Source organism: Phocoena phocoena, chromosome 6, assembly GCF_963924675.1.
Source record: "Phocoena phocoena chromosome 6, mPhoPho1.1, whole genome shotgun sequence".
In the NCBI taxonomy this organism is placed as follows: domain Eukaryota; kingdom Metazoa; phylum Chordata; class Mammalia; order Artiodactyla; family Phocoenidae; genus Phocoena; species Phocoena phocoena.
In genome coordinates this window covers 24,877,296-25,021,474 of record NC_089224.1, presented here as the reverse complement: position 1 = coordinate 25,021,474, position 144,179 = coordinate 24,877,296, and the positions used below count along the sequence as shown (strand labels likewise).

General features: G+C 37.4%; 2 protein-coding genes and 1 pseudogene across 2 annotated transcripts; 1 reads left to right on the top strand and 2 right to left on the bottom strand.

Moving 5' to 3' along the window:
* Positions 1–52,138: 52,138 nt before the first annotated feature.
* Positions 52,139–52,864, bottom strand: LOC136124752 (tetraspanin-4). Its single transcript, XM_065879549.1, has one exon. It carries the CDS (start codon positions 52,853–52,855, stop codon positions 52,139–52,141), a length of 717 nt encoding a protein of 238 aa, XP_065735621.1. The 5' UTR covers positions 52,856–52,864.
* A 26,184-nt stretch (positions 52,865–79,048) lies between these two features.
* On the bottom strand, positions 79,049–128,029 carry LOC136125008 (centrosomal protein of 78 kDa-like). Its single transcript, XM_065879866.1, is given in 16 exon segments — positions 79,049–79,472; positions 84,270–84,408; positions 107,403–107,631; positions 107,633–107,797; positions 108,327–108,374; positions 108,697–108,868; positions 109,677–109,843; positions 111,063–111,140; positions 120,748–120,878; positions 122,654–122,759; positions 122,921–123,024; positions 124,079–124,151; positions 124,243–124,415; positions 127,513–127,566; positions 127,569–127,718; positions 127,801–128,029. Coding segments are annotated over 16 exon segments (2,442 nt in total).
* Positions 128,030–128,986: 957 nt separating this feature from the next.
* Positions 128,987–129,661, top strand: LOC136124837 (RING finger protein 11-like; annotated as a pseudogene).
* The last annotated feature ends 14,518 nt before the right edge of the window (positions 129,662–144,179 follow it).

Sequence of the window (144,179 nt, the reverse complement as noted above, 5' to 3'; positions counted from 1 at the left end):
TGGTTTCGATGCTCCACTCATATCTCCCCAGCACTCATCATTCCAGTATATGCTGATGGAATCATGCTGCCACCTGCAATTATCCACCTTAGGGCAGGCCAGAAGTGTACAGGAGTTAATGTATCTGGGTGTAGCTTTCAACCAAGGACAGAGGGGACCGGAAGATATGTACTTCAAGTTTCTCACCGATTCTTGGGATAACTCTGAGACATGTTCTGTAGAGTTTCACAGAACTCGCCTGAAGTACTGGCAGCAGTTCCCTGCAGGAGTAATTTATTCGGTAATGCACCTCTGTTGGCTTCCTTCCATGCCTCCATTCTCAATTCCCACTCCACTTCTGAGTTTTCTGGAAGCACCTCCCAGATGAGCAGTTTGCACTCAAATTATTGCCTCAGGTTCTGCTTCTAGGGGAACTCAATTGATAGCCTCCTAACAACCCAGTGCTCCTTACAGAGCCGTCACTGGTACTGAAATGCCCACGGTCGCGAGACCCCTCCACAAGACCACCAGAGACAAGAGTCAAAGCCAAACGGCAAGGGTCATTTATTGCAGGTTCGAACCTGGACCTCCGCGCACTCGTTGCCGGTGACGCTAAGAGGTCCCGATGGAGTTTAGTACCGCTCTTTTATAGACAGGTACAAACAAGCTCGGGACCTTCTGCGGGGCTTTCCAGGGGTGGGGAGTACTGATTGGCTAACTTTTAAACAAAGACACTAGTCACTGATTGGTTAACTTTTAAACAAAGACACTAGTCACCGTCTGATTGGTTGGATGGTTGCAAAAGGGGGTTCAGCAAGCATAGTTACAGAAGCGAGAGCGGCTGGTTAAGTTTCGGTTTCCTGAGGCTTTGTTTTTCAATTAGGAATACTTAAGATGGGGCCATAGTTACAAACAGTACAAACAGGAAGATCGATGCAATCCTAGCAGCGCTACAGCCTAATGGCAGGGCATCAATTCAGTCCTATTTCTACCAAAGTAGAACATAGCCCTTCAGTACAAGTACCAAGGCACGGCACATTACGTATCACTCCTCCTAAATCCTAATATTTTTAAACAGATAGGAAAGAGCATGACCTTGAAGAGAAAAAGAGTTTATATGAGGATGGCCAATGGATAAAAGGGAAGGAGAGACAGTGCCATTTGTTTTCCATTAATGATAGTGTGAAATGTATGGGCAGATGGTGTGACAATAATTTGAGGAGCCTGCTCCCTTGGTTACAGAAGACTGCTATTTTTCTTATTATGGAACCACAACCTCATGACTTTATTGTTTCACTTGATGTAACCTTCTCTTTACCTTTAAATCTTTCTACATCACTGAATTGCAGCCAATAGATTTATTTTCTCCCTATGGCTCCATCACAGAAAAAGACACACATGTGCGCACACACACACACACACACACACAGAGTTTTGTGTATGCCAGTGCTAGAAAAGATAAGCTTATGGTGCATGTATGCAATGGATATTGTACATTACAGGTCTCTGTGAAATAGTCTTCTGCAGGTTCCTATGTTTATTTTATGAATAATTAACTTTAGTAAAGTTAATTTCCTGAAGATCTTGTTGAAGACTGAAGAAAGGAAGTAAATTGTAAAGAAAAAGACTTCGAAACTTGCCCTTTTTGCCCTCTCTTTGTGTCTTAATGAACAAAGGATAACTGGGCCTTTTTTGAAGCCTTTGCTTGAGTTGAAGACACAAAATGCAACCTGTACTCTTATCCTAATATGTTCAATTTATGAGTACACAAACTTATAAACCATGAATTTCCCTAAAATTATTATGCCATTTAGAAGATGTTTGCTTGGACGTTTACTTAAAACCAAACAATTGAGGTCTATATGTCCAAATAATTTCCTTCTCTCTTGCTGTCTCCATTTCAGTTTCCTGAGTTTCTGGGAAGGCCTGGTTTCCCCAAAGGAATGATTTCTGGTAGAAGTCTGAAGGTCTGACGCAAGAAAAAAAATCCAGTACAGCCAATGAATGGAGGACAAGAAGGTTTCCAATCAGGTAGGAACATTTAATCTCATACATTACGATCACCTTAAGTAAGGTGTGCTGATAGCTGGATATGACTTAACTGCTTGGAAAAAGATGCATATATATTTAACCTACCGCACAAGGAAGCTGTTCTCAATTCTCTTAGAGGTTGTGGTGTTTATCAGAGAGTGCCTTGGGGGAATATGAATACAATAACAGTATGATGCTTTTTTCTTTTTTTAGCTCATTGTTGCCAAGTACCCTTGGCGGTCTTGGTGCCTGTGGTTTAATCCCAGGAGGTTAGACATTTGGAGCAGCAAATTAACCGTCTTTAGTATTTTCTCCCAAGCCAAATCATTTTTATAGGTTGTCTCCATGGTCTTCTAGTTGCTTATCAAAATAAAGCATTAAGTCTTCTAAGTGAGCAAAAGCCCCAGTCAGTGTGAGGAAATCAGCTTGGTTCTTATTGGGGCACAGCTTCTTTGCCTTGGCACAAAGTGAGTTCACATAGGGAGTTAGAAGGAGGAGAATGGGGCATGCGAAAGGGGAGTTCTGTGTTCTCATTTACCTATGCATGTTGAGACTCCACTAACAGCTTTATTTTCATTAGCAATTTGTGATAAAAACTTAGGGTAAAGGGAATAATGAAGCTGTGCCATTATATGGCAGGACAAAAGATAGTAGTGACATCAAAATCAGGGCCTATCCATCTCATTTGCAGCTATATACTGAGTGTTTAGCATAGCATTTGACCCCTCATCAGTATTCAATAAGAAGATGCGTGTTGAATGACTTAGGGATGAATTAATGAATGAAAAAAGTTAATATGGTAGAAAATGTGTTTTATCCTTGTATTTTCGTGTGTTGACTTCTGTATTTCAAGACCCAGCACTGTAACTGACACATAGAATATAAGCAATAAAATTTGTTGAAAGAATGAATGAGTCCCCACTATTCTAAGAATAATTTTAAGACCAACAGAGACCCCATATCTGCCAGAGGTATCCAGAGGTGAAAGCCTGGATCTCAGCTAGTGGCAGAGCTGACAGAATTGATCTAGTTTGAATAATTTACAGCTCATCCCATTACATTTAGGCATAGTACCCACATGACCCATACAATTAAATGTTGACTGGAAAACAATGCACAACCTAGAAGCTGAGAATTATGTTTTATGTGGAGGACATACTGAGGGACATACTGAAATCAGGAGACAGCCTCTCAGATAGCTCTGAGGGACTGTTCTGAAGAGCTAAGGGAGGGCACAGTGTATTTACAGGTTCTTGTAAAAAAACAAACAAAGAGGTAGTTGGAACATCAAAAGATTACTGTTAATTAAAGAAACTAGACATCTTAAGTTAATAAATGTAGCACTTTTCTATATATGGTGAGATGCAAGAATCTGGTCTCCTGGAAGTCATTCCCTTGATTTGCACTTTATTTATCTAGGGCCAGTACCCTTTTTTCTCCATCCTGAATCCCCTCAGGGTGCGACTTTGGGTGTGGCTTCAGTGGCTGATGGCTTGATGGCTGTAACATCCTGTGTTACCGATAAGGCTGGCTACATTCTTTGTGTACATAAATGCCTTGAATATGGATCGTAAATCTGGATTTGCAAAACGCAATTCTTGGAGCATTTTTATAAGGACAAAGTTAAGGGCAATTTCAGAATCACTAGCGGCTAAAATTGCTAGTTATACTTTGGTTTGGGAAATAAATTATTTTTATTGTCACTTCAGCCTCTCTTTAATTTTCGAGATTGTTAAAAGAAGGCAAAGAAAGAGGAGAAGACCCCTGAGTCAGGTAATCCTCCTTTTCCTGGCGACTCCCCTAGTTAAAAGCTCAGTTTACAATGGTGGTCAGTTTTTCAGTCCATTTGTGCTCATTTCTGTTACTAACAACATAGCATCTTATTTTCTATTTGAGGTTTTTGGATTTTTCCTAATTATGCTTTTGCTTTTTATTCTATCAAATGTCCATGAATTTGATAAAGTCCTCAGTATTAAAAGAAAATCAGTAAGATTCATAAAAATAAAAATAAGTTCTTGGAGAAATTTATAAATTTCTACCTTCATTCAAAGTGGAGTAAGTTGGCAAGAAATTTATAAGGGGCAGATACTCTAAGGAGCACTCTCATTCAGAAACTCAAAATGGTTGCACGTGTTTATCCTGTAAGAGGTCTGTGATGAAACAGCAGGATGAAGGCTATATGTCCAAACTTAAATGCAATCTTTTAAGTCACCTTTCATGTCAGGCCAGGTAAGAACTGGGCAATTCGATAAGTAAATTAGAACAATTCTTATTTTCAATAATTTCTTAGGTCAACAGAATAATGAAAAACTTATCTTCAACTCCAAGAAATCTGGACAGTTATTAAAGCAAATGTGTTGTCCTCCTGGCCTACACCTGGTTATAAACAGCAGTACGACTTCAGAAAACCCTGGACACTGAGTGGACTTTCTAAATATAGCTTTTTCTTTCTATAAAGGTGTTTTACAAGAATGCTATCTTTTGTGAAAATGTGGCCTTTGTAAATGGTACACAGACACTAAGGTCTGTGACTTTTCTACCTAGAAAAGATTTGAAATATTTTCTTAGCCTGGGAATCCACATTTTAGAGGCACAGAAAGAGAAACCCAATGAAATTAATTATTTTACCCACCATCAAACGGCAAACAAGTAATAACGACAGCATTGTCCTCAACACTACATTTCTTCTGTGCCTTATCCCTCTTCTTTTGAGAGGAATGACAACATTATCTGCAGACTTTATCTATAACTAATTTTTTTTTAATTTTGCTGTTTTGTAACTCATTTTTGAAAAATTCTGTTTCTATGTTGAAAATGTGTAAGGACATTTACCTTCTTTCTTGAAACACCTTTGCCTGCATTTATCACATTTTATTGTTGAACTATTGTGTAGCAATAAGTACAAAAGTGCATCTAGTAGAGGAGATGATGTCAGAAACAAAACCCTTACCTCACTAAAGAATAAGACAAAGATGTTCACTATGACTACTACAGTTTTACTCAGCATTCGAGGTATTAACTAATGCAATTAGGTAAGAAAATTCAGTTCTAATCTAAATAATTAGAAAGGAAATAAAACTACATTTATCATCAGAGTATATGACTGAATATTAGGATAAAACCAATATCAACACAATAACTACCAGAAATGTGACAATAAAAGTAAAACAGGGCTTCCCTGGTGGTGCAGTGGTTGAGAGTCCGCCTGCCGATGCAGGGGACGTGGGTTCGTGCCCTGGTCCGGGAAGATCCCACATGCCGCGGAGCGGCTGGGCCCGTGAGCTATGGCCGCTGAGCCTACGCGTTCGGAGCCCGTGCTCTGCAACGGGAGAGGCCACAACAGTGAGAGGCCCACGTACCGCAAAAAAAAAAAAAAGTAAAAGAGTAAATACGGGATATAATGAGAGAGAAGATTCAATTTGAGTTAACAACAAAAAACAGTTACAGAAAAGTGCCTCAGTACAAACCTAAACAGTAATGTGCAAAACTGGAACGCACAGAGTATATATTATTAAACAGAAAGGAATGTCTATGCTCTTGAATAGGAAGTTGTAACTTCATAAACTGTCAATTTTCCATAACCTAATTTATAGATTTAATTAAATTCATATAAAATAAAATTTCCAACAATTGCTTTTCATGGAGCCGGCTAACTTGATTATGATGTTCATTTGGAAAACATGAGTAAGCAAAATAAATAGACAAAGTAGAAAAGCAATATTAGGGGTTGTTCTTCCAGCTATTTAAATGTATAGCTTCTATAATTAATTGTGTGTAGTATTAATGCACAAATATAAGAGCAACATATCAAAATTTAAAATACCAGGAATATACACAGAAGATAGTAAAATTTGCTAGCTGATAAACTTGACATCACATTACAATGAAAGAAGGTTTTTTAAAATAAATTATTTAATAGATATTCAGATGAGTATAGAATTGAACCTGTATGGTATTGTATAAAGGATAAATTCCAGATGGATGAGTGATCTAAATAGTAAACAGTGAAATAATACAGATGTTAAAAATGGTTAAATTCCTTTGTAATCTTGGAATGCGTAATACCATTGTAAAATTCCAAAGCAATAGTAATAGTGATTGATAAATACAACTCATTTAAAAAGCAAACAAACAAACCAAATCAGACTTTACATGCATTAAAAATAAAAATCAAAACGGAAATCACAAATAGGAAACAAAGGAAAAGTATTTGTAATTTATGTCACACACTTAGAATCTGTAATATCAATAAAGAAAATGAGATTATGTAAATTAAGTATATATTTAGAACTGAATATAGAATTTAAAAATATTAAACTCATATAAATATTAAATTTACTTACCTGACTGGAAAAATCCAAGTTTGAGAATATTACTGTAATGACAAGACTATGGGAAAATAGGCATTTTTCCACAATAAAATGAAAAATGTTATATTCCTTTGATGATATCAACAATATATACATTTACCCTTTCACCTAGCAATTTCAATTCTAAGAATCTACTCATTCTGCTTTTTATAATAAGATATATATTTGTGCAACAGTTTCTTCATCTTTTCTTGAAAACTTCCTTTTATAAAATTAAGAATTCACTAAATACAATCTTGTAAGTGATTTAGTGCATAGGGAATTTCTGTACTCAACAACATGACCTCATTCTTCTTATGTTAGGGCATTTAATGCTTACTTTTGGAGTGTCTTTGGCAATTGAACACTGTATAACTTCTATCTTTGGACTAGTTATTCTATGGTACTTATACTCAGTATATGAATATTATATGGGTACTTATACTCAATATACGAATACTACAGTGTAACAATGGAGACACAAGTCTAATGCAAGAAAAGCATTATCACAGTGTCCACCTAAATATTGGACCTCCAACTTAACCTAGGCTGCAAGAGATAAAATCAGCCTGTTAACCATTTTTGTCTGTACACACTGACCTCAAATATATAAATTTTATTTTCTCTTCTCAAACCTAAAATAAATTAAAAATTTTAAGCTGTAAAAGATAATACTGATCTCTTCTCCAAGAATGACTTATACACAAATATGTTCATTTTGGCATTATTTATGACATTAAAATTTTAAAACAACCCCAAATTAATGGAAGGGCTTGAATGAATAAGTTTTGGTATACCTGCCCAATTGAATACAAAGAATCCATAAAAATGAATGGGGAAAATTTTTATACATTGGTATGGAGTCATACCTTCATGCAAATATTCTTAAGAAGACAAGGAAAAGGTGCAAGAGAGTTTGTATGTGTATGTATACATATTAGCTGCATTTTATGAAAGAAATGAAGGAAAATATGCAAATATATATTTGAAAAAGGAAACACTGAAATAACCACAATTATAATACAAATTGTTTCTTTTAAAGAGTGAAAGGCATAGATTGGAGAGAATAGGAAGAGAGATATGGTGTTTGTTTTTCTAAATATTTATCATTTTATAGTTTTGCCTTTGGAATGGTATAATTTTACATATTTAAAAACCAAATTATGGTATCACACTTTCTGATTTCAAACTATACTATAAAGCTATAGTGATTATAACAGTATGATGCTGACATAAAAATAGACATAGACAAATAAACAGAACAGAGAGCCCAGAATTAAACCCCCATATATACAGTCAAATCATATGACAAGAGAACCAAGAACACCCATTGTGGAATGGATAGTCTCTTCCTCAAATGGTGCTGGGAAAACTGGATAAACACAGGCAGAAAAATAAAATTGGACCCCTGTATTACACCACTCACAAAAATTAACTTGAAATTTCAAAAACTTAAACATAACACCTGATACCACAAAACTCCTAGAAGAAAATAATTGATCTTGGCAATGAGTTTTTGGATAAGACACCAAAAACACAAACAAAAGCAAAATTCAACAAATGGGACTATATAAAACCAAAAACTTCTGCACAGCAAAAGAAACAATTAATAAAATGAAAAGGCAACATACAGAATGGAAGAAAATGTTTGTAAACTGTATATCCAATAAGGAATTAATATCCAAAATATAAAAAGAACTCATACACCTCTATAACAAAAAAAATTTTAATGCCCTGAAGAACTAAATAGACATTTTCCAAAGAAGACATCCAAATGACCAACAGGTACATGAAAGTATGCTCAGCATCACTAATCATCAGGGAAATGCAAATCAAAACCCAATAAGATATCATCTCACACCTGTTAGAATGGTTATCATCAAAATGACAAGAGATAACAAATGTTGGCAAGGATATAGAGAAAAGGAAACCCTTCTGCACTGTTGGTGGGAATATAAAGTAGTTCAACCACTATGGAAAACAATATGGAGGTTTATCCAAAAATTAAATAGATCTACCATATGATCCAGCAATTCCACTCCTGGGTAAATACCCAAATAAAAGCATGACATTGAAGAGATATATGCATTCCCATGTTATTGCAGCAGTATTCACAATAGCCAAGATACAGAAACTACCTATGTGTCCATCGATGGAAGAATGAATAAAGAAGATGTGGTGTGTGTGTGTGTGTGTGTGTGTGTGTGTGTGTGTGTGCGCATATATATATATATATAATATTATTCAGCCATGAGAAATAAGAATATTCTGCCATGTGTGACATGGATAGACTTTGAGAATATTATGCTAAGTGAAACAAGTCAGACAAAGATAAATACCATATGATAGCACTTATATGTGGAATCTAAAAAAGCCAAACTTGTAAAAACAGAGAGTGAAATGGTGGTTACCAGGGGATGGGGCTAAGAATGGAGGTGGGAGGGATAGGATAGATGTTGTTGAAAGGTACAAACTTGCAACGAGTAGTAGATAAGCCCTAGAGATCTAGTGCACAGTATAGTCAATATAGACAACAATACTGTATTATAATCATCAAACTTATCTTAATTATTCCAACTAAAGAAATATTTATGTGATGTGAAAGAGCTACTAATTATCACTACAATGTCAGTCATATTACAATACATATTTAACATGTAGTACATCTTAAACAATGTATGTCAAATGTATTTCAATTAAAAAACTAAAAACCAAATTAATTACAAAAGCAATTTCCTCTAATTGAAAACTAACTAAAATAAATTAATCCAACCATATATCATATTGGGGACCTAAACATACATGCACAAAAGATAATTATTTCAAATGACTTTAGAATACAACATTTTAACTTTGTGTCTTTAGTGTAATATATACTAAAACCAAATAGAGCTTCTAAGAAATCCCAAATATTATTCAGGTGGCTAATACTGAATAGTAAACCAATAAGTATTATTGTACAGCTGTGTTTAAGTGCATGGAGCCCTGCTGCCTTTCTATAACATAGATTTGGGAAATGGGAAGAGATATTCTGTTACTAAGACAAGTTGTTACTAAGACAAGTTACTAAGACAAGTTGATAACTTTTAATTCTCTTCCAAGTTACATAGGTAATATGAGCAGACGGGGTCACTATTTTACTGTTTGCTTAACCTCTGCCTTCTTCCCACAGTTTATCAGGATATATTCATGTCCCTCACCATGTGGTAAGATTTTATTTTGCATCAGTCTTTTACTGAACTTCTTAGGCATATGAGTATCTCTTCCACAATATGGGAAAAATTAAACCTGTCTGATTTGAACTAGCCAGGTTTGGCTCTAGATAGTGGAGCTGGAAGCAGGAATTTAGGATTCCAGATGATAAAAATTCATGGTTTTTATGTCACATGATTTTTGATTAAATGCCTTTTCCAACTCTTAAATCATTTTTCATTTGATATTATTTTCAGATCCTGAGGCATCCAGGTTACCCTTATTTGGGCAAATTGACCTGTCAAATTTTAACACAAATAACAAATAGGTGGATTACTCGAAATATCTTACAGACACAAATTAGAAGATAAAATGTATTTAGTGTTTTTCCCTGTATCATTTATGGAAATAATTAGAAATGGAGTAATCAATCAATAGAAATTAATGCCACTCAAAGCAGGGTACAAGAGACAGAAATGTATTTCCTTGGACACAGGAAAGCCAAAGTGAGATATAACTGGAAGGCATGCTTGGGCATTAATTCTGCCTCCTTTCTTAAGGAGGTAGCCTTGACATTGTAGAGCTTGGTGAGGTCACAGGAAAATCTATTATTTGCAAATATTCAGTTAAATAAAAGAGTTCAGATTGTTATTTTAACACCATACTGAATGGTGGCCTGACTGTACTATAAAAAATAGTGTTTCAGGAAGCTTAGTCTTTTTAGATCAGATAGGACTTTACCTTCTTTCAACAGTCATTCATAACTTCTTTCCTTTGCAAATAAAGTTCAGAGAAATCAGACCAAGATGCTCTACAACTATTATTTTTCTTGTGAAATCACTTGTTTTTCCAGAAATTTCTGAAATCATTCCTAAATTGAGATTATGTATTAATTGTGTGTTCAGTCTCCTTCTGCCTATATTAGAGCCAATTATAAAGATGTTTTTATGTTAAACATTCTTTATTTCAAGATTTAGGAGCCAGAAAATGAAATTTCTTTAGCCAGGGATAGTTTCACATTGGTCAAATAGTCATAAAACGTTCAGTTCATGTTCTCCACACATCTTTCTATACTTAAAAGTTCATTATTGATCACATATATTGTTAAATTCACTTAGTATAAATAATAAATATTTAAAAGATAAAGATTAAATTCATGGATAACAGTAAAGCATATTTTCTTCTATAAGATTCCTTTTCTTAACCCTGTAGAATTTAAAGTTTTCCATTTCTTTAAAGTACTTAACAAACCAGAACCAACTCACAGCAACATATACTGATGAACAAAGGTAAAAGATCTCTGACATGCCCAAGAATATCCATGGAGAACTTTAAAATCATAAAAGCTTAGATTAGTTCAAACAGAAGCAAAGTGGACATATTCCAGGCTCACATTTTTTCTAGGAAAATAATTGTATCCATTTGAGTCTGGCAGAGATAGGTTTTTGGATGAAATTTGATGGCAGACATAGTATGAAGCTCAATTTAAAAAAATCATAGTAGAAACATCAAGTAAAAAACATACAGTTAAATTACTATGGAAGTGAAAAATACTGTAGTTTAATAGCACTGACAGGCGATGAAAAGCATACCTATTTTCACATTCAATGGCCAGATTACACGTTTAGATATGTTAATGACATCCAGTAATGGATATGGGCTCACATTTTGTGCAAAAAGTTAAAACTGACCTAATAATATCACTGAAATTAACTTGAAGGCTAGATAGTAATAAATGTCCACTCAATGAAGTGGAAATTGTGTTATATTGTAATAAATCAATAAATACTACTATATGGGACATAGTATTTTAAAAGCCTGGGAATTGTGTATTTTTCCACGGCGTGCAAAGGGACTTTCATTTTCTAACATAAAGAGAAAAGTAGGGGCTTCCCTGGTGGCGCAGTGGTTGAGAGTCTGCCTGCCGATGCAGGGGACACAGGTTTGTGCCCCGGTCCGGGAGGATCCCACATGCCGTGGAGCGGCTGGGCCCGTGAGCCATGGCCGCTGAGCCTGTACGTCCGGAGCCTGTGCTCCGCAACGGGAGAGGCCACAACAGTGAGAAGCCCGCATACCGCAAAAAAAAAAAAAAAGAAAAGTATATCCAAATCTTCCAAGTCTCAGATTTAGGAGCTGGTCAAATTTAATCTCAGAAATATATATGTGTGTGTGTGTGTATACACACACACACACACACACACAGTATTTAGCAGCCTCAAAAATGTATATTGTAGAAAATATTAGAATAAATATATTAAGACAAATGGGTTATCATTTTCTAAGTTTATTAAAGGTTGTCAAAGTTGGGATTCTTGATCTATGGAGTCCATTTATGTTTTTTGGGAAGTCCAATTGTTTTTGTTAGGAATGGGTATGTAGCTTTTTAATTTTTTCAATAAGAATTAGAGTCACTAAAACAAGTAATGGTAATATGAAAATGCAAAACAAGAACCAGTGGAATGGGACTTCCCTGGTGGCACAGTGGTTAAGAATCCGCCTGCCAATGCAGGTGACATGGGTTTGAGCTCTGGTCCGGGAAGATCTCCCATGCCACGGAGCAACTAAGCCCATGTGCCACAACTACTGAGCCCCCATGCCACAATTACTGAAGCCCGCATGCCTAGAGCCCATGGTCTGCAACAAGAGAAGCGACCGCAATGAGAAGCCTGCGGACCACAACAAAGAGTAGCCTCCACTCGCTGCAACTAGAGAAAGCCCACGCGCAACAACAAAGACCCAACGCAGCCAAAAATAAAGATTAAAAAAAAAAAAAGAACCAGTGGCGCATCATTTGGAAGATAAGAAAAACAAGAATGTTCAAGAAAATATACAAAAATAATTAGAAACATAGTCCTAAATTTGAGAAGTGCAGATTACTTCAAAAATATTTTGTACCTATTCTTGTGAGAGTAATTGTACCATTTACGTTTAATTAGTACCATTTTAATTAGTATCATTTAAAACTTAAATTCAGATACAGTTTTCAAGAGGGTAGTTATATGTTCATGCCCCTAAAGTCATATGACAGAGGGGGCTTCATGTGACCACTGAGGTACAGCCAGTCTGCTTAGAGACAGCTTGGGAGCCTCATATAAAGGTGATAGGTTTCTGCAGGTTTTTACTCTTTTTCTAAATACTTCTAAATGAATAGCATAATGCCAATTATTATCACATTAACTCATCAAATGCTAGTGGGTTTATCTTTCCTTTTTTAATGTGTCAATGTTGTTGATACCACTTTCCAGAGGAGATTGAGGAAAGATCAGTGATCGCAGCATAACTTTATGTAGGATGACTATGAGGGTCATGATTTAATACCATTTATCCTAAAGTAGAAAGTTTAAATATTTCCATTGTGCCCTTTTTAGGAGTTTTCATAATCTTATGATGAACCATCATTTTAGTTTACAGATTTGTCAGAATTGGTTAAAGCTCTCTATTAACAGTGACCTTTTCCTCCTCCAACCCCTAAATAAACAAAAAACATATTTAAAAGCATTTCAAGGTAAGGCTTATTTTTCTTACAGATTAAATCACTTGACTAGGGTTTTACTGCTGAATATGTTCTATATTCTTCCTAATACCAAAACAAAAGTAAAACTGCAAATGATGAACATGGATTTTTTAACCAATCAGAGCCTATGCCAAAACTCACTAAAATAATGAATCTTACTGCTGGAAGGAAGCTAAAACGACCTGCTTCACTAAATGTAAAGTGGCAGAAGCATTTACATGTTGAAAGCAGTCTTCTTTCTACGGAATCTCAAAACTCACAAAAGAAAATCAAGCCCTAGGGTAATAGAATCAGAACAGGACACTAAACACACACAAACACATGCATGCATACACACACACACACACCCCATAAGAATAAAAAAGAATTCTCAGGCACAATGTGAGGCAGAAAAAAAATTAAGCTAAAACAACACAACTGTTCTCATTAGTGAATTTATATAGAACCTCACTAACAAATATTATATTTGAATCTTGTTAGAATGGCACTTGGAAATGAAAAACTGGAACCATATTGCCATATCGGATACTGTGTTTAATTCTGGTGACTATAATAAAAGGTTTTTTTGTTTGTCTCTTTAAAAGTTTATATATTTGCTAAGTAAAATGCACAATGGTTAAAAGCCTGACCATCAAAAAACAAGTAGCTTGATCTGGAACCCAAGATTGCTTTGAAAGTAATTCTGACATATGTGTTCTGACATAATTTTATCTGATTAAACCTAATACTATTAATTTTAATATAAAAATAAAGGTAATAATTATTATATGCCCACCATGTACTTCTTATGATCTCTGACTTTAAGTCAAGCTTCAAAGTAAATATTAATAATGAGGGCTTACACATAAGCAAACAGGTTTGAATAGTTTAAGTAATTTGCCCAAAATAATAAAACTATGACACAGCAAAGGTAGGTTGTAAACTAAGGAATGTCTTCGTTCCAAATTTTGCAATCTCTTCTATTAAATCATAATAACAGGTTAAATTATTAATATTTGGTTTTCTGAGGTATAAGTATAAATTAGATAATCATTAGGTATAAAAGACTATTAACAAATAGCACTGTTTCAAAACTTCTTTACTTATCAGTGTCGGGAAACGAAAATCACACGCTCTATTCAGTCAATATGGTTTGTACTCTAGGGGATTAGGGGCCATTTCTGTCTGTTTCAAAATTGTATCTGCAATGTAAAACACAGTGCTTAGTACCTAAGAGGTGTTTTTTTGAATAAATGAATGAATATTGGTGGGTTTTTTTAACACTGAAGTTAATTTTGCTATATTAGAAATTAATTCATCTATGACCTGCCTTATATTATTGTGATATTTTAGGAACTTAGTAAACAAAGCAGAAAACAAATTGTTCAATAAGGAAACAAACTCTTATGTGGAGGGCGGCAGGGTTTTCGTTTGCTTTGAAAGTATTAAAACTCTATCTATATCTATATATAGAGAGAGAATTTTTTAAATGTATATATATATATATATTTACTGATTAATACAATCAAATTGTAAAATGTAAATTCAGGACATACAAAAGGAATAAACTAGTGATATCATTAGTCATGTTGGACATCTACATTTTCATATTTAACTGGAGGAAACTCAAGAGCATGATCAAATGTGCACCATGCCAGTAATATTGAACTACCATGATTCTTGGGCAAAACAGCCCATCTTACTATTTCCTAAGAAGAGAAATGTGCTATGTGATTGAAAAACTACTTTTCACATGAGCATTGACTCGTAAAATGCATAAAGTATTAGTCAACATTCCAAAATGTTAAGGTTAATGCTTACTATTTGTATTAGTTTGCAAGGGCTGCCATAACAACATACCACCGACTAGGTGGCTTAAAGAAGACTAATTTATTTTTTCACTATCCTGGAGGCTAGAAGCCCATGATCAATATATGGTCAGGTCTTATTTCTTCTGAGGTCTCTTTCCTTGGCTTGCAAATAGCCACCTTCTCTCTGTGTCTTCACCTGGTCTTCCCTTTGTGTACATGTGCCCCTGGTGTCTCTCTGTATGTTATAATCTCCTCTTTTTATAAAGACACAAGTCAGAATAGATTAGGGCCCACCAAACCAGCCTCATTTTTAACTTAACTACCTCTTTAAAGACCCTACCTCCATATATAGTCATTTCCTGAGGTACTGGAGGTTAGGACTTGAACATATGAATTTGGAGGAACACAGTTCAGCTTATAACACTAATACAAATATTACAATTAATTAAGTATAACTTGTTTAGGTAATCAAGATTGGTTTATCTAGGAGATGACAACTGAATCCAGGTAAAAAGAAAAAGTCAAAAGTAGGCAAGACATAAAGGAGTGAAGACACTAAAACCCAAAATTTTTTTAAAAAGCAGAAAATAAAACTTTTAATTCTAATCAATGTGTTATTTTCTAAGCAATTCTAAAATTTTGCTTTCCTGCATTGCCTGGATCATGAAACAACATTTTCAACCACCATTATTATTCTCTTTTAGAGAAAATTGTCTCTGACAGCATTCAAAAATGTTGTTTATATATTTCTTTTTACTTCAATCATATTTTAATCTTAGATTTATTTTTAGAGCCCACAATTATACATTTTAGGCAAAATGTACTATAAGATATGATGATCCTAAGACTACTGAATACTGGATTGTTACCAGATAAGACAACACTCCTTCTCCTGAGATTCTCAACAGAGAAAAACATCAAACATGAACAAAAACAAAAAGCAAAAGCAGGGCTTCCCTGGTGGCGCAGTGGTTTAGAGTCCGCCTGCCAATGCAGGGGACATGGGTTCGTGCCCCGGTCTGGGAAGATCCCACATGCCGCGGAGCGGCTGGGCCCGTGAGCCATGGCCGCTGAGCCTGCGCATCCGGAGCCTATGCTCCGCAGCGGGAGAGGCCACAACAGTGAGAGGCCCGCGTACCGCAAAAAAAAAAAAAAAAAAAAAAAGCAAAAGCATTTGATTATTAATTGGCCTTACACTCCTACTTCTCAATTCAGTAGGCTCTGTTAATAGGGTGCAACTTAAAAGGGATACCTGAATTGTCTCCATGTGGCCCTAAGTACAGAACCAACTGAAGACTAAGAGTGATAAGATAACAGAGTGGGTAAAAAAAATGGGGAGGGAGGGCTTCCCTGGTGACGCAGTGGTTAAGAATCCGCCTGCCAATGCAGGGGACACGGGTTCAAGCCCTGGTCCAGGAAGATCCCACATGCCACGGAGCAACTAAGCCCGTGCACCACAACTGCTGAGCCTGCGCCCTAGAGCCCGCAAGCCACAACTACTGAGCCCACGTGCCACAACTACTGAAGCCTGTGCACCTACAGCCTGTGCTCCACAACAAGAGAAGCCACCGCAATGAGAAGCCCGTGCACCGCAACGAACAGTAGCCCCCTCTTGCCACAAGTAGAGAAAGCCTGCATGCAGCAATGAAGACCCAACGCAGCCAAAAATAAATAAATAAATATTTTTTTTAAATGGGGAGGGAGGTTCATATCTCCTACTATAAAGCATGGAATCCTCCACTGCTGACATCCAGCATCATGAAAGTACAGAGCCAACTACTTTTACCCTCCACGATGGTGACTGTTAGAAAACAAGGGCCACAAATTTTATGGTATTTGATTTCTCAGTAAACACATTGAAAATCACTTTGGGAATAGAATAATTCTTAGTGGCATATTTGAAAGATGGCTAGAAAATAAATATGAAAGGAGTTTTGATATAATTATAGTCAATATTAAGAAAACTAACACAGTACTGGACAAATAAGTTCCCTGTCCACAAATATTATTATTCCATCCTCAACCTATTCTCACCATGCCTTTTCTTTCCTTTCTGTTCAGGAAATGCTTTGCACACATACATTTGATGTTGGATATTACTGTTAAGTTTGTCCCTTAAATTTTCAGACCTTTGTAAAAGTATTGACTTACTATTCTTGTTAGTTTTCCTTCAGGATGCTACATGTAACTTAAAAATCAATGGAATTATGGGTGTGTGTCTGTGTGTGTACAGAATGTCTTATTTTAGAGTCATTTTCTAATTACTATATGTGTCAACCTACTCACAGTTATTAGGGACACTTAGTCCACTATGATACATGTTTTTATTTCTTTACAAAATAGTTTTTTTCACGTTTAATCAAAATTGCCAACTATCTGCATTTGCCTAATGATCTCCTGATATGTGATGTGTTACCAGGAGGACAATGTAGAAGGTTAAGAAGGATGAAAAGCTATGAAACATTCTGTGCTTTTTAGGATATCCTTCTTTTGGCCCTGAAACCTGAAGTTATGGCTAATATAGTAACCACAGTAAGAAAAACTTTTAAACATTTTGCTTGCCATTGAACGTAATATCATATATTAAGTTAAATATTATGCCCCAAATATTTTTCATTATTCAAAGAAAGAAGCTTGTAAAAATAAAAAGTGAAATATATAAATTAAAACAATAAACATATGCTTATCTCTTCAGCAAAGCACATTGCCAAAAATAACACATTTTGATAGTTCAGTATTTAACTATATAAACTCTTATGAAAAATGTTTCAACATATAAGGAGCATAACAAATATTCTTTGCTAAAACTTTTTCCTTTACTATCAGTGCCATTTTTATGTGACTCAGGAAGATTATATTCCATATATTTACAATTAAATTCTATTCAATAAGAGAAAAATAATACTTAATGCATTTCATACAGACTATTGTTGCTAGAGTTTCTCAAGACCTAGACCTATGGGGTCATAATCCATGGATTCTAAAGTAAAATTACATTTTTATATGCTATATCGCCATCTAGCTCACTGCCTAGGTATTTACTCATTTATACATATTTGGAGGGAGGCGTACATGAGATTTTATATATCTCTGTGTGTTATGCATGATGTTATATATGCACAAAAACATATCGTGATTATGCACCATGTATTTAAAAAATCAAGACATATACATATATTCAAATAGTACTTCATTTACTGCTGATGCTGTTAAATTTCTTTTTAAACAATTATCACTTATATCAGCAAAATACATTTCAATATTCACAGAGAGAAAGCCCCTAATATATGAGTCCATTCCAACATTCATAATTCACTGGATTACACCATTTTACAAATGGAATGACTGTGAAATTGGACTGGGTCTGCTTCACAAAATCTTGAATAAAACACGTAACTATGATGAACTAAAATTATTTCCTAAATAAAAGACTATAATCAAAGTATGTCAGTTACATATGGTTTTACTGATTTATTGAATACTAGTTAAAATAGTATTATACACTTAGCTGGCATTTTCCCAGTAGAACAAGTTTTTTAGAAATTTGACTTGTGCTCATACGGAACACACACACAATTAACAGGGATGCACATACATTTCAGCAAAGAGCAACGGTCATCTCCATGAAGATTTGTGTTACACACTAAATTATTCTGCTATTGTTGCAATAAACAGGCCACCAGAAAATTCAGTGGCCTATCTAGCAAGCATTTATTCTTCTACTCATGGTCTGTTTAACAACTGGGTGACACTGCATCATATTTCAGTGAGCTCAACTTGGCTCTGGGATTTGAGTAGGGTTCAGATATATTCCACATGTGTTCACATTCTCCGTGGGCAAGCACTACCCAGGGATATTACTTTCATGGTCGACCCAGGAGTAAGAGTTCAAGCCAAACCACACAAGAACCAAAACCACTTCCAGATCATTGAACAAACCAAGTCAAAGGCAAATCCATAATCTGTGCAGAAGAAAAGCATACTATACCCCAAGGGATATGGAATAGTGGGTGTAAGCAAATAATGTTATGAACTAATACATATACACAAAAATATGCTTTAAGGACTGATATAAATATAATTTTTCTGGTAAATTGAGTTATTTGTGTTAATAAACTTAGAACAATTTTAGATTTACAGAATTATTGTGAAGATAAAGAGTTCCCATATACCCCATGCCCAGTCCCCCATATTATTAAAATCTTATATTAGTATGATACATTTGTCACAATTAATATTGATATATTTTATTAACTGAAGTTCATGCTTTATTATGATTTCCTCATTTTTTTCTTAATGCCCCATTTCAGTTTCAGGATTTCATCCAGGATACCATCTTGCATCTAATAGTGTTGTTTCTTTAGACTCCTCTTGTCTATGACAGTTTCTCAGACATTCCTTGGTTTTGATGATCTTAACAGTTTTTATTACTGTTCACCATTTTGTAGAATGTCTCTCAATTGGGATTTGTCTGATTTTTGTCCCGTGATTAGACTGGGGTTGTGTATTTTTTGGAGGAAGATCTCAGAAGTAAAATGCCATCCTTAGCACATTGCTTCATGAGTATATACTGTCAATATGACACCATTTTTGATGCTAACCTTGTTCATGTAACTTGAGGTAGTGTTTATTAGGTTTCTCCACTGTCAAGTAACTTTCTTCCCTTTCCATACTGTACTCCTGAAAACAGTCACTATGCACAGCTCACACTTAAGGTGTGGGGAGTTAATCTGTACCTTCTGAAGGGTAGCATGTCTACATAAATGGTTTTAAATTCTTCTGTGCAGGAAATTTGTCTATTATTCCTCATTTATTCAACCATTTCTTTATATCAACATGAATGCATGGATATTTTATACCTTATAATCTAAAAGTATTCTATTTTGTTTCTCAGATTGTGCCAGGTCTTTTGGCTGGCCCCTGTATCACTTTTGTATTTCTTCATCATTGCGTGTGTGTGTGTGTGTGTGTCACTTCCTTACTCTCTGGCACTACAAAATACTCTACAATCATCATACACATTTTCTGTCCCAGTCCTAGAAACAGCCATTTCTCCAAAGAGTACTGGTTGCATTTTGGAGAATGGTATTACGAAACAAGATCTGGCCATCAACTGTAGTTTTTGCTACTGGGTTTTGTTGACTTGAACTATTTTTGAGTATACAAATGTAAGTATCCATAGGAAGTTAGACATTTAAAGATAAAAATTACTTATTAATGCAATATCTTCTCTTCCAACAGATTACATGCTTCTAAGAGTCAAAGAAAACTAACTTGGGGTACTGTACACTTAGGAGAAGCACAGGGATAGAAATTTTGGGATATATTTCTAGAAAATGTGCATCTTTGCATATATGTGTGTGTATATAGACACACATATGGATATATTTTATATATGTACATATAGGTATATAAACATATACACATTAAAATAAAGATATACATACATGTATATTACTATATAGGAGAGTGCAAAAGATAAAAGTTAAAATTGTTTCCAGATTCAACCCTGATCATTCCTTTATATAACAAAAATTTTTGGTCATTTTAACATGTAAATAACTTATAGGAAAGGGGATAAATATAGATTTATATATATATCTGATTTCAATCTTTGTTAATAACTTCTCAGCAACCAATATGGACAATTTTGATAAAGATTATATGTGACCTTGAAAACCACATAAATTCAAGTTTCCAATTTCATCAGCTTTGCCCTGTATTTCAGCTAACTACTTTCTGGTTTCTCCTTCTGTCTTCCTTGGCCATGCTCTGATTCTCAGCCAAATCTATATACCTTAGATTGAAGATGATCAGTCAGATTTGTTTGTTCTGAGTATTTGTATGTGGTTATGACAAATACAGGATCATCTATAAAGACATTATGTCTGAAGCCAGGCTTAGCCTCCGTTGGTGAGTCAATTTGGGTATAACAAGAGGAGTGGTCAAATGAAAACTACAATGAGGTATCACCTCATACCGGTCAGAATGGCCATCATCAAAAGTTCTACAAACAAAAAATAAATGCTGGAGAGGGTGTGGAGAAAAGGGAATCCTCCTATACTGTTGGTGGGAATGTAAATTGGTACAACCACTATGGAGAACAGTATGGAAGTTCCTTAAAAGACTAAAAATAGAACTAACGTGTGAGCCAGCAATCCCACTCCTGGGCATATATCTGGAGAAAAACACAATTCGAAAAGATACATGCACCCCAGTGTTCACTGCAGCACTATTTACAATAGTCAAGACATGGAAGCAACTTAAATGTCCACTGACAGAGGAATGGATAAAGAAGATGTGGTATATACATACAATGGAATATTAGCCATAGAATAGAACAAAATTATGCCATTTGCAGCAACATGGATGGACCTAGAGATTATCATATTAAGTGAAGTCAGTCAGATAAAGACAAATATCATATGATATCACTTATATGTGGAATCTTAAAAAAATGATAGAAATTAACTTATTTACAAAACAGAAACAGACTCACTGGCTTTGAAAACTTATGGTTACCAAAGGAGAAACATGGTGGGGTAGGGATAAATTAGGAGTTTGGGATTAACATATACACACTACTATATATAAAATAGATAACCAACAAGGACCTCCTGTATAGCACAGGGAACTCTACTCAATATTCTGTAATAACCTATATGGGAAAAGAATCTGAAAAAGAATGGATATATGTATTTGTATAACTGAATAGGTATACACCTGAGACTAATGCAACATTGTAAATCAACTATACTCCAGTATAAAAAATTAATTTTAAAAAAGAGGGGTAGTGAGGAATAGTTGGGTCTAGTGTTTAGCAAGGGTCAGTGGGAAATGTTCAGTTCTTCAGCATCTATTATATTACACGGTAGTTATGTTTGGGGTAAGTGGAGAAAAATATGAGCTTATTTTAGGGACTTAGATGTTTATTCCTCAATAACATGGTCATTGCTTTATCAAATAACAAAAGCATAACCCCAGGTTGTGGGCAGCATTGAATTCAAGAAACAGGAGTGTAAGCCATCACTAGGAATGACTTAGGCCAGTGAAAGTAGCACCAGTGAAATTTAATTTACCTACCAAGTCTCAGACTATATGGAAAAACAGTGTGTTAGAACACTATGTTTCATATATAATAAATAATATGTACCTAGAGATTGTAAATTAAGGAAAACATGATCTTTCCACAGATAATTCATGTCTAATCCCACTTACATAGCATTTAAATATGTTCCACGCCTTTTATATGCATTATGTTCCCTACGTGTTACATTTGGTGTTATGCTATAAATTGTTAGCGAGAATTTTTCCTAAGTGCCTGGACAAATTAGAAAAAAAAACTACTGATTTTTGACTTGTCATTTAGATATTATTTAGTAAACCCTATATCTTAGTAAATAGTTATTTACAAAGCAATCTGTGAGGGATACAAAAAAAAATAAGACATGGTTCCTGTTCTGTGAATTTGAAGTCTAGAATTTCAATACCCAAGATACATTTTGGGGGAACTCTTAAAGCACAAACGTCTAAAATCATAACATATCAAGAAGTGTGAAATCTTGCTGATATACAAAAATATGAGAAAACCTAGATATGATGTTGCTAACCTAAAAATCCTTAAAATCTAAAATCAAAACTTGGAAGGAAAGGAAAGAGCAACACAAATAGCAACTGTTTGCCAATAATTCTTTACTACATTGCCTTTAACTTTACATTCTTTTTATAATATTAAGTATCTTCTCTTTCCTATATGTTGATTGGTTTCTGCTAGAGACAGAGGATTTTTTATGGTATAATATAAGAACTTGTCATCTTTATGGGAAAAGGAATTAAAACTTAATATCTTACATAGCACATGATGTGTCCAAGACAGCCTACATTGTTTTATTTAACAGACTTGCAATCAAGGAGTGGGAGTGACATCAATCAAACTGTTAGCCTTGCTCCTTGATACCAATGCAGATCTGTGTGGATACTCATCACTCTACTCTCAGGAAAGCCTAAGTGTTCCCACCTAGTGTCACTATACTTAGGCTCTCCATTTATTTAGTGTTTTGTAGCCAAGCTCTCCACAACATGAAACCTATAGTTGTCATACATTTGAAAGTACTTGTCACAAGATTAGTATTCAGAATTCAGTGGATTTGTACTTTCTTAATAGCACCAGGCAAACTGGAAAAAAAGACTGAAATTCTTTCTGGAGGTGACATCTAATATACACACCAAAATTTCCACCCTGATGTGTTCTGTCTTCATAATTCTGTGGGTAATGGGGTACAACAGACTGCAGCCCTCTTCCGTACTCAAGTTGTAGAACTCCATCATCTACTATGATATCTAGTTACTTCCTTCACCATAGTAATTGTGCCTCATTTATCTTTATTTTGCCAGCATCTGGCATGGAGTATGACAAGAAGTGATTTTTCACAAATATTTATAGAATGCAATTGAATCAATAAACTTGAAAACAATGACCCAAATGCCCACAAAAGGAATTGCTTTAATTGGCCTGAGTTAACAGAAACAAGAAAAATCATAAAATCTTAAAACAACAGTAAGAGCACAAAAAGTATGGATACAGTATATATGAAACTCTCTTAGCCAACACTGACAGTTTTTAAATTTTCTTATTTACAGGAGACAATAGTCCAGATAAGAAAAAATTAGAATTTACATATTTAATATTGGCAGATTTTACTTTTGTGTTTATTCTTGTGATACCCACAAGATACCCCCCAAATTCACTATACAGAGTAACTTGTTGAATAACTAAGGCACAGATCTGAATCACGATTATTCATCTACATGTTCCACTCCGTGAGTGGATAGAGCCAGCCATCTATCACCTGCATGTCAGCCAAGCTTTGTTACCTGTATAAGCAGGATGAATGGTGACTTCAGTAAGATCTACTGGATTCCTGTTACCTGACTTCATCCTGTCACACACTGTATTTTATTGTCATTCTTATTTACCCACTACCTGAAGTTGGAGCAGTGAAACACTGTGTATATCACTTTAGCTTTTATTATTTTTAACATCTTTATTGGAGTATGATTGCTTTACAATGGTGTGTTAGTTTCTGCTGTATAACAAAGTGAATTAGCTATACATGTACATATATCCCTATATCTTCTCCCTCTTGCACCTCCCTCCCACCCTCCCTATCCCACCCCTCAGAGGCAAATATAGTTTTGGTCATTGTTGATAAGATAATAAGCATTGGTTTTATAGAATCATAAAAGTCATTTTTTTGGATCGATTTCATTGTGTGGTGAAAATAAATGCGTTACTATTCTTTGGGAAACTGGGGCTTCTCAGGAATCTTAAAACTTGTCTATAAATGTGAATGTATAAATTAATTTTGAATTAAATTTAAAGTTTCTTCTTTAAAGTGTTTCTGAAAATTCTTCCAAAAAAATAGCCATGAAATATGAATGTCTCCATTTTTAAAAAGCAACAAAACAAAAAGAAAAAAATCCAAAGTTAAACTTTAAAACATGTAAATTTTATTGAACATATTTTTGGAATAGTGCTTTAAACTCAGTAGATGACAGGTTGCTTATTTTATTTCAAAGGGAGTGAAACTAGTTTGGTTGGCTTTCAGAGCTTTTCAAATCCAGCACAAGAATTTGAAAACCTTTGTGTGTGTGTCTGCACATGTATATGTGACAGAAAGGGAAAAGGAGGCATTCTATCACAAAGAAAAATAAAATCATTAGGAAGGCACAGATTCACACAATTTAAAATGTGCTCACAAGTTTTCTGGGACCAAGCTTAGCTAGCCCTTTTTAAAATTCCTTAGCCTGTTCTTACTAGTGTTATACAAAATACTTAAAGGCTTTTGATTCATTTTCCTGATTAGTAAGTTAACTTTTCTTAAATGAAGCAGTAAATCCTACAATGTATATAAGCAAAGATAAAATTTCCCATGGATCTAAGAATTTGAAAAGTGAACAGCTTTATAATACAGTGGTTTTAGAAATAATGCTGTAAAAGTTAAAATTGAATGATCTTTGCTTCAGTTGAGGCTTCACCTGATCTCTAAAATATGGGATATATCAAATTTTGGACATGGCTTAAGTATTGAAAGAATAGACTGAAGATGTATTTTAATAGAGTAGTATCTGAAAGAAGATGCAAAATGTGTAAGATCGATAAGTGAGTTAGGGCAAATAATGTGAGGAACAATGTTGGAAAGAGTAAAAAATCATGAGAGTAAAGGCCTACATTGTTCAAGCTTAAAGTCGTTTGCAACATTTCCTTGCCTTCAACTCACTTCAAGAATCATAAACTTGAAAGTGTCCTAATGGCTTCTGATTTTTGTGGAGTTCAAGAACAATAACCAAAAAAAAAGTAGTGTATGATAAACCTCCTCAGAGTTTATCACAACTGAACCAGCAAAAGATTCAAACAGCTCCAGTCAGCAGCCCCTGGAGGTGCTGGAAGAGGAGTTAGTGTTATGAACAGGATCATTGCCTTGTGGTTGCACTTGACGTATAGCTTCTGCCTTTCATTTGGGTTAAGCAAGTGACCCTAAGTTCTGAAAAAAAATAACTACAGTTAAAATTAGAGACGGAGACAAAGAAGAAATATATACCAAGGCAGAGGAGAAAGAATGAGAAAATGAGAACGAATAAGGGGTATAAAGCTGCACTGTCCTATATGGTAACCATTAGCCATGTGAAGTTATTCAAACTTCAATTAATTAAAATTAAATTAAATTAAAAATTCACTTCCTCGGACTTGCTAGCCTCATTTCAAGTGCTCAGTATTTACACATGGCTACTCATTACCATATTGAACAGTGCAGATGGAGGGCATTTCCATTTTCTCAGAAAGTTATGGTTCAAAGGGCTAATATGGCCAAAGAGGGAGAAATAAAAAGACAGCAGGGACATAATTAGAGGCTAAAATTGAGTGATAATAGAGAGAGAATGGGTTACAGTTAGAGGCAGATGTGGGAGAGAGAATACAAAAAGATGATACAAAGAATTCCTTTTATAACTTAAAAAAAAAATTAAGGGCTTCCCTGGTGGCGCAGTGGTTGAGAGTCCGCCTGCCGATGCAGGGGACGCGGGTTCGTGCCCCGGTCCGGGAAGATCCCACATGCCACGGAGCGGCTGGACCCGTGAGCCATGGCCGCTGAGCCTGCGCGTCCGGAGCCTGTGCTCCGCAGCGGGAGAGGCCACAACAGTAAGAGGCCCGCGTACCGCAAAAAAAAAAAAAAAAAAAAATTAAGACAGGGTAGAATATAGGAATAATAGGTGCCACAATCACCTGAGTGGTTTATGATTTTTAAAAAATCCATAACTATCAACTCAGCATACATGATATTCAGACTTTAAGAAACTAACCACCAAAAAGACCAAAATAGGGTCACTGAATTTATAGTCTAAGCACCAAGATCATTTAAGGGTTTTTGTTTGACTTTTTAAAGCACATACAATTAAAATTTCAGATTTGCTCATCCTTCCTCTCTTCTTTTGTATATGGAATAGAATAGCTGCCTTACTAGGTCAGGAAGTAAGTGGGTACATGTAAAGAAAAAAACAATAGATTATGAAAAAATCATAGCAAAGATAAACATTTTAAAATGTATATGTAACTTTTTACAATTTGAAGTCCTAATACTCAATTTTTTCTTTATTCTGAAAAATTGAATATGAATTTTATACAGAATATAGGTTAATTTTTAAATGAAAAAATTTTCAAAGATTAAGAAATTTAATGCATAAATGAATGATAATGACCTGAATTTTATATAGGAAAAATGCACAATTTGGAAGAAAAATTCCAGTAAAATCCAACTAGAGAATTTATCAAATAGGAGAGTTTGAGCAAAGAACTTAAAAGGAATATCTTCATTTTTCAGAAAATATTTAGATTTAATAACAATTTTTAAAAATTTACATTTACAATTTACATATACATTTTCATATTTAGAAACATTAAATAGAAAAAGTATAGAAACAGGCTTTTAAATTGCATGTGGTCAATATTTAGTGATACTATTGACTGATAATCCAAATGGAAAAATTTACCTATATGTTCTCTTTTTATCTTGTGTTTTGAGAGAGTAGTTTACATTTACTCTACTAAAATAATCTATAAAATAATCTTACTGAAATAATCTACTGAAATTTTCTAATTTTAAAGTCTCTGGAGAGAGGATAAAAAGAAAGAAAAACAGGATGATAATTGTCAGGTCCTTTACTTGGCAATAATAAACCATTCTTCTATGCATATAATTAGATCAGTTTTTGTGAATGCCATATCTTACACTTTCCTCCACTGTTTTGTATTTTCCACTACACAGGCCATTCACAGTCTCTACACTTTTTTGTCCAAAGAGATTTGATGCTTTTATATTCATCATTATGGAATTTCTCCAAAGAAGACATATAGATGGCCAAAAACTACATGAAAAGATGATCAACATCACTAATTATCAGAGAAATGTAAAATCAATGGCCATCACCAAAAAGTCTACAAACAATAAATGCTGGAGAGGGTGTGGAGAAAAGGGAATCCTCCTACATTGTTGGTGGGAATGTAAGTTGGTACTACTATGGAGAACAGTATGGAAGTTCCTTAAAAAACTAAAAATAGGGCTTCCCTGGTGGCGCAGTGGTTGAGAGTCCGCCTGCCGATGCAGGGGACGCGGGTTCGTGCCCCGGTCCGGGAAGATCCCACATGCCGCGGAGCGGCTGGGCCCGTGAGCCATGGCCGCTGGGCCTGCGCGTCCGGAGCCTGTGCTCCGCGGCGGGAGAGGCCACAGCATTGAGAGGCCCGCGTAACGCAAAAATAAAAAAAAAATTAAAAAAAAAAAAAAAAAAAAAAACTAAAAATAGAACTAATGTGTGAGACAGCAATCCCACTCTTGGGCATATATCTGGAGAAAACCATAATTCGAAAAGATACATGCACCTCAGTGTTCGTTGCAGCACTATTTACACTAGTCAAGACAGGGAAGCAACTTAAATGTCCATTGACAGAGGAATGGATAAAGAAGATGTGGTACATGTATGCAATGGAATATTGCTCAGCTATAAAAAGGAACAAAATAATGCCATTTGCAGCAACATGGATGGACCTAGAGATTATCATACTAAGTGAAGTATGTCAGACAAAGATGAATATCATGTGATATCACTTATATAAGGAATCGAATTTTTAAAAAATGACACAAAATAACTTATTTACAAAGCAGAAACAGACTTACAGATATTGAAAACAGACTTATGTTTACCAAAGGGGCAAAATGGCGGGGGGGGGGATAAATCAGGAGCTTGGGATTATCATACACACACTACTAAATATAAAATAGATAACTAACGAGGACCTCTTGTATAGCACAAGGAACTCTACTCAATATTTAGTGATAACCTATATGAGAAAAGAATTTGAAAAAGAATGAACATACGTATAACTGAATCACTCTGCTGTATACCTGAAACCAGCACAACATTGTAAATTAACTATATTCCAATAAAATTTTTAAAAATTACTACTAAAAAAAATGAAATCTCTGGGGAACTTCTAATTCTAAATCTGAAAAGGTTTTCAATACTTATATAAATCAACTGACCTTTTTTTTGTTTTTTTAATCAACTGACCTTTTTGCAAAATTTTTTGCTCCTCAGTTCTTATGCATTTGGAAACTTTATACCCATCATGTAGTTTTTTTGTTTTGCAGTACGCAGGCCTCTCACTGTTGTGGCCTCTCCCATTGCGGAGCACAGGCTCCGGACACGCAGGCTCAGCGGCCATGGCTCACGGGAGCAGCCGCTCCGCGGCATGTGAGATCTTCCCGGACCGGGGCACAAACCCGTGTCCCCAGCATCGGTAGGCGGACTCTCAACCACTGTGCCACCAGGGAAGCCCCATCATGTAGTTTTGAGACAGCTCTGGCTGCCTCCTCTCACTCTTCAAGAGTTCCTCTCCATGCTCCTGAAAGGCTAGGGTTCCCTAGCATTCCCTTCGCTAGCCACTAACTGGCTGTTTCACTCTACTTGCCCTCCTCCCCTGATGCTATTATTCACTCTAGATGTTGATTACATCTCCAAGTATACTTCATGCTTAGAATAATTCTCTAGATTCTGACATGTATCTCAACTGCTTTCTAGATTTCCCTATTTACATCAGCGATTTTAGTGGTCACCACATTTTCATCCTACGTACCTGCTTTTCTTGTTCTTTCCTACCAATCCCAATTCCTCTCCTTCCTTTCCCTCTAGTTCTCTAACTGGGATCAATGCCCCTTCTTTGTGTGCCCATACACATGGAATGGCATACTTTGGGACTGCAGATAATTCCACTTCTGACATTCAACATATTGTATTGTGTCATCATCTTAAACGCCTATGATACCCAGGGAGCACCATGAAGTAGAGAATGTTTTATTATATATATATTTTTTATAATTTCCAACCATTATGCAGTTCTTGGCATGAAAAGTTATCCAAAAAGATTTCATGAAGGAATGAATGAAATCAGGATATGAAAATAAAACTAGATTTAATAAATACTTAACTACATGTTAGGTAATACTTCACACATTTAGTTGTTTAATATTATGACTCATTTTCCATAACCTTTTGAGGCAAGTATTATTATCTCTACATTAGTGGTGGTAGTAGGGAATAAGCCATTACGATATTAAGTAAAAGGCCTAAAATTATATGGTTGAGAAATGGTAAGTCTTTCAACACACCAACGGGAATCAACTAGATAACTTTAAAAAGAAAGAAAACACAAGGTATCACAGAAAGTACACAAACTCTAAGTAAATTCAGACACATAATTTGGCTCGTAGTTTGTAGCATCCTATTGCTATAGAACGTAAAATGACAAAGCATAGAAAAATTAAAGCATTTTTAAAAATGTATTTTTATAAATAAATTAGCAAACGTTCATATATATACAAGTGATATTAAAGGTAGTAAAAACTGAACTTATCTATTCAGAGATGATATAATAAATTATTTCCTTTGCTAAGTACATATATTTTTAAAATAATAGATGATTTTTGTGATCAGTTGAATCACACAAGTATACTGAGGTTTTTAGGAGACAACTCTATAATATTTCAATGAATCACTTAGCTCCCTTCTCAGAGGTAAATTCAGTTCTGACAAAAACTATAAGGTCGACCAGGATGATTTCTGATTCCTGCACTTCAAATAGGTTTGATCATGCAGAAGAAGATTTTTTTAAACTAAATTTATGATTGACTTGAAATAGTCAAAGACTAGGTGTTTATACAGAGTGGAAACAAAATACAGAAAGAAAAAGTAGATAAGGACAGCAGAGTAGCCCTATTTAATGTGGGATAAAAAAAAGTGGTAAGTAAAAGCACAAATGACTCTACTTAACAAAGTCTAATTAAACTGTATGGAGAAAGACTTATGTTGCACCATCTTGACAAGCTTGGTTCACAGGTTTAGACTTTTAAAAAAATTAAATGAACTGACATTTGCATCATTTTGAAACTAGTAAATATTGCCTATTTCAGGCTCAGATGCCAGGAAACTCAACTAATTTGAAATAGGATTTAGTCTTTCAGGATCATATGAAGCTGTTTAAGACCTTTGGAACAATTATAATCTCCATGGCAACAAAATATTTTGCTAGTTTTTTTTTTTTAGTTTTTTGTTTAATACTGCTTTCACCGTATCTAGATCATGCCCAGTACATAGCAGGTGTTCAATAAAATTTGATAATGTGTTCATCCTATCATTTATTATTCAACCATAGTTTATTGAGTAAGAATTCTTACCTAGGGATGTGCTTGGGTTGCAAAGTATAAATAAGGTCAAGGAGCTTAGTGTGATGAAGCCAAAAAACAGGAAATACAACACATCTTGTTGCAACCTAGAGGAAACTGCTGAGTTTTATAGGAGTATCAAGGAATTCCTTTTCAATCTGCTTATAAGACAAGTTGGGGAGAAGCAGATTTGGGAGCTGGACATGGAAATGTGGATGAGTGTGAAGGTAGAGGAGCAGGGGCCAGACTGCCTAGGTTTTGATCCTAACCTTGTCCTTACTAGCTGGATGACCTTGGGCAAATTATTTGCTTTCCTCCCAATGACTCCTCATCTCTAGAGGATGGATACCAATCAATACTACCTTTCTAATTTATTTTGCTCTTTTTTTTTAGAATTAAATGATCTAATGTAAAAGACATAGAAATATTCTGACACATAATAAGCACTCAGTAAAACATTGCCGTTGCTACTTTTCCATAACATTATTCTCATGATAGAAACCAGTATATATTATATTGACATCATGTTTTATATATTGTTTGCTGATGATGCACATTATATTAGGGTTAAGTACTGAGATGATGGACTATTTCTCTTTGATTAAATAAGATCATACTCTGGAAGGAAGGAATCCTGGGGGAAATAATCGAAACATAAGAATACACAAAAAGTCTCCCATATATTCAAACTGTAGCCTACTAAAAGCAAATTAAATGACAGTATCAATAGATGCAATTAGAAGTATAGACTTTAAAAACTGGATCTATATTTTATCCAAATATGTTTCAAAAAAAGCAGTTTGCCTCATTTTATTCTTAAGACAGGGAGGCAGGAGTAGATGTTTCAGAAAAGCCCAAATGAACTTTTTGGCCAACCCAATAGAAATGACAACAACCTCTGCAATCCGTTTTCTTTCTTTCACCAGGGCAAGCTATTAAAACCTCACTAGTCTCTAGTTTCTTTATGTTTAAAATGTGGCTAGTAACACTTAGTTTATCTCAGAACATTGAGTAAGAATCAAATGAGATAAGACATATTTTAAATACACTTGAAAAATGATCAATTAAGGCACAGATATAATGAAAAGTGTTAAATAGTTTTTCAAGGTTTCATAGATAAATACATTTTATAGGCAATAAATAAAGGATACAATTGACTAATTAATCTATACAGAAATTTTGCTGCTTGAAAAAAAAAAGCTTTTCTACTGCCTTCAAGCTGGTTACAAACCCAAATAGCCACACCTCTCTTGCAATTGCTGCTGTATGGCAGCCACACTTTTCTTCAAAAATGGATTTTGTACCTATCCTTTATTAGTAGATCTTTTATTTTATGTCCCTGTGTGGTGACACTTTAAGAAACAAGACAGGATGTGAGTGAGAGGGGCCAATAATGTAACATTGCATTCTGGGAGGTTGATCCACCTGAGAAATACTGAATGTAGAGATAAATGCAGTCAAAACTTTAGTATTGTAAGAATGATGACAATTTTAGATTGTCAAGTAGATCAGCTGGTAGTTATGGAGAGTGCAATTAAGTAAGAGTGGGCAATACTAGTGTCACATTTCAACAGAATCCAATAAATGGACACTAATGGACTTAAGAAAACAAACTTGAAATTTTGAGACCCATCTCTCATCTTGGATATGAGTAAATCAGAAGGTACTAAACCAGACATATTTTGAAGAAAATTTTCAGAAAGCTATGATAGTTTTCCTTTTATTTTGCTATTGTGCTTCCCTTCCCCTTGTTTATTATCAACTATTTAAAATGCACTTTAATTAAAGAAAAAAACAAAAAAAATAAGATTGGTTTCAACCTGCTTCACTTTTCATTAACTTTCCCTGGAACAAAATACTGGCAGGCTGGACATTGCTCCTTAACATTTCACTTCCCTGAAAACGAATGGTCCCTTTCAATTCACATAATCTCATCACTTTTTAAAGTTGGGATAGTTAAAAATATAAAGTGGTAGAATAATTGTTTCTATTCCCTTTATACAGCTATCTTCTTTGTATATTAGTTCTCTGTTAATTTATCTTTGTCTGCTTTAAATTCATTTTATCAACCCATTCATCTACTTGGCACATTAATTTAAAAATTTCAAACTTGTCTACCCTGACATTCAATTCCTTGTCAAGTACACTTTTTTCCCCTTAACCCCCATATCTGACTGAGATCATTTTTCCTTCACTCTACAGAATAGTGTTGTAGTATAGGAATGCTGATGAAACATTACTTTTAATTTTGTTTGTTTTAAAGTATTATAAAATATCTTAATTTTTGAAGATTACTACTTGTAGAATTTTATATTTATTGCACTGCTTTAATGATATAATTCCACTGTCTTCTGGATTCCATTGATTTTGCTGAGAAGTCAGATGTCAGTTTTACTGGTTCTTAATTTAAAATACTGTCTTTAAAAAAATTGTTTTCTTGAATATTTTCCCAAATATTTTACTATGATGTTTATAGATGTCATTTTATTTTCATTTATACTACTTGGTGTTCACAATGCTTTATGAATCTGTGTTTTGGTATCTTTCTTCAGTTTTAGAAAATTCATGGTGAATATATCTTCAGATATTACTTCTACTCCATTTTCTTCTCTCCTTCTCCCCTATAAATCAAATTGTATGCAGGATAAACTTTTTCACCGCTTTGCACTTGTCTATAATGCTCCTTTCTGTGCTGCTTTATTCTTTCCTCTCTGTGTTTCATTTTGAATATTTTCCACTAGATAGCCTTAACTTCAGACTGGATTTGAAATAGGAAGGCCAGAAAACTTGAAGGCAAGTTGAAAATAACTAGTCAAAGTGGAACAGAAAGAGAAAAAAGAGTGAGAAACAAAGAAGAATAGAGCATGGCTGATATGTGTTACATTAGCAAATGAAAACCTTGTATGTAACTAGTATCCAAGGAGAGGAAAGATAGGATAAATCAGAAGAACTTTTTGAAGAAATAAAGAGTTGGGGATTTCCAGATTGATGAAAGATATTATTGTATATGTACAAGAAATTCAGCAAAACTCCAAGCAAATAATATACAAAGAAAACCACACCCAGCATGTTATAAATTAATTATTTAAAACCAAAAAAAGGATAAATCTTAAGGGACAAGGCTAAAAATACTCATTACATATAGTAGAACAACAAAATGAGTGACTAATGATGTCAACATCCCCTCAGGGAAAACATAAATAAATAAAAAATAAAAAATAAATAGAAAATAAATACTAATTTTTAGCTACAATTTTATATTCAGTAAAAATATTGCTTAAATTTTAATGGATTTTAAAGGACATTTCCAGACAAAGCCTGAAAGTATTTGCATCTAGTAAATACACTATAATAAATGGTTAAACTAAATTCTTCAAGTGGAATGGAAAACAGATTAAAAGCCAGATTTATATATGTGATGAAGACCCAGAAAAAGAATATCTCTAGGGAAATAGCAGAACATCATTGTTTTAGTATTTGTATTTTTATATTTAGATTTTTAAAATTGTTAAAAACCTAGTGACTCTTTAGAGTAAAATATGTTAGAGAGTTTATAATACAGAAGGAAGTAAAATATAAGATGTCCACAAATATTTGAAGGGAAGTAAATATATTTTACTGTGATATGGTTTGATGTTTTGTAAAATGATTATGAAATATCATATTATTATGTATTAATATCTCTAGCATAGCAGACTCAAAAATATATAGATAATAAGTCAATAAAGGGTACACTCACCACAAAGAGGCAGAGGACAACAACCAAAGAAATAAAAACAAAAACACTAATTTGAAGAGATACATGTACCCCAATGTTCATAGCAGCATTATTTACAGTTGCCAAGATATGGTAGCAGCCTAAGTGTCCATCAACAGATGAATGGATAAAGAAGATATGGTATATATATACACACAATGGAATACTACTGAGCCATAAAAATGATCAGAATTTTGTCATTTGCAGCAACATGGATGGACTTGGAGAGCATTATGCTAAGTAAGACAAGTGAGACAGAGAGACAAATATGGTATGAGATGACTTATATGTGGAATCTAAAAGATACAACAAACTGGTGAATATTAAAAAAATAAGCAGACTCACAGATAAAGAGAATAAACTAGTGGTTACCAGTGGGAGAGGTGAAGGGTAATGTAGGAGTAGGGGAGTGGGAGGTACAAACTATTGGGTGTAAGATAGGATCAAAGAGGTATTGTACAACATGGGGAATATAGCCAATATTTTGTAATAACTATAAATGGAAAGTAACTTTTAAAAATTGTATAAAAAATTAATTTTTTTTTTTAAAAAAGGTATTGCCAGGAAAATAAGAGACAAAATTGTTAATGAAGAAGAATAAAATATTTAACCAGGAAACTTGTATAAAATTGTTCAAGAGGATGAACAAAAAAAAATCAAAAACAAAAACAAATGGGATAAATTAAAACCAAATACCAAGACAGGAGTCTTAACACAGACAAATCCATTATTAATTTTATATGTTTGAATTAAGATTCTTCATGAAAAGGCAAAGATTGTCAGACCAGATGATGAAGTAAGACCACATTATATGTTGCTTATAAGAAACACATTAAAAAAAAAGACATAGTGGCTGAAACTAAAATGTTGAAAATTACATACTATGAAAACACTAAGCTAAAGTAGGCTGTAGTGGCTATAATAATACCTGACAAGGTAGATTTCAAGTCAAATGTATTACCAGAGTTAAAAAGGGTATTTTATAATTAAAGGAGGATCAATTATTCAAGAACTAACAATCCTAAGTGTTTACCCACTAACAGAGCTATAAGATACTTGAAGAAAAATTGACAAAGCTAAAAATAGTAGACAAATCTATAATAAATGTTAAATATTTCAATAATACTCTCTTAGTAATTGATAGAGAAAGTGTAGACAAATGAGTAAAGATACAGATATTTGATCAGTACTATCAACCAACTTAAGTTCTGTGGATCTAATTGACCTAACTGACATCTAAAGGACAAATACAACTTACCACTGAAGCTTATATATTCCTCTCAAGTGTATATAGTACATTAACTAAGATAATTAATAAGATGGACCATAAAAACAACTCTAAATTACTATAATTTAAGCAGAGTCTATTTTCTGACCCATGTTTATTCCAAGTACTCTATTCTTTTGTGTAGATCCCTATTTCCATTTGGTTGTTACTTTCTTTTTGTCTGAAGAACAACATTTAACGTTTTTCAGTATGGATCTCCTGGAGATAATTATCTCATATTTCATGTTATAAAATATTTATTTTGTTTCCATTTTAAATGATATTTAACTAGGTATAGAATTCTACACTGGGGAGCATAGACAAAAATGGAGCAGTAGTGGAAAAATGGAGCCTAGAGAAAAATGGACCCTCAAACCTAAATGCAGGGAGAGAAGAAAAGGAAAGATAGAAAGAGCTTCAGCCTGTAATGCAGCTCTGACAAAGTATTGGCCAGGATGATCAGAGCCTCAGGACAAAGATGTCCCATTAAGAATCACATATTAGGCAGGAATATGTATCATAGCTCAAGTACCTGAACCATGTTCAGTCATTGGCTGGGAGTAGTCTGGGAAGAGTGTGGTTTGATAAAATGTTCTGGAAGATCCTTAAGTTACGGCAATTGGAGGCTCTCAAGTAACTTTACTCTTTCCAACACAGATTCTCTCTTGAAGAGAGTTCTGAGTGGAGCACTCCCCTGGCTGCCACAGAGACATCCTTATCCTGATATAGAGCATCTTTGATAAGGCTACAACAAATATCTTCCTTACGATGGAAGATCGAATACGTTCCCCTTGAGCTCAGGAACAAGACTGTCTGCTTTCTATTCAGCATTGTATCAGAAGTGTGTATATATATATATATATATATATATATATGTGTGTGATATATATATATATATATATATACACACATACACATATATATTTATGCCATATATATGTATTATATATTAATATAAAGGTATATTACATCTGACTTTTGAAGGATGCAGTATTCTCTCATATCTTTAAGGATAATAGTAGTATTTCTTCCCCATAAATAAATTGATTCTCTCAAGTTGCTTTGGTTTGTTTTCATATTATTTTCTTTCCTGGTGACCTTGATCAAGCATCTTATGTATAAGATAGGGATACTAAAAAGCAAGGTCAACTAACAGGTGTGTGGGAATACTTGGCCTCTCTATCCTTACTGTAGACTAATCTTGCTGGCACTTATTGTAGAAATCACTGGTGATAATATTTTTTATTTATTTATTTTTTCATTTGCCTGGACTTCCCATATATTGTACAGAAGATAATGTCCGTCTCCTGCCTTAAGTGTGAATACCTTTGTCCCAGTTAGAATACCAAATAGCAGAAAAAGCCCTTGGGTATTCCTTAATCCTCATGTGATCGTCTCCCAAGCTTCAACTTTTCCTCCAAGAAAGAAAATTTATATCTTACACTCTAGAGTATAATTCTGAGTATTCTCTTAAGTAGGGGAGTTACAATCTCCTGCCTGCTTGGAATGGGGGAGGATACTTGGGTATAATTTCTTCTCAACTAGACTTTCAACCAGTCCACCTGCTGTAAAGGTCACCTTCCTTTACCTTTCAGAGTTTACTGCCACCAATTAGTATGGCTTCTGGAAGCTCTATGGGAATAGGTTTACTTCATTCTTAAATTTCCCCACTGCTAAATTAAGGTTCTGTCTTCCCAATCTTACTGCATGTAAGCAGAAGGCACTGCTATCTCTTTAATCCTTTTAGACATTTAGGCTATATGTATGTATACATGTGTGTGCAGTTTTTCTGTCATCCCATGATCTCATGCTCTTGGGTTTTACTTTGAGATTTTAAATCCAATAGCTTGAGTTCTCCTGGTGCTTGTGACTGATGACTTTCACTTACTATGAACTTTGTAATTTCTGATTTTGAGCTTGTGAGCTCATCTTAATCTGGCCTCTTTTGATTTTCCCCTTTATAAATCCTACATGGACCAATGTGTCCCTCCAGAGCAGTTTTGCATTTGATTTCTAGACTCCCTAGGATTTTCATGACACCAGGATCATTTTTTAATTGCTACTTTCTCAGCTTAGGATATCCCCATATTATGAGCATAGTGTAAATTCATGTTCAAACACATCAAAGTTGCAGGGCTACTCTTTTGATTTCTTGTGAGAATTGTTGCCCCACACAGAGTTATGACAAAGGCAAGCTTAATTTTCTCTGGTGGCAGATTTAGTTAGTTCCCTTACCACTAATACTAAAGGCCTTTGACAGAATCTACTCTATAGGAATTTTGTAGGCCTGAAAACACAGTACTCAAACCATCACTATTTCAATAATTTCACAGAACTGTTGCTGTATCATCTTATTTACCTCTGTCTAGTGCTTAGTGCATTCTTCACTTCTGGCATTTAGAATCCCCCCACTTTTTTTTTGCAAACTATTGCATAAATTTTTAAATCATTTTATCTATAATCTAGTTTTCCAGAATAAAAATAAATAATTGCAATTCTATTACTGAAGTCCACCACACAATTTAAGTAATGTTATAAAGAAACCATAATTTATATTTCTTAATAGTGATATGTGTTCATCAGGATAAAGAACTTACTAAATAGGACTGGGGTGTATTTCCTTTTTCAGTACCCTTTATGAAAATCTCTAAGCTTTTAGTGCTACTATATTTGTTCACATCTCAATCAATCCTTTAGACCTATATTTACATTGGTTATTGGTTTGCTGAACTAGGCAAAGATTTTCTCAGTCCTCAAAATAAACTCTGTTTTTTTCTATCTTCTCATCTACCAGGTGGAAATATTCTAATGTGTCTTAAGTTATATCTTTTTGCTTGACATTGTGCTCCCAGCTTATCCTTTAGCGGATTCTCTGTAATAAACCGAGAAATGATTTCTAGCTTTACCTACTTTCACGCACCTCCTTAGGAATTCAGCATTAGAGGTCTGGTTGATTTGTGAGGCTGTCTTTTTCAGTTGATGGTGAGGATGGCTCATAGTGACACTTTGAAGCTACTCAAGAAGCTGAATGTGACATCCATGGCAAGTCTGTATTCACAGCAGGAGAGATCTTGTGCTCAGCTCTGCTCTATTGACCCTTCACTCAATTTGTCCTTTCATGCTATAAGCCATGATTCAGAAATAGATACTGGCTTTCTCTGTTTTTCAAGTATCTACCACTTGCCAAATAATATACACAAGACAAGTTTGCCCAGGAAGAAACTTGTATAATTTAATGACTGATTCATAACAGAAGTCACTATATTGTTAAGGGTTTTCTTCCAGGTGTATATTATAAAACACATCAGTTCATCAATTATGTTCAAGAAAGTGTGTGGGTATATATCTCCTTAGGAAATTACATATATATATATATATAGCATGTGTGTGCATGTCGATTTACTCCGTGAATTCATATAGTTTCATGGGTTAAATATCATCAATATTCTGACATTTAAGAATTTATATTTCAAGCCTTATTCCCTCTCCACTCATACAATCCAACTGTCTATTCAATATTTATATCCAACTGTCCAATCAGTATGTGATAGAAAGCTCAAATTTTCTACTTTCAAAACTTACTGGCTTTATATCTCATTTTTTGTTCTATACCACTCTTCTCCATTTCAGGTGGTCCCATCATTTCTGTTGCTCAGGTGAAAAATACTGAAGTTTTCCTTGACTCTTGTTTATCATAGTCCCATATCCAATCAGTCATTAACTCCTGTTTACATTTCGTCAACATACGTCTAAAATCTAAAACTTCTCAATACCCCCACTATCAGCATTAAGTAATGTTATAAAGAAACCATAATTTATATTTCTTAATAGTGATATGTGTTCATCAGGATAAAGAACTTACTAAATAGGACTGGGGTGTATTTCCTTTTTCAGTACCCTTTATGAAAATCACAAATGTTTGAGGTTTTTTATCCCATATTTTTATAAATAAGTAATTCAATTGTCTCTCACATGAATTATTGTAATAGCTTCCTAAGTGTTCTTAGTTTTACTTTTTCATGCTTCCTTCCTACTGCATATTATCAATACTTGAACCAGAGTAAATTTTTAATAAGTCAGATTATATTGCTGCTCTGCTAAAAAGTCTATGGCTCCCTATGTCTCTAGTATAAAATAATAGCTAAGAACAATCTTATTATGTTGTCAGCATTATCACAATTTTACAAATGGAGTGACTAAAGCACAAAAGGGTCACTTTCTTGACCCATACTCTCTGGCTAATAATGGTAGTATATGATTTGAGGACAGGAAGTCTTTTTGCAGAGTCTACGCTTCCAACCATGATAATATATTATCTCTCAGTAGCAGGTACCTAAGAAGCCCTAAATGTTTGCACCCATCCTCTCCCTACTTCCCACTGACTTCTCTTACTTCATTCTCCTTTTAGTTTCCCATTTGTTCAAACTGAACTTGATATTCCCCAAAGATTCCAGGCATAATTCTGCATCAGGCCCTCCTCCTGCACTGGCTCTTCCCTCCTACTAGAGCTTTCCTGTACCAGAAATTCATTTGGATCACACTCTTATTACATAACTTCACTCAAATGTTGCCTTCTCACTCAGATCTATCTTGCCTTTATTGAAAATTTCAACATCCCCCTCCCCTGGCCTTACACCACTATAGATCCACACAAAACCTATCACCATAGGTTTTGTCCATAAGCCTATCACCCTCTAATTAGTTGCACTTAGTTTATTTTGGTGTCATGTAGAAAAAAACAGAGAGGAAAATAAAATTACTAATTTAGGAAATAATAAAAGTTAAATTTTATGTATCTTAATCACTCTTTAATTTATGGGTAGCCTTTTCCTCGAGTTTACTGTGAACTATTTACTAAGAATTCTAAATTGTGATAAGTGAAAACACTTGAATTTGTACTGCAAAGCTAAGGATAGACTGAGGTAGAAATTTCCAATTTTTTAAGGCTGACTTTAGTGACAAAATAAACTAAATATAATGAACATTAACAATTGACATTTTTATTACCATTATCAGGCTCACTGTTATTTCTCCTCCAAACAGTTTTTTACCATATATAATTCCTTTCATAAAAGATGAAAGCATTTTGAAAATAGGCTATTAAGAAATATTTATTGAGCACTTCCTAAATCTTAATATGTTAAATAAGATCTCAGTCATCACAAATGTTTCAGGTTTTTTATCCCATATTTTTATAAATAAGTAATTCAATTTACAGAGTTTAAATGTCTCACTGAAGTTTATCCAGTTAGTAAGTGACTTATCCAGAATATAAATTCAATATTTTCTTCCACTAGAGAATGAGCTCATTGCCCACTGACATCCCCAAATTTCTCCCACCCATTCTCATTACTGAGAAATGAAAACCCATGTGTACATATCAGTTAACCTAAGAATATTTATTACTGTGGCTAGTGTCATTTCACAATGTCCATTTTCCTAAATGTTTTAAAATATTAGCCTAAGTCTAATATAATTATTACCTTTTCTATTGATTTAATTGCTTCCCAGGAAGTCAAATGTGTTTTTATGTACACTGACATAATTTATAAACAAGAGATCAAATGCAGGGCAGTCTGTGCTGGCAGTCACACACACAATTACAGAAATGTAATTAATTCCTGCTCATTTTTATACACTTCTTATGCTCTGAAATTCTTTTGAGGTTGGCTTTTCCCCAGGTATATAGTTTATGGTCTCTGATATTCAAGGATGTTCTTTGTCAAACTGTATCGTCTCAAGTAAGTTTACTTATGTGGATTGAAGTTTGTAAAGCAGAATGACTTTCAGCTTCCACATCATTTCTTGAATACTACCATAAATTAGTTTGTAATAGAGTTAAATATTTCTTGAACGGACTAATATCTAGACATTCATTTTTAGCATAAAAGAGACTCTCCATCCTTCCCTTGTATATTCTCTACGGATAGTTTGCATTTGAATTTACTTTATAACATCTGTGTAAATAAGATTTTTTAAATAAAATTTGAAGAAAACATAGAGAATTGAGATTTAAGATTAACATGTTTCAACTACTTTTTAAAGAAGTTGAATAAAAAAGAAGCTGTAATATCTTCTTAAAAAATAATATTGAGAAACAGGCTAAAACATGTTGGATAACATTACAGGGAATGATATTCAGAACCAAATCAATATAAGACAGTTGTAATGCCTCAAAAATATGTTTTAGGTAATTTTTTTTTAAATTGTGAAAAAAAAATAGTAAAACTCGAATATTAAATTAGCCATACAACTGGCTAACTTCAAGTGACCTGTAATTTGCTCTTTTGTAACATGGAAATAATAATGCCTGCCTGTCCTTCCTCACAAAAATTTTACAACATCAAAGCTGTTGACAAATATGAAAATATAAACTACTATGGAGAAATCAAACCTCCTTAATCTATCTGTGCTGCCCTTTTTGATTTGGCCTACCCCTATATTACCATCCTCACCTCCAAACACATTGTATTCAACAAAGTAGGCTATTGTAATTTTATTATATTATGTACTGTTACCACAACCAGTTGGAAACTTTCACACCTTCTAGCCTGTAGTCCTATTTCCCCATTGAAGGTGTTTCTTCATCTGAATTTCTCTCTCTTCTACTCATTTCTGTAGCCTATTCTGTATCAGTCAGTGTACAGACAGGAGAACTAAAACATCTTCTGGATGTTTCAAGCACATAAACATTTAGTCACAAATTATTTTAGATGGCCTAAAATTGCAAAAAGGAAAAACGAAGATTTCATAGAAATGTGGAAGATGCTACCATCCTAGCTGGAGCCCACTAGTCTACCTTTTCATCTGGAGCCTCCCCTGTTGTACTGCCAATGGTGTTGCAGCCCACAGTTTCCTGGAGGTACCCAAATCTGCTGATTCTTCTACTGCAGTCAGAGTGAGAAACGACACTTTCTCTTTTATATTCCCTTATTTCCTATCAGGGAATCCCAATAACAGCAACTGAGTAGAAAACAGCTGTTGAGGGAGTCTAGGCAGTGTGGTTTTTAGGTCCCCTGTGAAACTGTGGAGAGCTAAGGAGGATGGGAACAGAACTTGGAACCAATACACAATATCTGTCAGAGTGCCTGTACTAACTGTCTAGGGCTGTTGTTACAAAGTATTACAGACTGTATGGCCTTAAACAACAGAAATTTATTTTCTCACCATTCTGAAGACCAAAATTTCAAAACCAAAGTGTCGGCAGGGTTAGTTCTTTCTGAGAGCTGTGAGGGAAGTTTCTGTTCTAGAGCTTTCTCCTTGACCTGTAGATGGCTGTCTTCTTCCTATGTCTCTTCACATTATCTTCCCTCTGTGTGTGTATGTCCAACTTTTCCCTTCTATATTGGATTAGGGCCCATCCTAATGACCTCATTTTAATTTTATTAAGTCTATAAAGATCCTATCTCCAGATCAAGTCACATTCTGAGATACTGGAGTTTAGGACTTCAACATATGAATTTTAGGGAAACATAATTCAACCCGTAAGAGTGTCCTAATACGGCAACTACATAAATGATTCATAGCCCATATGGGAATTTATTGAACTTTTCTATTTGTATGTTTTTTTCCCACTACTCTAGGAGGAATCTTGTTTTCTCTTTTAACGTTGTCTAGTAGCTAGCTGCTTGGCACATCAGAGTCTCAATATATGTCAGCTGGTCAGTCGTTATAGATTAATGGAGCTAAACATTTAATGTTACATTAAAGGCTTCCAAAACTAGAAGTCAGTTTGCATTTCAAAATTATTCAACATTGCTTTCCTATGTTGACTCTCCCATTAATTTGGTCACTATCAATCTATTGATATTCTATACATCAGACACTGATTTTACAAGACACTGAAATGTTACACACTGAAGATAGAAATTCAGATAAATGTGTTACTCCTTCGGAAAGCTGATATTCAACAGGAAGACAGAACTAAATCAACAATATTCTCAAAGGTTAACAACTGCTCTTAGAAAAATCCCATGCTCTGGGAATAAAGGTGCACTGATTAGAGAGCTGATCTTTCTACAGTACTCATTTCAACTCCCAAATATTGATCATGATGCTCATCCCACCACTAACACCCTCCACATTACTCTCTACCTATCTAATATATATCCATCAATACTTAAGTTATTTGTCCCTCTGTCTCTATAAACTAATACATGCTAAGTTCCCTACCACAGTGCCTAGAACTTTCTTTCTACATTTCTCTCCATTCCTCTCTACTGTCTTCCATGCTGCTTCATCCTCTCTTCCTCTATTTCTTTCATTTATCACTTCATTTCAGCAAATTCATAACAATTACATCCAGCTTTGCTAAAACCTGACATACATGTTGATTAAAATTAATGTGCTATCCAAAATAATGCCATCAAAACCACAAGCCTTTGGGGAAAATGGAATTTAGATTTCTATCTGAATATTTATAATCAGAATTTTATAGTGTATTTTCTTTTATGCCTTGTATAGTAAGACTTGCATATATACATTTATTTTTAATGTCAGTAATTAACTCATTGTGTCCTTTTCTTGCATTATAATTTTTTATTTTTTCAGTACTTGGGCCTCTCACTGCTGCGGCCTCTCCCGTTCTGGAGCACAGGCTCCAGATACAAAGGCCCAGCGGCCACAGCCCATGGGCCCAGCCGCTCTGCGGCAGGCGGGACCCTCCTGGAGCAGGGTACAAACCCGCGTCCCCTGCATCAGCAGACGGACTCTCAACCACTGCACCACCAGGGAAGCCCAGTAGCTCATTTTTAATGCTTCAAGAATACTTAAAAATAATTTTTTTAATGATTAATGTAAACTATGGAAATAGCACACAAAATAAGTACACAACTAATCATGGTAATTCATACCTGGTTTTTTTTGTTGTTGTTTTTGTTTTTTTTCGGCTGTGCCATGCGGCTGTCAGGATTTTAGTTCCCTGACCAGGGATTGAACCCAGGCCCCCTGCAGTGGAAGCCCAGAGTCCTAACCACTGGACCACCAGGGAATTCCCTCATGTCTGTATATTCTAATCATGTGATAGAGAAGTTTCTAAGATATTCTCCTAAGATTCCTGCACTGTAGTGTAAATGACTTATATAATCTCCTTCTCTTGAGTGTGGGTGTAGTCTGGAATATAATGGGATACCATTTCTGTGATTAGTTTACTAATAAGCTAACTGTGTGTTATGCAGAAGGGAGATTATTCTTGTGTGGCTGACCTAATTACGTAAGCTTTTAAAAGAAGGTGAAACATCAGAGATGGAAGAACACAAATGAAGATGAGAATTCCATCGATAGTTTATCATAGAAATCAATTAATGAAATTTATTTTGAGTTCATAGATTTTTATTTTATTGCATTTTCTCTTTAAAATTTTAATCTAATTATTATTGTTAATTATTATAGGTACAATTATCTTATTTTATTAATTTCAACTCTTACCTTTCTAATTTTCTCTCTTCTACTTTCTTTGGGTTTAATTTGATTTTCTTTTTCCAGCATCTTAAGGGAATAATTTAAGTCATTGTATTCATAATTCTTTTTTTCCTAATATAAATACTTAAAGACACATATCTCAAGACTGTTTTAGCTCTATTGAACAAATTTTGATCTACTGTGTTTCCATATTTACTCATTAAAATGTTTTCTATTTTCCGGAGTATTTTTTGGTCCCAAGTGTTATTTGTAAGTGAATTGTTTAGTTTCTGTACACTTGAATATTTTAATATGCCCCTTTTTGTGAATTACTAATTTAATTATGCTGTATAAATGGACTCATACAATATGTCGTATTTGTGGATGTCTTTTTATATCTGGAATAAAATTTACAAGGTTTTTCTATATTGTAGCATGTATCATTACTTAATTCTTACAATGAATAATATTTCATCGTATGGATATAACACATTTTATTTGCTCATTTATCAGTTGATGGACATATAGATTATTTCTACTTTTTGTCTATTAATAAACCATGCTGCTGTGAAAAAGTGAAGAGAAGTTATGGTAGATATATGTTTTTATTATTCATAGGTATATACATATGAAAATACTGAGGAGGGGAATTTCTGGATTATATGGTAACTCTATTTTTAACATTTTGAGAAACAGCTGAACTATTTCCTATGGAGTCTATATCATTTTACATTCCTACCACCAATATCTCAACAGCCTGGCCAGCTAGTTTTATGACCTGTCCTTTTGACTTTAGTCATCCTAGTAGGCATTAAATAGTGAATATACTGTGAATATCCTACTATATCAGTATCAGAGATGATAATGTGCTGTGTGTCATTTAATCTATTAATAGAGTATATTATATCAATAGTTTTTACGTATAAAACTGCCAATGCATTCTCTGGATGAAACCCATTTAGCCGTATATACTTATTTTTATATATTGTTGGATTCATTTTTTCTGAGTATGTTTTGAACATTCTTTGTCTGTATCCAATAAGAATATTGGTCTATAGATTGCTCTTATAATGTCCTTATACTAGATGGAAAATAGCCACCTGTCTTATTTCTATAGCAAGGAAACATTTTTTTCACACTAATTCATGAACTCATTCTGTTCTATCATGATACATGCAGAAATAATGCAAATTTATATTAACATAGGAAAATTAATCATCATTATCATGAGGTGTTTCTTTTCAATGAAAGAGAAGCATGTAATTTCCATGTGCAGATGCACATTTAATGGGATCAGCTGTATGGTGATGGACAGAAACTACATTTTTGGTGGTGAACATGTTGAAAAGTATGCAGAAGTAGATAATATCATGTTGTACACATGGAACTTACATAATGTCATAAACTGACATTACCTCAATAAAAAACAAATCTAAAAAAAGCACACTTAAGAAGAAAATTAGTGTCTTGCTTTTAAAAATGATTTTCCTCCTTCAGTGTTGTTACTTCAAATCTAATAAATTTAAGATGTATATGTAGGGTAGTGTTTATATCTCATATGTGGTTGGCCCGTAAATATTATTTAAAATATGCACAGTTTTACATTAGGGTATTATTTCCTGACCTCTCAACTAAAGTTTATAAATAACTGATTGTGACATTCTGCACATTGTAATATAAATGAGCATGGGGTACAATATCAACCTCTTACCATAACTGATCATTAATACTCAAGAATGTTTTATGTTGGAGTGGAAAAGAGTTGACTATCATTGAATGGAAAACAGAAACATGATTATACTTAGAAAATAAAGGCAGTAAATGGTTCATTTGCTCTCTTTCCATTCGCAGAATTGTAATAAAAATGCCAACTAGATTGATATTTAGGCAAAAGTACAATTGCAGTGAAGTTCAGATTACAAGAGGAGCTGCATTAATATACAACATTCTTGTTTGAGCCTGCTTTTCTATTTCAATTTCAAGAGTACTTGGGTATTTTAATTTCAGTTATAGATACCCATTTAGCAACTCTCTTTTCTATAAAATAAATGTTAACACTTCTAAGTTATTCCATTTTACCATGTTTTCTTAGATTTTAATCTTAATATTAAAAAAAAAATCACAACATTTGAAAGAAGTTACAGTCCTGTATATCACACAGAGTACTGAATGCCTTCTAGTTCACACATTATTAAGCTGCTGTAGCAGCAGCTGCATAGGATTTAGCACAACATATGGTGTTGAGTCTTTCTCTTTTTTTTTTTTTTTTTTTTTTTTGCGGTATGCGGGCCTCTCACTGTTGGGGCCTCTCCCGTTGCGGGGCACAGGCTCAGCGGCCATAGCTCGTGGGCCTAGCCGCTCCGCGGCATGTGGGATCCTCCCGGACCGGGGCACGAACCCATGTCCCCTGCATCGGCAGGCGGGCTCCCAACCACTGCGCCACCAGGGAAGCCCCGAGTCTTTCTCTTTTTTAATGAAAATCTGATTTATAAATCTCTTGCAACAAACTGGTGGTGAAATGTTTAGCAAAGCTATAACACATATTACTTGATATTTAAAAATGCCACCTTTTTTTCTCGTGAGCAAAATGATGACAGACGTATGAAGGTATGCTAAAAGAGGAGCGGAAATAAAATGGAAGGGAAGAATGAGAAAAAATGTAGAATTACAAGATAGTAACTAATACTCCCTAAAATGAGTCTTATAAAATAATGTTATTTTTATTGGTTAAATAATTATTTGAGCTGTAATTTTAGAGTTTTAAAAAAAAATTTTGAAGTATTAAGGTTGTAGTAAGGTGTTTTGTGTGTTTTATTGAGGGAGGGTAGAGAGGTAGTACAGCAGCTAAAGAGAAACTACACTGTTTCAGGATGTGTTAGAATGCTATGTAAGACATTTCAAATAAATGTTCTTAATATGAACAATAATGTTAGACCCAAACGGTCTACGAGGGATTCCAACTCGCCCAAGAACCGCCAAGAGTCGAGAGCCGCTGCAACACGCAAGAGGTTTATTAGGAGCCGATGCACCGGGGTTCCCTGAACCTCACGCAGGAGGCCGATGGGGAACCCCTAAAAGCGGAATCACATACTTTTTATAGGTTTATTTACTCATAGGGCGGGTATATTCTCACAATGATTGGGTAAATGTGGTGACTTTTGAATTCATTGGCTTAGGAACTTTTGTCCCACCTTCTGGCCGTTATAGTTGTTTGTTCATTGTGGCGGTTAGGGCGTATACCTGTTACGGGCAACTGGAAAATTACCCGCTGTCTGGAAAGTCCCCGTCAACTGAAAAACTCCAAGAATTGGTTTCGATAGGGAGAAGGAGTGGCGCACGATAGGGAGAAGAATTGGTTTCGATAGGGAGAAGGAGTGGCGCACGATAGGGAGAAGAATTGGTTTACGGGAACAAGTGAGGGGGTGGAAAGTCCCTAAAGGCCCCACATTCCCCCCCTTTTTTTTTTTGTAACTAATTTCAATCATGGAATTTCAGTTTCTTTTTGCGAGTTTTGGTATTGTTGCCTTAGCATTAAAACTTGTACCGTACTAATGCGTTCTCTAATAAAGGCTATCAGGCGATTCAGAATGCATGGTCCAAAAGTTAAGAGCAACAGTAAAATAATGAGGGGCCCTAACAAGGTGGAAACTAAAGTAGTAAGCCAGGGAGATTTATCAAACCATGATTGGAACCACCCTTTTTGATTTTCCCTTTTCTGTTGTCTTTTGTCCAGGCGCTCCCTAAGTTTGTCCATAGTTTTGGTAATAGCCCCAGAATGATCAATATAAAAACAGCATTCTTCTTTTAGTGTAGCACATAGTCCGCCCTCCTTAAGGAACAGCAGATCTAATCCCCTCCTGTTTTGCATTACCACCTCTGAAAGCAAGGTGAGGGATTCTTTTAACTGAGTTATGGAACTTTTTAACGCCCGGAGGTCAACATCTACAGCTTGTCTTAAGGCATCATAATAGTGGGGTTGTTGAATGAGGGCTGTTGCACCTGTTCTTACCCCGGCTGTCATTCCTAGTCCTAGGAGTACAGCCAGGGTGAGTGTTATGGGTTTCCTCTTAAACCTTTTTCTGCCCTCATATTCATCTAGAAAGGATGAATCTGAATGATAAATGAGTCTGGGGACTAGCTGAACTAACACACAAAAATCGGTTGAAGCTTTAAGGACCTCTAAAGAAATGCAGGGGGTCAATCCTGTGTTACATGCCCACCATCCATCCGGAGGAGGGAGGAGATACCCTGAGCCCTGTGGGAGGCTTAAATTGGCACAAAGATGTCGGTGGGACGAGGGGGGCGTTCCTACACATGTACCGTTTTTTAATACTGAGGCCAGGGTCAATTTACTATTTTCTTCTTGTTTCCATCGACATTGATCTGGAGTGTTAACATTATTATAATTAGAATTATATCCTATAGCATCATAATAAGGGGGAGGAGCAGCATAGCAAAGCCAACATGATTTGGTAGCCTCCGGGTTTGTGGCATTTAAAACCTCAAAAGCCGCCTGGACCAATGAGAGCATTTGGTCTCGGGGGGGGGGGGGTCTTGGGCTTGATTGTCATTTCTTTTGGCTCAAAAGTTTGGTTTCTTATCTCTGGTAATGCTGTGGGAGGGGCCAAAGGTAGCAAAGAGTGCCCTATCTCAGGGTTGGGGCCTATAGGAACTGGAGTAGGGGTTTCAATTTTTAGTTTGATGGTCATTAGTAATCCATCATCATATCCTTCTTTATAAAACCTGATTCCCCATGAATGGCCATTTATCCAGTTTTTTATCTTTTTTTTCTGGTTCACTAAAAGAAATCTTAAGGGGATGGCACCATTTAGTACATTTAGGCCTATAAGTTAAGGGGTTGGTTGGGTGTGTATAATTGGCTGTCACCTTAATAAAGTCCCAGCCAGAGGTGGGCTTCCAATAGGTGTCTCCTGTGGTTTCATATCCCCAGCTTTTGTAATAAAAGTTTTCAGTTTTTCCACATTTATAATTAAGGGACCTGTGGCGATGGAACCCGGGGCATATGTAGAAAGCAGGAGCTCTGAGCCCAGTCCTCCGAATCCCGTTTTTGCAACCCTTTCCGGAGGAATCAGCTCTAGTTGATAAAATTTTTGGAACATTATGTTGATCATAATAGTCTTTTAAATCCCAACCGGGAGCCCCTATGGCCAGTTTACAAACATCATGAAAAAGGTTTGGCCACCAGGTCCATGCGGGAGCGATATTGTTAACAGACCATATTACATCTCCAGTCTGGGAAATTACCTGCCAGGTTAAACGCTGGGGCAGGTGAGGACTAAAATTACTCACAGTCAGTAGGGGTAACAAAGTTAAAGTTATAAATCTGATGATTGCAGAAGCTTGAGCTTGAGCGGGTTGCTGGTCTCTTGGGCTCGCCATTCCGATGTTGCAGATGCTGGTGCGGCCTTCACGTGTGAAGCGTGGATCCACGCAGCGATGCCGTCTACCTTTATAGCCGTGGGGGTGGTGAGCAGGACGATGTATGGTCCTTTTCACCGAGGCTCTAGAGTCTGGGTTCGGTGCCGACGGACGTACACGGAATCTCCGACTTGGAAGGGATGAGCCTCTGCTGGTGTTCCTGGTCGGTAAGCCTCTGCCAGCTGGGACCACACCTCCTTTTGGACCAACTGGAGTCCCAACAGCCTAGCATATAAGTCAGTGTTATTTTGGCAGTCAGGACTTAATTTCTCCCTTAGTGTAAAAAGAGGAGGTGGGGCCCCGTATAGTATTTCAAATGGAGTAAGATAATAGCGGGAGGGGGTATTTTTAGCCCGGAACAGGGCTAAGGGAAGGAGCACCGTCCAATCTGTACCGCCAGTCTCTATGGACAATTTAGTTAGCGTCTCTTTTAGAGTTCTATTTATTTTCTCTACCTGTCCTGAACTCTGGGGTCTATAGGCACCATGTAATTTCCAATCAGTCCCCAGGTATTTGGCCACACCCTGACTTACCTGGGCGACGAAGGCGGGACCATTATCTGATCCTATTACCTTTGGTGCCCCGAACCGGGGGAAAATTTTTTTTAAGATCTTTTTGGCCACCACAGTAGCTGTCTCCTTTTTCGTCGGGAAAGTTTCTACCCATCCTGAGAAGGTATCTATAAAAACTAGAAGATACCTGTTACCGTACCTTCCAGGGCGTATTTCAGTGAAGTCGACCTCCCAATAGGCTCCTGGGCGGTCTCCTCTGAGCCTTTTTCCGACCTCAAGTTTTCCTTTATGGGAGTTTACCTGTTGGCATGGAATGCACTCTCGTGCAATCTGCTCAGCTAATTTAGTTAGTCCAGGGGTATCATAACCTGTCTTGTGTAGTAGGGACACCATCTTTTTGGTTCCCAAGCGTGTCCATCTGTGAATCTGTTGTAGCATGGATTTTGTTTGTTGAGGAGATAATGTTACTTTAGTTATGGCTGGGGTAATTGTTCCCCTATCATTTGGTTTCCCAGGACTCTCATCTGATAGTTCTAGTATGATTTCCCGTAGAGCCACTTCTCGTGCCACCCTATCTGCCATGTTGTTGTCTCTTGTCACCGGGGTATTGTCCTTCTGGTGTCCGGGGCAATGAATGATGTTGACTTTAGTGGGGAGCATGAGGGCAGCTAGCAGTGCCATTATTTCTTCTTTGTTTTTAATTAATTTTTTTTTTTTTTTTTTTTTTTTTTTTTGCTGCCCACACACTTTATTAAGACGCACGCAGAGCCGGCCGCGGCCCCGCTGTGGAATGTGGGTGGACGGGGCTGCAGACCCGCCTCGAGCACCAGGACCAGTGGTCAGTCCCTCACCTCCCACCCCAGCCCCCCGCCCTGCACAGGGCTGCGGGGGAGCACACTGCTCTGGAGGGTACCTGGGTGTAAGAAGCGCCAGAAGCCCCTCCCGACTGCAGCCCCGGCCGTGCGGCGGCGCTCACAGGCCTGGCTGGCAGCCCTGGGGGCTCTGGCTGCCCGGTCCTCCCACCCCCATGCCTGGGCTGGTGAGAGGTCCTGTAACGGGAGACGCAGGTGGGGACACGGTCATCTCCCCAGGGGCGACGTCCTTCGGCAGCGAAGCAGGGGTGGCGGGCAGCTGGCAGCCTACGCACAGTAGGTGTCAGCCTTCACCACCTGGCAGTACATCGTCATGGCAAAGGTCAGGCCCAAGATCTGAACCAGTGCTGTGCACAGCCCGAAGACACCCACGGCCAGCAGGTTCTCTTGGAGCCACACCTTCACCGTCTCGTAACACGGCGCCTTCCACCAGGTGCCGGGCGCGTGCAACCCGCAGCTCTCGCTGAACTCCAGGCAGCAGGAGTCAGGCACGCGCGTGGCGTTGTAGACCTCGAACCAGTCAGTGTAGTTGGAGACCCCGCAGCAGCGGAAGTCTGTCTGGATGATGCTCCAGGCGTTGGTGAGGCCCACGTTACCCGGGGTGCCATACAGGTGTAGGCCCTTTTTCAGGTCCCGCTGTGCATACCTGTCGATCTTGTCGGTGTAGGCGAAGAAGAGGATGGCGAGGGAGGCCTCCAGCAGGAACACCAGCAGCAGCAGCACGAAGAAAGTGAGCAGAAGGCATTTGTTCTCCTTGATGGCCCCGATGCAGCCCACAAAGCCGATGGCCATCACAAAGGTGCCGGTGACAATAAGCAGGTTGGCGGCTGACAGGGACGGGAAGGAGGAGGACAGGGTGGCGAAGTTCCCCTGCGTGGCCGCCAGCCAGATGCCGACGCCGAGGATGCCGCAGCCTCCCAGCCAGAAGAGCAGGTTGAAGGCGAACATGAGGTACTTGACGCCCTGCAGGCAGCCGCGCGCCATGCTGCAGCGCTTCAGCTCTAGGAGGAAGATGAAGGACAGGTCCAAGTAGAAGACCACGTACTTGCTGCCCTTGGGCGACGTGTAGCGCGCCTGGGCCGCCCTGGGGCCAGGGTTGGCGTGCAGGCCAAAGAAGGGGCCGCCGCGCGCGAAGCCCGGCTCCTTGCCCGGCGGCGACGGGCTGCGCCGGTACGTGGACTCGTCCGTGCTCGAGCGGCGCATCGCGCGGAGCCGCCGGGGCCGCCCCACGCTCCGCGCCCCGGCCCGCGGTGGCACCGGGCGCGCCGCTCCGCTCGGACCCGCGGCGGGCCATCCTGCTGCCACAGGATCCAATTTCTTTGACAGGTACGCAACCGGGCGATTCCAGGGGCCCAGTTTCTGAGTTAGTACTCCCTTTGCAATACCTTTATTCTCGGCCACGTACAGATGAAAAGGCTTAGTGATCCTTCCCCCGTTCCTTTTTTTAGGGCATTCTCTTGCCCAATGACCTTTTTCTTTACAGTAGGCACATTGGTCCTTGTCTAATGGCCGCCTTTTATCCGTTGTTCGCCCTTCCTGTCTATTTCTGTCTCTACTGTTTCCTCCTCTGACTACAGTGGCCAGTATCTAACTCAAATGTCTTTCTTGCCTCTTATCTCATCTTACTTCACGAGCCTCTTGTTCCTTCTGCTTTTTTTTTTCTCTTTCTTCTTCTGTCTCCCTCTTATTATATACCTTATCTGCCTCTTTTACTAAGTCCTGAAGGGAGAAACCTTGTAGGCCATCCAGCCTTTGTAACTTCTTTCTAATATCAGGGGCCGCCTGGTCAATAAAGGCCATTGCTATGGTGGCCTTATGTTCCTCAGAGGTTGGATCATAAGGAGTGAATCGTCTAAAAGCCTCCATTAAGCGTTCTAGGAACACGGTTGGCGATTCCTGGGGCCCCTGAGTTACCTCTCTTACCTTAGCCAAATTCGTGGGGCGCCTGGCCGCTCCATGGAGACCCGCCACCAGAGCCTGGCGATACATTTTCAGGTGCTCCTTACCTTCCAGGGTATTAAAGTCCCAATTCGGCCTGACGAGTGGAAAACCGGCATCAATCTCATTAGGCAACTGGGTAGGTTGTCCATTGGCGCCTAACACATTCTTTCTAGCCTCCAGGAGAACCCGTTGCCTCTCCTCAGTTGTGAGGAGAGTCTGGAGGAGCTGTTGACAATCATCCCAGGTGGGTTGGTGGGAGAAGACAAGAGACTCTATTAGAGCAGTAAGAGCCTGTGGGTTTTCAGAGAAAGTAGGGTTATGCATCTTCCAATTATAAAGATCTGCAGAGGAAAAGGGCCAGTACTGAAGGGGCCTATTCCCGTGGTTATCGGGGGGGCCATATTCTCTAAGGGGTAAAGCAGTAGAATCCGGGGAAACAGCCCTCCGGCTTCTGGTGCCCGCCGAGGGACCCCCCCTTTCCGCCATAACAGGTGGCCCTACTGGTGCGGAGGGTTGTGAAGCTGGAGGTCCTAGGGGCGACATGGGATTTAGGGCCGGAGGATAAGGAGGTGGGGAATCTAGAAGAAGCAAATCAGACTGCAGGTCAGGATATATCGCCTTTGGCGGGTCCGGGGCAGCAGATGACTTTTCCGTGTCTGGGGTTTTCTTCAGGGCCAATATCTCCGATTGTGCTGGAGCGCATGCAGACGTGCCTGTTGAGGAAACAAAGGGCCGGACCCACGGAGGCGGGGAGAGAACTAGATCTTCCCAGACCAGGATATATGGTATCTGGTCTGGGTGTCCGTGGGATCCTGTGTTAAAGACCCTAGACTTGACTAGCCCAACCTTATCTAACAAAAAAGATCCTTCGGGTGGCCACCCTGTCTGAAATGTAGGCCACTCAGAGGTACACAGCGTTTGCCATTTTCCTTTCCTTACTTCTACCGAAAGGTTGTGGGCCCTAGCCCTAACTTCGGTCCAGTGGCTTAGGGTAAGAGAAAGAGGAGTCGTCATAGTTTGTCCCATTGTCGTCCGTCAAAAGAAAGATAATAGTATAGAAAAACAATAAAATTTCAAAAGACACACATTGATATTGCCGCCGCGAACTTAAACCCGAAACCAACTCAAATTCAGATGGCAGCTTATATAACCTGCCAGAACCAGATGAAGGGGAGACAAAATTTGTTTCTCCTTCCAGATGGACCACCAGGGCGTCCCCCGGGGCCCGTGGACACCAGCTTTCGGCACGTCTGCCTAGCCAGGAGTCCAATACAGATTCCACAGCAAGCCGGTTCGCACGGCTTTTTCCTAATGGCGGCTAGCAACAAACAAACGACAAACAAATAGACAATTGGGCTCGAGCCTACCTGATACCTCCGACTCCCGATGTTCTTGTGACCCGGGGGCGAGTGGGGATCCCGTACGAGCCCCCAAATGTTAGACCCAAACGGTCTACGAGGAATTCCAACTCGCCCAAGAACCGCCAAGAGTCGAGAGCCGCTGCAACACGCAAGAGGTTTATTAGGAGCCGATGCACCGGGGTTCCCTGAACCTCACGCAGGAGGCCGATGGGGAACCCCTAAAAGCGGAATCACATACTTTTTATAGGTTTATTTACTCATAGGGCGGGTATATTCTCACAATGATTGGGTAAATGTGGTGACTTTTGAATTCATTGGCTTAGGAACTTTTGTCCCACCTTCTGGCCGTTATAGTTGTTTGTTCATTGTGGCGGTTAGGGCGTATACCTGTTACGGGCAACTGGAAAATTACCCGCTGTCTGGAAAGTCCCCGTCAACTGAAAAACTCCAAGAATTGGTTTCGATAGGGAGAAGGAGTGGCGCACGATAGGGAGAAGAATTGGTTTCGATAGGGAGAAGGAGTGGCGCACGATAGGGAGAAGAATTGGTTTACGGGAACAAGTGAGGGGGTGGAAAGTCCCTAAAGGCCCCACACCTGTGTATCTGGTTCCCAGGGCTATTACTCCAACTTTGCTAGTGATCACAACATATGTGGTTAAGTACCACCTGGTCACTGACAGTTAACTGCTGCCACCTAGACTCTACTATTTTAAAGTCCATTCATGGACATTGTTTTCAGCTAGATAAATTCTGTAACAGTATTTTCTATCTCCAGCCCTAAAATGAAAAGTAGAGACACTACTGAACTTTTTTTTTTTTTTTTTTTTCGCTGTACACGGGCCTCTCACTGTTGTGGCCTCTCCCGTTGCGGAGCACAGGCTCCGGACGCACAGGCCCAGCGGCCATGGCTCACGGGCCCAGCAGCTCCGCAGCATGTGGGATCCTCCCGGACCGGGGCACGAACCCGCGTCCCCTGCATCGGCAGGCGGACTCTCAACCACTGCGCCACCAGGGAAGCCCCTGAACTTTTTAATGATGCTTCCTGTCTCTTGTCTTTAAATCTATAGGTTGTCCCTCTCTCTTTTCTCCATGAAGTTTATTCTTCCTTGTGGGTGGTCATTTGCCTTGTAGAGTTAAAAAAATTTTGCATTTTTCTGTGTGTATTCCTGTTTTATTTTTATCTTTTTTCCTGTTTTATTTTTAACATATTTCTCCGATTTTCATGTTTTTCTTTTTTAACAAATTAGTGATTGGGAACTAGTTTTGATTCAGATTTGATTGGTAAGAGTTCTTCATAGTTGATGTGCTACACTTCTTATTTCTTCACATTAGGGAGCACATAATATCTGGTTGTCTCAAGTTTTATGTTCTTAAAATTAATCACTAGGTTCATTCACTTAAAATCCCCCTTGATGTGTTACGATTCTTAAACACTAATACATTTAGATGTACTGTTTCCTCTATGGTTTTGAGTGCCCACAGCATACTTTACTTATATAGCATTATAATAATTATTTTAAAGAAATAAAGCAATTAACAAGGATTAATGTGCAAGAATGCTTATTATAGAATGTTTGGGGATAGAAGAAATTAGAAACACATTTAATATCAAGTAATAAAGGCACAGATAAATTATGTGGTACTTGCATAAGATGGAATGTTTTGTAGGTATTAACATGCTTTCAAAAAATATTTAATAACATGGAAAATGTTCTTAATGTAATGCTACATCAAAAAGTGCTGAAGACACAGATTGTTCCTTAAAAAATACAAAAGCTTATCAAATGTAATTTCAAGAGCAAAGAAATAATATGCAATTTTAACTTCCTAGTGTTTCTGATCGTCTGTAAATATACTAAATTTTAATTTAGGATAATGGATAATAAGAACCAATATTACTAAATATCAACAAACTGATTTGTAATTATATATGGCTGAATAAAGTTGTTTCTTTTGCCCTTTTCTCAGTAATTTGGTGCCAACAACAAAAGTAAAAGTTAATGAAAAATATTTTAAGTGCATCTTCAGTAAGAATAAAAAATATTTTTTAGCTCTCAAAAGAAGATTTTGTTAGCATAAGGAAATAAGACCAAACTGAGGAAGAACTGTGAGATCATAAGATTAACAATACAGATCTCAATAACACAAAACAAAGTTCTAAAATTAGGTGACTATCCTTGTGTTTCCTGAATTAAAGTTTGGGAAAAGGAGCAGGTTTCTTCAGGAGAATTAATGAGTGCTAAGAAAACACATCGAAACCAAATTGTATGGATAAGGTTTTCTCATATAGAATTGCTGGCATAGCAACCAAGTGAGGACAACTCGAAATCCCCATAAGAATGACAAATAAATTATGAAGAATCCAGAATATGTGCTATGAAGGTATTTTGAAAAAGTTATAAATCTATAAACATGAAAAAGTCTCTAAATCTTACCATCAAATAGAAAGCAAAATCCAAAACAATTCAGAATATTAGTCCAATGTTTATATTTCCATCAATTTGAATAGTTTACATTTAACAAATTTCATGAATTAAACGTATAGACAAAACATTCATATTATTTTTATTTTAAATTTTGTTTTGTTGAACACTGGTTAGTTTGAGCATTTCATTGTATTTATCACATTTTTTACATTTGCTTTCCTGAATTTCTTCTTCCTGGCATTTATTCAATATAATATTTACCTTTATTTTTTAATGAAATCTCTTGCCCCTATATTGATTATTTTGCATTGCAGAAGTTATTTCTCTATTTTGAGATTTGTTTAAACTTTTTGAAGCTTTTGGTGTTTAACCAAGTCATTATGTCTGCTTTTATTGTGTAGCTCAGTTTGTTATCTCCTGTATTATTTCAGTAATTTTATGCTCTATATATTTAAGTCCTTATTCCATCTGAATTTTATTTTGATTTGTATTTTAAAATCTATATAAGGAGACCAACCATCTGCTAACTAAAATGTACATATGTATTTTGCATTATCATATCATGATATTTGTGACCTACAGAAATCTCTGAATAAAGTATACTACTGTAGTTGAGGGGAGGGGCCGGGGGGACAGCGTGTCCTTAAAGAGAATAACTTACCATCAAGAAAAGAGTAGGTCCTTCGAGAGAAAACAGAAACTTAAAAGTAAATGTTAACTTGCTGGACAAGAGAAAACACATTTCAAGTTTGTCCTTAACCACTATTCTACAAAAGGCCAAGCACTTGAGAGTATTCACTTTTGACAGTAGGGGATAGAGTGTATTAAATAATTTTGATACTCACTAGGCTGATCCCATGAAGATGGGCGGCTGCTTTGGTTGCTTTGGAAAACCATAAATATCTATTTACAACTCAGTTTGTGAACATCTGTGATTAAGTTAATCAAATATTTTATCAACGTTTCTTCATGCATTCTTAGTTCCATGAGGTGAAAACGTGCTTCATTTTTCCCCCCTCAGTCCACCATTCACCAGAGGAAAGTTCTCCTTCGTTTGCAGCATTATGTTTTTATCAGATCAAATGTTGGGCAATTATCAGCTTCATCTTGACTTGTGCCTTCAGAAATGTTGAAAGGGATCTGAAACTAGTAACTGATAAATAACTATGTCACTTTCTGGATTTAAAAAAAAATCTTGTAATTTGTAAAAGTGACTGTTTCATGAAGTTACAATTTTCTGTAGATTGGATTTTATTTTCCACCTTCTTTCACTTAACTATTCTCTCGTCACACCTAGTTTCTATTATTTTCTTCTGAATTCTGAGAAAAATTGAGTATGTATGTATGCCGAGTATGTATTTCATTGCATTGATTTTCTAAGGAATATAACTTGCTGCTTACTGCTATCACAATGATTTTAAATTTGATAATTCTGTTTTTAATCAGGAATAATAATTTCTTTATAATCTCTAGAATAATAAAGAGGCAATGATAGCTTTGAATCAGGTCAAAAATGGAGTGATGGCTAGACTCTGGGTTTCCAGGGTTCTAGGCATGTCCCAACCACATCTGGGGCTTCCCATGTCTAGAGGTGCCTCAAGCAAGGAGGGCTTAGCTCACACTTGGAAGGCCCCTATTTACTTTGTCATGTTCTCCAGGGTGGGAGTCAGCTTGCTGAATGCCTTCCTGTTTGCACCAGAGAAAACATAAGAACCCAAGTTTTTGCCTATCCCCATCTCTGCATCAGGTCCAAGCCCTTTTCCTAGAGATACGGTAACCATTCTTTATTCCATAACCCTCATTTGAAGCCACTTTTGACCTGCAATGAAGATGAATAAAGAAAAGCTGGACCATTGTTCTACATCATGGACCACAGCTCAGATTTGGACTATTCTTGCACATGGACCAGTAAAATATATAGGACCTTAAGCCCATGTTCTTTATTTGCATCAAATGATGACCAGTAGACTGATTTTCCATCACTTTTCTTGTAGCAGGAGATGAATTAAATAAATAGGTAAAAAAAGAAAAGGAGAGAAAAAAAGGTAAAGATAAGAGGAAGACCATGTCTCACTCCCCCTTTTCTTGTTGCCCTAGATTCCATCCTTCCAAGCAAGGAATCATAACATTTATATATATATATATATATATATATATATATATATATATATATATATATAAAACATATACATGCACATATATATACACACGTTATTTATGTTTTGTGCAAATAAACATTCTGCACACTATATAAAAGACAAAAATTGATCAGTTACAATTAAAGTTCCCACTACTCAGCACTGTGCAAAGAGAAAATTGGAAAAATCAGTTTGAGATTAGTTCTCACTTTGATGCAATGGTCTCAGCAGAGGTGGATCTAGAGGAAGTGTAAGGTGGCAGGTCTTCTATGATGAATGGCTTATTAGAGGAGAGTATGAATTGGTAATAAAAAACATGGGATTTCAGTTCACAAGATTGATATAATTTGTGAGGTGAAAATAGCTAAGAATTTTTCAAAAATAATGACAGACACCAAACCATAGATCAAGGACTCAGAGGAGTCCAAGTGGGATAAATAATAAAAAAAACTTTCACCTGGCATGTTGTGTTCAAACTACAGAAAATCAAAGAAAAAATCTTGAAACACACACACAGAAAAACAACACCTTACCTATGAAGAAAGAAGTATAAGATTTATAGTAGACTTCTTGTCATCAACAATGCAAGCAAAAAGAGAGTGGAGCAAAATATTTAAAATGTTGAAATAAAGGAATCACCAAGCTAGAATTCTGTATTAAGGAAAATTGTTCCTCAAAAATGAAGGAGAAATAAAGACTTTCTCAAATGAACAAAAATGAGGAATTTTTCACCAGTAGATGTGCCTTTCAAAAAATGTTTAAAGAAGTTTAATTTTTTTTAAGTTCAGAGAAAGAAAATGATGCAGGTTAGAAACTGTGATCTATGTAAAGAAATGAAGGGCATTAGAGAGGGAACACATAAAGGTAAAATAAACCCTTTTATTTTTCTTACTTGATTTAATATATAAGTGTTCAAACTAACAACAGCAACAATATACTGGATGAGTATAGCTTATTGATAAGTGAAATGAGTGACATCAATGTTAGAAGGGATGAATATGAAATATTTTAAGGTACCTACACACTCATAAAATAATATAGACCTATTTAGAAGTGGACTTATAAATACATGTTGTAAATACATGTTGCCATCCTTAGGGCAACCACTAAAATCATTTTTTAAAAAGAAGTATAACTGATTTGTTAAGAAATGAGAGAAAATAGAATCATATAAAATGCCTAATTAAATCAGATAAGGCAGAAAAGGGGTAGAATATTAAAAAAATAAGAAGAAGTGCAATGAATAGGGAACAGTACAGAAAGGGGAGAGATTAATCCAACTATACACATAATCACTTTAAATGTGAATGGATTAAATGCAACTATTAAAAACAGAAAATGACAGAGGGGATAAAAAAAACAACTGACTATATGTTGTCTGCAAGAAACCCACTTTAAAAAGAAAGACATAGATTATAAGTAAAGTGATGAAGAAAACTATACCACACTAACACTAATGAAGGGAAAGCTGGAGTAGCTATATTAATGTCAGGCAAAGCAGACTTCAAACAAGGAAAATTATCAGGGATAGAGAGAGGCATTACATAAGGATAAGGGGGTCAATTTTCTAAGAAGACTTAATCCTTAATGTGTACGTGCATAACAGCAAAGTACCAAAATAAGTGAGGCAAAAACAGATAGAATGGCAAGATGAAATAAACAACTCTATTATTATAGTTGGAGACCTCAACAGACCTCTATCAGTAATTGACAGATTCTGCTTACACAAAATCAGTGAGCATACAGTTGAACAGAACCACCATCATTATCAACTGTATCTAATTGACATTTATAAAATACTTATCCAACAGCAGAAGAATACAGTCATCCCTTGGTATCTGAGGGGGATTGGTCCCAGGAGCCCCTGCATATACCAAAATCTGCTGATGCTCAAGTCCCTCATATAAAATGTAGTAGTAAAATGAATGGAAATTTCAATCCAAGTTGATTGAATCCACAGATGCGAAACCCAAGAATTTAAAGGGCTGACTATATATTTCTTAAAAACAATCCAGGTATAAGTGGACCTGCCCAGTTCAAACCCGTGTTATTTAAGAGTCAACTGCACATTCCTCTCAAGCTCACATGGAACATTCACCAAGATACATCACATTCAGGGACATGAAACACACCTCAAACACATTTTAAAAGAATTGAAATCATCCAAAGTATGCTCTCAGAACACAATGGAAATAAACTAGAAATCAATAACAAAGTGGCTAGAGAATCCCAAAGTATTTGGAGATTAAACAAACAACACACTTGTAAATAACACATGGGTCAAAAAAGAAATGCCAAGAGATATTAAAAATAATTTGAACTTAGTGAAAATTGAAATAAAACCTATCAAAATTTATGAGATGCAGTGAAAGCAATGCTTAGAGGGAAATTTATAGCATTGAATGCACATGTTTTAGAAAAATAAAGATCTAAAACCAAAAATGTAAGCTTTCACCTTAGGATACTAGAGAAAGAAGAGCAGTATAAACCAAAAGAAAGAAGAAGTAACAAACTTAAAGCAGATATTAATGAATCTTAAAATAAAAAATAGAGAAATATCAATAGAGACAATGAGAAAATTAATGAAACAAAAAGGTGGTTCTTTGAAAACATTAATATAATCAATAAACTTCTAGCCAGGCTAAGAATAAATATAAAGACATAAGTTGCCAACACCAGAAATGAAAGAGGGACCATCATTTTAAAATATAGTAGACTATTATGAAAAACTGTATGATCCCAAATTTGACAATTTGAATGAAATGGACTAATGCTTGAAAGACACATCATACCAAAACTGACACAAGGAGAAATAGATCATCTTAATAGGCCCATATCTATTACAGAAATTCAAACAATAATTATCCTTCCAGAAGAGAAAGCACCAGGCCCAGATTTTTTCACTGGTGAACTCTACCAATCATTTAAGAAAGAAATGATCCCATATCTCTTTATCTCTTTTCATTTAAGAAAGAAATGATCCCATATATATATATATCTCCAGAAAAGAGAAACAGAGGGCACACTTCCTCACTCATTCTTCGAGACCAGAATTACCCCCATAACAAAACCAGAAAAAGACAAGAAAACTACAGTCCGATATATCTCATGGGTAGCTGCAAAAATCCTAACCAAAATTATAGCTCACTGCATCCAAAGATATATAGAAAGAATGTACTCCATAACCAACTAGGATTATCCCAGGTATTCAAAGCTGTCTAAACATTCAATAATCAGTGTAATCCATTGCATCAAAAGGCTAAAGAAGAAAATTTTGCAGCAGTATTACCTCAGACATGTTACCTTGCATTCTCGTGTCTCGTTTATCACATTTGTAAAGTATGGTTTATAATAGGACACACCTCAAACAAGGCAGGCCGTGAGGAGTAACTGCTGATTCCTTTTTCTCATTCATTTTAGGAGACCAACAAGCACTAGTCTGAGTCTAACAGGGGAATCAGACATGGCTGTCATAGAGTTCAGGAAATGATGGTACAGAGATACAAATACAGGCCTGGAATACAGTAGGTAATTGCTAAGTGTTTGTTGAAGGAGTGACAAAATGAACACAATACTATGGGGACTCAGATGAGGGGCAGCTAACTCTTTCTGGTAGTTTCATGAAAGACTTCTTGGCAAAAGTGATTTTTGAGCAGGTCTTGAAGGATGCATAGGAAGCTATCCAAAGGAGGAGATGTATATACCAAATTTCATAGTCAAAGAGCAAGGGGAGTCCCAAGTGACAGCAAGCGAGACAGTGAGGCCAGGAAGAAATGTAATGCCCCTCCCTCCCTCCTTCCTTCCTTCCTTTAGGTTTATGGCTGGTATAGATTTAGGGCTTTATAGTTGTTGAGATTATCTGGTCTGGGAAACTTGCATTGTATCTGTTTTTGTAATATAATTTTCTTCCCATTGTGTAACATAGCAAGACTTCAGGTACTCAATCTAAACGTTTTGTCTTTGGGCTGAGCTGACATTCTGTTTCAGAAATACCACTCTAATATTTAGGTGTTATATAGTTATGAGCACTGTTTACTACTGTCTGCTCTCATTTGCCAGGTCTAAGTTCTACCAGTTGTTACATATTTAGAAAATCACAAGATAAAAATACTAATTTTGATGCAAAATTTTGGCCAAGTGTAGACAACAGTATCCATTTGATATGACTTAAAAATCTTCTGCTTTTACTTTTATTTTCTTTTGCCTTTATTTTGACTGTGTAAATATTTCTAAAATTTTGATATTTTTACAAAGAAAAAATACATGCATAGTTCCATCCATTTTGTAAGTAGACTTTTAATTTTGTGTTTATTTCCAAGACTTCTTCTTTGAACACCACCATTTTGTCATGAACTATCCAAACTATGTGCTATGTGAATTAAAAATTTTTTTGATTATATATTTATTAGTAAACTTTATTTTTTAGAACAGTTTTAGATTTACAGAAAAATTGTGAAGCTGGTACAGAAAGTTCCCAAATAGTTCATATTCAGTAGCCTCTATCAAAGCATCATACATTAATATGGTACACTTGTCACAATTAATGAACCCAAATTGTTAATTATTAAATAATTATTAACAAGTTCCAAACTTTATTCAGATTTGCTTAATTTTTACTTAATGTCTTTTCTCTCTTCCAGGAACTCACTGAGGATACCACATTACATTTAGTTGTAATGTCATCTTAGACTCCTCTTAGCTGTGACAGATTATCATACTTTTATTGACTTTTGATGACCTTGAAAGTTTATTTTTTAATTTTTAAAAATTTTATTGAAGTGTAGTTGATTTACAATGTCATGTTAGTTTCAGGTATACAGAACAGTGATTCAGTTTACATATATATATATAAACTGAAGTTTATATATATATATATATATTTCAGATTCTTTGGCCATATAGGTTATTACAAAATATTGAGTATAGTTCCCTGTGCTATACACTAGGTCTTTGTTGGTTATCTATTTTATATATAACTATGTATATGTTAACCCCAACCTCCTAATTTATTCCTCTTCCTCACCTTTACCCTTTGGTAACCATAAATTTGTTTTCTATGTCTATGGGTCTATTTCTCATTTGTAAATAAGCTCAATTGTATCTTTGTTTTTCAGATTCCACATATAAGCAATATAATATGATAACTGTCTTTCTCTGTCTGGCTTACTTCACTAAGTATGATGATATTTAATCCATCCATGTTGCTGCAAATGGTGTTATTTCATTCTTTTTATGGCTGAGTAATATTCCATTGTATATATACCATATCTTCTTTATCCATTCATCTGTCAGTGGACATTAGATTGCTCCCATGTCTTGATTACTGTAAATAGTTCTACAATGAACATCGGGGTGCTTGTTTCTTTTTGAATTATAGTTTTCTCTGGATATATGCCCAGGAGTGAGATTGCAGGCTCATATGGTAACTCTATTTTTAGTTTTTTTAAGAAACCTCCATACAATTCTCCATAGTGGCTGTACCAATTTACATTCCAAACAAGAGTGTAGAATGGTTCCTTCTTCTCCATACCCTCTCCAGCATTTATTGTTTGTAGAATTTTTGATGATGGCCATCCTGACTGGTGTGAGGTGATACCTCATTGTAGTTTTGATTTGCATTTCTCTGATAATTAGCAATGCTGAACATTTTTTTCATGCACTTTTTGGTCATCTGTATGTCTTCTTTGGAGAAATTTTTGTTTAGGTCATCTGCCCATTTTTTGATTGTTTTTTTTTTCTTTTTTGATATTGAGCTATGTGAGCTGTTTGTATATTTTGGAGACCTTGACAGATTTGAAAACTGTTCAGGTATTTTGTATAATGTTCCTAAATTGAGAGTTGACTGATGTTTTCTCATTAGACTGGAGTTTGGGATTTGGGGGAAGGAAAACTATAGAAGTAAAGTGACACTTTCATGTCATATCAAAGGTACATATTATGAACATGACAGCACTGTTGATGTTGACCTTGACCACCTGGCTGAGGTAGTGTTTGTCCAGTTTTTCCACTATAAAGTTTTTACTATTGAAAAACTTTTATTTTAACTGCCTCCTTTCCTTGCTTATCTGTAAACTGCCACTCCAATTACATTCTTACTTTTCAAAAATAACACATATAAAACATGGAGAATACAAATGTATCAAGAAAACTGAAATTACTAAAAACCTCCCCACAAACAATACATCAAAGTAGTCTCAATTTTTTTTTCTGAACATAAACAGCTAAGATTAAGTTATCAGCTTTTTAGGGTGATTACTATCATAATAGTAGTCATGGGAAATTCCCCATATCTAATGGAATGTTTGGTTTAAAAATAATTAATCCATGTTGTGAAATCTAAGAAATTTGCTCCAAATGGAAAAAAAAGCTCATCTTTTTGCCCCCTTCAACACATCTGCATTTTAGCAATAGTAATAGCTACCATGAATTTCAATGAATCTTACATACCAGGTATCATGTTAAGTACAATGCACATATTATCTTCTATAATACTCAGAGCCATCCTTTAATTATTTCTCTCATTTCACAAAGGAAACACCTGAGTTTTGTAGAGATAGAATACATTGTCTCATATCATAGTAAGTATGCAGCAGAAAACTGAGTCAAACAGAGCAAAAAACTAATTTCTTTACCACTCTTTTATATGACATCTTGCATTTTGGTCCTTTGTTCACCACTAGTACATTTAGAAACTACAACTGAACTGTATTGCTGATTATTTTAGTCATATAGAGTAGGTCGACCGATAGTGCCCTGAAATGTAGCAACTGTAGGTACAATTATTGTATGTGAACTTTACAGTTCAGAGATTACATATATACTTTTATACCTTGAATACTTAAAAACTTCTGTCAGGGTCACTGGCTAGCTCTAAAGGGGAAACCCAAATTAAAGAAGTGTTAGATTATTTTCTGTCTCTATGCTAGAATGAAGTTCTATGAGGGCAGGGAGTTTATTTTATTAAGAGATCTATTCCTAAATCCTAGAAAAGTTCCTGGCATGAAGATACAACATTAAACATTGCCAAATATTTGTGGGGAAGTATAAACTTAATATAGCGTTATTTTTCAATGTAATGCTACCAGATTTTGCTCCTATTTGTATAGATGAACAAAACCACAGCAACAAAATACTGCCTTCACAGAGCTTAAATTTCAGTAACTCATAATCATTCCTTCTCATTTCGCTGAGGATCCTTTCAATTTATTCATTTCTAGTGATATTTTAATGGAATTGGTTGATCTCAATAAAGTATAGTCTTAATTATGTTGAGCTCTTAAGAATACAATGGTCACTTCATTTCATAGTTGTGAATATCTTCACAACAAAAAAGAGTATTTAACATATTTTAATCCTGGTTGGAATAAATTAAATGAAATGTGCAATACAAAATCATTTACAAAGCTCTTTTAGGAACTAAAATTTTGTTTCCATTTTGGTTTTATTCAGCTAAGAAAGTTAATTTTCTGTTCTGAAGTGCTGTGTGAAACAGGTTATAAATGAACTGAATTTCATAAGCCAAATGAACCTGCAATTCTTGTCCAAGTTTAAATAAAAATGTGGTATATAATACACATGCAATTAAAATAGTGAAATCGTGCAGGGCATATATTATCGGCTCTATATCTAAATACATATATCATACAAAATTGCAATCCAGAAGTACAGTGTACTTATAGACGGAATTATGTCTCCCCTAAATCCACACATTGATGTCCTAACATCCAATTTGCCTGCATTTGGAACTAGGGACTTTACGTAGGTAATTAAAGTTAAATGAGATCATAAGGATGGGGCCCTAATCCAATAAGACTGGTGTTCTTACTAGAAGAAGAGAAACCAAATAAAAGGTCATATGAAGACACAGAAGGCAGGAAGCCAAGGAGAGAGGTCTCAGGGAGAAGCCAAACTTGCCATCACCTTGACCTCTAGCCTCCAGAACTGTGAGAAAATACATTTCTGTTGTTTAAGTCATCCACTCTGTGGCATTTTGTTATGACATCCCTAGTTGCCTAATACCACTGCCTAAACCCTAAAGACACAAGGAAAAAATCTCCTAAGGAAAACTTGATAGTGTGTGTAGAAAGCTTTTTTCATATATTTAATAGTTTTAGGGTTTATGTGTGCATGTGTGTTTGTGCGTGTGCTTGAAAATACAGCTCATGCAATATATATTTATATGTATATACACACACATATACCCCAAGCAACTTAAAATCGGCAATATGTATGTTTTTTATTTTGTATATTTAAGAATGAATAGATATTACTTTATAGGTGTTATACAAATAAGCCAAAGATGTCCCCTGTTTACTGTGGCCCCCATGTTTTTACTTCATCACAGCAGTCTAGACTGTTAGCTCAAAAGCCTACTGGTGCTAAACTCAAATTCTTACACATCCAATTGCTTTAAATATAGCCCCAATAGGCCTATTTTTAGTCATTTAGAAGCCAGTCTTCTCTGCAAACCCCAAGAAACTGCACCCAACATCTACTAGCCATAAATAAGGTAAACCATGGCCCTTTAAAGATCCCAAGTCCTTGCTGGCTTTGAAAGCTCTCTGACCCAGGCATCACCTAGATACTTAAGCCTCCTCTCCAGCTCTCTTCCCCAGTCATTTATTTGTCCTCTTCCCTTTATGGATGGTGGACCTAGGCTGCTGTGTCTAAGAGGTCTCCTGCTGTGAGGGATCTCCCCTCACATGCATCCTGTCCAAGTGCTGCCCACAATGCAGCTCCTTGTGTGCTACTGCCACCCCCTAGCATATGTCTTGTCCTTGATTAGCCACCCAAATCCTTTAATTCAATGCAACGCGTATGAGTATCTTAAATATGGATAGGCTTGTAGTCAAACTTAGAAATACATATGAATCAAATAGAAAGCAAACATTTATTAGAAGTGGCAAAGCTCTTACAAAGTACAACTATCTCATAAGGGTGTTGGGAGGAGTAATTAATGTAAAATAGTTAGAATAAAGCTCGAAACACAGCAAGTACCTAATGATATTAAGCAAATATTAATAATCTTGTCAATCTAGACTCAAAAATGTAGATCTAATTTATTCATCGTTTTTTGCTCTGCTAACTTTTTATTATCATTTTATAACTTATTCAGCAAACATATTTGAGTACTTTCATTGTGCCAGGTCACTACATGGTAGGAATTTTCCATAATTGTTCCTCTTAATTTAAATAGAGTATTTCACATGGAACTTTTTTATTATATAAAGAGAATTTCCTGTCCAGATTAGTCAATTTTAATCATCAATCATTTAAGAGATTGTTCTATAATCACTGAAAAAAGCTGACTAAATACATGTAGATTAATGAGTTTAAAGCCATTAGAGTTATAATGTAAGAGAAGATGATTGTAGGACAACTTATAAAAGCCTATGCTTTCCTTCCATATTATTTCCTTTTGTGATCATGTTTACTATTTCCTTTTGGTTTGAGGTTTCTAGGGTACTGAATACACTGGTTTCTTTGATTCTTCAATTTTTATCAAAACTTATCTATTATGTCTATTTATCTATAATGTATTAAAAAACATCAAACCCAAAATGTATAAGAATTTTCATATGTTAAATTCCTTTGGAAATGAGAGTCAATGTAAAAGACACATGGATTCCAAGTTGTGTCAGCACCTTGTGTCCAGGAATGTGTTAAACTTTATCTCAATTAACAGAGATGTTTATTAAAAAATCAATAGCAGTTAACACTGCTGTATGATATGTCAGAGAGTTGCTAAAAGAGTAAATTCTAAGAGTTCTTATCACAATGAGAATAGTTTTTCTTATTTCTTTTCTTTTTATTGTAGCTATATGAGATGATGGATATCAGCTGAAACCACTGTGATAATCATTTCAGAATACATGTAACTCAGACCATCATGCTGTGTGCCTTAAACTTATACAGTAATATATGTCAATTATTTCTTAATAAAACTCGAAAAGAAAATAAGTGGTGGTTTTAAAAATTTACCAAAGTGAAACTTACTAATGGGAAATTAGAACAGCAAAATAATAAAATAAAAGTTCCCACATGGCAGTGTGAATTTTCTCTTTGCTACCTCTCTTCAAATATCAATATTTAAGCCTTTGAAGAGAAGCTTTAAAAACAACTTAAGTGTGTTTAAAAACATAGAACTATTGTGGTAGAAAGTCCTTTGTATTTTGATTACATCAGGTTCAGACTGAAAAACCAATAATTAAAGATTAGATAATTAGGAGGTTAAAAATCTTCAGGTTTGGGGGCTTTTACTGAATTGCAATGCTTAAAAAGGAAGTTTGCAAATAAGAAGATGCTGAAGTGTACCAGTATGAAAGTAAAGTAAGGAACAATCTATATGACCTTGAACTTGGTAACACATTTTTAGACACAATACCAAAAGCACATTCCATGAAAGAAAAACTTGGTAGGTTGGATTTTTAAAATTAAAAATTTCTAAGCTCTGAAGTAAATTTTTAAAGGAATAGAAAGACAAGCCATAGATTGGGATAAGCTATTTGGAAAACCCATGTCTGATAAAGGTATTGTATGCAAAATACAGAAAGAAATTTTAAAACTCAACAATAAAAAAAAAATTAAGGCAAAATATCTGGATACCTCACCAAAAAGGACATATGGATGGCAAATAAACAGGAATATGCTGAAAATTATTTGTCATTAGGGAACTGCAAATTAAAACAACAAAGAGGTATCATTACACAACCATTAGAAAGATTTTAAATCAAAATTTTAACAATACCAATTGCTGACATGGATGCAGAGCAACAGGAACTCTCATTCACTGACGGCAAGAATGCAAAATGTTCAGCCACTTTGGAAGAGAGTTGGTAATTGCTTACAAAGCTAAACATACTCTTAGCACACAATCCAGCAGCCATGCTCCTAGATGTTAACTCAACTTATTTTAAAACATATTCACAAAAGCCCTGCAGACTTCAGGTTTTTGATCTACATGAAAGAAGCTTGGAAGTCACCACTCTGTCCTAACAACCAGTAAAACGCTGAACAGACTGGAAAATCAACAACTCTTCTTGAATTCATAACGGAGGGGGAGGACACAGTGCAAACAGCTGTCTCCAGGACTGGAAACTCAGACAAGTGAATACAGAGAGTCATGACTTACCTGAGCAGAGTCTGGCGGGCAGAAACTGGCAAGGGAACCAGTGCCGGAGCAGGAAAACCTGAACTGGAATTGTCTAATTGCTGGAGGCTCAGTGTGGACAATCCTGACGGTTAAAAACTCCAGGGGAGCCCAGTCATAGTGCGGCTCCCACACTTTAGTGAGTTTTACCTCCAGGAGCTCAACTGGATTCTCACAGTAAGTGTCAGAGAAAAATCCCCTTGTGCTGTCAGCAGCAGGAAGGGAAGAGGAACCATTTTGAAATATGCTAGAGAGCAGGCTGCTCTACTTAACAAGGCCAGCGCTCAGGAGAAATTAATTAACCGGAGTCTAATTGGCTGCGATATTAGCAGAGCCTAGCTCACCTGGGAGAAGGGAAATACCCAACTCTAGTCAGCTGTAGCCTTCCACATAGGAGGGGGGAATACACAGCTCTAGCCCACTTGAGCCATCCTCACTCACCTAAGGAGAGAGACAAAAACTGAAAAACACTCGTGAAGTTCCAGAGGCACTGGCCCACTAAACAACTGAGAGCTAGTTATTAGAGATTACAGAATTATAGGTATAGAATTATAGAACACTTCCCCTCTCCCCACACCTTACCACCACATTACTAACGGCCTGTTTACAGCAGTTCTTTGTTCAAATCTGGCTGTCAAGAAAAATTACAAGGCATAGTAAAAGGCAAAGAAAACAAAAGAGATAGAAGGAACCACACATCGCAGGGATTGGGAATGATCATACCAGGATTTTGAAAGAACTATAATTAATATGTTAAGAGCTTTAATGGATAAACAGCATGCAAAAACAGATGGATAATGTCAGCAGAGAGATGGAAATCCTAAGAAAGAACCCAAAAGAAACACTAGAAATGCAAAACACTGCAACAGAGATGGGAAGAAGGCCTTTGATGGGATTATCGGTAGACTAGAATGACAGAAGAAAGAATCTCTAGAATATCCAAGGTCTGTGGGACAACTACAAAAGGTGTAACATACACGTATAAGAATACCACAAGGCAACAATAGAAAATAACAGAAGAAATATTTTAAACAATAATGACTGCGAATTTCCCCCAAATTAGTGTCAGTCACCAAATCACAGATCCAGGAAGCTCAGAGAACATCCAACAGAATAAATATCAAAAGATTACATGTAGGCGTATCATTTTCAAACTATAGAAAATCAAAGATAAAGATCCTAAAAGACACCTTCATGCAAATATTTATAGCAGCTTTACTCATAATTGTCAAAAATCAGAAGCAACCAAAATCTCCTTTTAACAGGTGTGAATAAACAGTTGTGGTACATCCCAACAATGAGATGTCATTCCATGAGAAAAAGAAATGTGGTACCAAACATGAAAAGATATGGATAAATTATAAATGCATATTGCTAAGTGAAAGGAGCCAGTCTGAAAAGAATCATGAAAAATTGTACGACACTCTGGAAAAGGCAAATCTATAGAGATAATTTTAAGAAGTCAGTGGTTGCCAGGTGTTTGGGGACTGAGAAGTGTTAAATAGGTGAAGTACAGAGGATTGTTTAGGGTAGTGAAACTACCCTGTATGATACTGTAGTGGTGGATACATGATACTGTGCATCTGTTAAAACCCACAGAAATTTACAGCACGAAGAGTGAACCTTAATATACATAATTTTTTAAAAAATTCATTTAGATATTCTGGAGAATCCACAATGGAACACAGAATGTGACAAAACATCTAACTGTATTACAAGTATGAAATAACTTCACTTATGAAGTTTTGGGGAAAATGGTGTTGACCTAAGCAACTGTGGAACTGAGTGGAGGCTGTAAAATGAAAGCCAAAGTAAACTATATAAAAGCGCTGTAAAAAATTAATGAACAAAAAAAAAAAAAAAAAATTAATGAACAGATACTTTGCTAAGAAAAAATAACTCAGATAATATATTTACTTGAATTAAAGCATAATATCATTGATATTCCCAGTCTCTGACTAAATTGGCACTGAATGACTCACCCTGGATTGTCACATCTGTTGCCTTTGAAGTCTGTGAAACACCAGTGTCTCAAGCACATGTTTAAGGCTTTACTTGAGATTTCACATACACTGATCTCAGGGACAAATTTACCTAAAATGGGATTTTTAAAAATGTGTAAATGTATTAAAGTCATGTAGGATCTTTACTTTGGTGCTGCCTGCACTCAAGTTGCAGATTCCCTTAAGACTCTAAATGTACACTTACCACAGCTGATGGGTTCAAGCAGACGTGTTGGTTGCAGAAGCTCAGAGACGAGAGAAGTTGAAGAAACCTGCAGAGATCTCCTGGAACCCAGCTCCTATTCACTAAAACCAATGACAAATGTAAAGCAAATAGGAGGTGACAAAGGTTGCAAAGACATTCATTGTTTATGTTTTCTCTAGTGTGTGCTGATTGCCAGGAGTCCGTTCCCTCTGTCATCCATTCCCCAATACGGCATTAGTTAGAAATTTTATCAGTAAATGTTTTCACTCTCAATATTCAACCTGTTCTAGTAGACCGTTAAAGACAGTTTTTAGATTCACAGCTTGTCATCATTTGTCTATACCTGTGGCAAGGAATATGGAATAAGATGCTCTCAGCGCTTCTTGCACATTAAACTAAGGTGACAAATGCTGTGTATCAGAATGATCAGGTACATAAAATTCAGAGACCCAACTGGCATGCTGTAGATATTTGGATTTTATTTTTTAAATGTTCATGATAAAGGGTTATAAGTTCAATATTATAAAGTCAGGTATACATTATAATGAAATGAACTACATGAATTAGCAATATGCACAATACAACTTATTCTTTGATCCTGATTTTTAGAATTCATGTTATGTTTATCAATTTATACATTAGAGTTTTTCTATTTAAATACAGTTAAACAGAGCTATAATAAAAAGCATGATGTTTTATAATTGGGATGAGCTTTCTCAATAGGCAGAGGGAAGGAATGTGACTGACATCTTTATTTCCTTCTATGTGTAAAGGAAAATCACTTTATTTTGACATGCCTCAGTTAAAATCAGCATTATAAAATATTCATCGTAATCCCTAATTTTCATACTGATAGTCCAGATTTAACAGAAGTTATAAAAATTGCACTGATATAGATTTATGGTACTCCAAATAAACATCAAATATGGGCTGTGAGCTAAAAGAGCCTATGTCATACTGCTTAGGTCAGCTTCAGAAAGACATAGTAGATTTCCAGAATTCTTCAGCACTATAAAATATGCATTGTAATCCCTAATTACAATGCAGATATAAGTCTGTCGATGCCCTTTCACATAAAACTCCTTTAATCGCTGCTTCAGATATTGGCAAATCATGATTTACAATTAATGAAAATTTAAAATTACACAATTATTAATCAAATAGTGTACTATCAAGCAGGATGGATTAAATTATGATGTGATAATTTACAATCACAAAATCTCACTGGATTAACACAGTCACAATTTATTTCTTGCCAATTAAGCATATCTATTGTGGTACTGCAGGGGCTTTCTGCTTATAACTGTCACTCAGGAATCTAGGGTGATACAGACTCATTCTGGACATGTAATTCTACAACCATTGCAGTACGCAAAAGGTTAGATGGCAAGTTGCACCTGTATTTCAATTTTTCTAATTGGAAATCCATATAATACTCTGTTCACATTTCACTGGCCAAAACAAATCACATGGCAATTCTTAATTTAAAGATAATGGAAGAGGAATAAACCTGGGATGATTCCAACACCAATCATAAGTGCTGCAATTATTGAGGAGGCCTCCCAGTGCACTTCACAGGCATACCTATGTTAAATTTATCCTAGCCATTAGCTTCAGCTGAGTGCCCAAAGAAAATCTGGAGCTCTTGGCAATCAAACTACTACATGGTAAAGATTACAGTCAGCAAATTACCCAGGGCTGGCCCATGACTGTTCCTGTAGGTAAAGTTTTCTTGGAATCAGCCATGCCCACTCCTTTATGTATTGTTTATGGCTGCCTTTATACAACAAGAGAAGAATTATGTAGTTACAAAAAACTCTGTATGGTCTGAAAAGTCTAAAATATTTACTCTTTGGAGTTTTAAAGAAAAATTTGCTGGCTACCAGTGTAAGTGCATACATGACAGGTGATAAAGATTTTATTTTTGTTTCTTCCTCATTTTTTCTTTCAGTAGTGCTTGTTTCTGATGTAATACTGTATGTGTGAAAATTCAAGGAGGTCCCCACAGGAGTCTACATTATTGATTAATGAGTGTGAAAAGCATCAATCCATATTTACCGCCAGAAATTACTGAGAAAGGTTGAGTTTGTAACTGTGAAAGGATAAATATGAAGTTATGCATGCCTTTTGGTAAACACAGTATTTTTATATATCTTTTGTGTAATTTTAATTAAAAATATTTCATTAATAGTTACTTTTTCATTTTTTTCTATTGTGGCAAAATCCACAATTCTTATCACTTCAGCTCTGTGGCATTAAGCGCATCCACATTGCTGTGCAACCATCACCACCATCCATCTCTAGAACCTCTCCATGCTCCCCAACTGAAATTCTATACCCATTAGATACCAAATCCCAATTTCCTCCTCCCCACAGCCCCAAGTAACAGTATCTGTCTCCATGAAGCTAAGCACCCTAGCTATTCCCACACAAGTGGGATGTTGCAACATTTATCCTTCTGTAACTGGCCTACTTCTAGCATAACATCTTTAAGGTTCATCCTTGCTGTAGCACATGCCAGGATTTCCTTCTCTTTCAAGTCTGAACAATAGTCAACAGTATGCATAAACTACATTCTGTTTATCCTTTCTTCCTTGGATAGACACCTAGGTTACCCCCACCTCCTGGCTACTGTTAAAAATGCTGCCAGAACATAGGTGTACAAGTGGCTGTTCAAGTCCCTACTCCAACCTCTTTTGGGTATATACCCAGAAGTGGAACTGCTGGATGACATGGCAATTGGTGTACAATTTTTGAGGACTAGACAGTCCTCCAGAGCCACTGTACCATTTCATAGTCCCATCAGCAAAGCACAAGGACTCCAATTTCTGCATATCTTTGCCAACACCTGCCATTGTGCTTTGTTTCAACAACAGCCATCCCAAAGTGTGTGAGGTGACATGCCATCCTGCTCTCAGTCTGAATTTCCCTAAAGATTAGTGATATTTAAAATCCTCTCATATGCTCATGCACTACCCATACATCCTCTTTGGAGAAATGTCCACTCAATTCCCTTATATTTAATTGGACTGCCCTGTATTTTTATTGCTGAAGAGTAGGACATCTTTTGGTATTCTGGGTATCAATCCCTTATGCAGTATATGATTTGCAAATATTTTCTCCCATTCTGTAGATTACATCTTCACTCTGTTGATAGTGTCCTTGGATGCACAAAAGTTTTAAATTTTGATGAAGTCCAACTTATCTATTTTTTCTCTTGCTGCCTGAGCTTTCGGTGTCATATCCAATAAAGCATGATCGAATCCAATGTCATGAAATTTTGCCATGTTTTCTTCTAAGAGTTTGATAGTTTTAGCTTTTACATTTAGGTCTTTGATCCATTTTCAGTTAACTTTTATATATGTTAAGAGCATAACATCCTTTCTTAATGCATGTAGATCATCTACTTCTCCCAAAACCACTTGTTGAAAAGATGTTTCTTCCCCCATTGAATAGTCTTGGCATCCTTGTCAAAAACCAGTTGACTACTTGAGGTCCCTTTAAATTCCATGTTAACATTAGGATGGGTTTTTCTATTTCTGCAAAAAAAAAAAATCATTGTGATTTTAATCGATATTGCATTGAATCTGTAGTTTACTCTGGGTAGTGTTGACATTTTAACAATATTGAATATCCCAATCAATGAATATGGGACATCTCACCATTTATTTGTGTCTTTTTAAAATTTGTTTCTTTAATTTCAGTGTAAATATTTTTTCTACTTGGTTAAGTTTATTCCTAAGTATTTTATTCTTTTTGACGCTATTGTAAATTGAATGGTTTTCTTAATTTCCTTTTTGATTGTTCATCGTTAGCATACAGAAATGCAACTAATTTTTGTTGTTGATTTTGTATCCTACAACTTTGCTGAGTTCATTTATTAGTTCCGTTTTTTCTCTTTTTGGGGGTGTAATTGTTTTGGTTTTCTACATATAATGTCATGTCATCTGTGAACAGAGATAAGATTAATTCTTCCTTTCTGATTTGGAACGTTTAACTTTCTTTTTCTTGTCTAACTGCCCAGGTTGACTTCCAGGACTATGTTGAATATAAGTGTTGAAAAAGAACATTCTTGTTTTGTTCTTGATATTAAGAGAAAAAGTTTTCAATCTTTTATCATTGAGTATGAAGTTAGCTATGAGTTTTTCATATATGGCCTTTATTATGTTGAGGTGATTTCCTTCTATTCCTAGTTTTTAGAGTGTCTTTATCATGAAATGTGTTAAATTTTGTCAAATGCTCTTTCTTAATCCATTGAGATGATCATGTGTTTTGTTCTGGTTTGGTTTGTTTTTCCTGCTAATGTGATGTATGAATATTACATTGATTGATTTTCATATGCTGAACCACCCTTGCATTCCAGGAATAAATCCCAATTGGTCATGGTGTAAGTAAACAGAATGTTTATGGGGAAATTTAACAAATATTTTTAAATTATAAAAATTTTCAAATATTTACAAAAGAAGAAAGGTCAATAAATCTTATGAATTCATCATCTAGCTTAAAAAAAAAAGTTTCAAATCTATCCCCTAATATTTGTTCTTTAAACCAAACAACTTTAAAGTTAATATGAATCTCAAAAATAGTAATAAAAATATTTCTTACATAAACACAATCACATTAGCACTTGTTACAAATTTAATTATTTATTAATGTCATGTAATAATATTCAATTCATAATCAATTTCCTTTACCTTCTAAAAAATGTATTTTCACAGTTTTTGATCATATCAGAATTTTTAAAAATCACGCAAAATCCTCCATTCTAATTTTTTTCAATTCTATTAAAATTTTAAAGAAATGTAGGCAATTATTCTATAGTACACTCCAAATTTTGGATTTTATTGATTGCTTCCTTATGAGGTAGTTTAACTTTTTCCCTATTCTCCATATTTTCTCAATATTTTAGTTAGATATAAAGGTTTTAATATATTAAACTTCAAAAATTTTGTCAAGAATACTGTGTAGGGCTTCCCTGGTGGCACAGTGGTTGAGAATCTGCCTGCCAATGCAGGGGACACGGGTTCGAGCCCTGGTCTGGGAAGATCCCACATGCTGCGGAGCAACTAGGCCTGTGAGCCACAGCTACTGAGTCTGCGCGTCTGGAGCCTGTGCTCCACAGCAAGAGAGGCGGCGATAGTGAGAGGTGCACACACCGCGATGAAGAGTAGCCCCTGCTTGCCGCAACTGGAGAAAGCCCTCGCACAGAAATGAAGACTCAACACAGCCATAAATAAATATTAAAAAAAAAATACTGTGTACATAATTTTGGGTGATTCAATTGCATAACATGGAGAAGCATAGTATGTTTGTTTGTCTCAGGACTAGTGATTCTAATCAGGAATAAGTCTAGATTAGTTAAGGCCTGAAGCTTTTACACTTTGAAGTCTCTTCTTTAACAAAAAGGCTACAGAATTACAAAAAAAGTGACAAATGTAAATGTTTAGTTAGAATAGTAAAGAAATTACAGACACAAAAATTAAAATTCATAAAACCTAACTAATTTCTTCAAACATCATACACTGTTCTGGCCCCTCCCAGAGCTTGGAAGTGACATATGCAAATAAGGGAACCTGAAGCTGAAGCTTAATTACCTTCATGGTAACCTGCTTCTGATACTAAGATTGATTACTGCATTCCAGTCATGACATAACTTCTTCTTTATAATTCTTCCCATTAGCATTCCACCTTAGTACAATGGTAACAGCCATTATGACTGCTGCCTAAATCCATTATTTCAATATAGATTGCAAAAAGTTATTTAAATTTGATTTCTTCTCCATTTTTGAGATAGAATTCATTTTTAAGAACAGTGACCCTCAGAGCTATTTGACTATCTAAAATACAGTTCCTACCGTAAAGATAGTAAAATGTGTATTTCCTTACCATTATCTATTTTGAGAGTAATGAGTTGATGTTTAAGCAAACTCTAATGATTTTATCATTTTGATATGTTACTTTTTTCTTCTTTTTATCACTATCTCTATGAAACAGCGCAGTGGGCGCCTTGGGCCGGCGCCTTTGGGGCGCCCTTTCGTGCGCTTGGCTTGCGGGGGACCGTCCTCCAGGCGACCCGGCCCTCGCGCGGGCTCCGTGTGTGTCAGTTTGTGGAAAGTGTGTCGCGGCCGGGGTCGGGGTCGGGACGCTGGGACCGCCTTGGAGCCGATGTTGACTCCTGGGCCCGGTTCTCCGCAGTTATCTGAGGTCCGAGGGTTTCCAGCCAGCCACCGCGCACTGGCGCTTTCTATTTTTGCCCTTCCTGTGCCCGGAGGCGCGCCTGAGCCTGGGCTCTGGCTTTTCCGGTTGGGTAACTCCAGGTGGCCCTGGTGGGCGGCCTGAGCAGTGGGCAGGGCGGAGAGACATCCCAGGGGAGGGAAACTGAAAGTGGGGAGAATCTTCAGAAGTCCAGCGGATCCACTTGCCTCGCCTCCCCGCCCCTCTTACTGCACTTGTCATGCACGGGTTGGCTGGCCGGCGCATTTTTCAAAATGTAATCATTTGTTTATCCCTAGTAGCCGTGAAGCATAATTCACTTGTAGTGCACAGTTGTAGGAGTTTTGACAGATGATCGCTGTCAGGAGGCAGAGCAATCCTGTCATGCCATTTGCTGCCCTTTGGTGCCAGCGCGCCTCTAGCTTCTTGGCCGTTAATCTCCTGTCTGTCCCTAAGGTTTTGGCTTTTCCAGAAAGCCAGATAAACGAAACAACAGCATGTAGCTTTTTGATTCTGGCTGCTTTAGCTCAGCAAAACCTATGCGAGATCCATCCCGGGTTTGTTTTTTGTTGTTGTTGTTTTAAACATTGATTTAATTAGTTATTTACTTGGCTGTGTCAGGTCTTAGTTGCGGCACATGGGATCTTCATTGGCGCGTGCAGTATGTTTTAGTTGCAGCGTGCGGGATCTAGTTCCCTGAGCAGGGATGGACCCCGGGCCCCCTGCATTGGGAGCGCGGAGTCTTAGCCACTGGACCACCAGGGAAGTCCGTCATCCCTGTTGTTGCGGGTATGAGAAGCCACTCCTTTTTCTGGCTGTGTTGTATTCCATGTTCCGTTTGTCCATTCGCCTGCGGGTGGCAGGACTTGTGGGATGTTTCCAGTTTTGAGGGGGTCAGGAATAAAGCTGCTGTAAACATCCCAGGGCAGGTTTCCATGTGAACTTGGGTTTTTACCTCACTTGAGAAAATACTCAGGAGTGGGACTGGGATCTGTGCTAAGTGTATGTTTAACAACCCTTCTGCATCTTAGAAATTCGTATTTTTGAGTATTGGAAGAGTTTAGAAATGCACTGTGACCCAGCACCCAGGCACTTGAAATGAAGTTGAAAGTTCATCTGGAGATGGTCACGTTGTCCCCATCTCTGTCTTTTATTCGAGGCAGAGCAAGGCCACAGATTTGTAACCCTTGTAAGGAAGGCCTCGTGTGTCCAGGCCCTGGCAGGACCCGGCTTTCTAGTGGTGGGCGGTTCTGAAGTGGAGAGAGCATCTTTCCCTTGCTGGCCGGACCTCGCTTGGCAGGTTGCGGAGTGTGCTGCCTGCCTGGCCGGGCGCTCTTTCTGCCGGTCAGCAGCTGTTCCTGGTGTGTCTGTCCTACTACCAGGCAGGCGGTCAGGGGCCCTAGTGAAGTGCTCAGCGAGCCGCAGCCTTCCCAAAGCTTTGCGGGTAATGTCTGCTACCCTCCCATTTCCCTGCTGAGGAATTTTGCTTTCTCATGGGAAGAGAGGGGGCAGTACTTTATAAGAGTTCATATTTTGTGATGACTCGATGCTGAATACGTTAAGAAAATGGGCTCCTTCCAGAAGCTTAACATCTTAGAAGGTCAGATTACTCATGTGACCGCACGTTTGAAATGAGTGAGCTTGTTTGTTCATTGATTCATTCATTCTGCAAGCACCTCCTGGATATTTAGAGTGAGTGTTCCAGGGGGCGCGGAGGACAGTTGACAGTATTCTTTTTTTTTTGATTTTTGAATTTAATTTAATTTATTTTTTTATACATCACGTTCTTATTAGTCATCAGTTTTATACACATCAGTGTATACATGTCAATCCGACTCGCCCAGTTCAGCACACCACCATCCCCACCCCACCCCACCCCCCATGGCTTTCCCCACTTGGTGTCCATACGTTTGTTCTCTACATCTGTGTCTGTATTTCTGCCCTGCAAACCGGTTCATCTGTACCATTTTTCTAAGTTCCACATACATACGTTAATGTACGATATTTGTTTTTCTCTTTCTGACTTACTTCACTCTGTATGACAGTCTCTAGATCCATCCACGTCTCAACAAATGACTCAATTTCGTTCCTTTTTATGGCTGAGTAATATTCCATTGTGTATATGTACCACCACTTCTTTATCTATTCGTCTGTCGATGGGTATTTAGGTTGCTTCCATGACCTGGCTATTGTAAATAGTGCTGCAGTGAACATTGGGGTGCGTGTGTCTTTTTGAATTATGGTTTTCTCTGGGTATATGCCCAGTAGTGGGATTGCTGGATCATATGGTAATTCTATTTTTGGTTTTTTAAGGAACCTCCATACTGTTCTCCACAGTGGCTGTATCAATTTACATTCCCACCAGCAGTGCAAGAGGGTTCAAGAAGCTAACCTTTTAGCTTCTTTTTGTTCCTTAATTGTAGTTAAGCTTCGTCTTGCCTCAGGGCCTTTGTATTTGTTTTTCCCATGTTTTGGAAATGTTATTTCCAGAAAAATTGTCCATAAATGATTCCTTTCTATTCTTTGGCACTCATCTCTTAAAGATATTTTTTCCTTGATTGTCCTACCGGCCTAACTTAGTCCCAATTTATCAGATTACCTTACTTCTTTCACAGAATAATCATAAAAACAAATATTATCTTTGGTGTCTCTTTGTATTTAGATGAACTTCTTCCCAAAGAACTCAAGCCCCACTGTGACAGAGGTTGTTACCTTTCTTATTCCTTATTCTGTGTCTTAGAACTGTGTCTGGCATGTAGTAATCACTCGAGGTCTGTTGACTGTGTAAAGAATATGTGAGTAGATGAACAGATTTGGAGTTATTTAAGGTCGCTCTTAATGATGGCTGGTGTTGGTGATTAAATTAAAATTGTAGGTTTTAGAGTTGGAAGTGATCTTGCTGAGTCTCAGAGCTACGGCAAAACTCTCCCTACTGTAGCATCCCTGACAGATGATCAAGTCTGAGCTTGAATGACTGTATATGAAAGACCCTAACCAGGGCAACCTCGTAGCTTTCTTCAAGCAGATCACAGCCTTCCATGGGAGTTTGCTCCCTATTAGTCAGCTGTAATTAGGAGAAAACGGTTTGATTTACCCAGAATCATCTTCTCTCAGTCTCCTTGTTCTAGTTCCTAGAGAATAGACAGGACATAGTTTCCTCTAAATTGCATCCTTTGGGTTTGCACTCCTGCTTGTAACAAAATAAGCACCATGCTATGGCAAAATTCCCCTTGATTGTCTGCCACTTGTTGCTACATTCCTTCTTAGTGTTTAGAAATAATTTGTCTTAATGTTCCACATTATAATTGATGGAGTACAGAAGTAAAAGAGATCTCGGGGTTATGTCAGAAGCAATCAGACAGATATTTTAACTTACCCTTTTAATGTATTTAATGCTGACACTGTGAGGAATTGAGCAGTTTAGTCACCGCGTTATTGCCATTGCTGAAAAAATGTCTTTATGGTGAAATTTATGGTCACTTTGAAAGCATTAGCTGATGGGGGAATTGTCAGCTACATCTTAGAGCGCTGAGCATTTCTCAAAAAGTTGTGATGCAAAACACCCCTGCCTTTTCTTGTATTTCTGTGACATTCACCTACTTCACAAAAAGCATTCGTCATATTCCTGAAATAATGATGGGCTTAGTTGAGATTCTTTTGGGTCCTAAGGGACCAACATGTGTGCATAATAGTGTCGAGTTACACAGAGCCTGGATGTTTGGCTCCAGACTAAAAGCCCCATGGAGTCATTTTTTCACATCTGTTCACCAATGTGTATGAATGGGAGAAAACCAAAGTTCTGGTTTGTTTGATCAAGGGGAGCCACACTCCTTTTACTTTTGCTGTGACAAACAAGTAAAGAGGTGTAAAATATCTGATAAGAGCCTCTTAAGGTTTGGTAGAATGCTTAAGTGGGATGTAGAGAATATAAAACAAACAGAAAAGCAAGTGAGTACTGCTGGCAAACTTTTTCAAGGACAGCTAACAAATAGTAGTAACAACAATAGTAAGATTGATTTTCAAAGACTTAAGAGTGGCATGGATTCCTAACCACTCTGCATGTATTAACTCCACGCCACAGCCCTGTAAAATGGGTGAGGTTATTAAGCCCTTGATTTTCAAAGAGGAAGTGGAACACAAAGAAGTACCACTCCTGAACTCCCACCACTAATAAGTGGTGGAGCTGGGGAAAAAAGATCCAGGCAAATTAATTTTAGAGTTAGTGCTCTTCACCCGTAGGTTATATCCCACAGGTAATATTTGCACATTTTGAAATCACTTTACAAATACTATTTTTACCCCTAAAGTACACAGGGAATACCCAGGGAAATTGGCATTCTAATTATTTTTATATCTTTGCCAATAATCTGTTAACTTTTGGCAGTTCAGTATCCTTCCCCAACTTCTTAAAAATTCAGCCTACAATCCGAAAAAATAAGGGCTAGTGAAAATAAATGTCTTGTAAATCCAGTTCAAGAGAGCAACTAAAGACTAAGGCCCCCCAAGGATGGAAAAGAGAAAGCAAAAGAAAAGAAGAGACAAGAAGCCCAAACCCTATGATTAAGCTCCACGTTGTTAGGTAAAGGGGCATTTAATTAATGCTTCTTTAATCCCGTGTGCACAGTCATGGTTCTACAGAAGCCAAGGAGTCTCCCTTTCATCACTGATTCATGGTATGCACCTGGCAGGGTCACTTCCTTCTTTCAGCCTCAAAGGTTTTCATGAAGACACTGAGGGAAATGGAACAAGGTTAGCTCTCACAAGCCAGCTCTCAAGTTCTCTCATGTTACCTGTGAGCCTAGGTAAGTGCCGAATGTCTTTAACATGACAGATTATATTTTTTCTTAACCATTTCTCTTCTCCTGATTTTTACGTAATTTCTAATACATAGTAGAATAGTAGAAAAGAAAACATACCACACTGAAAAGTAACCGACACACTAACTTTCCATTCTCATTTCACTGCCAATTCAGCCAGACGCCTTCTGTAGAATTCTGATGCAGACCATGAAAACACACTGTAAGTGTTCCAAAGTCTTTTCCATATTTGGTAGTCCTGTGATTTCCATTGGCAGAACTATCTTGGACTGTCATCTGAAAATCTATCAAAAAGAAATTAAGTAATAGGAATTCATATCAATGATATTGGAGAAAGAAATCCTTGAACTTATCTTACTGCGTGAACCTTCATCCATGTACAAAATCAACAAGAAAGTTTAAACTTTAAAGGCAACATATTTCCATGAATATAAGGGAGAACATAACACAAATAATATACAATGCTAACATTATGTACATATATACAAGTGGTCTTGAAATATATTCCCAGATATTAATTGGATTAAAGTTTGGGGCATTAAAGCATATTTTCTCCTAGAGACCATTATTCTTTAAGGCACATATAGACACACATATCTGCCCTGCTGGCCTCTCACAGTTTCAGTAGATTCCACTCATGTCCCCAGTTCATTTCCCCATATATTTATTCTCAGATTAGTGATTTTTGAATAGGTGTTCCTCTCTTTAGAAATAGCTGTGCCATGACCGCAGAGTACTCAGATTTCTTTTTGGCATTTGGTGGCAGATGATGGGGAAAGTGACGAGTTGTATGACAGGAGAAGTACAAGGTGAACCTTAGAGTAACTAAGACTTTATGTGTAGTTCTTAATCCCAAAAGGAAAAGAGAAGAATAGCAGCGGAAGTCATTGGAATAAAGGACCTCTGAGATGAATCAGCATTAGGATAATTCATTGGTTACTGACTGTCCAGTCAGTTTAGGTTATAAGGTAATCCTGAGTGGCTGCATCACTTTATGAAAGGTTGTACCTAACTATAGCTTTCTTTTGCTGGAATTAGTTTATATGGCAATAATATGCATAGAGAATGGCAATAGTGAATTCATGTCTTCCCCAAATTGAAGACACTCGTTAAGGTACAAGTTTACCCAAGCCTGCAAATGATTTATCCATACTATACTAACTGAGACTGTGTCTTACCATTCTTGTTTGTTAAAGGAGATAACAAGGCTAACTTTTAGTAATAGCAGGATACTTAGAAAATACTTTCAGGTTAAGTTTTGTAAACAAAGTTCAGTGTTTACTCACCAAAAGCAAATCAGCTCATTTAGTGTTGCAGGAAATGCCTTCATACTTTTTCATTGCCACTAAAGGAATTTAAAACACCTGTTGGATATATTCCCTCCTAGAATGCCATTTGTACACTTATTCCTAATAGGGCCTGTTATTTTAAATGCAAACTCGTATTATAAGGCTCAGAATTGATACTCAGTATTTTTAGTGATCACATGGTTTAGGGTTCTCAGATTTGGGCTCAGACTTGCATTTCAAGCATTGCAATGTGGGCCTGTTAAATGATTTCCTTGCAACCAGGAAAAATTGTTTGTCTGAATCTAAAGTCCAATTAAAGAAATGTGATAGTGGTGATAGTGGTTGATGAAGCCGACTAGCATAGCAGCTAGGGCAATTATAGACAAGTTACATTTAACCTCTCTGTGCCTCAGTGTCTTCCTCTGAAACTGAGTTTCTTCATCAATGGGGATAGATACTGGTACCAATCTGACAGAGTTATTGTAAGAAATGAAGGAGTTCACAAATTTCCTAAAGGCTTAATGTTTGGCTTGTCATTACTAAATGCTGGTAATTATTAGTAAAACAATATCCCTCTATTATTTATTATATCAAAATAATAATGATAAGAGCCTGTTATTTTAGTAGTTCGATTTTTTGGTCATATAGTTTAGACTAACTCATATTGTTTAAATGTGAAACCAAGAAGAAGAACAGTTTTGTTTTGTTTTTCTTAACCTGGTCAAGGAACCCAAATCACCTAATTCAGAAATGTTTCTAACTTGGCATCTGCTTTTAATCTGTCACAGCCAGAGAAAGTTTAATGTCTCAGAAAGTGACAGCCTTCTATTTGTGTAGCATAAAAAAGAAGATACATGCTAGATAACATATATACCCCTTATCATAGTCATGCCACATGTAATGCAACACTATTCCTGCTGGGTTCAAGCATTGTGATCCAGAGCCTGCCATTGCCTATTATCAGGAGCAGGAAAGCGTAAGAACCGTATGTGTTTGCCCTTAAGTTGGTCTACAACATGGATACTGTCAATCAGCCTCTGATAGTACCCTCCCCGTGGACAACCTTCTGTGCCCTTTTGAGCAGGCTCAGATGGAGTCTACCATCAGTGTGGTGGGACTTCACTTCGCTTCAAGTGTGTCCAAGTTGAAGGGTGGAATTAACAAATACTAACCAAATTTGTGGCTGCCCAAACTAGGAAAATAGTTAAAGAATCAGGACATGAAGAATCAGGCAAATACTCATTTGGTGTCAACCCAATAAAAAAGCTTCATGGTGAGAAAAAAGTTGCCAAAGATGAAAGCCCAGAATAGTGCTACCTTAGCCTAACCACAGTGTCAAAGCAGATGACACACATACACACAAACGCAAAAGGAAGCCCTCTTCACACTAATGCCCCCAAATCCTTTATGGGGTTTCAGATTGAGCAGATTAGGTAGGTTGATGGTTGTCATTTACGGGCTGGGTCCACCTAACAACAAGACTGGTTACTAACAGAATATCTCTGTTTTGTCATTTAATAGACATCCCCAACTTAATATACCTTGCAATCAAATACACACATAGTCGCTCATGCTTTTCCTGTAGACTTTCCAAAACAGAAAGCACAGCTCCATTCTTCCTGGTGCTCAGTTACAAAATGTGATTCATCTTTGACGTTTTTCTTTCTCTCTCCTTTCACATCCAATACACAAGCAAAATGTGTCAGCCCTATCTTTGAGATAGAACCAGAATTTGACAGTTTCTCGATTTTTCCACTGTTACCACTCAGGATTAAGATTTCATTGTCTGTCATCTTATTATCCCTCTGAACTGTGTCCTTAACACAGTGGCCGGAGAACACTTTGAGAATCTAAGTCAGAAGAATTATGTGACTTCAGTGTCTTCCCCTTCATCATAGTTGAAGCTGAAGTTCTTAAAATGCTGGAAAGTTGCCACATGATTACCCTCCACATTATATATTTGATCTCATCTCCTCCACCTCTACTCCTTGCTCACTCTTTTGCAAACACCTTACACTCTTTAGTCCTTGATGTTCAACAAGTATAGTAGGAAGACATTTTCACTTGCTGTCCCCTTTACCTGAATTGCTGTTGTCTTTACTATCTACAGTACTCATCCACTCACTTTTTTAGGTCTTTTCTCAAATATCACCGTCTCCATTATGAGGCCTTGCTTGCATTCCCTGTAATAACCTACAGCCCCACTAATACACCCTACCTCATTAGAAGCCTCCCTTCTGCTGTAGAATCTGTTGAATGAATGAATGGAGTGAGCTATGTCTAGTTTCCATAAAATTAAACATCAACCGTGAACACTTGTTGAGAGACAGATTCAGGGTATAAAGAATAAAAGAAGTGTAAATTCAGGCCTTAGCATTCACCATCCATCCCCTCAGGGTTCTGCTATGGTGTATCTTTGAATAAAGAGCACAATTTGATAAGACTAATTAATAGCTTAAATTCGTTAGAATCCCAAACCTTTTATAGTAGAAATGTGATAAAAATTGTGTCAGAGATTCTCAACAAAATGTTAGCGAATTGAAGCCACAAAAGTATAAAAACAATTATATACCATGACCAAATGGGATTTGTGTCAGGTACGTAAGGCTGGTTCAACATTTGAAAATTAATTAATATAATCCAACCAAGACAAATAAAGGAAAAAAAACATATAAATACATGCAGAAGAAGCATTTGACAAAATCCAGCATGAACTCATGAGAAAAACTCTCAGTAAACTAGGAATAGAGAGGACTTTCTTAACTTGATAAATACGATCTACAAAAAAACCAATAGCTAACATCATACTTACTGGAGAGAAACTCAATGCTTTCCCACTAAGATTAAGCACAAGGCAAGGATGTCCTCCTTTATTATAACTTTTCAATATTGTGCTGCAAGTCCTTGCTAATGCAATAAGGCAAGAAAAGGAAATAAAAGGTGTACATATTGAGAACGAAGACATAAACCTGTCTTTGTTCACAGGTGACATGATCATCTGTGTAGAAAATCTTAAAGAGTTGACCCAAAACTCCTGTAACTAATAAGTGATTATAGCAAGGTTGTAGGATCCAAGGTTAATATACAAAAGGCAGTTGCTTTCCTATATACCAATAATGAACAAGTGGAATAGGTTTAAAACAAACCGACACTATTTATATTAGCATTGCCAAAAATGTAATACTTCTGTATAAATCTAATAAAATATGTACAACCTCTATAGGAGGAAAACTACAAAACCGTGATGAATGAAGTCAAAGAATAACTAAATAAATGGAGAGTTATTGCATGTTCATGAATAGGAAGACTCGGTATTATCAAAATGTCAGTTCTTTCTGACTTAATCTTTAGAAAGTGCGATCCCAATAAAAATCCCAGCAAGTTATTTTATGGATCTTGGCAAACTGATTCTAAAGTCCATATGAAGAGGCAAGAGACCCAGAATAGCTATCACCTCATTGAAGGACACAGTTGAAGGAATGACACTACTCAGCTTGAAGACTTATTATGAAGGTGCAGTAATCAAGACAGGGAGGTATTGGTGAAACAACAAATAGATCAATGGAACAGAATAAAGAGCCCCAAAATAGACCCACATAAATACAATCAACTGATCTTTGGCAAGAGAACAAAGACAATACAATGGAGCAAAGATAGTCTTTTCATCAAATAGTGCTGAAACAACTAGATGTCCACAGTTAAAAAAAAAAATCGAGACACAGACTTTATATCCTTCATAAAAATTAACTCAAAATGAACCACAGACCTAAATGTAAAACACAAAACTGTAAAACTCCCAGAAGATAGCATAGGAGAAAACCTAGATGACCTTGGGTATGGCAATGACTTTTAAAATATAACACCAAAGGCACACTCCATGAAAGAAGGAATTGATAAGGTAGACTTCACTAAAATAGAAATTTTCTGCTCTGTGAAAATCACTATCAAGATAATGAAAAGACAAGCCACAGAGTGGGAGAAAGCATTTGTAAAAGACACATCTTGTTAGGGTAAAGTGGCAACTTGCAAGCTTCTTACATGTGCAACTGGTGTGATTTATTTTGGTATGTAGTGTGAGGTACAGACTTTAGTTTTAAATGGGTGTGTAGTTTTCTAGGCATCAATTTTAAAGATTATAACTTGACTTTATCACAATCAAACTTCCCAGACATACTAAGAACTATTTGTGGATATTCTTTTCTGTTTAATTTGTATATGTGTTCATTCATGTAGTAGTGCTACAATGTTTGAATTGTAGTGGCTTTATAGTTAAGTTATATAGCTGCCTGCTAATTAACAAATACTCAACTTCTAATAAAATTTAGGACTTGTACCTGAATGCCTCCAGACTATGTTCTTCATTCAGACTCTTTACTATTCACTCAATATAAATTCAGAGCTGATATACATTAAGACTGAACTAAAGAGGCTAACATTTTTTAGTTTTCATCTATATTCCTCGATTCAAAATATGAGAAAGTAATACAATGCAACATTTTTTAAAACCTCTAATGACTCACATTTTCTATCTCTAATTAAAACAGAATACCCTGTGGAATATCTTTGCATCATTTACCCGGTTTCATTAATTCTGGCTGCTGAAGTTAATTTAAATTCACTCTGATAAAATGAGAGCTCAGTATAAGGATTTAGCATCTCAGTGAGACTTACAAATAGTCATCTGCTAGGTGGTAAACAGTAAACAGTCTTGTTTATTGCAAATAATCTTAGCCAATAAATGTTATTTATGCTCCATTTAAGAATAAAGATGTTGGGGGGGACCTTGAAGATGGCGGAAGAGTAAGACGCGGAGATCGCCTTCCTCCCCACGGATACACCAGAAATACATCCACACGTGGAACAACTCCTACAGAACTCCTACTGAAGGCTGGCAGAAGACCTCAGACCTCCCAAAAGGCAAGAAACTCCCCACGTACCTGGGTAGGGCAAAAGAAAAAACGAAAAAACAGAGACAAAAGAATAAGGACGGCACCTGCACCAGTGGGAGGGAGCTGTGAAGGAGGAAAAGTTTCCACACACTAGGAAGCCCCTCCGCGGGCGGAGACTGCGGGAGGCGGAGGGGGGAGTTTCGGGACCGCGAAGTAGTGCACAGCAACGGGTGCGGAGGGCAAAGCGGGGAGATTCCTGCACAGACGATCGGTGCCGACCAGCACTCACCAACCCGAGAGGCTTGTCTGCTCACCCGCTGGGGCGGGCGGGGCTGCGAGCTGAGGCTCGGGTTTTGGTTTTGGACGGAGCTCAGGGAGAGGACTGGGGTTGGCGGCTTGAACATAGCCTGAAGGGGTTAGTGCACCACGACTAGCCGGGAGGGAGTTCGGGGAAAAGCCTGCACCTGCCGAAGAGGCAAGAGACTTTTTCTTCCCTCTTTGTTTCCTGGTGCGCGAGGAGAGGGGTTTAAGAGTGCTGCTTAAAGTATCTCCAAAGACGGGCGCGAGCCGCGGCTAAAAGCGCGAAGCCCAGAGACGGGCGCGAGACGCGGCTAAAAGCGCGAACCCCAGAGACGGGCGCGAGCCGCGGCTGAAACCGCGGACCCCAGAGACGGGCGGGAGACGCTAGGGCTGCTGCTGCCGCCACCAGGGGGCCTGTGTGCGAGCGCAGGTCACTCTCCACACCCCTCTTCCGCGGAGCCTGTGCAGCCCGCCACTGCCGGGTTCCCGGGATCCAGGGACAACTTCCCCGGGACAACGCACGGCAGGCCTCAGGCTGGTGCAACGTCACACCGGCCTCTGCCGCAACGTCACGCCGCCTCTGCCGCCGCAGGCCCGCCCCGCACGCAGTGCCCCTCCTTCCCCCAACCCCCAACCCCCGGCCTGAGTGAGCCGGAGGCCCCGAATCAACGGCTCCTTTAACCCCGTCCTGTCTGAGCGAAAAAACAGACGCCCTCCAGCGACCTACACGCAGAGGCAGGGCCAAATCCAAAGCTGAGCTCCTGTGAGCTGTGAGAACAAAGAAGAGAAAGGGAAATCTCTCCCAGCAGCCACAGAAGTAGCGGATTAAAGCTCCACAATCAACTTGATATACCCTGCATCTGTGGAATACCTGAATAGACAAGGAATGATCCCAAATTGAAGAGGTGGAATTTAGGAGCGAGATCTATGATTTTTTCCCCTTTTCCTCTTTTTGTGAATGTGTACGTGTATGCTTCTGTGTGAGATCTTGTCTGTATACTCTTGCTTCCACCATTTGTCCTAGGGCTCTATCCGTCCATGATTTTTTTTTAAAATTCTTTTTCTTAATAATTAAGTTTAATTGTAATAACTTTATTATACTTTACCTTCGTTCTTTCTTTCTTTCTTTCCTTCCTTCCCTCCTTTAGACAGCGAGTCACCCCAAATTGAGGAGGTGGTCTCTGGGAGCAGGATTTATGATTTTTCCCCCTTTACCTCTTTTTGTGAAGGTGTATGTGTATGCTTCTGTGTAAGATTTTCTCTGTATAGCTTTGCTTCCAACATTTGTCCTAAGGTTCTATCCGTCCCTTTTTTTTTTTCTAAATATTTTTTAATTCAATAACTATATTATACTTTATTTTATTTTTACTGTATCATCTTTCTGTCTTTTTTCCTTCTTTCCCTCCTTCCTTCCTTCCTCCCTCCCTCCCTCCTTTCTTTCCTTCTTTGCTTCTTTCTTCCTTCCTTCCTTTCCTCCTTTCCTTCTTTCTTTACTCATACTTCTACTAATTCTCTCTACTTTTTCTCCCTTTTATTCTGAGCCGTGTGGATGAAAGGCTCTTGGTGCTCCAGCCAGGAGTCAGGGCTCTGCCTCTGAGGTAGGAGAGCCAACTTCAGGACACTGGTCAACAAGAGACCTCCCAGCTCCACATAATATTAAACGGTGGAAATCTCCCAGAGACCTCCATCTTAACACCAGCACCCAGCTTCACTCAACGACCAGCAAGCCACAGTGCTGGACAACCTATGCCAAACAACTAGCAAAACAGGAACACAACCCCACCCATTAGCAGAGAGGCTGCCTAAAATCATAATAAGGCCACAGACACCCCAAAACACACCACCAGACGTGAACCTGCCCACTAGAGAGACAAGATCCAGCCTCATCCAGCACAACACAGGCACTAGTCCCCTCCACCAGGAAGCCTACACAACCCACTGAAACAACCTTAGCCACTGGAGACAGACATCAAAAACAACGGGAACTACGAAAGTGCAGCCTGCAAAAAGGAGACCCCAAACACAGTAAGATAAGCAAAATGAGAAGACAGAAAAACACACAGCAGATGAAGGAGCAAGATAAAAACCCACCAGACCTAACAAATGAAGAGGAAATAGGCAATCTACCTGAAAAAGAATTCAGAATAATGATAGTAAGGATGATCCGAAATCTTGGAAGTAGAATGGACAAAATGCAAGAAACAGTTAACAAGGACCTACAAGAACTAAAGATGAAACAAGCAACGATGAACAATGCAATAAATGAAATTAAAACCACTCTAGATAGGATCGATAGCAGAATAACTGAGGCAGAAGAACGGATTTATGACCTGGAAGATAAAGTAGTGGAAATAACTACTGCAGAGCAGAATAAAGAAAAAAGAATGAAAAGAACTGAGGACAGTCTCAGAGACCTCTGGGACAACATGAAACGCACCAACATTCGAATTATAGGGGTTCCAGAAGAAGAAGAAAGAAAGAAAGGGACTGAGAAAATATTTGAAGAGATTATAGTTGAAAACTTCCCTAATATGGGAAAGGAAATAGTTAATCAAGTCCAGGAAGCACAGAGTGTCCCATACAGGATAAATACAAGGAGAAACACGCCAAGACACATATTAATCAAACTGTCAAAAATTAAATACAAAGAAAGCATATTAAAAGCAGCAAGGGAAAAACAACAAATAACACACAAGGGAATCCCCATAAGGTTAACAGCTGATCTCTCAGCAGAAACCCTACAAGCCAGAAGGGAGTGGCAGGACATACTGAAAGTGATGAAGGAGAAAAGCCTGCAACCAAGACTACTCTACCCAGCAAGGATCTCATTCACATTTGATGGAGAAATTAAAACCTTTACAGACAAGCAAAAGCTGAGAGAGTTCAGCACCACCAAACCAGCTTTACAACAAATGCTAAAGGAACTTCTCTAGACACGAAACACAAGAGAAGGAAACGACCTATAGTAGCGAACCCAAAACAATATAGAAAATGGAAATAGGAACATACATATCGATAATTACCTTAAATGTAAATGGACTAAATGCTCCCACCAAAAGACACAGATTGGCTGAATGGATACAAAAACAAGACCCTTATACATGCTGTCTACAAGAGACCCACTTCAGACCTAGAGACACATACAGACTGAAAGTAAGGGGATGGAAAAAGATATTCCATGCAAATGGAAACCAAAAGAAAGCTGGAGTAGCAATTCTCATATCAGACAAAATAGACTTTAAAATAAGGACTATTAAAAGGGACAAAGAAGGACACTACATAATGATCAAGGGATCGATCCAAGAAGAAGATATAACAATTGTAAATATTTATGCACCCAACATAGGAGCACCTCAATACATAAGGCAAATACTAACAACCATAAAAGGGGAGATCAACAGTAACACATTCATAGTAGGGGACTTTAACACCCCACTTTCACCCATGGACAGATCATCCAAAATGAAAATAAATAAGGAAACACAAGCTTTAAATGATACATTAAACAAGATGGACTTAATTGATATTTATAGGACACTCCATCCAAAAACAACAGAATACACATTTTTCTCAAGTGCTCATGGAACATTCTCCAGGATAGATCATATCTTGGGTCACAAATCAAGCCTTGGTAAATTTAAGAAAACTGAAATTGTATCAAGTATCTTTTCTGACCACAACGCCATGAGACTAGATATCAATTACAGGAAAAGATCTGTAAAAAATACAAACACATGGAGGCTAAACAATACACTACTTAATAATGAAGTGATCACTGAAGAAATCAAAGAGGAAATGAAAAAATACCTAGAAACAAATGACAATGGAGACACAACGACCCAAAACCTATGGGATGCAGCAAAAGCAGTTCTAAGGGGGAAGTTTATAGCAATACAAGCCCACCTTAAGAAGCAGGAAACATCTCGAATAAACAACCTAACCTTGCACCTCAAGCAATTAGAGAAAGAAGAACAAAAAAACCCCAAAGCTAGCAGAAGGAAAGAAATCATAAAAATCAGATCAGAAATAAATGAAAAAGAAATGAAGGAGACGATAGCAAAGATCAATAAAACTAAAAGCTGGTTCTTTGAGAAGATAAACAAAATAGATAAACCGCTAGCCAGACTCATCAAGAAAAAAAGGGAGAAGACTCAAATCAATAGAATTAGAAATGATAAAGGAGAAGTAACAACTGACACTGCAGAAATAAAAAAAATCATGAGAGATTACTACAAGCAACTCTATGCCAATAAAATGGACAATCTGGAAGAAATGGACAAATTCTTAGAAATGCACAACCTGCCAAGACTGAATCAGGAAGAAATAGAAAATATGAACAGACCAATCACAAGCACTGAAATTGAAACTGTGATTAAAAACCTTCCAACAAACAAAAGCCCAGGACCAGATGGCTTCACAGGTGAATTCTATCAAACGTTTAGAGAAGAGCTAACACCTATCTTTCTCAAACTCTTCCAAAATATAGCAGAGGGAGGAACACTCCCAAATTCCTTCTACGAGGCCACCATCACCTTGATACCAAAACCAGACAAGGATGTCACAAAGAAAGAAAACTACAGGCCAATATCACTGATGAACATAGATGCAAAAATCCTCAACAAAGTACTAGCAAACAGAATCCAACAGCACATTAAAAGGATCATACACCATGATCAAGTGGGGTTTATTCCAGGAATGCAAGGATTCTTCAATATACGCAAATCTATCAATGTGATAAACCATATTAACAAATTGAAGGAGAAAAACCATATGATCATCTCAATAGATGCAGAGAAAGCTTTCGACAAAATTCAACACCCATTTATGATAAAAACCCTGCAGAAAGTAGGCATAGAGGGAACTTTCCTCAACATAATAAAGGCCATATATGACAAGCCCACAGCAAACATCATCTTCAATGGGGAAAAACTGAAAGCATTTCCACTAAGATCAGGAACAAGACAAGGTTGCCCACTCTCACCACTCTTATTCAACATAGTTTTGGAAGTTTTAGCCACAGCAATCAGAGAAGAAAAGGAAATAAAAGGAATCCAAATCGCAAAAGAAGAAGTAAAGCTGTCACTGTTTGCAGATGACATGATACTATACATAGAGAATCCTAAAGATGCTACCAGAAAACTACTAAAGCTAATCAATGAATTTGGTAAAGTAGCAGGATACAAAATTAATGCACAGAAATCTCTGGCATTCCTATATACTAATGATGAAAAATCTGAAAGTGAAATCAAGAAAACACTCCCATTTACCATTGCAACAAAAAGAATAAAATATCTAGGAATAAACCTACCTAAGGATACGAAAGACCTATATGCAGAAAATTATAAGACACTGATGAAAGAAATTAAAGATGATACAAATAGATGGAGAGATATACCATGTTCTTGGATGGGAAGAATCAACATTGTGAAAATGACTCTACTACCCAAAGCAATCTACAGATTCAATGCAATCCCTATCAAACTACCACTGGCATTTTTCACAGAACTAGAACAAAAAATTTCGCAATTTGTATGGAAACACAAAAGACCCCGAATAGCGAAAGCAATCTTGAGAACGAAAAAAGGAGCTGGAGGAATAAGGCTCCCTGATTTCAGACTATATTACAAAGCAACAGTAATCAAGACAGTATGGTACTGGCACAAAAACAGAAAGATAGATCAGTGGAACAGGATAGAAAGCCCAGAGATAAACCCACGCACATATGGACACCTTATCTTTGATAAAGGAGGCAGGAATGTACAGTGGAGAAAGGACAGCCTCTTCAATAAATGGTGCTGGGAAAACTGGACAGGTACATGTAAAAGTATGAGATTAGATCACTCCCTAACACCATACACAAAAATAAGCTCAAAATGGATTAAAGACCTAAATGTAAGGCCAGAAACTATCAAACTCTTAGAAGAAAACATAGGAAGAACACTCTATGACATAAATCACAGCAAGATCCTTTCTGACCCACCTCCTAGAGTAATGGAAATAAAAACAAAAATAAACAAATGGGACCTAATGAAACTTCAAAGCTTTTGCACAGCAAAGGAAACCATAACCAAGACCAAAAGACAACCCTCAGAATGGGAGAAAACATTTGCAAATGAAGCAACTGACAAAGGATTAATCTCCAAAATTTACAAGCAGCTCATGCAGCTCAATAACAAAAAAACAAACAACCCCATCCAAAAATGGGCAGAAGACCTAAATAGACATTTCTCCAAAGAAGATATACAGAATGCCAACAAACACATGAAAGAATGCTCAACATCATTAAGCATTAGAGAAATGCAAATCAAAACTACAATGAGATATCATCTCACACCAGTCAGAATGGCCATCATCAAAAAATCTATAAACAATAAATGCTGGAGAGGGTGTGGAGAAAAGGGGACACTCTTGCACTGCTGGTGGGAATGTGAAATGGTTCAGCCACTATGGAGAACAGTATGGAGGTTCCTTAAAAAACTACAAATAGAATTACCATATGACCCAGCAATCCCACTACTGGGCATATACCCTGAGAAAACCAAAATTCAAAAAGAGTCATGTACCAAAATGTTCATGGCAGCTCTATTTACAATAGCCCGGAGATGGAAACAACCTAAGCGCCCATCATCGGATGAATGGATAAAGAAGATGTGGCACATATACACAATGGAATATTACTCAGCCTTAAAAAGAAATGAAATTGAGCTATTTGTAATGAGATGGATAGACCTAGAGTCTGTCATACAGAGTGAAGTAAGTCAGAAAGAAAAAGACAAATACCGTATGCTAACACATATATATGGAATTTAAGGGAAAAAAATGTCATCAAGAACCTAGGGGTAAGACAGGAATAAAGACGCAGACCTACTGGAGAACGGACTTGAGGATATGGGGAGGGGGAAGGGTGAGTTTTGACAGGGCGAGAGAGAGTCATGGACATATACACACTAACAAACGTAGTAAGGTAGATAGCTGGGGGGAAGCAGCTGCAAGGCACAGGGATATTAACTCGGTGCTTTGGAACAGCCTGGAAGGGTGGGATGGGGAGAGTGGGAGGGAGGGAGACGCAAGAGGGAAGACATATGGGAACATATGTATATATATAGCTGATTCACTTTGTTATAAAGCAGAAACTAACACACCATTGTAAAGCAATTATACCCCAATAAAGGTGTTTAAAAAAAAAAAAAAAAGAATAAAGATGTTAATCTGAGATTACAGAACGATCTTTTTGTTAAAGCTAAAAGCAATTCTGCTTTGATTAGTTGCAAATGCAAATATTACCCAACTTCTTTCTCCTTCTTTGATAGTTGTATAGAAATAAAACTAAATATAAGAATGTAAGCCAAACCCACTACAAATGAAACTGCACTACAGGCCCAGTATCTTCAGTGATTTCCAGAATGATTTCTATGCTCAAACCTTCATTCTATCGAACTCTCTTCCTAAACAGAATTGTTTTGTTTTGTTTTTTTGTTTTTGAGTAACTTTTTTTTTTTTTTTTTTTTTTGTGGTACGCGGGCCTCTCACTGCTGTGGCCTCTCGTGTTGCAGAGCACAGGCTCCGGACGCGCAGGCTCAGCGGCCATGGCTCACAGGCCCAGCCACTCCGCGGCATGTGGGATCTTCCCGGACTGGGGAGCGAACCCGTGTCCCCTGCATCGGCAGGCGGACTCTCAACCACTGCGCCACCAGGGAAGCCCTGTTTTTGAGTAACTTTTATTACACAAGAGATTCATATTCTTTATAGAGAAATCATGTAATCAAATAATCCAAAAATAGATTAAAAAAATAAAAATCAGCCATAATTCCACCTCTCAGATATATTATCACTGTATCTATTTTATAGTATAGCTTTCTTATATATATATTTTAACATCTTTATTGCAGTATAATTGCTTTACAATGTTGTGTTAGTCTCTGCTGTATAACAGTGCATCGGCTATACGTATGTATATATCCCCATATCCCCTCCTTTTTTGTGTCTCCCTTCCACCCTCCCTATCCCACCCCTCTAGGTGGTCACAAAGCCCCCAGCTGATCTCCCTGTGCTATTTGGCTGCTTCCCACTAGCTATCTATCTTACATTTGGTAGTGTCTATATGTCCATGCCACTCTCTCACTTCGTCCCAGATTACCTTTCCCCCTCCCCATGTCCCTAAACAGAATTTTAAGAAGATAGCCAAGATAAAATGAGAAACTGATTTAGACTTTGGTACCAGATTTACAGCCTCAATGATTTAGGAAAATCCCTTGACAGCTATACTGAGCCTCAGTTTTCACATTTGTAAAAGGGTGAGGATTAAAAAAAACTGATACTTCTGGAAATGCCTGTCATTCTGATTGGATATTTTTAAAATGTTGACTGAAATTTAAATTATAAAAAGAAGATGACAAAAAGACCTATTATCATTTTATTACCCAGATAAACCCTGGTGGCCCACTGATAGGAGATGGGGCTTCTCTAAGTAGTTTTCTTCATCCTGATTTCTGGACACTCCCTTCTTTAATCTGCTTTTGGAGGCACCGGGTGACATTTCGGCAAGTTTTATTCAATTTCTTTATGACTTGATTTTAGGAAAGAAGAATAGTAGCTGTGCTGAGCTCTGCCAGGTCAGATAGAATTTTGGAGTATTCTCGTTCTCTCTCTTGTAGACAGCCGCTGTCATTTGGTAAGCCATAAGCCTTCCTTTGCTTTGACTGTGGTTAGTGTGTTTGCTGGATTTCTAAAATATATTTTTAGTGTTTACTTGTTTAGATTGAAAAGATTGGGCTATATTTTTAAAAGTTTATCCCTCCATTTTGGAAGGCCTTTTAAGTTGTGATATTACATGCAAGAGAGCTAACGGAATTCTGGACTCCATATTTTCGTTTTTACCTTTTTTTTTTTCCTCAGACTTTGAACCAACAATGGCTAAGAATGAGAGGAACTCAGACCCGAATATTTTTTCCCTTGTCAAGCACAGAGAATATGGGAAAAAATGAAATTGGGAAATTGTTTTGCTCGTCTTCCTTTCCTCCCTTTTGGTCAGTTACCTTAGTCGTCCACCTCACTTTGTATTTCTAGCCTGGCTTCAGAAATACCTGAATTTGATGAACTACACACTGTTGGAGTAGTAGATTGCTAGAAGGAACCAAGATCCAGACAACCTTAAATGGTGGCTTCATGGAATTATATTCAAGGATGGTCCAGCCTATTTCCTCACTTCCATTGTGAAAGGAGTTCCCTATTCCTAAGATAATGGACCTATGTGCCACTGACAAAGAAGATGGAGATTTATCCCAGTGCCTTTATATATGTATAGATATTAAAATTATGTATATATATATGTTTATATATAGATAATGCCTAATGGAAATATCTCAGATGTTCTATTTTGTTTTTTCTTTAATTTTACTTATAAAAATTGTGACGATTTTTTAACTCAAAAGAGGAGAACCTTAAAAATTAATTAAAAACACATTCTCAGTAGTCTAAGGTTCAGAGTGACTTGGCAGAGAAAATTGCTGAATGGTTAGATAACAGTGCTGGTAGGCTTGGCTATTGTAACACTTTACATTTGAGTTTCTCTTCCTTGAAATTACAAGAACTATATGACTCAAGAGAAAGATTGATAATTAGGAATATTCTGCTTGCTTTTAATATAGCCTATTGAACATTTTGATTATTTGGAGATCATAGGAAGGAACCTTTATGATCTAACTTTTGAACAACTAGTGTTGCAACACAAAGCTATGACTTAAAATTAAAAAGGAAATTTGAAATGACCTATTACTTTTGGCATCTCAAGCCAGATATCTGTCAGAAAAATGAGTCACTTTTCAGTCAGATGGGTGGTCAGCAATATAATTTTTCATTGGGAAGCTGAAAGACACCATTGCCAAACAGAGCATCTGCAGTGTTGACATCTATTTTTGAACATCTTTCGTTTTCCCAAGGGGTGCAGATGAGAAGAAGGAAGGCAGAGAAATGCACTTGCATAAAGCTTTCCAAGATGGATAGAACAGAGAGCATTCCCAGAGGCAGGTCGAGTTCAACACAAGAACAATTCTCTCAGTGCTTTCACAACTAGTTAATATACAAGACCAGTAGTAACTCAGCTCTCAAATCAGTGCTGAAATCAAGCAGAAGGTTGTTAATATTGATACGGTTAACATACATCAAGTAGGATTACTGAATTTTCTGAATCCAAAAGTTCTTCACAGTATTGATATTTCCTTACTGAATTCCCAGGATTGTTTGGTTTCAAAGGCTGTTGGGCTCAAGACGCATTTGTTTTTAAATAATCCTTCATAAAAAGTTCAGCTTTCAGTCTAATATGATTGAAACCCAGCTTGAGTGTGTTTTATAATGCACTGAAATGGAAAGACTATGGGCACTGAATTATTCAAAACATGGTAGGCAAAGGAGTGATATGTGGGGAAGAGGTGATCAAAGAAATCAGTGAGACTTGATATGTCTTGTTATCGCATTTTATTTACCTTTTAGAACTCTTCCAAATATTAAAGAAATCAATATCAATTTTCACCTGTTATGTTCCACACTTCAATTATTAATGAATGTCAAATTCGACCACAGTTTTCTGTACCACCTGCTCTGCAATAATATTTCTGAGCCTTTATTAAAAATGTAAAATTGTCATTGAATTTCCAAACATGATTTCTCCAGTGGCTAATTCAGTTTGTTTTATTAATAAGCAAGTTCTGAGGAGTAATACTAATTTAATATGCCTGCATGTAAGGTTAAACTGTAAATTATTCCTGCCGAAAGTGATGAGATATGACTGCGATGTGGTGGTAGGGCACTCACCTTCCTGAACAAACCCTGCGAGCGCACAGTTCTTGGGAGAAACCAGTACTTCATATAGTAGCAAATCTGATATTATTTTGCATGTCTCCTGTAGCAGTGGAATGCACACACACACAAACATGATCATGGGTGAAAAAACACACATGCGCACCTTAGATGCTTACATTAATTTCTGAATATAGTTCTCCGGAAAGAAAAAGCTTTACTGATGATTTGTATTTTTATAGTTTTTTATTTTATGCATACTAAAACACTTCATGAAATCACTTACTGTTTTGTTGTCCATGGAATCCTTTCAATTTTGAGATGCTAAATACAAATGGAAATAATGATTATAGTCCTTGGCCATGAAAGACTAAGTTACAGAGAACCTGGTGACCGGAGGTCAGAGCTGCCACGGAATTATTCTCTGCTCCAGAGACCATTAGAATATCACTGTGTACTCACTTAAGGATAGAATGCTGCTATTGAGAAACTAGCTCTCTTTTGTTTCTACTAAAAGGAGAGAACAGTAGGGGAACTTGCATGAGTGTATGAGACTTTCTCTGTTTTGTACAATAAGCCAAAAACAATACATGAAATAGCCTCAGGTCTTTTGTCTTTTGTACCCAGCTCCTTCCTGTATTACTCCTGATCAATTACACTTAAATCAACAAGAGTTGCTTGAACATTTTGACAGTTATGTTCCCCATACCCTGAAGCATTTTTAAAGGGTTACTGAGATAAAGCTATTTCAAAAAATACTCCCTCCAAATTTTTTCAGGGTGGCATCAGTGAAAAAGTAACTTAGAGGAAAAAAACTCCACCTTGAGTTCCTGGCCAACCACTCTAAGGCCAGGCAAGCATAAACCTTCATAGCAAAACCTAAGTTTGTTCCCAGTTGAGAATTTGGTTTCTATGGTCTTATTTAGAAAGTATATGGAGACTTTAATTCCCTATAAGCCCTTTCCGAAGAGTGAATACAGTTCATCATTAGTAAGAGATGATGAAAATTACAATTTTGTTGAATAGGTGGAATATATATTATACATAATATATATATTTATTTTTAATATATATATAAAGTTACTATTCAGAGTCCTAAAACATGGATTTTTCTTACTCACCAAGAATGAACAGTAACTTGATCTCTAAACACAATAAAGCACCTGGCCATAGCAGAATCATAACAAATATTTGATATCAGAATGAATTCACTGTTCAGGTATAAAGAGGGAATAGCTTCAGTTTTCCTCTTTCTTGCACCCCATTATTGAATCCTGGACAGAGGGGATTTTCTTGATTTTAATCTAAAGGAGAAATGTTCACTTTTGTTAAGATGGAAATTGACAACCTCAGTAGGCAGAGGCACTGTTTTTATTTGGCTGAATTCATGTTTCTAGTGATAATTCAAGGTGTAATAGGATTTTCTCTGCCACTCCAAAATCTGAAAATGATAAGCATCTCACCAGAGTTTCAGGATGGCCCATTACCTATGCTGTGGAAAGGATATTCAAAATACCATGTTTCATCAATGTCTTCTCAGATTTATTTTTTTTATTTTTATTTTTTTTTTCAGATTTATTAATCAATGGACAACTACTGAGTTAAGACAGTGTCTTATCTTTGCTTAAAAAACAAAAAAACAAAAAAACCGCACAAACACAAAAAAACTGTTAATGATGAAAACTTATTATGCCAGGCCTTAGTATGGCCTGACTTGGAAATTTAGTTTCAGAGGCTTTTGTGAATATACCAAGGAAAGAGAACCTAGGTGTATCTTATTCCCACAGGCCACCAATAAATATTTGCTTCACGGAGAAAAAATTAATACATAGTATAGGAGAGAGCCTGACAGATGCTTAACATTATTGAGTGACAGCAATGCCCAAACTCATCTGTGACCAAACACTATGAAAGTATCCTCCTAAGGATAAACTTACTACAAATAAGTGAAAATTCAATTATGGAGATACTTTCTGTTTCAGCTCTGATATGCAAAAGGCTTGGAAGTTGTCACTGTATCTTGTCCTTACAAGATAATGTGGTACAAAATGAAAATCAATGACTTTTCTCAGATGTGATTAATAAAACATGTAACTATGAAAGAATTTTAAAACTGTAATTATGTATGTGTATATATGTGTCTCTGAAAAATCTGGGTCAAAGAAAACTGAGGCTATCAGTATAAACTCATTTAACTTCTATCTCTTCTTATGTTTATTTCCTCCCAAACTTACCAGTATCCATCCAACTCGAAGGATACAAGCGATTTTTATATACTGTGCAAGGTTTTTTTCTTATTCATATGTCCATGTTTCCCCAATTCTCTAAATTATTATCTACATCTTCAGGATCTCCTTTATCGGTTCCTTCATTTCAACATATAAAATATAAGTCCTTCTCATTCTAAAAAATTCTTTTTTGCTAATTATGTTCTCTTTTCACCCAAACTCCCTGAGAGTAGCCTATTCCCACTGTCTTCACTAGCCCCGCCTGGCCCCCACAGGCAGCCCTACACCCTCAATTTATTGCCATCTGGCTTTTTGTCCACCACTTCACTGAACTGCTCTAAGGTCACTGGGGACCTAACTGCCCAAATCCAGTGGACACTCACATTCTCTGAAGGATGACACTGTCATCTACTTCCTCCTTCTTGAAACTTTATCACCTCACTCCTTCCCAGAATTCTTTCTCTGCTTATTACTTAAACGTTGTCAGTACTCACAATTCTCTGAAATCTCATCCATGTTCATGATTTTAATGACTGCTGATATGTGCTGATGACATTCAAATTTTTATCTTTCCATGTCTTCACGTGCATGTCCAGTTATCTACCAGTCTGTCTCCTGAATTCTACAGGTGCTTTACAATTCAACATGTCCAGAACTAAAGTCTTTTCCCCAATTCAGTTCTTTATCCCCTATTTCCAAACTCAATGATACCACCACCCAACCTTAGTCACACAGATGGGGGTTCAGCCTCCGCCTCCTACTTCTTCCTTACTTCCCAAGATCAAGTCTTGCTTGTAATTTCCTAAATACAATTAGAACTTATTTCCTCCCTTCATCTATACCTGATTTCAGACCCCTTTCTTCTTGCTATTACCTGGTCTAGAAGTTACCAAATTGTTGTTTGGTGGAACCAGTTGTTAGACACTTCTGTTAAAAAAGGACACTAGAGTCAAATAGCTTTGAGGATGGCTGTGTACCATGCGCCTGCTGTGACGATCCAGAATGAACACTAGTCTACAGCAGCCCCAAGGAGATGTACAGTAAAGAAACCTGATTAACTTTACTTAAGCCAGGTTCTCCCTTCTGCCGGCCTATAATCCTTTCAGTAGGGACAGGAGAGGAGGTGGCAGCGTGAGTCCCACTTGAAAATAAAAAACACTGCTCCTCAGAAGAGTGGGGCATGATTGTCTCCAGGCTTCTTCAAATTCCTCATCCATACTGACGTCAGTGGTCTAAAATGCCACCTGAACTTGTCCTTTCCATCCTTAGCTGTTTTCTGAGGAAACCAGCTCCACACACATGGGTGGTTAAGACCCGCTCTCCTCCTCCTCGCGGCCTCCTTTAGGGGCACTTGCCACTGCCTGGTGACACTGCACTGATCCTGCAGAGCCTGTGCCTGTGGCTCCGTAACACACCCCTCACACACTCATGGCTCTAGACTTCCGCTATCCTCTCTGCCTTGAGTGTCCTTTCCCTTCACCGGCTGACTCACCAGTTTTTCACGAGTCCTTTAAGACTTAGCTTAGGGACTGCCTCTTTCGATGACTTTTCTTTGCCTCACAGCGCCCCCTCTTCTTCCACAAACACTGACCAAACGCCCTGAATATGCCCATCACAGCATGTCATGTGCAGGATGAGACATCTGCTGTGTGTCTTCCCCTCTCACCCCACTGCTAAAGGGCCAACGCTACATCTTGCTCATTGTTTCACTCCTCTAACACCCAATCTATGACAAATGAACTAACTAGTACTGTAGTAGCCCTCTTAGTAACAATCAGGCAGGAACTTCTAGAAGAAATCTGACACTGCAGCTGTTCTCTGCTCTCACCTTTCAGTCTGAATGAACTAAAGACTTATTCGTACATGTTTTACCAAGGAGACATAATTTAATCCAGAGATGTGTCATCACATACTCTTACATACTCTGCCGTTTAAAAATTCTGCTCACGATGGGGGAAGGAGACAGGTGTGCTTTCTGACAGCCCCACTGTTTTGCACTTCTAGTGCTCACTGCCTTCTCTCTCAGTCCCTTCCTTAAACCCTTCTTCTCTTCTTACAAGGACACAGGATAACAAAGTAATTAAGAGCTTGGGTTCTGCCTATCTGTGAAACAGAAACATAACCAAGGACATAGAGAATAGACTGGTGGTTACCAAGAGGGAGGGAGTGGGAGAGGGTTGGATTGGGAGTTTGGGATTAGCAGATGCAAACTGGTGTATATACAGGATGGATAAACAAAAAGGTCCTACATGGGACTTCTCTGGTGGCGCAGTGGTTAAGAATACGCCTGCCAATGCAGGGGACATGGGTTCGAGCCCTGGCCGGGAAGATCCCACATGCCAGAGAGCAACTAAGCCCGATGCCACAACTACTTAAGTCCATGCACCTAGAGCCCGTGCTCTGCAACAAGAAAAGCCACCACAATGAGAAGCCTGCGCACCGCAACTAGAGAAAGCCTGCGTGCAGCAACGAAGGCCCAACGCAGCCAAAAATTAATAATTTATTTTAAAAAAAGTGGATGTATTTTAAAAAAAACCAAAAAGGCCCTACTGTAGAGCACAGGGAACTATATATCCTGTGATAAACAGTAATGGAAAAGAATATGAAAAAGAGTGTATATAAATGTGTAACTGAGTCACTTTCCTATACAGCAGTAATGAACACAACACTGTAATTCCACTATACGTCAATAAAAAAATAAAAATTTTTAAAATTGCCATAAAAATAGTCACATAAGGGAGACTTCCCTGGTGGTCCAGTGGTTAAGACTTCTCCTTCCAATGGAGGGGGTGAGGGTTCGATCCCTGGTGGGGGAGCTAAGATCCCACATGCCTTGTGGCCAAAAAACCAAAATATGAAACAGAAGCAATACTGTAACAAATGCAATAAACACTTTAAAAATGGTCGACATCAAAAAAAATCTTTAAAGAAAAAATTCACATAAATCAGAAACAAATGAAACATAATAAAGTCCATACATTAAAAAAAAAAAAAGAGCATGTGTTCGGGTCACATCGCAGCTTCCCACTTACTTACAGCTGTGTAATTCTGGGCAACTCACATAATATCTCTTCAGACTCCTCATCTGTAAACGGGGATGGTAACAGTTCCCTACCTCAGAGCGTTGCTATAATCCATAAACACGGTTAAGTGCCTTGGTAAATGTTTGAGGCTCTCTGGTTATTGTGAATTAAAATACCTCAATGGCTTCTGGCCATGTGATTTATAATAGTTGACATTTAACCAAATGGTAAAACTATTCCATTTATTATTCCCATCTCTTTTTAACCCTTACCCTGCTTTGTTGTTTATATTTTCTCCCAACACAGAGTGCTAGTTCCAGGAGAGTAAAGGCTTTATTTTGTTCACTGCTGAAAGCAATTAGCACCCAGAAAAGTACTGTACATATGAAGCCCTCAGTAAACACTAGCTGAATGAATGGTGCAAAGTGTCACAAGGAAAAGTACACCAAAACTTTCATTATAATAAAAAAGTATAGATAAATCTTTCTCTAATGGCTTCCAGTCAAGTAACTGAAACCACCATATGTTATAATAAAAACATAAGTAATTTATTAAAATTTGAAGGCAAAAACGTAATTTTAAAAGATTTAGACCTATGTTAGGCGTGATAGAGTACGGATGCTTTCTTGAAATTCACAGTCACATCCAGGAGTATCACTTTCAGAATGTTCTAGTAGATTGAGTTTACTTTTAGTTGTCTTTGATGAAAGTCACTATTCTACTCTCTTAACAGAAATGTTGTTTCGAAGACTCACTTTTAATTGGTTTATTAACCAAAGAATTATTTTGCCCAATTCCTTTGCTTTTCCACTTTACAGGTGAGTCAGAGCAGGAATGCAGGTCCTTCCCAGGTTGTTTCCTAGCAGAGTATTTTTTGGTATATTCACCTGCTTTGCTCGTTTTCTCTGAAGAAGACCTGCTATTTCTAGATAATTCCTCTTCTTTTCTTTGACTTCCAGTTCCAGAAATGATGTCTGCTGAAGGGAGAACATGTTCTAGCAATGAAATCTTCAAAAGACTCCTGCCGCTGCTCTGTGACTGGGACCCCCAGGTTGTCTTTGGAAGTTTCTAAGGCCTCCTGAGTAGACACTGGGACATGGAAGGAGTCGAGAGGCAAAGGAATCCTAGCGTCACCTGTAATTTTCTGAAACTGGACGGAAAAACAAAAGACAAGACAAAAATTCAGTGATGAACAAAGCCAACCATTAAAAAGTAGAGTTCAAAACTTCAGTGTTACTCTGTGATCTTATTATTAACACAGTCAATATTCAGATTTCAGAGCCAGTTTTTTTCTAATTATATCTTGCCAAGTGATTCTCAGCTTAACCTAGCTATATCCAAGGCTCTGTCAGCTCCATTTTCAGACTTTGGTGACTGGGGTAGTTATTACCCATTTCCTTTCCCTCACTAAAAATAAAACCCTATTCTGTAAGATAATTAATTTCTCTTCTATCCTCCAGGCACATGCAAACAGTATATAGTTTGTGACCAGACTGTGTTCTCAAGCTGTCAGTTCCCAAGACCAGTCTGAGATTGGTTGATGGGGGCTCCAAGTAAGGCTAGAGGAAAAGCTGACAGGTTTTCCCCTCCCATTCCCATAACCAGGTGATTCACTGTCATATGTTACCTATTAGCTATGTCTGGATTACTTATTTTAAAAACTATATCAGTATGTGTACCTTCATTAGTGTTCCTTCATTGTAAGCTGACTGCATACAAATAGAAACCTAAATAAAATATGAATAGAATAGACATTTATATAATTTAAAATCTGGAATATTTTCTCTAATGTTTTCTTTCTTCATTAAGGATAGTTTGCTTTAACTCATAAATTTTCAAAAGAACTTCCAGTCTCCTTATTTACAACAATACAGTATCATGAAATGGGCCAACATTTACTAATCTCAGATTTGGAAAGGATTCCACAGTCTTCTAGCTCCTGAGCATGTGAACTATTAGAGATTGATCATTATTGTTTTCTCCCTGACTTGGTCATTTCCTTTTTGCTAATCACTCTTAGAATCATTAAGTGCTGTTCTGTCCACTTACTTGGATATTTTTCATTTGTCCTGGGGCACCCTGTTTTGATTCTAATTTTTCTTCTTCAAGTCCCTTCTTTTCTTCTTTACGTGGACTACTAACAGTAGAATTCATCTGGGGACGACCTAGTAAATGAAAATCTGACTGATCTATACCAGCCATTGTGGCCAGCTGCCCAAGCCTGGGCCAGAGGAGAAAAGGAGAAAAGACAAAAGTTATTATAATCACATAAGAGCAGTTTAGATTTCCCCAGACCTACAGTCATGAAATACTTCTAAACTCTTAAGAGCCAACATCCTACTCCAGACAAGCCTCTCTCTCCCCCAAAATCTCAGCCCTTTACAGATTCATCCTCTAAGACACATCCCACTGTCTCACTAGGAGCTTCAACATGTACCATGCATTTTGTCCACTGCCTGTCACACCTCTATTCCCACACTTCTTTACCACCTTTCCTCCAGTTTCCAAGAATGTGTTTGTTCCTTCCTTCCCAACACCACCAATTCATTCACTGACAAAACACCACTCCATCAACTATCCATCTCCACTTCCCTCTTCCAGCAAAATTGCTCCCAGTTAAGAACCACTGACCTATATCTCCCCTGCAGATTAGTAATAATTTTTATGTCTAAGGCAAAAATAACTTTAATTCAGACTTATCAAACAAGCAAAATAAGTGAAAGATAGGAAAATTCTTATGCATTCCCGAATATTTTCAATGAAAACTGCCTTCAATTTAGTCTTTACAAAAACCTACACCTACTAATTATCTACAGGTTACTCTTTTATAATGAGCTCCCCACTCTACCAAAGCAGGCTTCCCTATTTGCATTTCTTAACAAATTTAATTCCTCATTTTAAAAAGTTAACTGTATTACCTATTATTACACTAAATATGGCCACGGAAGTGATGAAAATTGCTCCAGTTCCTCAGCAAACTACCATTATAGTCGCAAAGAGAAGAACGCCATGAAGAGAAATGAACTAACCCAGCATCTTTAAGGAGATCCAAGAAAGCCTGGAACTTCTGAAAAGAATTCTCAATGCTGCCCAAAACACCTGCATCACCCAGGATCATGCTTGTCAATGAGTGGGCATGAAGGGTTTCAGACAAAGAGAAATTCATATTTCTTAATTGGGCATTTTCATGTTCCAGCTATAACAGAAGGCTAAAAATGTCTGACATAATTTTTTCTCATTGTTGTCAGAAGTAGTCTTGCCTATTTCCAAGGAACAAAACTAAAACACTCAAAATGTAATTAATTTGTAATTAACCTAACTCTCCACCAGTAAAGACAGAGACCATATCACATAGTAACCAAAACCCACAGGCACCCAACAAAGTTTCCTATATAACACTTAGGTGCTATATAAATAAAACAAAGTTATCGTTTTATTAATGATCTTTCACAAAAGATCACATTTCTAACTAGTTCAATTCATAATGGAGTCTCATTCCACATTAGAAAATTACCTGCTTTAAGTTTCTCTTAAATTAGAAAATGAAATATAGAATCTGATTTGAATAAAACATATTACAACTCTGCTGAATGTTAAGAATTAACTTTAGTGAGCAAAATATCTAATGCTTACGTTTAAAAGTCCTAAATCATACCCAACCCAATTTATTAAATGTACAATCACCAATATTTTCTTTGGCTTCTTGAAAATATTCCCCCCGTGCACTCTTCCCCTTCCGCTCATCATCTATGCACTTAAAACCCCTGTAAGCTCAACTCTAGTATTTCTCAGAAAGGCCGTTAATGTTCATGATGCCCCTTTTGCCTTACATGAGCAGGTGCTAAACATTTATTGAATGAGTGTCCGCCAATCCAGTGGATGCATTTTCAAATATTCCTCCCTACACTCACCCTGTGATAAATTATATTTAGATAGAACTTTTTAGATTATGCCCTGCTTTCATGCACATTCCCTAATGTAATTCTCATAGTATATATTTTTATCTTTCATTGCATTCTCAGAAGTTTTCCAATATCTTAAATTTATTTAAATGATTCACTTTCCTAATTCATTGCCAGGAGAGTCTCATCGTGTCTTTTATGTTACTGTATATACAGTATATGCACAAAAAGTGCCTTCTTGAATCAAAGAATCATGAACAGGAAATAAGCTAATGTCATATAAAAGCGCGCACACACACACACACATACACAAAACCAGATTTTCACATTTTTAAAAACATGCTTTCTGGAATATAGATCATATCACTAAACACCAGTAAATGCAAAAGTCCGTATTACACAACCAATTTGCAACATATTACAGTTTTAAAGCTTACAAATTACGTGTATATGGCTTAAAATCAAATCAAAATAAAACCAAAACACTCTCTAAAGCAGAAGAAACTTGTTTACCTCACTGACTCGTTTATCAGCCTTCAGTCTTATTACTCTTTCCTCCTTTAACTGCTTTAGTCACTCCTCCAGGTTTTCCTAAACAAACAGAGTCAATATTATAACTAATTCATAGTATAATATCCCAAAGCCTTTCCAGCTATTGGTCTCATCAGGATTTAGGGGCAGAGCCAGAAGTGAACTCAGATTTTAGTCTGCTACTGGTAATATCATACCATGCTAGTGAAATGAATTATCAAAATCTATCAAATTAGCATAGGTAAGATTTATTTAAATTCCACTCTTTCCAACATAAATTTGTGGCAGCCCACCATAAAAGGCATATGCATATAACATAGTAAGTCAGAAATAAGAAGTTAAGACCAAGAAAGAAAAATTCTATTTTTATTTGTGGCTCTCTTTATAGCAGGAAGTCCTATTAATGAACATGCTTAACACACCTGAATTGCCTAATTGCAGATTCAAAAGCATGTTTTTAAAAAGTAATCACTTTTAAAGCAATTCACAGTCAAGCACTGTTCCTGGAGTTCCCTGGGTATGAAATAATCTAATCATCAAAACCCTAAAAGGGGGCTTTCCTGCTGGCACAGTGGTTAAGAATCCACCTGCCAGTGCAGGGGACACGGGTTCGAGCCCTAGTCTGGGAAGAACCCACATGCCACGGAGCAGCTAAGCCCGTGCGCCACGACTACTGAGCCTACGCTCTAGAACCCACGTGCCACAACTACTGAAGCCTGCGCGCCTAGAGCCTGTGCTCTGCAATAAGAGACGCCACCACACTGCAACGAAGAGTAGCCCCCCACTCGACGTAACTGGAGAAAGCCCGCGAGCAGCAACGAAGAACCAACGCAGCCAAAAATAAATAAAATAAATGTATAAAACAAAAAACCCTACGAGGAAAGAACGATCACTAACTCCATGTTTTTGTTTTTTGTTTTTTTGCATTATGCGGGCCTCTCACTGTTGTGGCCTCTCCCATTGCGGAGCACAGGCTCCGGACAAGCAGGCTCAGCGGCCAAGGCTCTTGGGCCTAGCCGCTCCGCGGCAGGTGGGATCCTCCCGGACCGGGGCACGAACCCGTGTCCCCTGCATTGACAGGTGGACTCTCAACCACTGCACCACCAGGGAAGCCCTATTTTACAGATGAGGGAAACAAGAGGCAGAGAAGTAGAATAGAGCAGCACAGCCAAGGTCACACCACTAAGTAGCAGAGCCACACTGTGGACTCAGGAAGCTGGGTGCCATTCCTGTTCACAGAGGTGGTAGTCTTCCCATTCACCAAGGTCACTGAAATAAAATGAACACTGATAAACTCTATTAGGAGTTTTAGGAACTAAGACACTTCGGTCCTTGAAGTGGGGACACTGCTTGCAATAGGCAGAATTCTAACAGAGCCCCCAAGATTCCTACTTACTGAAGTACACAAACCTTCCACTTATCCAATCAAACTCTAAATCTAGGTGCTGCAATGAAGGGATTTTGCAGATGGAATTAAGGTTCAAAATCAGTTGATTTTTTAAGATAGGGAGAGTATTCTAGGTGGATGTGACCTACTCAGGCACCCTATGAAAAGGACCTGAACTCTTCCTGAATTGAATTTCAAAAGGGACAAGAGGGAGACTCTCCATTGCTGGCTCTGAAGAAGTCCAATGCTGCGGCAGGGAAGGCAAGCGAGAGGCCTCTAGGACCTGAGACTGTCCCCCGACTGACAGCCAGCAAGGAAATGGGGACCTCTGTCCTGCAACTGCAGAATCTGAATTATGCCAACAAGCTGAAGAATCTTGGAGGCATTCTTTCCCAGAGCCTCTGGATGCTAACACAGCCAGACTGACATCTTGATTTCAGCTCTGTGACCCACACAAACTATGGTGAACATCCAACGTCTGGGGCTCAATGTTTTACACTTACATTTCACATGCTTTAACACTCTTGGGAGGGAACCCACATGTTCCAGTGTGTATCTGAGCAGGAAACGCAGTCACGCTGTGCCTGGACTTCTGACCTACAGAACTGTGAGCTAGTCAAATAGGTATTGTTTTCAGTCAGTAAGAGTGCAGTAAAATAATTAATATTCTACTCAACCTCCAGGTTCGTGAACAAAATAAACGATTTTCATTGTTTTACGCCACTGTTTCAGGGTGGTCTCCTATGCAGCAATAAACAATCAGAATACCTACACTTATGAAAACAGTAAGGTATATTTATACATTTTAGCTGCTTTGAACAATCACTTAAAGAATGAGGAACTCTATTATATGCCATCATTGGGAGAGAAGCTGGTATCACTTTCTGGAGAGTAGCTTTTGGTACCTAACAACAATCCTACATCAGGGGTTTACCCTAAGGAAATCAAAGATGTGGGCAAAGATTTATCTACCAACATGATGTCATAAGATTGTTTATAACCAAACCCTAGAAGAAAGCTAAGAGCCTCCAAATTGGGATTGGTTTAAACAAAAACAGCTCACCATATGAAGGAATGTGCTATGAAGCCACTAAGAAAATAATGACAACAGGTCTCAACCAGAGTTAATGAATGGGCTTCAGGAGTTCTACATTCAAAATATATCTCTGCGTTTTTCCTGGGAGATGGTGCATAAGCTTAATCAAATTCTCTGATGCAGAAGAGTATTTAGTGATAAGACAAAATATTTTTCATACATTTTTCAGACAAAAAGCAGATTAGGTGTGTGTACATGCAGAGGTGGCTTTTATTTCTTTCAATGAGTTGTCCATTGTTTTCAAAAATTTACTCAATGAACATATATTTTTATATTCAGATCATGTTTAAAAAACTGACAGTCTAAGAACTTCAAATTCTTTAATGTTTCATTACTAAAGCCAGCCAAGTTTTCAATGGGGAAAAAGGGGGGAAAATTGCAAAATTCCTCTACTTTCAATATAATGGTTTAATAAATATTCTAAAACCGATTTCAAAGAATTTCTAAACAAATAAGCAAACAAACCAACCCTCACCACAGGAAAGTAGAGTAAAACTTCCTGACTGGTTCTAAATAGCACATCAAAGTGCAATTACATGAAATAGTTTCTCCCTCTAGTGGAGGGAATTAGAACACAGTGTTAAATTTTTGTGAAAAAGTGTACCCTCCTCCCACAAAGTATTAATAATTCATGTCCCTTACATGGAAATATGGAAGCAAAAAAGTTAGAAAGTAAAATTGCTTGATATTCTATTACTTAAGTAAGACTAATGATAAGGCTTTGGAATAATTTTCCTTCCTGTCATCTGCTCTCCCTTCCTCCCTTCTGTACACTGGCTAGGGTGATTTTTCTGGGACAAAGCTCCCATCATATTGGATATCAAATTTTAGGTTCACCTTTTCTCCATTTAACATTGAAATCAATCATTTCTCATATAATCAGGGGATTCATAACCTAGATTTTTTTGTGTGGGCTACAAAATAATCCACTGAGTGGATTTACTGGTTAACCACTTTACACATTTAAATTCTTTCCAACTTTTCAATATTATAAGACAAAATAACCGTTTTTACGCATGAAGGCTTTTTTCTGTATTGAGAATAACGTTCTTGCAAGAAATCCATAAAAATGAGTTTGAGGTCAAAGCAAATGAACATTTTTAAGGCTCTAAGGTACCTATCTCCAAACTTCTTTCCAAAAGATTTCTCAGATTTTGGGGCTTCCCTGGTGGCGCAGTGGTTGAAAATCTGCCTGCCAATGCAGGGGACGCGGGCTCAAGCCCTGGTCTGGGAAGATCCCACATGCCGCGGAGCAGCTAAGCCCGTGAGCCACAACTACTGAGCCTGCGCGTCTGGAGCCTGTGCTCCGCAACAAGAGAGGCCGCGGTAGTGAAGAGCCCTACGCAGTGCGATGAAGAGTGGCCCCTGCTCGCCGCAACTAGAGAAAGCCCTCGCACAGAAACGAAGACCCAACACAGCCAAAAATAAATATAAAAATAAATAAATAAAAGATTACTATTAAAAAAAAAGATTTCTGAGATTTTATACTGCCATCAGCAATGTATCACTTGGTATATAACCTCTACTACAACTGTTGGCTTATTTCCTCACGTAGAGTGCAAGTTATTTGAAGATAGGGGGTGTATTTTATTAAGTGTTTATCCCCAGCACCTGTGCCTAGCACAACGTAGGCGGTCAATAAGTAATTGCTTAATAAGGAAAATCCCTGCCAATACAAGATGTATGTGTGTGAAAGACAGACTGTGTGTTTTTCTCTAACTGGATAGATGAAAACTTGTCATCTTCTTTAATGTGCAATGTTTTTTCTTATAATTAGCAATTAAATTTCTCTTTTAGATTATATTGTAAAAATTCAGATTCTCTGAGGCAAATGGGCCTGGCACTACCCATTAGCTATACAACCTTGGACAAGTTCTATTACTCTAGGCCTCAACTTCCTCATCTATAAAATGGAGATAAGCTCCCGTATCACAGAGCTCTTGTGAGGATTATGAGTTAAAACACATATAAAATTAGAAGAGTGCATGGTACACAGCATATGTTCAATTAATGCTGAATGAATAACATGTGAATGCAAACAGTAGTGAAGGGCTTAAAATGAAAGCCTCATCCCACTCCCACATCCAGCACTCAAGAAGCCACCGATTCTTTTTTTTTTTTAAACATCTTTATTGGGGTATAATTGCTTTACAATGGTGTGTTAGTTTCTGCTTGCGACCGATTCTTTACTCAGGTTTTTAATTGTAAAATACGATATGTGTACTGAGAAGTGCACAGAACAAAACTGTCAATGTGACAAAGAGAATACTTACATAACCAGTACTTGAATCTGAAAGTACTGATACTTGTCAGCATCTCAAAACCCCCCCATATCCTTTTCCCATCACAATCTCCTTCCTTCTTCCCAGTTAAACACCATCCTCATTTCTTGACAATCCTTTCCTTTAACCTGCATGCATCCCTAACAAGAGTTTAGTTTTGTCGACATCTAACTTTATGTAGACGATCATAGTATATGAAGTCTTTTCTATCTTATTTCTTTCACTCAACATAGGTTTAAAAAATTCATCCACATTGCAGCCTGTAGCTCTAGTTCATTCAATTTTATTGCTTGATAGTTTTCCCACTGTATAATTTATTTAATTTTTGACTCTTAATGGACATTTAGTTTTCAGTTTGTGCTAATGCAAATCATGGACAGGAATCCTGCTGTACCGGTTATTCTGGTGCATTTACACAGGGCAGGGGTGAGGGCTGATGGGTCCCAGGCTATTTACATACATTCAGTTGATGGAGAGTGCTAAATGCTTTCCAAAGTAGTTGTGTCGATTTATACTCCAGTATAAGCAGGGTAGAGGATTCCCACAGTATTCCAGGTCTACAATACCTGATACTACCACACTTTATGTATTTGTCAAACTGATTGGCATGTAGTTTCATTGGTTTTGACTCACTTTTCTCTCATTACTTAATGAAGTCGTACACTTTTCTGTGTTTACTGGCTGTCTGGATTTCCTTTTTTATGAGGTTTACGTCAACTATTGTTATTTTTAAATTATTATTATTTATTTATTTTTGGCTGAGTAGGGTCTTCATTGCTGCGTGCAGGCTTTCTCTAGTTGCGGTGAGCGGGGGCTACTCTTCATTGCAGTGGCTTCTCTTGTCATGGAGCACAGGATCTAGGCAGGCGGGCTTCAGTAGTTGTGGCACGTGGGCTCAGCAGTTGTGGCTCGCAGGCTCTACAGCACAGGCTCCATAGTTGTGGCGCACAGGCTTCGTTGCTCCACGGCATTTGGGATCTTCCCGGACTAGGGCTCAAACCCGTGTCCCCTGCCTTGGCAGGCAGATTATTAACCACTGCGACACCAGGGAGGTCCAACTATTGTTATTTTGAATTCTTCTCCAGTTCCACGTAATACTCTTACATGACCATTTTCTGACTAAACTGGAGGCATTATCTGTTCACTTTCTATTTTACTAAGTAAGGGTTTAGTTCCTTTACACTTTTCCTATGTCCACACTGCTCAGTAAAGTTATGTCATCATTAGTTCTTCCACTGCTCATGATCTCTTTGACTTGTAGTGATATACTTAAAAACCTACATTGTTGATCAACTATAAACTCTCTCAACGTCACGCTTTGTAAAATGAGGACATTCATACCATCTTCCCTTTTTTCTACCTCTTGTCTACCTTCCAGACCTAGCTTTTACATTGTCAGAGTTGAAATTTATATTCTGTTCTATGTGCAGTTAAGTCTTCTGTTATTTGAGAGTCAGTAGGGAGTAAGGTTTAAGACAAAAGGCAGAGAGCCTAAACTCAAAGCCTCGATCCAACCCTAAATTAGGTACAGCCTGGGCAAGTTCCTACCCTGTCTTAGCTTCCTTTTCACAAAAGTGGGAATGATATTAGCACCAACCTCATAAGGCTATTCAGAGGATTAAATGAGTTAATATATGCAAAAACACTTAGAGCCTAATATATACTAAGTACATACTAGTACATTTCAGTACATACCAAGTTAATGCAAATACATACTAAGTATAGTTTAGGTTATTTGTTATTACATGCAAGTTGACAATAAAAGCTGCAAACCAAGACAGTATTGCCATTATTACAATGAAATTAATATTGCCCACTGCAGATGTACTGTCTCTGTGTATAGGCTACACCTCGTTCCATACTGTGTCAGTGTCACTGCCCTTGTGCAGGGTGACCACATACCTCAAGCCGCCTTGGGCTGTTCCAGTTTATACCTGTTGTCCTGATGTTACAGCATTAGAGCGCCTCCTTACACTATTGAAGTGTAAGGAGTTTGGACAAGTTCTGGTTTGGACAACAAATTAGATAGGTGGTCATTACCCCCGTGTGTTGCTGAAAAGGGGGACATCTATAGTGTCAAGTTTAAGTGGATTCTTCTCTTCCTCACCAATAGTAGGTTAAAAATCAACCATAGCTTAGTTTGCTTCAGGTTTATGTCAGTATAGCCTTTTGTCCTCTGGAGTTCAAGTTCCTTCTCCTCTTCCTCTCCCTCCTCCCTTCCAACAGTGCCTAATACCTAGTAAGTATGATATGCCTCAAGGTGTTCCTAAGCTCTCAATCACACAATCAATAGAAGCCTCTCCAATCTAGACTAGCTGCTCTCTGCACTGAATCCCCTATTACCTTCCTTCTTGGTTTATTGCCTCATTTTGCTGGGTTATTTCTATAAATAGCTTAAGGTGTAGCACAGGAGGTCAAATTTTCAAATTTCTTTGTGTACAAAATATCTTCTTCAGCCTCCACTTATGACTGATACAGACCACTAGGGTGAAAATTATGTGCCTGAAAAACTTTGGAGGTATCTTTCTAATGCCTTCCAGGATCCATGGTGCTGATGACAAGTATGATAAAGTCAGATTTTAACTTTTTCTTTTTAGGTGACCAGTATTTTTCTCTCTGGAATGGATGTATCCTGTCAGTATTTTATTCTATGTTAATTTATTTTTTCAGTATTTTAAAGTTTCATAATGAAGGGTGCCTAGGTGTGAGTCTATTCTTGTTCATCTTGCTCAAAACTTGAGTAACTATTTTCAATCAGAGGCCTGATGTCTACTTTAAGCTGTGGGGAATTTTGTTGCCCTTTGACAGCTTCCCTCCATTTTTTTTCTGGGTCTGGAGTTTCTAATAGTTACATGTTGCATCTCCCAGATGCAGCCTCTCTAACATATTGCTATCACATTTTCCACTGTGTCTTTCTTTTTTATATAATGAGAAATTTTTTAGATTCCTACTGAAGTTATTTCAGCAACCATATTTTCATTTCCAAGAGACCTCTCTTGCTTTCTGACCATTCTCTTTTTAATTAACACCCTAGCCTTATTTTATAGTTGCTAGCTCTTTTTAAATCTCCCTCAGAATACTAATTAGGGTTTTTTCTTAAATTACTTTGTTCCCTAAATTGTCCCCGGTCCTACCAGGCTATGTTTTCACACTTTTCCCCCCTCTCATGTTGTAAGCTTTACTCAACTATCAGGCAAATGACAGTTATTTTCTATTTAAGAATGAGTGCAGAAAGCTCCCTGAAGTCAACGATTGATTGGTTTTCTTATGCAGGAAGAAGCTGGGAGTAACTGTAATAGGATCCCCCCCAAACACAATTTTCTAGGGTGTAAAAACTCACACTAGCTGCCCTAGTTCTCGCCAGTTTCACTGTTTTCAAAATGAAAGCATCTCATTTCAGGAGAGTGAGGGCGGGGCTGGGAGTCCACTCCTCCAAACACAACCCTTCAATGAGCTCCCCTATTTCAGTCACACTTTTAACTAACTCCACCTTCTCTCCTACATGCGCATCTGAGCATGGGGCTACTTCTGCAGGTGGGGTCAGAATCCTCCTCAGTTGCAGGTGGTCCCTGTGCATATTCTAGGTGATGCTTTTCCTCTGTTCTACTGCTTCAGTTTCACACTCTTCCACTTGTCTTCCGTCTTTCAAAACTATGTTGAAATCCCTTGATTGTTGTGGGCTTATATACTTAAACACTTTGATACCATCCTTGTAGTGTCTTGTCAAAACGGAGAAGAGCTGAAAGGGTTCTCAGTGCATTCTGAATCTGCTATTCTGTGGTCCCAGTGTGTAAACTTCTTGGTCCTCCCCAGTGTCTATCATTACTATTAGAAATACAATCTCCTGGTCTACTCATGAAGGAAATGAATACAACACATCTAAAATGACAAGGAATGCGGGTTAGATGCTCTAGGGTCTTGTCGTACTCTGCCATTTACTAATAAACCACTTACGTGCTACAAATTGTAGGTGCTCATTTATAAAATGAAAGAGGGTAACTCTACATGAACTATAGATTTCTCCTACTCTAACATTTCATAATTTTCTAAGTTTTTTTCTTAAAATTCCTCTATATTATCATTAATTTTAATTAAAAAATAAAAATCTAACTTTCTCTTTTGAAAATCAAAGAGTTAATTCCCATAGTCCTATAATAATGGGATAATTAGTTCTGAAACCGGTCAAGTTTCATACGAAAAGAAAATCATATTAAATAATTTTAAAAAATTAAACATGGGACTTTGTAGCACAAAGACAAGGTCCCCCCCAAATGGTGTTCCTTTATTTACTAGAAATGTTCAGCTCTTCATTAAAGTTGAAATAAAATAAATATATTATTTTTTAGGTGCAAAAATTTCTTATGAAAATCAATTTTTCTTTTCTGTCCATACAAACAAAAGTATGGAATGACAATAGAGGTCAGGTTTATTTGGTAATAGAATGTAGCTTCTTGATATTTTTTATTTTAGGAAAGGAGAATATCGACATCAAAACTTTTTTCAACTTTACTTTTATTTAAAATGAGGCCATATTTTCCTCTTGTAAAAAGAGAGTTCAACTAGAACTGTCAATTTTCTCATCTGTAAAACAAGAGCACTGAATCAGCTGACTATATTCATTCAGAACTCAATTTCTTTATCTTATGATCACTAAGGTTCTCCCTAAATCTAATATACTAAGGTTCTAAGGAAAGGAAAATATATTACTAACGACATGTTTTGATTTTTATTTCTTAGAGTTCAAATGTCCACCATTCACCTTGGTCTAAGCTTAACCATTCAAGGGGATACAATGCAGATGGGAGTAGAAAACAGAACCCTCACACAAGCTGTGCAGTGTTGCAATCAGGCTTCCGTTTGAAAAATAATCTTCTCTATAGCTTTAAAGTGATACCTTTGTACCGGCAATGCTTCTTGTTTCAAATGGATTTTCTCTGGCTCTTCCTGAACACTTTCTGAGGAATCATCGACCTCTTCAATTTCTGAGGAGGAAGGACTCTCTACTGTCACAGTCACAGGAAATTCTGATGGACCTGAGTGTCACAAGAAGAAGATAGGAAACCACAGAGTTGTTAAACTACAGTGCAAAGAAAGAAGACAAGATTGTATAAAAGACAACACAAGCCAGATACCAAATATGCAAATATTAGAGGACATTTAACAAAAGTGATCTGAGGTATCATTATTTATAAACGTCTCTCACTGCTCCTTAGTCTAAAACAGGCAATGACTAATTAAAAGTACAGTAACTTATTTTTGCTATGTTACTGTAGAGACCTCTGTTGTACATGGTTAGGATTAGTAATGGGAATTGCCCATATTATCTTATTAAGTTTCTTTCACAGAAGCCAAGGGAAGATCCAAGGTAACCATTTTTTCTCAGATCAACTTTAGACTGCAAATGAAAAATTTATTTTTCACTATCAGACAAAAACAGTCTGGAAGAAAATGTAGTTTTTTGGAGGAAAATACATCAGTAAAGGGACTGATAAAGAATCAGAAGAATAATCAGAAAGTCAACATATCTAAGCTGTGTATAACAGATGTTAGAATTTAAAAAAGTAAATCACATACACATACATAACTAAAACTGACCCATCAAAATTTTCATCTTCTCATCACCCTTAAGCCAAAACTAGGGTAACAGTAATACAACTCTCCTGTCAAGCTTCACTGCCACTGCAATGTTATTCAATTGGACATTTCCAAACATTTAAAACCTGACCTGGCCACAACCCCATAAAAGTCTACAGATCATAAAGAAGTGTGCTGGGATTATATAACCACGCAGAAGACAAGTCACTAGGACATCATTTTGACAACAAGCTGCAAACCTGCAGCATAGGAAAATCCCAACAGTAGAACGAGGTGCACACCCCTCTCTCTGGGCATGCAAGGGCAGGACTGACACCCAAGATGCTCTTCTCTCAACCTCAGCAGAGGTGCCTCTCACAGAGCAACTATGCAGTCTCCCAGAACCACTGGGAAGGAGAATCTGATACTGACAGTATTAGCTTGCCATGAGGCCAGAAGCGAGGGAATGTGTGTGGCCTTGGTGAGACAGCAGAGGTTTGGGAGATGTTGCTTTATATTGGCTTTCAGATCAGGAATTTGTACATATAGCCCATAAACAACGTTTCTTGAAAACATATGAACATTCTTGAGTATGACAGCTCCATGTGAGGGGTCAGAAATGGCAGTAAAGTTCGTTTTACTGGCTAACAGCTGATTTGCAGACTGGAGAACAGGCTTTCTTGTTTACAACCACAATGCTGCCAGTCGTGTGCCAAATCCACACAACTACACAGTTGCATTGGGAGAGTGACCAAACATGTTTTACATGGATTTATTTCAGAGAGGGAAGTGCTTCTTGTAAGGCTCTGTCAGTTTAAAAAGCAAGAAGAATGACCATCCACCTTTCCCAATTCAAGCCCTATATATCATAAATATGATAGCTACACACCAGCAACTGATTACATACATCATGAGCTTTGATGAATGCAAAGCCCCTAAAAAGATATCAACAAAACGAAGCTAGATATTGATGTAAATACATCACCAGTTAAACCCACTTAATACAACTATTTAGTATTATGTACAGTATCCATACAGAATTGTGTATAAAAATAAATAAGCTCAAAAGAAGGACCTGGAAGGCTCTGCTATGGAGAAAACTGAACAGAATTCAGCTGACTGGCTTGGTAATAACTCTGAACTGTTGAGAGGCCCCTTCAGTTCCTATGTTCGGTATGGTTGAGATTTCAGTCCCACTTCTGTAAATGGTGATATTAATCGTTCTCTAATTTACCACTCTGTGTGACGAGGATGGACCTGAGATTAAGTGTCTCAGGAAGAAGATAGAAAACCACAGAGTTGTTAAACTCAAATGCAAAGACTGGGGATTCAACACTATACTTTATGCAACAGCAATTCACATTACCATTTGGTCAGATTCTTTCAACAAAACAGAAGCTGCACTCACATGTATTAAAAGACAAAAATTAACTGCCATCTGTATCAATATGTTAATGTGCTCCAATCACATGTTTTCATGAAAGTTTAAACATAAAATCACCTTTAAGATCTAGGCCATGTGATCTGCTCCCTGCCATGTCAGACTATACCCCGTGAAGTTTACTGTCTTAAGAGTGATAGAGTTCTTTATACCTTGACAAATAACTAAAAGGAAAATAAAAACCCCCACACACAATAAGATGAAGAGCCTATACATTTGTCAATCTTGATTTATTTGCTTTTCTTGAGTCAATTGCAGGTTTACAGCCACATTCTTAAAATCATTAACTGCAATCTTCCCAAACAGGTAATTGATGAACTGATGCATTCTAAAACTTGTCAGTAACTAAGTGTTATTCCAGTTTACAGCAACAGTTTAATTCTATTTAGGTACTAAAACTGAATACACTGAATACTGCAAACTTTATTCCCAACCACTCAGTAAAGTACTACATACATTTGAGACAAAGGGGAAAAAAAGAAAAACCTAAAAAGCCTAAGACTCTTCTGATTTTCATTTCCAATGATACATGCCAATCTTGATGATCAATCAGCGACTTAAATGTCAACTATAAACCCAGTATTTTATTAGCTGCTATGCAGTATACTAGAGCAATAGAAGAGGGAGGACCTCAAACCCTCCATTCCCTCAAATTGAAAGGCAGGCTTCCTGACCCCTTCAGACCACTACTGGACACAGGGAACACACACTAAGGTTTCAGGACCCCAATCAAGAGTCACCTGCTTTGTGATTACTTCCATGACACACCCTCACCAACACCATTGAATTTGCTGCTCCTAAGGGACGTTACATATATTTCCTATTTTAACACATACCACAGTGCAGTATAATTATGATTGCAGATACATGTTCTAACAATTTAAAGATCATGATGACTTTTTTGCTCTTTACATCTTGCTATTTCCCTTCCCATAATATTTCTTGAAGAGAAACCATAAAAATATAAACACAAAAAACAGAAAATATACAAAACATGTGGTTTATGGCTTAACACAGACTTAAGTAAGATTAATTCTGACAGTATCCAGCATGACAAACTTCCATGGTACAAATGAGAATGGACCAAGGTTTGAGCAGGTACAGGAGACAATCCAGGCATGAACAACACCAAGAAAAGGTAGACAGGAAGTAATGTGGTGTGTAGGAAATCACGAGACCAGTCTGATGGGAAGAGACCTAAACAAGACTGAAACTCACTTTCTAAACCTCCATCTCCAATTGGACAATTCGCAAGACACAGGTGCCCCAAAGTGGCCAATTTATTCAATCCCTTTAATGGAGAGGAACAGTTTAAAATTTTACCCCTTTAGTTTGCCCCAAAAGCAACTATCAAATGTTGGCAGGACACAATGAAGGCTTACCTTTGTTAACATAGTTACGTCTCTTTCTCTCACAACTAGCCCACTTAGTTCCAGGTTCCTTAGCGCACCTGATGCACTCACACAGCATCTAAGAGCTTTACACAACTGGAAGGTCACATCTTTATTTCTTATTGCAGGAACACAACTTCTGGAAACTTTATTTCTGTCAGAACCTAAAGCAAAATTATTGTAAAATAAGTGATTTAAACCATACATTTTATCACCGTTAAAAAGCATCTAAAAAGAAAAAAAAGCATCTGCTCTGTGCTAAGGATTAGAAACCACTCCTGCCCTTAAAGCCTCATTAAGGAGGGACATGTGTAAACTCAAAATTTCAATCACATGAGATAAAGAACCATAACCTTTATGCACAGAGGTTCCTATGGAGGCTAAAAGTTATGTCTAAGTGACGGCTTCATGATAACCCTGAAGTACAATCGAGAAAGATGAAGCTATGCAGAGTTGGAGGAGGAGGTGCATTAACTGCAGAGGGAGCACCTGTGCAAAAACACTCAAGCCTGACTCCTACTGGGCACTGTAAATGCTGCAGGTGGGGATGACTAAAGGCCAGGGGTCCAAGTGTGAGAAGGGACAGAAAATAGAGATGTTGGTCGAATCAAGCCTGGGAGAGAGCATGGCTTGTATCCCACAGGTGATGAGGTCCGGGGCTACCACTGGCTAAGGGTGCCTCCGCTGATTAGCAAAAGGCACCCCGCTGCTGAAGGACCAGTTAGATAAAGGGAGTGATCACAAAAAGCTCCCCTTCCTCAGGGCCAAAGAGCCCCAGGAGGCTTGGTAGAGCACAGTTCAGACTACACGCCTCTGGGCAGAGCACACGCTGGGCGGCTAGTATGCACTAACTCGGTGTGGGCAAGCCATTAGCAGCATTATTTTAGGCATATCTTTTCATGTTAGAAGATCACTCAACCCCAGTAGGCAGATGAACTTAGAGGAACTGAGTCCAGGGGCTGCGAAACCACCCAGGAGCTTCTGCCATAGTCCGGGCAAAATGCAATGTGGATGAAGAAGCAAATTTAGGAGGAGGCCAAAATCTACAAGCTAGCCCCACTGGATGCAAGACATGAAGAAAGTTCAGTGAAGGAACTCTGAAGAGAATGGGCTCTGCAATAAATTTTTCTTACAATCAATGTAAAATATTAGGCAAAATTAAGTACAGTGGCCTTCCAGCTCTAATTTCTTTTGATTTCTAACTTATTACTCTGGTTAAGTAAAGTCCCTTCAGAGGTACAGAACAGTTCCTACACCTGAATGGGATGCAAAGAAAAATCTGATTTCTCTTCACCAGGGGATGAGTCGAACTGTTCTTACAGAAGAGATAACACATGGTGTGAACTCCAGATCCTAGAAAAGGGCCAGGCTCACGATAAGTATTCAACTTTTTGAAAACAAATGAACAATCATTTCCTCTCCTAGATCTTAATACCCTTTCTCTGCTGGCTACTTTCTTTCAGCTTATAAGCATCCTCAATATACTCACTTTAAAAGCCCTCAGACATATGATTCTTTGGATCTTCTTGTGGGTAACCTAAGTATCTCCCATGCCTTAAAATACCTGTACTGCCAAAAAGCCCAGATCTGTACCTTGGGCCCAGACCTGTCTACCAGGCCCCTCTAAAGCACTGAAGATGAAGTAAGATCCTCTCCCCACCCCCAATCCCTTTCCTACTGTGCTCTGTATCTCACAAAAATATGCAGCTGTAAACCGTCACCCATACTTGCTGCCCTTCCTTTTCTAACTGGTCACCAGGCCCCACCCATTCTCTCTTGGATCTGCAAAATCCATTCAACCTTTTATAACTTAAGTGGGACCCTTAGATTACAATTCACCCTGCACCCAATCAAGTGCCTTCCACATGGAGGTCTGAGTGAGTCTGTAAACCAGAAGTCCATCTCACTGTTCTTTAGGGTTTCCCACAGCCTTCAGGATAAACATCTAAACTTCTGACAGGACAAACAAGGCCCCTTTCTGTTGGGCCCCACTAGGTTTCCAGTATCAACTATCATTTCTTTCCCAAACCCTGAGTTCCAGTCCTGTATCTTAGTTTTGTCATATTTTCTTATATTTCTCCAACTTTGACACACACTGCTCCCTCCTGCCACCCCAGGAGCTTCTACATATCCTTAGAAAGGATGGCACCTCCTCCAAGAAGCCTACCCTGAACTTTCCCTTCCAAGATTCTGTGCTCTGCAAAGGGGAAACATGGGGGGGAGGGATAAATTAGGAATTTGGGATTAACATATACACACGACTATATATAAAATAGGTAATCAACAAGGACCTACTGCATAGCACAAGGAACTCTACTCCATATCCTGTAACAACCTGTATGGGAAAAGAATCTGAAAAAGAATACGTATATGTATAATGGAATCACTTTGCTGTACACCTGAAACTAACACAATATTGTAAATCAACTATGCTCCAATATAAAATAAAAATTAAATTAAAAAAAACATGATTCTGTTCTCTGTAACACCAGAACTCACTTCTTCCCTAGCACTGACTACTGTGCTTGTGTTTACTTGCCGCCCAGTAGAAGGAGACATTACCTAGGGCAGAAGCATCCTCTCCAGCAGCGCTTGGTTCTGACAACTCATTCAAGTGCCAGGATACTCTACACATATAACCTGCTTAATTAATTCTAAGAACCCACAGAAAGGGTGGTTTTGAATGTCATTTTACAAGTGTGGGGATTGTAGTGCAAAAGAAAACTGCCCAGGCCACAGAGAGCATAAACTCTGGAATTCAAACCCTAAGCTGCCTTCACACCAGTGCTCTTTCCACTATATGATAGGACTATTGAAAGAAAATTTTTTTCCTGAGCCCTGTTTTAATGAAAAGGAAATGAAGCTGGGATATATCAATTTCCTAATTGCTTTGGCGTGTACCAGGCAAAGTCATTCAACAGACCAGGTAACATCTGTGAAACAATGAACGATGCTCCAAACTGTGCTAAGTGTTCTACATTGTAGAGTCTATAAGCATTAACAGAGTGCGACCTTGTAACCGCCACAGAGAGTGAGTCCTGTTAAGCCCATGCTACAGATGAGAACACTGAGACCTAGAAGCCTTAAGGCACTCGGCCAGGATCACCGAGCTGGCAGGAGTCCTAGGCCACACGCCCCCGTCTAGTGCACACACACCTGGGCACTGGGCATCGGTTCTAGTGCTCACCCTCCACTTTGTACCATCTAAAACTCTGCTTCGCAGCACCGACACGAGAGCCCCTGGAAGTGGAAAGTACAAACCCGTCTCGCCAAGCCATGGCTGGAAGAAGCTCTGGATACAGATTGGGGGCAGAGGGTGCTCAGGGGTGGTGCCCAGTCCACCCTGCGCAGGCAGTGGGTGTTGAAGTCCAGCAGGCCCTCCCACAGGGAGGCGCCCACGGCGGGCAGAGGCACCAAATCCTGCAATGCGCACAGGTCCTCACAGCGCCAGAAAAAAGTCGGCTGCGCTGTCGCGGCACAGCTTCAGTCAGTGATGATGGGCCGAGCGTGGCCTCAGGGACGCTGGCTGCACACAGGATGCCCACACACGCCTGGAAGACCCGGCTGGCCTCCTGGCCCCTCGGGCGGCCATCGCAGTCCAGGGACTGGTAATAAGGATCAAAGTGGTAAAGGTCTTGCATTCTTCTTCTTGCATTATTTCAAAACTGGCATCGCTGGCGTCAGGCAGTCCGGTAACTGGGTCCAGCAGTCCGGTAACTGGGTCCAGCAGTCCGGTAACTGGGTCCGGCGGACCGGTAAGACCGGTAATTGGGTTCATTTGCCTCTGCCTTATTATCTGCCTGCCATCTGCTTCCTGAAATGCAAACAGCTACACAGGGTGATTTGCTACAAGACAGTGCAGGGAGCTTAAGCACCAGATGCAGGATGGGAGCCATAGGAACAGGATGTAATTTAGCTTTGTGAAACTTACATCTAGTTACAGACAGTACAGATCAGTAACAGTTTAAATAAAACTAGGATCGATTAACCCTTTCAGGCCAGTTTATGTGTCTTCTCTAGCCTGTTCACTGTCCCCTTTACTTTCCTTATTTTCAGGAGAGGAAAAACTTCATTTCTATTTTTGCTGCAACACTATTATGCTTAGTGAAATAAGTCAAACAGAGAAAGACAAATACGGTATGTTATCATTCGCATGTGGAATCTAAAATATAAACAATAAATGTAACAGAAAGGAAATGAACGCACAGATGTAGACATCAAAGCAGTGGTTACCAGTGGGTAGAGGGAAGGGGGGAGGGGCAAGATAGGGGTAGGGGAGGGGATGAAAGGCACAAACTACTATGCATAAAATAAATAAGCTATAAGGATAGCCAATGTTTTATAATAACTTTAAATAGAGTATAATCTATAAAAATATTGAATCACTGGGTTCTAATATATTGTTATTACAATATAATGCTGTAAATCAACTATACTTCAATTTAAAAAATGATCACCACAGTACGTCTAGTTAACATCCATTACCATACATAGTAGAAATCTTTTTTTCTTGTGATGAGGACTTTTAAGATCTACTCTCTTAGCAAATTTTAAATATGCAATACGGTATTATTAACTATAGTCACATCCCCAGGACTTATTTATCACTGGCAGTTTGTACACATTGACCACCTTTACCCATTTCACCCACCCTCCACCCCCTGCCTCTATGAGCTTTTTAAAAAATTCCATATAAAGTGAGATCATACAGGATTTTTCTTTCTCTGTCTGACAGATGGGGAAATGCCTTAAGTCCCCCACTTCGGATGACATCTCCTTGCCTCACAAGTCTCAGTCCGACTGGGCTAGCTTTGGCAAGGGGACGGAGCTGGATCAGGAGCCGCTGCTGCCATATCTGGATCAAGTTCCAGTTTTGGTCTATCATCCAACACCTAGCCAGACTCGCCTAGCGTCTCAGCTGAGAGGAACAAAATAGGATAGCTCAAAAGAATAGGCCTCATACAGCATCAGCCTAAAGGAGTTTATGACCCTGGAAGAAACGGATCAGAAAAAAGAATCCAGGGGGCTTCCCTGATGGTGCACTGGCTAAAGACTCCGCACTCCCAATGCAGGGGGCCTGGGTTCGTTCCCTGGTCATGGAACTAGATCCCACACGCATGCCGCAACTAAGAGTTTGCATGCCATGACTAAGGAGCCCACCGGCTGCAACTAAGACCCAGCACAACCAAAACATAAAATCAATCAATAAAATAAAACAAATATTATAAAAAAAGATCCGGGAGTGTGTGATCTGTATGATGGACTTTGTTTATGAGAACCCAATTTGATTTCTGCTGTGTATGCAGATCACCTGGGCTGTACAGATGACTGGCTGATGAGATCCTTCACGTGCCCCTCCTGCATGGAGACAGTTGATGCAGCACTGCTTTTGTCCTACGAGACTAACTGAGCCAGTGTCTCTCACCTGACTTCAAGAGAACCATCATTTTTGGTGGTTTTGATCTTTTCTCATTGAGCCCAAAGAGCGGGGGATTAGGAATTAAGATCATGCATGAAAGTTTCCTAAAAATTCCTGAACGGCTTCAGATGTTGGGGAAAAGTACGTGATATTTTAGAAATTCAGGGGGAAAAGTAGGATGCTATTTTTATGTAAAGCCTTCCCCCAGTGTTTAAAAATATAATTGTATTTAGATCTTGTTATTGCTCCAGTACATAGGATTTGTGTAAAGTGTTACATCAGCTATATATGTTTCAATTGTGTGTAGAAGATTAGGAGAAAGATAGTGGTTGCTTTTCCTAAGTGAGATATCTTTCTTCTTCCCCATACCCAAATTCTTTTCTGAAGTTGCTGGCATTTGGGTCAAGGTTTTATTTAAAGCTACATTTTATAACACTGGCACAAAAAAGGTAGTTTTAAGCTTTTTTGCATAGTTCTTTTTTTTTTTTTTTTAGAATAAACATAGAGCATTTATTTTTTACTTTATAGGAACTCCACAAGTTAAGGTCCCATTGTTCTTTTGCTGTGATTGTTGTTACTACTGATGTTGCTATTTTCTGTCTTTGCTGGTTCTTTCTAATCTACCATTTGTCGTTATTGGCATACAGTCATCTCAGGGTCACAAGATAGCTGCTATAAAACCAAGTATCATATTCTAACAAAACAAGGAGGAAGCAGAAAAAGGGTCCCAATGGTCATTTTCCTAATGCATATTTATCTTTTTTCAGAGAAAAATATCATTCTCATAAGCACAATAACAGCCTTCCCCTAATTTCTCATTTGCCAAAACAGACTGATATGACCAATTCATAAGACAATTCATGGCAAAGAGGGATATGATAATGATTGCCTCAGCCTAACAAGTATTTATCCATGAAAGCTGAATGCTTCACTCCTCAAAGAAATCAACACTTTTCTACATACAAAACACAAGTCTCTTGAAGGGTTCTTCATAAGTGCATTATAGAAGAATTTAGTATGTCATAAGCACTTAAGGATTTGACATTCAACTGCAGTAGTATCCATGTTGGTTAATTTTCTTACAAGCCCCATGATGAGTTTGAGAAAAACTGAAAGAATTACAGGATCAGGTTCTATTAAATCCTTACATGTATCTTGCTTAAGTTTTGGTTCATTAATTTATATCCAACTACATAAAGCAAATTTGGAGGAATAAATAAATAAATAAATAAGATTGAGGTCTCCAAATATTTTCACAGGAAGATGTCCACCATATATTAAATTATAAACCAGAATGTCTAAATACTATACCATTAAATCACATGTACAGTCAGTGCTGTATATCCAACGGTTCCATATCCTGCAGACATGGAAGGCCGACAATACTACACCATTTTACATACGGGACTTGAGCATCCGAGGATTTTGGTATCCATGGGGAGTCCTAAAACCAATCCCCTGCAGATACCAAGGGACCATTGTATATGCTTATATCTGCATTTTTTACGTCTCAAAAAATATGTGCTAAATTATTACTGGTGGTCACCTCTGAGTAGGGGGCAAAATTGCCTTCCCTTCCACTTCATACATTTCTCTGACTGCATTTGTTGCATTCAGCTTACATTACTACTGTAAACAGAACAATTTAAACATGGTCTGCCTCTTGGGGTTGGCAACTCACCTGCAGATGTGGTAGCCAGTCCTGTTTAAACCATGGGTACAGTGGACACCAATAAGTCTGTCTATAAAACAGGGAATATGGAATTAAGTAAGCAAAGTAGATACACTAAAAACAAGTTATACAATTTTCTGAAGAGTAGCGTTTATTAGTTACCAAAACACGACCACTAACCTGAAAAGGAAAAACTCTGAAGAAAGAGTGTTTTTGCAGGAATGTACTATCAAGAATTAACTACTATAAAGTCAAAATTCATTGTCTCTGGGAAATTTTGCATAGCCTCCAATCAGATGCAATAGCATGGACTGGAGAATGCCCATCAGGAACTGACCTGACTATAGAAAAAGGGAGTGGAAACACAAAAACAAAAACAGGCTACCAGACGAATAGAATTTGTTTTTGAGTGAAACAAATGGAATGCCTTCAATTTTAATGCTCAATATTAAAAAGAACAAATGGTTTCTGAAGTGCTCTTGGGGTCCCAAAGCACTTCCATTCCTTCTCTCATTCACTGCTCCTCACATACTATGGGTCTATGTGCTTGTGGACTTCCCGGGTTAACTAGTACCGTTTTTATTTCACAATGAAAAAGTAAGGCTTGAGACGTAAGCCCAAGCTGCACAGCAGGCAAACATAAAAAAGACTAGAATCGAGTCTCAGATTTTTCCAACTATGCCACAGTAATTCGTGGTCCAGCACTTAAAAAAAATTATATGAGAAAGTAAATATAAAACATCAACATGTAGCTGATCTCTGCAAAAGGTATGTCTGTGACTAGGTGGTGTCTGGCATTCATCATCTCCTGCCTGGATTACTACCGCCCTATAATTCTAACAGTCTCTTCTATTTCAACTGATCCTCCACATGGAAGATGTTATCTTTTTAAAATATAAACTAGGCTGGATTGCTCTGTTGCTTGAACTTCACTAAGCACAGAATAGAGCCCAGGTTGTTAGCACAGCATTGAGAACTCTTTATAAACAAATATCAGTCTGTCTCTCCAACTGAATTATAAGTTCAAACTATGACTTACATGGACCTACATCATCCACCTCCCTCCTTTGCCCTGACAGCCTCCCCTGATCTCATTCTCTACTGCCCTGCCCTCACTCACTTTCCCCTGTCCAGCCACACTGGCTTCCTTACTATTCCTCAAACATGCCAAGCACAGTCGTGCCTCAGGGACTTTGCACCTACTATTCCTTCTGCTTCAGAACACACCCTCCCACCCCATCTCCACTCTCCCAGATATCCAATGGCTTGTTTCTCACTTCAAGGCTCTGCTCCATCGACATCTTAATAGAGGGGACTTCCCTGATCACCTACCACATTCCCTCACCTCTTCATCTTCTTTTGTTATTCTCTAAAGCATTTACCACCACTTGACACTCCATATATTGACTTATTTATTCATCTCTCTCCCCCACTAGAATGCAAAGTACATAAGGGCAAGAACTTTGTTCTCTTCCTACTTCCTAGAACAGTGCCTTCAACTTAGAAGGTGCTATACAAATATTTGCTGAAAATGAATGTATGAATTCTTTGCCCTTTCACACTACCCTCTAGTCACACCAGAGGCTGCCCCTCCAGAGCACAAGTTCAAGCCCTGTGCCTTTTGTACCTGTCCCCAATACCTGGGCTGTCCTTTCCTCATTCCGGCAAAATCCTCTTCCCCCAAGCCCAGCTCAAACGCTGTCTCCTCAGTCAGGCCTTCCTCAATTTCTCCTCTATATTCCTGCTGCACTTGATTCTTTTATCATAATTAACCCACTTATACTCACTACATGTTTCTCTTCCTAGAGAACTGTAAGTTGCTACTGAACAAAGACTTCTACTCACCTCTGTATCCCCGTGCCCTAACAACAAACCTATAAGGCTCTCGGTGTTTACTGAAACAATGTATTTTCTGAGTCTCTACCAATTCTAGGGAGTGCATAGTATAGCCTCCTCCTCATTATCAGTGAGCCTGGCATCTGTGGGAGGGCCTTACAGCAGAGGAAGTCACCAATGGATCATAACTAAGGTCCTGAGACTGCAATGGCAGACAGCATAGTGAAGTTAGCCCACTGCATGCAGAAGACCCACAGAGGAGTCAGCATATGCAATGGACTACACTTGGTATAACATGTGAACAATCAAGGTTTACAAACGTGTTCTCATGCACTTGTAAGGATCTTCTAGCCCACGCGGAACAGACAGAACACACACAAAGGAGCCTGGAGGAAGTGAGTAGGCCGGCAGCTGCGCCCTAACATCTTAAGAGGTAACATCTCTGTGACTACAGTTTAAACAAATCAGATAATTTGCCTCCTCTCTAGACACCCTGGTTATCACAGGACAGGCCAAGGCTCTCAAGTTTTAAAGCTAAAGTACACGGAAGATCTGTGAATAGGGCTTAAGATATTTAAGAGCTAGTACCTGCATTAAGCAACCAGGTTATAGAATGAAAATTTATCTTGAAATTCCAGTCTCTCCCTCTCTCTCTCTCTCGCCTCCCATCCCCTATCTTCCCACCTCCATCTCTATTCCCTCTCCCCTACTCCCTGTTTTATGTATATACGTGCATCATTTTATATATACACGGAATATTTACTGTCTGTTACATTTATTTAATAAAGTGCACACTCCTCAGGCTAAATTTAGAAAGAGGACAAAATGAACACTTTCACATGGGCGTCAGTGGCGTTCCAAAGACAAAAGATTCCTCAGTCTTAAAACATGGCAAACACCATGTTCCTTCTGATAGTTAGATGCTAGAAAAAGGCAAGTGGATCCTTAAAATTCACACGCTATTAAGACCTACTATCACTATCAGAGTAGATCTTAAAGCGGAAACAAGAAAACACCAGCCTTTTAAGTTCTTCCTGTCTGAAGATAAGAGTAAGAGGTGGTAGTGTTCTTCCTCACTTGCACCCGAAGTGTAAAAGCAGCAAAAATATCTCAAACACATATATGATGAGGAAGCCACTCTTCTGGTCCACTCTGTTTTGTTTTGCTTCTAGGGATCTGTCTCACTCAAAACCTTTGCTTTTTGTTTTCTCTTTTATGTACGCTAAGAACCTGAGAGTCTTAACCTTTTCTTCCACCTCTCAACCAATAAATAGGACAGAAGAACATTTTTATGTTTTTATGTATTTTCCATTCAAATTTTTAAAAAAGAGATAAGTAAGCTAGCTCAGTTCATATTTCTCACAAAAATCACTTTCCAAACTAAACTAAATTGTTTGTGACCATAAACAGGAAAAACACCGTACTCTATTAGCGCCATCTGACATTTCCACCTTAATATTACCAAAGACAACTTGACACTAATGCCATAACTATTAAAAATGTTAAAAATCCCCAACCCCACTCAAAATGCATACCAAAGTTCAGGTAAAAGAAAAACAAAAACAAAAGTAACTCACCGTTATCTTTATGTTCTTTCAGAAACCCATTAACAGCACATTGGAATTTAAAACTAGTGTCGTCATCTGGCACCTGATGCCCAATTGTACAAATTTTTAAATAAGGAATAGTTTCTGGTGAGTCCTATAAGGCAAAACCATGAAAATATGTATTATTTCCTTTGTAGGGAAAAAATAAAAAATTAATTAGAGAAGGCAGGATATAAAGGAGAGTACATTAAACTTAGTATGTCAGTCATTCTGATGAGAGCCATTTTTTCCAAAGCTGCTTTAACCAGTAATTATCACTTGATTTTCATTAAAACTGCAGAACGGACAGTTACCAGGCATGCAAAAGGAAAAGCAAATCTATGTGAATGAATGCACGTGTAACTCAAAATGATATAAACAGTTCTACCTACATTTATGTTCTATCTTACATTTCAAGGGCCATAAAGCGGCTGTGATTTAAGGAGAGTCGTAGAATAGAGTCAGAAGAACTTGGATTCGAATTAGGAAACAGAGGCAATTTCAGGCATTGTTGAGAACTCTTATTCTTGGGGTGGGAGAAAGTAGACTATCAATAAAAGACAGAAAAGGATAAGTGAAAATTCTCTAGTTCTGAATTTAAATGGAAAGTAGCAGTAGGAACCTATGACATATTTTAAAAATATAAACAAACATACATATTTCCTAGCTCTGACCACTGAAAAAGTCTAGAAACAACTGATGTCATGTTAAAAGGACTCAGGAGTCACTGAGAAGCTCCAGCTGGCCAAAGATAGGGCCTCAGTTAGAATAATAACTGTAACAGAGTCCACGGTGATAGGAGTAAATAAAATTTTACAAAACTGGTCAACACTGGAGGATATTTGTGAATCAACTCATTATTTTGAAAACTGTTAAATAAAAGAAGAGAATCATGCCTCTACAACTGAGCAACCAAACAGCTGATGAGGGGAATCTTCCCCTCGTACAAATATACCCAGCTAATAAGTGAAAAAAAGAACAACAGAATTCACCATTCTTTGAAGCCTCAACTGAATTAATGGATGTAGGTATGAATCATCAGTGACTGCTAATACCACAGAAAGACACAACTGTATACGTCTCCATGGAAGAACACATCATCACCCATGAAACTGTCTTGCCAAAACAAAACATGCAAGCTTCATTCAGATCAACTACCAATTTACAGGAAATAAAAGATTGAAGAATATGTTACCAACACATGGAATGTAATCATCGACATCTAGATGGGACAAATTACCTGGTTTCTTTAAAAACAAAATTCAAGGAGGAAAAAAAACGTGAGAGACATGGAGGGAGAACCTATAGATTAAACAAGACTTCAGAGACCTAACAATCCACGACAAAGTGTGGACCTTATTTGGATCTAATTCAAAAGTCTTATAAACAATTTTTTATGATGTTTAGGAGACAACTGCAAATTTGAACACTCCCTGGGTATTTAATATTAAAAAATGATATTAAGGAATAAAAGTCCTATATTTTAAATGCACGTACCAAAAACGTACAGGTGTAATTACATGTTGTCTTGGAGCTGCTTCAAGATAATATGGAATGGGGTGAAACAGGTGGGGGTATAGATAAAACATGACAGCCATCAGTTGGTAAATAAGAAAGCTGGATGAGTTCATGGGTATACAAGGAACACTCACAGTATTTTTATACTTTTGTATATGCTTAAAATCTGTGATCATTGTTTAAAAACAAGACGACACTGTAGAAAACAGTTTGGCACTTTCTCAAAGGTTAAGCGTAGAGCTGCCGTACGATCCAACAACTCTGCTACTACCTACGCTGCACATCTAACAGAACTGAAAGCAGGGATTTGAACAAATATCTGTACACCAATGACCACAGCAGCGTGATTCACAATACCTACAAGGTGGAAAACAACCAAGTGTCAATCAACCGTTGAATAACAAACTATGGTCTATATACACACAATGGGATTTTCTAAGCCAAAAAAGAAATGGCATTTCGTTACGTGCTATGACATGGATGAACCTTGAAAACACGATGGTTAGTGCAATAAGCCAGACACAGAAGGACAAATACTGCAGATTCCACTTACACGAGGTACCTAGAATAGGCCAATTCACAGAGACAGAAAATAGAATAGAGGTTACCAAGGGTTGGTGGGAGGGAAAATGGGGTTGTTACTGTTTGATGGTTACAGAGTTTTTGTTGAGGATGATGAAAAAGTTTTGGTTATAGACAGCGGTGATGATTACACAACACTGTGACTGTATTTAATGCCACTGAACTGCATATTTATAAATGGTTAAATAAATATGATTTACCTATGTTTTACCACAATAAAAAAAAAAGGAATAACAAAGCTGAAATTTCAATTCTTCCTTTTCCGAGAGTCAGTTTCATCGTCTGTAAAATTAGTAATTGTAGTTGTCTATCCTCTGAGCTTAGTGCAGAGTAAGCACTCAGTAGGAGATATCAGTACTACTTCCACTTCAAGAGCAAAGGATTGCTGTGAAGATTAACTAAGTCAATGGATATGAAAGAACTTTCTAAATGACAAACTGCTCCACAAATATTAAAAGACATTAGGTGTTACTGTCTCCCAAGGCCATGGAACAGGTCAGAAGAAGGATAATTCTTTTTTTTTTTTTTTTTTTTAGAAGGATAATTCTTTTGCACTGGAATGTCCTACATGGGCCAAGAGTGGGTTTCTGTACTGTATCAGAAGGCATTAGGAAAAGGAAGCATAAAACTTAGAGCACAATTGTCTTTTACAGTGATGCTTAAACATGCTCAGGCAACTGCTTAAAATAAGTGCTAAAGACATAATGGACATACCTTTCTTTCTTTTTAGGATACTATTGTAACTACTAAAAGTTTACTTCATTTTCAAAATATAGAACATGGAAGCTTATAGAATTTCTTCAGCATATCTAGAGCCAACTGCCAAATACTATAGTTCAATTCATATCTTTAATCTCATTTTGAAACAGCAATTACAAATGTGTATTTAAGGAAACCACTAGCTTCCCTTTTTGAACCCATGAGAGAAGGCCAGGATTCACCTTAGCATAAGATGATAACTACTGAACTACTATGAATTATTACAGTATCAGAAAGGTCATTTTCAATTACGGCTTCCATTTACCTCTGGCTTATAACAGCGGCGAGTATATGTTAAGTCAATAATCAGCCCAAGTTCTTCATTCTGTCCTTGGATTTTGTTAAGAGATCCAAGGGGGAGAAACGTTCTTCTGGAGCAAGATTCTTTTCAAAACTCTGTCAGAAAGAATAAAATAAGGAAGAACATATGTTTAAAATCCTTTACTACATTATCCATTTATTCAAAACCTGTGATGCTAACATATGAGATTCAAAGTAAAGTTTCCTCCTCTGGAGTTTACAAGCGATATTACAATCCTTTCTTCCAGAGAGATTAGACGGAAGAAAATAAGCTCACTTCTATATAGTTATTTCTATGTTTGTTTATTTCATGTTGGTCTCCTAACCTGACTGTAAACTCCCAGAAGGCAGGGACCACATCAATTTTGCCCACCACTGTATTGCCAGCTCCAAGCAGAGTGCCTGTAAATAGACACATAAATAAATACTTCTTGAATATCTATCTATATGAAGGATGGCTAAATATTCTTTTATGTATTTGGTTTATTTATGTACTCTGTTCGATTGATCTGTTTGGTTATTCAAGTGCCAGCAACACAATTTTCTTTTTAAATTAGTAGACTAGTTTTAGAGCAGTTTGAGTTTCACAGCAAAACCGAGCAATATGTACACAGTTCCCAGTTATACTCTCTCTCCTTCATCCCACACTGCCTTCCCCATTATCAACATGCCATACCAGTGTGCTTCATTCGTTAGAATTCATGAACCAACACTGACACATCGTTATCAATCAAAGTCCATAGTTTATTGCATTCATGGTACAAGTAACTGACTATTTCTTTATTTCTAGTATAGTCATCCCCAAACATTTACATACTGAGATACATATTACTTTCTTATAAATTACTTTATTCTTTATTTATAGTTAGGGCATTGCATTGTTTTTTTTTTGTTTTTTAATTAAGTACAAAAGTAGGTTGTATTTATCTATGAATTCCATTTCTGGATAGTAAAAGAGGTATTAAAAAGTATTTGCTATAAAAAGGGAAAATGGAGTACGATGGGGTTGAGAGCCAGGGCTCTATATGGAGAATTCAGATTTCTGAAAGAATACGGTATTAACTTTTGCTTACCTTTTTTTAAGGAACTTTGAAAGCAATGAAATGAGTCCCAGGCATCCGCTGTTCAACTGGGAGATAGTCTTTCCACCTGTTAATATATTTTTTGTTAGGCAAATTTTATGTTAGGCTGTCTCCCTGCATAGGATGAAAGCGCCTTGAAAATGGAAATCATATCCCTCTAGGGTAGGTCCCTCTTCTTTCTGCTTTGCATTTTGCTGCTCCACTTATTCAACCCCACCTAGTAATAACCTATACTTCCCTTGTTCCTGTTTTCCCATCTTGAAAACAGATAAAAGGCAACAAAACAATGTAAAGGTCTCAACAAATAAGGGATATCTAAAACCAGAGATGGCCAGAACTTCTGTATCCCTGATAAAACCTAGCCCGCTGTTGACTACTAAGGTATCATTAATACATGCGTGTTGACTGAAATAGTTTAATCTCAATTCTTCCACTTCACAATTTACTTTTAGTCCTTATACAAAACCTGATAATAAAATTCCTTAATGCTAGGAAACACAGTGAAAAATAATATCTGAACTGACTTTTGTAAGATTAGTTCGAAAATTCGGCGGTACCGGTGCCTTTCTTCACTCAAACTTAGTTCCAGTAACAATTACTCACATTTTCTGTGCCTAAACAACACAGCTTGAGGAACTGAAGGGGATTCCATTCTGGTAATTAAGGAGGGTCCCCAACACTGACAGTCCCATCTTAAAAAGCTGTCTCTCTGCATTTTACCCGAGGAGCAATGGCCAGAGCCTCCCTTTTAAAACGATGGGGAGAAATCAGAACATCACACACAGTCCCTTTCAGCTACTGTGAACTGAGTCGCGAGACGACCAATACCCCCTAGCACAGCGCGGACGGGCCAGCGCGCGGAGGCAACAGTCACAGGAGACAACACAAGATACGAAACCCAGGCCCAGGGGCCAAGCCGTATTACCTTTCCGAGATGTGCTTTCCGCCCTTCCTCCTGGACGACGAACGTCCGTCCGGAAAAGCCGCGACGCTGACCCCAGCGCCCACGGGCATGATGCCACTGGCTCATGCGATCCCCAAGATGCCGCCCACCCAATGCCAAGAGTGCAAAAGTCGCCAACCCGGCGCCCCCGGTGCCAGGGCCCCGAACCACAAGCGCCTAGGCACAAACCCACGCAGCTCGCGGCCCTCCTTCTACTGCGCATGCGCCATCGCGCGTCGAGATGACGTCATTCGCCGGCCGACTGAGACGCTTCCTTAGTAAAGAGGAGTCTGACGCCTGCGATTCCCTCCCTTGCCGGAAGATGGTAGCAGAGGTCCATTAGTTCGTGTGTTTACCCTTCAGAATTCTAATCATGTGGCACATGGAAAGTTGTCCCACTCTTCCAGTATCTTGTGTGGTTCTTTCAGATATTTCCCAAGTGCTTACATTCACACTTGTTGTATCTTGTATGTAAGTATTTCTACGTAGTGGAGATCCTGTATTTTATACAAGAGCAGCATAGTATACATAGTCTACAATCTGTCTTGGATAGTGATCTTCCCAGTCAATTTTTGTGTACATACATTCCATTCTCTTTAATAGCTGCATCACATTACATAATTTACATGGCCAGTCCAATATTGATGGACTTTTAGTTTTCAGTTTGGGGGTATTTTGTTTGTTTTTTGTTTCTGTCCTCTTACAGATAGGCTGCAATGTGAACCTCTTTATACATGTGTATAGCTATATATAAATTTCTAGAACTAGAATTTCTGGAAAGAAAGAGATGCAAACTTAAAATATTGATTTTCAATCAATCTAATCTGCCTAATCAACCTTCAAAAATATTCTATCAACTTATACTCCACTCACAGTGAAACATTTATTGGGTTTCTATTATGTGCCTGGTATCATGCTGGAGGTTGACAGGATGCATTTACATTTTAGACAATACCAAAAAATGCCTGAGAGAGATAAGAGTGGAGCTCAAGTATAACATTTCCTCACAGTATCAGGCATAGGGATCTGTACCTGTTAGAAAAACTATGAATCCTGCCACAAGTGGAACAGCAAAGAACAGCATGTCCTACAGTAGGTCTGAAGGTATAATAGCATACTAAATTCCATTGTTATTTATAATAACAAATGTTTTTTGTTAGTTTTACTTTTCAGTTTCTAATTTCTGAAAGGATCTTACATACACTGGTAGTAATCTTCACAACCAGGTTTAAAGGGAGGGTGCTAGGAAGAAATTCAATCGTTTCTAGTTTTAGATTTTATCTATAAGGAAGAGCTATTATTCACCAATTTGATCTCTGTAGTTACTCTCTAATACAGTTATTAATTAATAGGTATAAAAGCTTAATAATTCCCTTAACATTTCTTGGGAATAATTTTAGATTCGTAGAAAAGTTGCACAGATAGTACAGAGTATTCCCTTTACCCAGTTACCCCTAGTGTTAACATCTTTCATAACTATGGTACATTTTTCAAAACTATGAAATTAACATTGTTGCAATATTGTTAAGTAAAGTATAGATTTTATTCAGATTTCACACTTTTCCCACTAATGTCCTTTTTCTGTTCCAGGATTCTATCCAGTACACCATATTGTATTTAGTCATCATATTTCTTTAATCTCCTCTGATCTGTAACAGTTTTCCAGTCTTTCCTTTTTTTCTCATGATCTTTAGACTCCACTTTAAAGAGTACTAATGAAGTATTTTGTAGAATGTCCCTAAATTTGGATTTGTATGGTACTTTATTATAATTATACTTAAGTTATGGGCTTTGGGGAAGAATTCCACAGAATTATAGTCCCCTTTTAATCATATATGATTTTTCTAGTTCTTTAATTTTGTACTTATATGATAGATGTTCACTAAACTTGGAATAATCACTTCATGATAACAACATGACATTGCTGGTGATGTTAACCTTGATCATTTTGTTAAGCTTTCTCCAACCAAGTTTCTCCACTGTAAAGTTGCTATTTTCCTCTTTCCATACTCTCTGGAAGTGAGTTACTAAGTCTAGCCTACACATAAGGGGAAGGGAATTAAATTCCGTCTCCTAGAGGAAGGAATATCCACCCATTATTTGGAATTCTTTTTTAAGGAAAATGTGTCCCTTCTCACACATTGAGCTCTAACCATGTTATTGTGACATATTTACAATTAGGCTTAGGGCTAGCCTTAGGCTTAGAGTTAGGTTTGTGGTTGAAGTTAAAGCTATGATTATGGTTAAGATTAGATCTGAGGCTAAAGCTAAGGCTAGGATTAATGCCAATGTTAGAGTTAAGGTTAATATTAGGGTTATTGCTAGGGCTAGGACAAGGGATAGAGCTAAGGTTAGCTGAACCTCAAATTTTGAGGTTCAAGATCTGGATCTAAGAGTAGGTCCTTTTTCAAATTCTAGTTCCAATGTCCAGGTCAGGTCTAAATCCATATCCAAGATCCTGAGTCCAAAGAAAAGTTCTAAGTTAAGTTTAGAATCCTGGTGTAGGTCCAAAATGATATAATCATAGAATTTTTCTTCTATAGCCAGCTGATGTGACGGTTTCATGAATTTATTTTTGCATGTTGAAACAACTTTACGTGTATGGTATAAATCCCATTTGGTCACGTGTATATTTTTAAAATACATTGTTGTATTTGATATGCTATTATTTTTTGATATGCTATTATTTTGTTGAGAAATATTGCATCTATGTTTATAAAAGATATTAGTGTTTAGTTTTCCTTTCTTGTAATGTCTTAGTCTGGTTTTGGTATTGGGGTAATGCTGGCCTCATAGAATGAGTTAGGAAGTATTCCCTTTGCCTCTGTCTTCTGAAAAGGATTGTAGAGAATTGGTACAATTTCTTCTTTAAATGTTTGTTAGAATACACCAGTTAAGTCTGGTGGTTTTTTTTGAATGTTATTATTTATTCAATTTCTTTAATAGATATAGGCCTAATCAGATTGTTTATTTCTTCTTGTGTGAGATTTGGAAGGCTGTGTCTTTCAAGGAATTGGTACATAGTTGTTCATAATGTTCTTTTAATGTCCTTGGAATCTGTAGTAATGTCCCCTTTTTCATTCCTGATATTAGTAATTCGTATCTTCTCTCTCTCTTTTTTTCCCTTAGCCTGGCTAGAGGTTTATTGATTTTATTGATCTTTCCAAAGAACCAGCTTTTGGTTTCATCGATTTTCTCTACTGGGACTTGTTTTTTTTATTTCATTGACTTCTGTTCTGTTCATTATTTCTTTTCTTCTCTTTACTTTAGATTTCATTTGCTCTTCTTTTTCTATTTCCTAAACTGATAAGTTATTGATTTTAGAGCTTTCTTTTTTTCTAGTTCTTTAATTTTGTACTTATATGATAGATGTTCACTAAACTTGGAATAATCACTTCATGATGTTTAAAAATCAAATCATTATGCTGTATACCTTAAATTTATACATTGTTGTATGTCAATATATCTCAATAAAAGAAGAAAAAAATGAATAAAATAAAAATTGCTTTCTACATATTTTTTCTTTTCTGTTCTATGCATTCAATGCTATAAATTTCCTTTTAAGCACTACTTTCACTGCATTCCACACATTTTGATGAGTTCTGTTTTCGTTTTTATTTAGTTCCAATTATTTAAATTTTTTTTCTTTAGATTTCTTCCTTGACTCATGTGTATTTAGAACTGTGTTGTTTAATCTCCATGTATTTGGTGATTTTCCAGTTATATTTCTGTTATTTACTTCTAGTTTAATCCATTGTGTTCTGAGAGCAGACACTGTATGATTTCTATTCTTTTAAATTTTTTAAGGTGTACTTTATGGCCCAGAATGTGGTTATATTGGTAAATGTTCCACATGAATTTGAGAAGAATGTGAATTCTGCTGTTGAAGTAGTTTACAAGTATCAACTATTTGATTCATGGTACGGTTGAGTTCAGCAACGTCCTTACTGATTTTCTGCCTGCTGGATCAGTCCATTTCTGTAAGAGGAATGTTGAAGTCTCCAACTATGATAGTAGATTCATCTATTTCTCCTTGCAGTTCTATCAATTTCTGCCTTATGTACTTTAAGGCTCTGTTGTTAGGTACATACACATTAAAAGTTGCATGTCTTCTTGGAGAATGGATCCCTTTATCATTACGAAATGATTTTTTAAAATTCCTGTTAACTTTCCTTGCTCTGAGATTCATATAGCTATTCCTGCTCTCTTTTGATTACTCTTTCTTTTGTTA

Coding starts and splice junctions, on each gene's coding strand:
- LOC136124752 (XM_065879549.1), bottom strand. CDS start 52,855: ATGGCGCGCGGCTGCCTGCAGGGCGTCAAGTACCTCATGTTCGCCTTC.